Raw genomic sequence first — 130,585 nt, forward strand, 5'->3', positions numbered from 1 at the left:
ATTTTTTATCATAGCTTGATAATGACTAGAGAAGCCTAGTCGAAACGTCGCTCAGTAAAAAGCAGTAATTGTATTCCATAGAATTGTGACCTGTATATTACATGCACAAATAGATAAATATAATTCTTTGCTGTAGATTTCACTTTTACTGAACATCATGGCGTAGTGATACATCATTTTTTGACAGCAATTCAACCATTGCAAAGTCCTTTATATTGACCCAGTGTTTCCATCAAGGTCAATTGAATAACAATAGTTCATTATTAATAAAAAAAAAGTTACTTTTAATAAGAAATGAACTGTTCTTTGAAAATAAAAAAAAGTAGTTCCTTTTCAACTGACCAATCAAATTCATGTATTATGAAATATATCACACAAGCGATATCTACTGCAGAATGTATTATTGGGTGATAACTAACTACATGTTCTGATAAATCCAGAGAAAAGGCACTGGTAATTAAAGAGGACAATCTGTTAATTTGTAACATTTTTTAGTAGTTTATTTATAATAAAGTCAAACAATTATGTAAAGTATTTAATACACTGTTTAACAATTTGTAATAATCATTTATATATTTAAGATGTAACTTGAAATACCATGTATAACATAAACACCTTTCATAAAAAGCAAATACATTAACAAAACATAATTACAGGCACCACTTACAATCACAGAATAAGAAAGAATGAATGAATGAATGGGATTTAACATCCTGCTTTTCTGCTTGAACTGGGCTAATCAACTGTCTAGTGTCGTTCTTCATCCACACCAAGGGTTGCATTGTTCCATCTGAACGATTAGACAGTTCCTTGCCAGACCCTCCCCATCCTGCACCACTGAAAAGGAGAAACCATGCCCGAAAATCCCATGGAACTTTCTCGGCCAACACTTATCGAGAGAGATAGAGAAATGGGGTTAAACGTCCACTCGACACAAACTAGGTCATTTCGGGACTAACATATGGTTTAATTTTATTTCAATAATTTGCTTGCGCGTAGGGGTCTTTAGCAGTGGGAGGAAACTGGAAGACCCGGAGAAAACCCACGAGGTTGGACAGGCGACCCTACTCCTTGTCAGTACAACCGGGAATTCGAAACCACGCCAGTTGACTCAATGACAGGCATTATGATACAGCACGCACATGCTAACCATTCGGCCATCCAACCCCCCTACTGCGATCGAACCTTGGACCTGGATAGCGAGCCAGTGCCTTTCTCAGTGAGCCACAGCAGCTCCCACAAAAGAATATGGATGCACTGCAAACAAGCTCAGATGGAGCAGAAAAGTAGAGCATTAAACGCCATTGCACAAGCATGTATTATGATATTAAAAAAATTGCAGGAAATCTTGATCAAACATGATATGAGATAACAATCTACTATTTACAGCAACTTGTTCACTTTTCAGCTTGACAACAAGAAAATATGGGCTAATAGGCATCAGTGACGCCAGAATACAATCACTTTTATAGTTAACATAATATAACAAACAAATCAACAATTCTAAGGACAATATTTTGACAATGGAAAGTCAATTTTTGGTACAGGTATCTGCATTCATATATACATGATGGCAAGACAATAACAAGAGCATCGCTAACGCTATGAAATATGAAATGGCTGCAATGACTGTAATATGGCAAGGGGCAAAGAAGGCTAGGTGTTGGGTTTGTTTAACCAAATTTACATACTAAATATTAATAAAAATGTGGGTGTGACACCGCCCCAGCGGGTCAGGGCATACACCAAAAATTGGGCTTGGCTCTGCCCCTGGGAGTCAGGACATGCACTAAAATCAATAGTTGCCGTCCTTGGGCTATAAGGAATACATATGCCAAGTTCCAAAATGATCCATCAAGAATTGTGGCCTGTAGACAACACACAGACACACAAAGTAAAAATAGGTGTGGCTCTGCTCCTGGGGGTCGAGATCATCCTTTGGGTATAAGGAATAGGTACGCTAAGTTTCAAAAGGATCTCTAGAGAACTGCGGCCTATAGGCGAAACAGACACACACAAAAATTGGGCTTGGCTCCGTTCCAGAGGGTTAGGCATGCACCAAAAATGATAGAAATAAATGAAATGGGATTTAACATCCTACTGTTCTGCTCCGACTTGGCTAATGAAGATGGCAAAAATAATAGAGGTCATCCTTAGGGTATAAGGAATAAGTTTGAAAAGTTTTCAAGATGATCAATTAAGAATTGTAGTCTGTACGCGACACACAAAAAAAAATGGGCGTGTCTTTGCCCCTGGGGCTTGGGCATGCACAGCAAACAATAGGGATGTTCCTTAGGGTATAAGGAATAAGTATGCAAAGTTTCAAGATGATACGTTAACAAATACAAGAAATGGGTGTGGCTCTGTCCTTGGGGTTCAGGCATACACCAAAAACAATTGGGATCATCCCTAGGGTATAAGGAATAAGTATGTAAAGTTTCAAGATGATCAGTTAAGAATTGCGGCCTATAGGCGACACAATGATACACAGACATTTGACTGGATTATTCAAACATGGTAATAAATCTCTTACTTTAAAGAGACATATATAAAAATGAAATTTTAACTATAAAAATGAAAATAAATAGGATGAGTGTTTTAATCAGAAAACGAAAACTAATTATTTAGGTCATTCATCTATTGACACTAAGATATATATATAAATAGGATCGGTGCTTTAATCAGACGGTGAAAACTAATTATTTAGGTTATTCATCTATTGACACTAATATAAGATATATGATATCATATGTATTCCGTTTATTTTCTTCTAATCAAAAAAAGCTAATTGTTAGAAGTGCTGGTGTATTGTTGAACATTATGCTGTTGCTGGCAGTAGTTATATATTTTACATGGTCTCATCTCTTTGGAATCATGAAAGTAATTGTTGATAAGCTAAATAACCGGCTTGTTGATAGGCTTTGGCAGCTTTGACGATATCTTGAGCTTGGACAATACCTCGTCCTACTATAATAATATCACTACCTCTACGACCTATGACCTCATCTGGTGTTAAATATTGTTGTCCTAAACTATCTCTACCACATTCTAATTTAACACCTGTAAATATAATATTACTTATTATAACACACTATTATTCTGAATATCCTTAAATCAACAGCACATTATTTAGTATGCTCTCATTATTTTTGTAGAAACCTCTTATCAAAAATTGAAATCAAAGAACCCTCACAAAAGCTGAAATAATATTTCAAACAGTGAAATAAATGTGCAAATCATTTTCAAATTTTCAACAAATTAGCATTTTGGAACTTTACTTTAAGGAGATTTTTAAAAGTTTTTTTTATATGCAGCCTGTTAACACCATTCGGTATAAACAAATCTAAAGACTTTATTTATCACGACCTTGCTTTTTTCTTGGAGGTCTAGAGTTTCTCAGGATTTTTCGGTATGTTTTCCTCTTGTAAGCGGTGCAGAACATAGGGTGTGTACAAGGAAAAACATCTAGTCAATTGGAAGGGATTGAAAACTGAGGTTAGCGTATAAATGAACCCTTGGCATTTCAAATTTGATGAAGAGTACACAGAAATGCCATTTCTGAGCAAAATATCCCCCATAGCACACTGTATGCCATAGGCTTGACTTCAATAGTCTGGTTGGTGCAGAAAATGTTAAACCCTATTTCATTTCAGTCATTTCTTCTCAAATAGACAGTACACAAAATATTCATCATAAACAAAGAAAGTTATGTAAACATACCTGGTGTCATATGTACCAATGTAGGATCATCACATAGTTTTTTCTGACTTATAAAACCAATAACAAAATCTCTATTTTCTTCTGCCATTTTAACTGTGGCTACAAAATATATAAATTTCCTATTATAATCAAAATCACATACTACGCATGTGTCTCACAGTGAGGTTACATTTACTCTACTATACACTGGACTAATGGGGCAGAAATCAAATCCATAGCAGAATTATCTCAAATGTGTTTCTAATTAGCATGACCTACTCATTCTAGCCACAGTGGCCCAGTGTGTAGGGTGCTGGCTCGTTTAGTGACTCCTTACTACGATGAAGTGAGATTATACATAATATAGTTATAAATATATTGAAAATTTCAGTCAGATTAGGTATCCTGTACAAATTTATGATTGAGTTTTTGAAGTTTTGACAAAATGTAGCATAGATTGTTTACTATCATAGAAACTGTACTTGACTCTGAAATGGCTGTGGTGTTCTAATCTACTTAAATAATAATTTATATAACATTTGAAGCCAGAAAAAAGACCTTCAATAGGCAGATTTAGCTGTTTAATGGTTGATAGTATCAACGAGTACAAGATTAACATAATATCAACACTTCTACAGTACTAATTTCACATTAAACATTGCTTTTTTTTCCAATTCCAAAGTAAACTGTAAACTAGAAATATGAGCCAGTATATTTTAATTTATTGGATGTTAAAAAAAAAATAATTGAATTTCAAGACTGACCTACAGTATAGTCACCAGTTGCTAGGTTACCTAAAGAACTCATCTCAGCTATTAATAGACATGCTCGGCCTTTTACTAATCCAACCTATAAAAAGAAATTTACTATGAAAAAATTTAGTAATACCAGTGTTATAGTTTGACTTGGTATCTGGACTGACTCGATTCCTTGTGCATGGGACTTGAGTCGAGTGATAAAAATTAAAAATATGGTAACATGTCAAACTTGCTAACACGGAAAACTCTGATACTGGTTTGTAAAAAATAGTCAAAGATGTCACCTATATAGTATATATGAAATGTCCTACTTTTTCGGCATGAACATAGGTATTACAACAAAACAAATATTCAGAGTCTGAGACTATTCTTTCCAAAAATTTGATGCGTGAGGGAGGTTTTAATAAAAAAAATTTTTTATTCTGTCAGAGGATCACTACTAGGCTAAATGACTTCTCATAATCATCACATTTCAAGTTACTACATTTATACAAGCTTACTGATTATTCATTCCACATTTGGACACCAATTTGTGAAAATATCTACTGTAAGAACAAATATCATGGTGCATTTTGATGATTTGAGGTTGCATTTTAGTGGCCATCTTGAATTTCACAAGAAAAAAAAAAGGTGCCAAATGTTTTTTATTGTGTAAATTCTACTGATTCCAAAACAATCATAAAAGTTCATATGAGACTATTAGCATATAACCCATAGGCATTATTCATACAAATTAACTATGTAAAATACTTACTTCTTTTAAACCTTTGACAACACCCTCTCCTGGTACACTGTGAGCATTTATAACATGAGCCCAATCACTTATTCTATATAGCCCACTACTATACTGTAACTTTACAGTATTTCCTATATCAGCAAACTTTCTGTAATCATATCAAATATAAATATACTCAATTAGTTTGTTCTACTTCTACCAAGCCCACCTTCGACTTCTCAACTCCAGACCTCAAACCATTGCTACAGTTGGCTATGGGTAGTGAAGGGTGTTAGGCTGGGCTCATGTTTCAGCCATATTTGGCAGTCTTGACTGATTGCCTGTGAAATTGACAGGCTGGAGAATTTACGTATCAGTCAATTTATAATGCCAAAGAATTTAACTTTAAAACACAATAAGACTTAAAGGGACAATAACACTCTTGCTGGCTTGAAAGCTCCAGAAAATAAATAAACTCTCTATCTAAGTACTAGATGTTTAAGTGTCCTAATGTTTAATTATCCATTACATCTTATTTTACTTGTCCAGAGGGTTCGAAAGTATTTTTAAATCGAAGTTTCATTTGAAAAGGTTTACGTTAGACGTTCCAAACCATTATGTTGAATTTTTCAAAATTTTTAAATAAGGTGTGTTAAGATGAAATTTGTATCATCAATTAATTGAAATATTGTAAAAAAGTACAATTTGTTGACCAGAATAAAGATTGGGACATATTATTCAGTCACAACAAGAGTGGTATTGAGCCTTTAAATTTAAAGTCTTTATGTGTAAAAACACTTAACAAGCGGTTGCCATGCAAGATAGATAAGTCAACATTTTGCAAGAGATGGACAGAGAATAAGCTCAAAAAAAGAAGTAATTTTTCGTACAATCCAAGAAGTTACGGTCTGATAGGCGTGAATATTTACAGGAACCTAGATCTTCGGGATATAAACATATTTTTAGTTTTATCAAAGAATCAGATAAAAATTGTGACCTGTAGAGGGTCCACAACCTTGGTATTACATATTTTTACACCATTTGCGTAAAAGGAGCTGCCATTTTGTAGGGCAGTTTCGATCCGATTTTTACGAAATTCAAACTCAATCATAATCTTTGTGTAATGGTGTTATATTTAAAGATACATTATGGGAGATTAGATAAAGAGCTGGTAGTTCTCATATAATAGTTAAAAAATAGATAATGTAAAGGGAATTTGCTGAAAATTTCAAATTGATCCACCCTGAACCGAGTATTTAGCGATTGAATTTTGGGCCTAGCCTCAATCATCATTACTAAAGTCGGTACGACAAAAAAAATAGTCTTGATTATCCATTTTTTGATTTAATCAAAAGTAGAGTGGCCCAAGGCCTCAAATATTTTTACTATATAAACTGACCTGTTTTAACAGCATGTTGTCACGCGGATCAAAACAGCGTTGATGAGAAAAGTGCTCTCATGGGCTCGCTCGTGCACTGTAGATAGCAAACAATCGCCCAAAATAGACATTCATGCGACAATATTCATTCACTTATTTATCAATGAAGCCATGAAAAAAATTCTTCTTTACTCGTTGGACTTTTAAAAATAAGTAGTTACGAACTAGATTAAAATTTTGGCTAAAACTCAGCGATTTAATTTCTAAGTTTGTTGATTGTAACCAATGAAATATATATTGTAATGGTTCTCAGTTCAGGGTAAACTCATGTAGTTTTGTCCTTTCTCTATCTTTTAAACTCACTCTCGCGGCAACGTAAAGACACTGCAAGACTGTGAAAGTTACTTTTATTTAACAGTAAAACCCAGTTGTTAGTTGCCGCATTAGTGAGTTTAGAAGTTACATTGTTGGTAGATCTAAATACGCAGAAAAAATTTTCCTTAGTCTCGATTAACCAGACGTGTATGATCAAAAGAAACAAGACTCGAATTCTAATCATTTTTAGGGCGCTGCGAATTTGGCTTCCGGTTTTGGGTTAAATTTAATAGGAGGAGGTGGTGCACAAAAGGGCTATGCCATTAATCGTGTTTAGTATGCTTATGCTTTCGCGCGTAAGAAGTGCATTTGCAATTTCTAATATGATGGTTACAACTGATTTTTCTAGAACCGAAATATAACTAAAAAGACGTGCATTGACTGTTTCATAATTATTAAAAACAAGCCAACAGTGAGGCTGATGTCCCCCGCCGAAATAGGAAAATAATTAGAGGACACATATAAATTTATCACAAATTATCTTTTACAAAGTATTGAACAATCAAACAGTATATCTTTACTTATAGTCTAACAATCAAAGTAGGAGAGTTATTGTTTTCCAAAGTCTCGACCAATCAAATTGCGTATCGCTCTGCTTACCCTGAGCAGAAAATGCTCATTATCAAACTTAGTCAAGGTATTACTGTAATGAAACTATACACCAAGTTTCATCAATCTCACTTAATTAGAACTAAAGTTATCGTGTCCCAAAGCATCAACCAATCAAATTGCTTATCTCTGCTTACCCTAAGCGGAAAATGCTCATCTTCGAACTCCATCAAGGCATTGACCTAATCAACACATACACCAAGTTTGAACATTCTAGCTCAATTAGGAAGAGAGTTATCGTGCCCCAAAGTATCAACCAATCAAATTGCTTATCTCTGCTTACCCTAAGCGGAAAATGCTCATCTTCGAACTCCATCAAGGCATTGACCTAATAAACACATACACCAAGTTTGAACATTCTAGCTCAATTAAAAGTTATCGTGTCCCAAAGCATCAACCAATCAAATTGCTTATCTCTGCTTACCCTAAGCGGAAAATGCTCATCTTCGAACTCCATCAAGGCATTGACCTAATCAACACATACACCAAGTTTGAACATTCTAGCCCAATTAGGAAGAGAGTTATCGTGTCCCAAAGCATCAACAAATCAAATTGCTTATCTCTGCTTACCCTAAGCGGAAAATGCTCATCTTCGAACTCCATCAAGGCATTGACCTAATAAACACATACACCAAGTTTGAACATTCTAGCTCAATTAGGAAGAGAGTTATTGTGTCCCAAAAAGTGTGACGGACAGACAGACGGACAGACAGACAGACAGACAGACGGACGAACCCATTTTAATAGTCCCCTGCTTTCTTCGAAAGGCGGGGGACAATATGAAAACCCGACACAATGCATAAATTGTGCGTCTTACTTTCATATCATATTATCATAAAGGATATTTAACATCTACAATATGAGTACAGCAAGCACTCTCTACATACTGCGTTTGTAAACCACGAAATTCCCCCTTATTAGAAAGTTTTAACTATTGCATGTAAACATTAAAAAAAATCAGCCAAAAGGTAACTGATAAAAACTGATAATCTCTTTCTCTCTCTCTCTAACTAAAGGTTGCGCACGCCTGCAAATGTTAAATTCATTCGTTAATTCTACCATCATAAAAAAAACCTAAGAATCCTGACTGCGGAAATTAAGAATTCGTTTTTCAGAGCAAAATCTGAAACTTTGATGTGACCAAGAAACAACTCTTTTTGATGAAAAAATTCTACCGCTGTAACGCCACTTGGGCGGTCAACTTTTCCACATATTAGAAAGGCCCATTCAAATGGTTAAATCACACAAAAATCCAACTTAGCAATGGTTTAAATGTTCATAAATAATGATTTTAACCGTAAGTCCTATCATATTTGTTAAAATAAGCCCCAAATATAGCTTGTTTATTGGATTTTTGTTCTGTGCATGAACCACTCTTATCAGAAGCAGGAGACTGGGTTCTAATCCGGTAAATATCGCAGGCTAGTGATGCCATCGGGAGTTGATTATGGTAATTAATGTCTAATTAATAATTTAGATAACATTTCAGGCCTAAAGAAAGACCTGCAATAGGCAGATTTAGCTCTTGCATAATGTATGTTTAAACAGTTTTTAAAATCGGATAAAAATTGTGACCTCTAGCAGGTAAACAAGCTAAAAACGTGATTTTTCGTACAATCAGGGGCTATAATCCAGGATGTTACGGTCCGATTTTCCTGAAATTCTAACTAAACCAACATTACGATATAACGGTGATATATTCAAACGTTTTTTTTTTAAATTGTATAATAATTGTGACCTCTAGAGTGTCCACAAGCGTAAAACGTGATTTTTTTGTACAATCAGGACGATAATTCATGAAGTGACGGTCCTATACATGCCAATTTTGAAAGGAATTGAGATCTTTGGGAAATACACCTATATTTCAAGTTTCGTTAAAATTGGATAAAAATTGTGACCTGTAGAGTGGCCACAAACAAAATGTGAACGGACAGATGGTCGGACGAACAGACAGACAGGGCAATGATAATATACGTCCACATGAGAGAGAGATGGGGTTTAACGTCCACTCGACACAAACTAGGTCATTTTGGGACTAACATATGGTTCAATTTTATATCAATATTTAGCTTGCGCGTAGGGGTCTTTAGCAGTGGGAGGAAACCGGAGGTCCCGGAGAAAACCCACGAGGTTGGACAGGCGACCCTACTCTTTGTCACGTACAACCAGGGAAGCAAAACCATGCCAGTTGACTCAATAACAGACTGTATGATACAGCGCGCATGTGCTAACCATTTGGCCATCCAACCCCCTGAAGTCCATGTGGACGTATAAAAAAGTTTTGGCATTTAAAGGGGCTATCTGTGTATGTATGAAATGTGATCATATAAAAAACATCAAATTTTATGCATTTCTGTTAAGTTTTGGCATTTAAAGGGACTATACCGATTTGAACAGAGTCTCAAAAGTAAAAGTCTGTGTACGTCATATGCTTTGTAAAAAGATTTATTTGTTAATTGGAGGAAAACAAAATATGTCTAAAATTGACTGGCTGAAAAAATTTTGAAGTGAAAGTTCTTTTGTCGTTCATAATTTTCTGAGAATTTGGTCCACTTGACATGGAATGACCCTAATGCCACTTCTCATCTGAGGAGATAGCAAATGAATTTTGGTTTTACTTTTGAATTCTAACATGATTATAGTGTTCACAGTAGCAGCTTTTGTCTTCATAGCAAATTTCAAGCATTAACCTGTTTCTTGGTAACCTACCTATCTTCAAAAAGAAGAAAATTGTGTTTTTTGGCAATTTCACACAGCTGTGTAACAAATTCTGGATTGTAGTCTTCTATGATATCAATGTGAGTTTTAGCCATACAAATATATGGACCTATTTTCTTTAATACCTGAAAAAATGCATAATACATTCAACAGAGTTACCTTGATAAACCAAAAGCTTAAGCATCTCAACTGACATCACTAATGTTCATTACAAAAATAACATTTTTGTGAACCAGTATTATTTTTAAAGAAATGGTGGGATAATGTCTGCTGAATACAATTATAAAGATAGGTTTCCAGGCAATGAAACATACGTCCACAGCAGCTAAGTCATCCAGATGGTCAACAAGGGTTGTCACATATTTTTTCTTTAGTCAGTAATGAGAACATTTACAATATATGAAATTCTGACTACGAGTAACAACTCATTTAGTAATTATCAGAAATCATTAGAATTTGTTTCAATTGTTTGTCTAGTGACTTTAAACAATTTATATCAACTTTAGCCTCTAGAGTGGCCACAAGTGATCACGGGCCATAGCTCTAGCAGTAATTACTGGAAATCGTTGAAAATGAATAGGATTCTTCGTCTCATGACCTTAAACACCGTGTATAAATTTAATCGGATATTAACTGTAGCTTCTAGAGTTTCTAAAAGATTTTCAAAGAGGTCAAGGGCAATAACTTTGGCAGTAATTATCAGAAATAGTTGAAAATCAATATGATTCTTCGTCTTATGACCTTAAACAATTAAACACTGTGTATAAATTTAAAGTCAATCGGATATTAACTTTGCCCTTTAGAGTGTCCATAACTCTGGCAGTAACTATCAGAAATCGTTGGAAATAAAGAGGCACCTTTGTCTCGTGACCTTAACCACTGTGTATAAATTTAAAGTCAACTGGATATTAACTTTAACCTCTAGAGCGTAAACAAGCAATTGTGGACACAGGATCAACGAACAACGACAACATACAACCACATTTCAATGTGGGCATATCAAAACTCAAAACTAAGTATAAATGATAATAACTTTTAATTACGGTACCTGTAGAACTTCTTTGGTTGTTTTTAAATCAGCTGATACTACGAGGTTTGTTTCTTTCTCATGCATTATTTTAAACAATTCTTTAGTAACTGGATGAGTACATAATTCACTTCTTTCACCATATGTTAACACCTATAATATATGATAACTTAAATTGCTTTAATCTAAGAAGGTAAAGTTTAAATGTAAAAAAATCTATCTTGCAAAACAAATTCACATATCAAATCAACATTTTTATTTTGCACCCAAACCGAAGAAGTCAATGAACAGAAATGACTGTCAGTTCCATGGTTACACAGTATGACCACATTCTACATTCCTAAAGGAGGCGCAACTAACCTCCCAAATTGCGGCAAAACAGTCAGGAAAAATCAGGCCCCCCCACCAAAAAAAAAATAAACAACTAGTGAAAGCAAAAAGATTAACAGTGATGGCAAAATTATTCCCAGTTAAGGGATGAGGCTACCCGAAAAATGCTTTCTGAAATTCTAAAGCTAGTGAATTGAAGATGGCACAAGTAGTTAGGAAATGTAATAAACAAGGGAAAACTAAAATTAAAAAAAAAGAAAAAACAGTTGTTGCCAGGGTAACACATTTTTGGGGAAAAAGTTTGAAAAACGTAGGTACACCATTCATAATTTTTTCCCCAAAAATGTGTTATCCTGGCAACAACTTTTTTTAATGCTAGTTTTCCCTTGTTTATTACATTTCCTAACTACTTGTACTATTTTCAATTCAATAGCTTTAACATTTCAGAATAAACAATTTTGGATAGCCTCCCCCCTTAAGTCAACCAAAAATTCTTAATCAACAACTTTCTTAAATTTTGCACCATTAATTTATTTCAGAATCACAGGAATTAACCTAAAGCTCTTATTTCTCTAAGTTAAACATCAAGTTGGTTCAGATTTAGAAATTGGTTGTCGGTCACACCGAGTGTCTATTCACAATCAAAATAAAGATCACAAACACAAAGAGCATAAAACAATATCCAGTGATTCTTCTCTATATAATCTTGTTGCCCATGCCGTCATTTACATCTACACTTAAAGTCTGTTAGTTTAATTATCAGGGCATGTTCGGTGGTTTTGCAGTAAGATCAGTAAGCCAGCTGAAATGTGATTTGTTGTGTATATCAGATTGATAAAAAGAATCGTACTTGTGTTTTTACCTGTGTAAAATGTAGGGCAAATCAACCCCTTTACTCATCTTAATTAAAGCATCGGTCATTCTGTGGAAGAGGAATGAATGTTCTTCTGAAAGAATTGTAATTATATAAGCAAACTAGAGACCTTTCTTTGGATTTGATCTTTGGTCTAGATCACAGACCATGTACAATGTGGTCATACTGTAAACAGAAAAACAAATCATCTGTTTTGTTTAGCAGTTAGGTAGAAGTTGTATGTTGTCATCATTCTGGGGAGGTGCCCACAGAAAATGTAACAAATGTTTACAATCATCAAAACTTAATCAATCAATCTATCCTACCTTTTTGGGTAGTTGATCAATACTTGATGGAGGTTTAAATCTATTTTCTGTGATGAATGTCTTTACTTTAGAAACCATATCACTGTCAATTTTCCCATGCTTCTCTAGAATCTCTATTACATGTGATAATTTACAAATACTATAAAAAACAAATTAATTCCACTTGAACAAAATGCTTCAAAGAAATGTGTATAATATAATAATGCAGCATCCATTCCATTAACACAAAAATCTATTTCTGTCATGCTTATAGACTTATTATATCACATTGTACATTCATAAATGATCAGCCCAGATGTTATGTTATAATAATTGTATAATCAACTTTTGTTTAAACTGTGTATGCTGTATTTGCTGGATGCAATGATACAATAAAATCTTATCTTATCTTAACATTATGATGTATTCATTAGTGGTTATGATTACTATATACCATAATGTCCTAATTTGTACATAACTGGACGTGTTGTAAATAACATTTGAAACACTATGCAGGTTGTTAGCACATGCTGTGGTGAACTCCTGGTAGAAACAGGAGCTTGAAATAGTGTGACATTGACCATTACATTGATCGACCGGAGGCTCAGCGCGGGGGGGGGGGGGGAGGGTCCATCAAATGGGCACAAAACCAGACACATCTTTTCTAGAGTAAAATTTTGCGTAGAATACGCATAACAGAACCAACACACTTTGAAACCTGTTTCAAAAATACGTAAAAACTGTCAAATCGAAATCTCTCCAATTTATTTTTACAATGATTGTTATACATTTACAAATCTCTATTAACCAGATGCAAAGTATTATCAGATAATTAGTATTTCCATAGGTTAGAATCTAGATATAACTATAACTACACACTAACCTGTGCAATGTAATATTTTCATATTTTAACATATCTTCAGCACCTTGTTCTCTATCCAATAATACTACAGCATCTGTAACTGCTATACCAACACTATTTAATGCCTATAAATTCAATATATATCAGAAAAATAATACATATTTAGAAATTCAAACTCTTAAATTGGTGTGTGTGTGTGTGCGTGTGTGTGTGTGTGTGTGTGTGTGTGGGGGGGGCATCTATTAGAGAAAATGGCTCATATATTTACTTAGCTTCAAGTTAGTATACATACACAATAATATCTATTTTAAGAAAAAAAAAATACTAAAACAAACCAAGAAAAACTTCATAGCCAAATAAGCGGTTGCTATGCAAGATATGCCCACATTTTGCAAGAGATGGACAGAAAACAAGCTAAAACAAGCCAACAGTGAGGCTGATGTCCCCCGCCGAAATCCCCAAATAAATAGATGACACATATTAATTAATGGTACATCTATTTTTTTCAAAAGTATCGAGCAATCAAACTGATTATCAACTATACACTAAGTTTCATCACTCTCTATCAGATAGAATCAAAGTTATCTTGTCCCAAAGCATCGACCAAGAAAATTGCTTATCTCTGCTTAGCTTTAGATCAAAATGTTAATCATTGAACTCAGAAAAGACATTCACCTAATGAACATCTACATCAAGTTTAACCATTCTACCTCAATTAGAAGTTATGTTCCAATGTCTTGACCAATCAAAATGCTTATTGTTCCTTAGCCTAAGCAGACAATTCTCATCATCGAACTTAGTCAAGGTATTGATGTAATGAAACTATACACCAAGTTTCATCACTCTCACTTAATTAGAACTAAAGTTATCGTGTCCCAAAGCATCAACCAATCAAATTGCTTATCTCTACTTACCATAAGCAGAAAATGCTTATCTTCGCACTCTATCAAGGCATTGACCTAATAAACACCTACACCAAGTTTGAACATTTTAGCTCAATTAGAAGGAGAGTTATTGTGTTCCAAAGTCTCAGCCAATCAAATTGCTTATCGCTCTGCTTACCCTGAGCAGAAAATGCTCATTATCGAACTTAGTCAAGGTATTGATGTAATGAAACTATACACCAAGTTTCATCACTCTCACTTAATTAGAACTAAAGTTATCGTGTCCCAAAGCATCAACCAATCAAATTGCTTATCTCTGCTTACCCTAAGCAGAAAATGCTCATCTTCGCACTCCATCAAGGCTTTGACCTAATAAACACCTACACCAAGTTTTAACATTTTAGCTCAATCAGATGGAGAGTTATTGTGTTCCAAAGTCTCGACCAATCAAATTGCTTATCGCTCTGCTTACCCTGAGCAGAAGATGCTCATTATCGAACTTAGTCAAGGTATTGGTGTAATGAAACTATACACCAAGTTTCATCACTCTCACTTAATTAGAACTAAAGTTATCGTGTCCCAAAGCACAAACCAATCAAATTGCTTATCTCTGCTTACCCTAAGCAGAAAATGCTCATCTTCGAACTCCATCAAGGCATGGACCTAATAAACACCTACAGCAAGTTTGAACATTCTAGGTCAATTAGAAGAAGAGTTATTGTGTCCCAAAAAGTGTGACGGACAGACAGACGGACGGACAGACAGACAGACGAACCCATTTTAATAGTCCCCTGCTTTCTTCGAAAGGCGGGGGACAAAAAAAAAAATGCAATTTTTCCAAAAGGAATCTTAATCTCTGGGATATAAACATATATTTTAAGTTTCATCAAACCAGTGGCTGCCAGGCAGATACGCCCACATTTTGCAAGTGATGGATGGAAACAAGCTAAACAAAAAAAAAATTTTTTCGTACAATAAAGGGCCATAATTCAGGAAATTACGATCTGATATGCGCGAATATCGACAGGAACCAAGATCTTTGGGTTATAAAGATATATTTCAAGTTACAATCAGGGGCCATAATCCATGAAGTTATGGTTCGATACAAGCCAATATCGAAAGGAACCAAGATCTTTGGGAGATAAACCTATACTAAGTGTTGTCAAAATTGGATAAGAATTTTGACCTGTAGGGTGTCCGAAAAACAAATTGTTGACGAACAGGGGCGACGACAATATACGTCCACGTGAAAAAGTGGGCGTATAAAAACAGCAAAGTTTTCGCATTTAAGTTTTGTGGAATTAAAAAAAAAAATAAGATGATTTTTTAGGACAAATATACTTGTAACCCAAAATTCGTCAAAAGGTAAGCGATGTGCATCCCATTTAGCTACAGATGATCACCTAAATATTACCTGAACTGTATCAAGTACACTTGACCCACTGGTGCAAACATCTTCTATAATCAAACATCCATCTCCTTCATTAAATATACCTTCAATTAACTTCTTAGTTCCATAACCTTTAGCTTCTTTACGTCTTATTAACATTGGTATATTTTCTTTTACTGATATACACTGTAAGATATATAATCATCCATATTTAACACTTGACATTTGTAGTGTAGCAATCACATCATCTATAAACTAAACTAGTTATATGTTCTACTTGAAATTGCAAATTTCCACAAAAAGTAATGAATATGAATGCAGTAAGATAATTGAAGTCGTCAATGTGTTAAGTGGACCATTACAGCATCCCAAGATAGGACATTTCAGAAAAAAAGCCCTCTTAAAAACAGGTAATGAGGTAAGGCTTTTGTTTATTTACCCCACCTCTGCATTTATAGGATGATAATAATTTTAGTTGGAATGATAATAAAAGTGGTTCTCACTGTAGCCAGTGGTAGTGCAGTATAAGGAACACCACAAATAGTTTTGAATGAGCCTTTTGCTTTCTTTGCAGATTCCCATAAGAAATTTGATACCTCAACCTGCAAAAAAACAGAAATACAATGTCAATTATCCTACTTCAACTTAGCAAATGGAATGGGATTTAATATCTTGTCAGCAAAATTATTAGGACAAACATGATAAATTTTATTTTAATGGTTATGTGTGCAATGTCAGTGGAGTTTCCAGCTACTTAAATACTCCATCTCAAATTTAAACAGTCAAGGATCACTTGAATACCTGTGGCACCCCCAAGAATTAATATACGATCATACAGTTGGTTCAGCCATTCACATGACTCCGGCACAGTAGTTTCAGACGGTTTCAGTCTGTTCAGGGAAGCAGTCCACAGGTCACCTCTCTAATCCACTATTATTTACTCTGGTGCCCCAGTTTCTACATATTTTACGACCAAACAGGTGTTATCTATTAATTGCAGGACAATTAACACAAAAGATATAAAAGTTTTATCCTATTTACATTCAACAGTCGTCTGAACAGTACGTGCAAGGTTGATATATTGTCTGCCCTACTGTACACTATACATGGTACTACATGTTGGTCGTTAAACTTGTTGAGCTTATCAATCTAAAATTAATTCCAGCCAATATTACTATAAAGTATGCAATATGCAAATGAGATTGTTTGCCTTCATGCATGCATGCTGTTAGCCAATAGCTACTGTAAATTTTCCCAGGTTTAGACAGCTCTAACTAATGATAAAATAGTTGTTTGGCACACAGCGCGAAAATTGAGCCATTTTTATAAAATTTCCTATTGATGGAATACGAATAACAGAAACAACATGGCTTGAAAACAAAAGATAGAAATGTTTATGCTAAAGATATGTTGTCAGGCAACGAAACATACACCCACAGCAGCTAAAGCGTCAGAGTGGTCAACAAGGATTGTCACATATTTAATCTTGTGTGGGTAAGGGGGGGCATTTACAATACAATTTCATACAGATCAGATTATAATTTTCATCCTTTGAGGGTTCACAAGGTGCTACAAACTGAAACAAGGGCCATAACTCTGGAAGTAGTAGACAGAAATTGTTGAAATTTCACAGCCATTTTCGTTTTACTAATTTAAATAATGCATACAAATTTCATATAGATCAGATGATGACTTTTGTCATTCAAGGGTTCACAATGTTCTACAAAGTAGAACAAGGGCCATAACTCCAGAAGCAAGTGATGGAAATTGCTGAAAATCAATACACTTCTTCGTTGCACTAATTTAAATAATGCAGATAAATTTCATACAGATCGGATGATAACTGTTGTCCTTAGAGCATTCACAGCGTTTAACATTCACAAAGTAAAACAAGGGCCATAACACAAGACATAATTAACGGAAATTGCTTAGGTTTCTTCGTTTCACTAATTCAAATAATACATCTATGTTTGTAACCACATAGATCGTCTTGGCTCAGCTTTCAGCACTCTGCGAAATTTTAATCCAGTCAGTTAATCTCCATTGTCACAAGCTACAGCATAGTTTATTGTCATTAAAACAACAAAAAAATATCATTTAGATATGATTTGAAACCGGTAAATTGTTACAAATGCTACATACAATTTATAACAAGAGTGACATTTAAGAATACATTTTCTATAATGAGAAAATTACTAAAAACATTGTTTTCCTTTGCATTTACCATGTTAAGATACTCGAAGGATAAGACCAGTCTTCCAGAATTAAAAATAGATACCGAAAATATGTCATACCTAAAAGCTCCAATACTATGTTGTTGTTTTTTTTTTAAATATTATGTTATCAAATAAAAGTGTGATATTATAAACTGAATTGACGTTTGTGTTCAACCTTTCCTTACAACATAACCCCCCTGAGTCTAAAATACCACCTTCCCGAGTCCGAAATGTCACCCACGGTACTTAAGTTCGAAATGTTGAAGTGTAAAGGGATCGAAATGTCATGTAAGGTACTGTAGTCAATATTTACATGTGCTAACTTTTCATTTGCTTTTTAACTCAATATCATTCATTCAAAGTCTGCATTGAAAACACAAATTATTTGGCAATTTAAATCAACATTGATGTTGTGATCTTACCGGGAAAAGATGGGCTTCTGATATCCAATATTTAAGACAAAATAAACATTTTACCACGAATCATGTACCATAACAAGGGACTCGAAAAACGAGACTAAACATATTCCACAAGTCATGGCAAACGGTGATGCCATATTCTTATCTGGAGAGCATGCGCAATAAATACTATCCTTGTAGACTGGAATAACCAGACGCTAGAGATTGCCATTCGATTGAGACTTTTGGCATATTTCACCGAACATAACTGATTTGAAATTAAGAGTAAATACTAAAAACGGAAATGATTGAATGTAAATCAGTTTATATACATCCATATTACATTATTATATGCATTGTGACCCATTTGTGTCAATTTCTAGGTCCCAAATATTAGCGATTTAGCTCCTTTAAATCTAATTAAGTTTTGAGGCTGAGTAGTTTTAACTGTTAATCGTTTAGATCAGAAGTTTAATTTAGTGTTATTGTAAAATTCATTTCCAACAAGATAGCCTGACATCTCATCCCAAAGACAACTCATCCCAAGACAACTCATCCCAATTTAAGACAACTCATCCCAAATTAGAAGACAACTCATCTCAGAGACAACTCATCTCAAGATAAAAGACAACTAATCCCAACTTAAAAAAAGATAGGTTGCCAGGCAACGAAACATACGCCCACAGCAGCTAAATCGCCCGGGCAGTCAACAAGTGTTGTCGCACATTTTTACATTTTTCAGTAATGAAACATTTATAATACACTAAGATCTGACTAAGAGCAACAACTCATGAAGTAATTATCAGAAAACCATTTGAATTTGTTTGGTTTTTATAAAGTTCTGCCCCATGCTAACATTTAGTATACAAAACTTTAATATCATGGATTTAGCTGTTCAAGTCATAAAAATTCATTGAAAATCAATATACTTGTTCATCTCAAGATCTTAAACTCTGTGTATCAATCTGAAGTCAATCAGATGATAACTTTAGCCTCTAGAGCGTCACAAGATTTTTCAAAGTGATCAAGGGCCATAACTTTGGCGGTAATTATCGGAAATCGTTGAAAATCAAAAGGATTCTTCATCTCATGACCTCAAACACTGTATAAATTTAAAGTCAATCGGATATTAACTTCAGCCTTTAGAGCATCCACAAGATTTTTTTAGATGATCAAGGGCCATTACTCTGGCAGTAATTATCGAAAATTGCTGAAAATGAATAGACTTCTTCGTCTCATGACCTTAAACACTGTGTATAAATTTAAAGTCAATCGGATATTAACTTTGGCCTCTAGAGCATCCACAAGATTTTTTGAGGTGATCAAGGGCCATAACTCTGGCAGTAATTATTGGAAATCGTTGAAAATCAATAGGCTTCTTCAATGTGGTCGTATAAAACAGAAACACTCATTGCAAAATAGTTTTGTTTGGTTTAATACATGGATCAAGATATGAAGACCACTCGGACCAAGTTATGAAGATCACAAATAAATATACCACAACAAATATTGTATTTTATTTATCATTTTTTTCTATCCGCACTGATGACGCCAATATCAGTCAGATGGACCTCCTGTTTTAACCTGTTCTTTTATTATGACAAAGGGAGAATATGACCTGCAGTGCCCTCTCTTCTCACGACAGCGATTTTACGGCCAAAAACAGATTTGGTCAAAACGGCCCTACTTTAGTCATAACGGCCAAACAGTTTGGTTATAACGGCCAAAAAATTTGGTCATAACGGCCAAACATTTTTAATTTAATGAAAAACAATATATCTGAGCAAATATTGTTGTTGTTTGTTGTTGTTTCTTAAAGATTTAACGTCCAATACATTAGATATTTATGATATTATGGACAGGTTGATTTAATTAAATTATTTACACTTAATTGGTTGAAAATTGGTAAAAACATACAATACAAATGTCCGTGAAAATCAAAAGTCCCCTTAAAATTGGTTAACACACAAAATAAAAGGTCCTTGTATGTTAAAACGTCAATTTAAAGCACACTTAAAAAATCACTGTCGTGAGAAGAGATATATTAACATTAAATTCAGGAATAACTACACCACCTTGGCTTCACCAGAATATGTATGGTGTGTGAATCAAGTTGAGGTACAACTGTACTAGAGTTTACAGTGGTATATAGTGGGTCACACAAAGGAAAAAATAAATTAATAGATGAAAATGGATATACATATGTCAAGAACTCTTCAACTGAGAGACAGGACAACAAAACAATGTGGTGCTACTATTATACAAACCCAATCTGGTTAAAACACAGATCCTATTTCGTTTCGTTTTTATAGTTCACAATTTTGTTTTACTTGTCTTTACTACACTTGGATCTGAAAGAGTTGTTATTTAACTCGTGTTCTGAATGATGTGAGCTATTAGCCAATGAAACGGTCTGTTACGGCGAGCTTTAGGCATGTTTTTCACGGAACTGTGGGTAATCCACTAGTAACATCAATGCTGATTGGTTAATCAAATGTCTGACGTCATAGGGTCATTAAGTCGGTGTGATATAACCACATATTCATGAATCACGGCCTCACAGGACCCCTCTGCCCGGTGTCGAGGGTAGACCCTCTCCCGAGGTCCGGGAGACCTCTCAGCCTCTACGGGTCTCTCTTGTCCCTCCTTTGTACTTTGCCTGCCTGCTTGTAAACTAGGCTTTTTATATCGGTTAAGGCACGCCATAGTTAATAATACCATTCGTAATCAGAACAATGAAAAGTAATTATTAAGATTCACACATCCTAGCTCAAGACAAAAGGTGTCAATACGTGTTAAGCCTGAATCTTATACCATATAGACACTCCGAGTATACATGTTTGTACAATCCATTAAATCTTACATAATATTATTTCAACAACCTACACCTGATATAGATTAAATCTTACAATTAATCTGTCACTTAATATATGTCTAAAATTGAGTTACAAATAAAATATAAATTAAGAATACAATATTGAAATTTAGATCCCAAATGATATTGTATTACATCGGTCTTTTGACCCCTGACGTGACCTATCGCTATAACTTGTCAGATCTTCATGTAGTGTAGGCCATCGAAAGTTTAAAAAAACGAAACGAAATATAGATCTGTATTTTAATCAGATTGATACAAACCATGTGTCCTTGTCAGTGGAAAAATAGCCCATAACCACCCAAGCCAACCGGCAAATTACATGCTGTAAGTCAAAGGAAAGAGGTGAGTACTAATTAATCAACTGATTGGATAATCCCTAATTAGGTACTTCACACCCTCTGATCTGATTAGGTAATATAAGATAAACATTAACCATTTATATTTATATCAAATAAAGGTAAAAGACATGGCCATTCAGACCAGCCAGGGTAATATTTGAAGAAGTAGCGAATAAAATTTTAGAAGAAGATCAGCCAAATTTACTTATGCCACTCCAATCTGCTCTGATGTTTGAGGGGAAACTTCGCAGGTATTTGATAAAAAATAGAACAGAAAGACAAGATGAAATTTTCAATTCGTGGAACGAGTACAAAGTGTGTCGATGCTGCTAGGGATATGTACCAGAGTTCATGGTCCAGTAGTGTAAAGGAGATATACAATGTGATATCTATATGTAATGGGCTTTTGTTTTAATGTATTAAATTAATGTTTATGTAATGTATGTATTTATATTATCTATAACGCAATATTTTTGTTAATAAATATCATTTCCTATATGTAAAAAATGTTTTGTTTTTTTGGCCGTTTTGACCAAATTGTTTGACCGTTTTGACCAATTTATTTGGCCGTTTCGACTAAATTTTTTGGCTGTTATGACCAAATTTTTGGGCCGTTATGGTTTAGGGTTGTTATGTCTATAGCCCACTTCTTGACCCATGTTTTAAAGTTGGGATGAGTTGTCTTCTAACTGGGGATGAGTTGTCTTCTATTCGGATGAGTTGTCTTGAGATGAGTTGTATTTGGGATGAGTTGTCTGTATACCTCCAACAAGCCGCACTTTCGAATAAGAAAAACAAGTTGGTTAGGGATAAACAAAGTTCTCCATTCATAGCTAACTATAGCATGTGGCCTACAAGATACAGTGAACCGCAGTCATGCAGAGCAAAAAGAGAACGAGGAGTTTCAGTTTGACCTAGTTTACAACTGTGTGGTTACAGATACATAATTTGTATTAAAAACTATACCATAAGTTTTGGATATGAAATCACAACGCGTAAGTCTACATAAACTGGAGCTTCGATTCCACTTTTTAGGGTGTAGTTGCCAAACTTGATACCTTCCACAGCAAACAATTCCAATATCAACTGTTCTAAATCCATGTTGACGTTCATGGGGGCTGACACATTGGAATTAGCGCCCCCTAGAGGCATGTGTCGACACACATGGATACAGACCACAAATTTGTATATATTAAATGAACACCTCGTTGGGGTCTTACTTTTACAGAAGTTTTCTGCAACAACAGAATGAGCAACAAGTAGAAAAGCTTTGCTCCAAAGCTTGTGTGATATTTAGTATGGAAGTTGTAAAATATAAAAATTGGATGTTGTACCATAACCCTATGAAAATTACCAACTGCACATCTGAGCATAACCATCAACTCATGTTTATCTGCATTTCAAAAGATAGTAATTATATTCTAATGATATTCAAAAAAATCAATGATATTAACTAATTAATTAATAGAGATTCCAAATGTTGTTATGAATTCTACATAGACTGTTTCTATTTTCTTAAATCAGTAGTCTCAGGCCTAATAATGTGAAAAGAATCTGCCCCAAAGCCTGAAAATCTGTCTATAATAACATGTCATTTTTGAACGAACATAGGCCTGTTGTATATTTTCAGTTCAATATAGTTTTTGCTCACACAGGTCTTCAGAGCACTAGAAGAATACCCACAAACTTATGTCCAATGTTTGGATTAAACCCATGACTTGCATTGATAACAATGATTTAAAGAGAATGCATTAGAGAGGCATTATTAAAGAGCTAAATCTGCCTATTGCAGGTCTTTATTTAGGCCTTATATGTTATATAAATTATTAATTAGATATTTATTAACATGACAAGACCATAAGCAACTCTCTAGGCCATCAGATGGCTCCGATTTTAAGTAGATTAGAACGGATCGGCCATTTAATGATTTAATTCAAAAAAGGAGAAGCGGGGTTAAGTCTCAAACAACCAGATTGGTGGGTACAAAACAATCAATGCACACATCTTGACTAAACTACAAACATTGATAACTTTGCTCAGAATAAAGTAATTTGAAGGAAATATTCAATATATTCATTTTGCATGATCTATTTTGACCTATTATAGCAAGAAGGCCAGCTCTTTATCTAAATCTTACATTACGTATCTTTAAGACCACATGACAACCCCGCTCCCAATAATTTAGCTTGGCTTGGATTCAGTCAGAAGGCCCATTCATTTGGTTCACGGCAAATACAGATGATGACAGACTAGTTACACAAGTGAGCAGCATACATCTATTAGAGATTCAACAAGACAGGGCCCCCGATTCCTAGAAAATTCTTAATGTAAGAAACTTTATAAAATACCGTCTCTTGAAAATTCGCATGACCATTCTTATGTTAGCATAAGTCAAGAATGATTCAAAGCATATTGTGACTGGTAAACTGAGACTAGGGTGCTCTCTAACTTTGGTATGCGAATTACATCATAAATTGGTCGGTTGCACAGTGTTATAAATAGATCAATGACATTAACTTCCTGGCAAATGGTTGATTTAGATCCAGAAATGAAATGGGGTTTAACGTCCTACTGTTCTGCTCCGAACTGGGCTAATACAGTGTGCTATGAGGGAAATTTTGCCCGGACAGCGGTACTACGGCCTACTCTTATATCGAATTCCAACTGTCAAGGGATCTTTTTTGTGCACGCCAATGTGTACACGGGAGCTTGGTTTTTCGTACCATCCGAACGACTAGACAGCTGTCCTTGTCAGGTCCTCCATCCTGCATCACTGACGAGGGATAACCAAGCCGGAAATTTTGGATGAACTTTCTCGGCAAATGCAGGGATCAAACACCCGACCTCCAGGCTAGCGAGCCAATGTCTTACCCACTTAGCCACCGTAATCCTCCGATTTAGATGCATTTGAGATGTCCCCTATACACATATAAAATGCACCACAAGCTAAAAAAAAACAAAACGCAAGCACATGCAAACAGATGGAAAAATTGTGAGATCGCCTGATCTTAAAGTAGCCCATGTTTGTGTTGTTTACTAATTGGCAAATAAATAAAATGGTTTCAGGGTAGAAGTGAAATTTTCTAACTATAGCATTCTTCTCAAGAATATGTTTCCAAAGGATTTTCTCTGTTTTTCAATTGTCTCTTTGGTATCAAAAGATGTAGGAAATACCTCTACGGTCAGTCACCTTGTTTGAAGAAGAAACTTAAGGTTGGTAAGCAAGCCGTATACCTTGCTTGGGATTTTTGCTTTATAGATTGACAATGTTTAAGAACAAAGTTGTGCTTAAGTATTTTCTTGGAACACATAAGGCCGTGCTTGTGCTTAACCCGAAGTCTACATACAATCTAAGCACAAGAATGTTCTTAAGAATTTTGTGGGAACACAAAATAAGGTAAGTTTACTTAAATGCAAAGTCTACTTAAAATCTAAGCACAAGAACGTGCATCAGAATTTTCTAGGAACCAGGCCCTGTAGTTTGCAAGGGATACCGATGGTGCTAAAATCACGCTCAGAGCAGTTAAAGATACGTTCACATGTACAAACTGGGTGATTTGATGATGTATTTGGACTAATAACATATTCAAACTAATTAATCTATCAAATTTTTTCTTCAAATCCTTCTCAAAACACTGTTTACGCTAGGGAATACCTCTGCTATAAAAAAATCTATTAAACGAGGTCATTTGTGTCCCTTGACTTAGCTGACGAACTACCTAGCAACGGGTGCAAAGAATTCATTGCATACACAAGACAATCGCTATCCATTTATCATAAATATCAAAGACTAATTAAATTCTCGGATTATCCACTGCCCACGTCTTTTTCCATGATTTTTTATCTCAGCAAGTGTTGTACGTCTAACTCTTCATAAAGTTTATCAACATGTATATCAAGCACTCAATCTCCGCGTGCAACCTTTGACGTCACGCGAGCAGACATTCCTAATCGCCGGGCTGCTGATTAGGGAAACCCATACATTTTTGTCCTGTATGTGCTCCATAAGTGTTTTTCAGGTAATCCAGTATTCTTCTAGTAAGATTGGATATTTCGACTTTCCATATATACCAAAATTGCCATACTTTTATTGGAAATAACAACCTGATAAATACTTTTCTGGGAACGTATCTTTAAGTGACCCTCTTATTTAAATTAATAAAACCTCTGATATCTCTTCTTCAAATTTAATGTTCTTGAAATAAGGGATTACTGTTTTACAATATGAAAGTTTTGGTTGAGCAAAAACATTAAACATTTAAAGCATCAACAAATACATAGTTAAAATATTTTATTTACAATCCAATTTCATATTTCCAAAACAGAATTTATATTTTACAATTTGAAATCTTTTCTGATTGTGCAGATTTTTTAAAAAATAAAGATTATACTGAATTGTTTAATATAATTTAGTCCATTTCCATAGAAAATTCTTTGTTCATTTTGTCACAGGTTATCAGAGTAGAATAATATGTTATTGGAAGATAAGGGAACACTAAAAATCAATGTTTATTTTCTTCTAATTTCTGTAACATTTCATCTGCATCTTCACTGGTTTTAACCCGGATTAGCATAGGTGTTGGTGTGTTACTGGTGTCTTTTGGATCTATTGGAGGGTTAGGTATACAAACTATAAATATATTGTTCTTTCCTTGTCGTTTTGTGGGTATAGCAGATGATAACATTATATTGAGTAAGATATTTCCTGAAAACAGAAAGTAATGTTGATTAAATAAATCTAGATCACATCAAAATCTCGTAAAACAAAGCAGAGTATTATTAGAAGGAGAGAAATGGGATTTAACTTGGACATTTTGGGACAATCCCTGTAATTCCTTTTTTTCAAAAACACATGGCTACTTAATTAGCAGTTGGAGAAAACCAGAGCAAAGTAACAAGGTTAGGCAGATAAATTTTTTTTTTGGTCAGTTTAGATTGGAAACTGCAGCATATCTCACCATTATTCCATACACGCCCAGCTTTCTGATAAGATAATAAAGCCTAGGATCACATTTGCCAAGCTAATGTGATCTCTGGCTGACCCTACTTTTGACGACTTTCTTGGTAGTACAGATTTTTTACAGTCTCTATTAACCAGACTGTTTCTTTCAAATGGTTAATTGTATTGTTGAACCAATTTGATACCAGCGGTTGCCAGGCAAGATACGCCCACATTTTGCAAGAGATAGATAGAGAACAAGTTTAGAAACCAGTGGCTGCCAGGCAGGATACCCCCACATTTTGCAACAGATGGATAGAGAACAAGCTAAACAAAAAGCGATTTTCGTACAATCAGGGGCCATAATTCAGGAAGTTACGATCCGATATGCGCAAATATCGAAAGGAACCAAGATCTTTGGCTTTTAAACTTACATTTCAAGTTTCATCAATATTAGAAGAAAATTGTCACCTCTAGAGGGTTCACAACCTTGATATACCATATTTTTACGCTATTTGAGTACGAGGGCCGACCATTTTGTCTGTCAGTTCTAGTCCGAGTTTCACGAAATTCGAACTCAACCATCCTTAGGGGGTAAAGGTGATATATTCAAATGTTATTTTAAATCGGATAATAATTGTGACCTCTAGAGGGACCTCAAGCTAAAAATACGATTTTTCGTACAATCAAGGACTATAATTCAGGACGTTACAGTCTGATATGCCCGAACATTGAAAGGAACCAAGATCTTTGGGTTATAAACATGTATTTCAAGTTTCATTAAAATCGAATAAAGATTGCGAACTCTAGATAACCTTGATATAGCATCATTTTTGCACTAATTGCGTACAAGGGTTGGCCATTTTGTCCGGCAGTTTTGGTCTGATTTTCATGAAATTCAAACTCAACCAACATTACTGTGCAACGGTGATATATTCATTTTCAGTTAACTCTCCTTTTATAATTATGTAATGTCTGAAATATATAGCAGGAGGCAATCAACCTAATAAATAATGCAAATAGGCATTTTATAAGACCAGCTCTTTAGCCGTCTCTCTGTTCTCCATTAAACGGAAGCAGTTGCTCCGGTGATACAGCACTGCACAGGTCCATCCGAGACTTATTTTGTGTCCCGGTCCCTGATGACTATATAATAGGAACATCCGCACAATTTCACTTAAGCCTGATGAGTTCGAACTTTACGAAACTAGTCGCTTTGTGAGAGAAATCTGAGACAGCTACTCACCACTCATAGATTTCTAATGTTAATATGACAGATCATTGATCTGATATGAAAGATAACATGGTTTACTGACAGAAATATTTTTACGCACATTCAGTTTACTAAAGCTTACACTTATTAGCAGGAAAAATATGATGTAAATAAATACCTAAATTTGTATCAGCTCGAACAATAACCTGAGATTTTCCATCATCCAGTTGTTTTATATGTAAATTACCTACACCCCGATCTTTCCAATTACCATCTTTCTGATAAAATAGTTTACATCTAAAAAATAACAAAAAGAAGATAACATTATTTCTACAAAATCTTAACAAATATACATCACATAGTTCATTTAATTTCTAGGAACGGGAAATATGTTTTAATCTTTTCTCAGGTTTGTTTGTTGCCGAACTATTTGAATACCAATTCCTATATTCTGTAAACATGTTGGTTTAATAACCTAATTAGTTATGCCAACCTAGATTGTGTATTCTATTACATGTATATCTATACCTTTTTTGTGAAGAAAATCATTAAATTATATATATATATTTTCAGAGGATATAATTGATCATAGGGGTGCTCAGAATTTGTTAACTTAGCAACAATAGAAAATGTGTTTAGATTAGATGAATGATTTTTTTTTTTTATCAAAGTCATTCAATTCTCAAATACATTTCACTCAATTTGTTGATAGTTCATTTATTGTTGGTGAAATATGTCAACTGGACATAAACCCCCTTTTTATACTTCACATTTTTTATGTTCACATTTTGTCTGTGTATATTGCCCATTGTAACCATGCACAGAATTTTATAATCAAATACTCTTGGAACGCCACCCTTTCTACAATGCTAACTGACCGTATATCTTTAGCACATCAATGCAATTTTTTATTCATTATAATGAATGGAGCAACTCCTATTTCCTTTATTATTACCTTTTTGTGTAAACTGACCCTTCTTCATTTATTTCCTGAGTTTCAACTTTTGGAGGAACATACTCTTCTTCTTCATCTAAAATCATAAAAAAAACAGCGGTTGCAAGGCAAGATACGCCCACATTTTGCAAGAGATGGATACAGAACAAGAAAAACGTGATTTTCCGTACAACCAGGGGCCATAATCCAAGAAGTTATGGTCCAATATGCGGGAATATAGCAAGGAACCAAGATATTTGGGTAATAAACATGCATATCAAGTTTCATCAAAATCAGATAAAAATTGTGACCTCCCGGGTGTCCACAAGCTAAACCATGATTTTTCGTACAAACTGGGGCCATAATCCGTGAAGGTACGATTCGATACATGCCAATATCGAAAGGAATCGAGATCCTTGGGATATAAACCTACATTTCAAGTTTCATCAAAATCAGATAAAAATTGTGACCTGTCTAGTGGCCACAAACAAATTGTGTCCACATGTGGGCATGTAATAAAAATGATGTTAATAAACTTGTTCAACACATATTATTAATATCTACATAGGTGAGATTCTAGCCAGACAGTAATAACAGAACATGAAACAAACGAAGTTTCATGGCTGGAAAAGAAAAGATAGGAATGTTAATGTTAAAGATAGGTTACCAGTCAACGAAACATACGCCCACAGCAACTAAATCGTCCGAGCAGTCAACAAGGGTCGTCGCATATCTAAGCTTTTGTAGGTAATGGGGGACATGTACTAGACAATATCATACAAATCAGATTATACTTTTCGTCCTTTGAGGGTTCACAAGGTCCTACAAACTGAAACAAAGGCCATAACTCTGGAAGTAATATATAAAAGTTGTTGAAATTCGACAGCCTTTTTCATTTTACTAATTTAAATAATGCATATAAATTTCATACAGATTGGATGATGACTTGTCATTTGAGCGTTTACATTGTTCAACAAAGTAAAATAAGGTCTGTAACTCGAAAATAAAATGAAATGAAATGGGGTTTAACATTCTACTGTTCTGCTCCGAACTGGTCTATTGAAGACAGGTATATGCCATACAGTGTGCTATGAGGGAAATTTTGCTCGGACAGTGGCACTACAGCCTACTTTTATATCGAATTTCAACTGTCAGGGATCTTTTAAGTGCACGCCAATGTGTACACCGGACCCGTTTTTCGTCCCATCCGGACGACTAGACAGCTGTCCTTGTCAGACCCTCCGTCCTGCCTCACTTACAAGGGGGAACCACGCAGGGATCGAACACACAACCCCCAGGCAAGCGAGCCAGCGTTTTACCCACTTAGCCACCATGACCCCCTCCGTAACTCGAGAAGTAATTATTGGAAATTTCTGAAAATCAATCGGCTTCTTCGTTTCACTAATTTAAATGATGCATATAAATTTTATACAGATTGGATAATACCTTTCATCATTCGTGGGTTCACAAGGTTCAACAATGTTAAACAACTCGAGAAGTAATTATTGGAAATTGCTGACAAATTCAATATGCTTCTTTATTTCACTAATTTACATAATGTGTATAAATTTCATACAGATGGGAAGATAACTTTTGTCGTTAGAGCGTTCACAGTGTTCTACAAAGTGAAACAATGGCCATAACTCTAAGACATATTTAATAGAAATTGCTCAAATTCCATAGGCTTCTTCGTTTCACTAATTTAAATAATGCATATAAATATACAGATCGGATGGTAACTTGTTGTTAGAGCGTTCACAGGGTTCGACAAAGTGAAACAAGGGCCATTACTCTAGACGTAAATTGCTGAAATTCAATAGGATTCTTCGTTTCACTAATATTGGGGATGTACATAAATATCATACAGATTGGATGATAATTGTTGTCGTTAGAGCGTTCACAAGATGCAATAGATGCAATAAAGTGAAACATGGGCCATATCTCCAGAAGACATTAACGGAAATCATTGAAATTAAATAGGCTTCTTGATCTCACTAATGTAAACAACATATATCAATTTCAAAACAATCCATGTGGAATAAAAAAGTATAGAGATTTTTACCTGTTTTTGCAGTTGTCACAGTTGGGTTTGTGGCTTGCTTTACTGCGAAAGAAAAGCCTGAGCTACCAAAACCCGAGCTTGTTATACTCTTGTCAGTAGAGGTATTAGCAGATGGAAATGTAAAACCACTTATTGATGTTTTAGTAAAACCCCCAAATGTACTATCTGTAATAAATAAATGTATAGTTAAAATCCAAAAATGTGAGTTGGCAATATAAATGAACTTTGATAACCTTGTGTATTTCTCCGCTTTTCAACCTCGCTGACTGATGAATAGCCATTTAGCTGACTGATGAATAGCCATTTACCAGTAAATAGAAAAGGCTTTTGCAAATCATTTACGGTGTGTATCCAAGTTAATATTCATAAGATTGTATGAAGATGAAAATTGTTGATTTATGAGGGCTGGCTGAAAAATTCTAGGCCTATCTGTGAAAGACCTGTATTAAGTCAATAGTTTCCATTTATTTTTCTACATAATAGTCCCCTTTGAGGTGTACCAGTACACACTTTTGCCAACGAAGTTGCAAGGCCTGGATGCTGTTCAGGAAGAACATTTTCTTCTGCCACACCAAAAAAGTCATTCACAGCTGACATGACGTTATCATTACTAGGCTAGTTTCTTTTTTATTTTTGGAAACAGATGGAAATCGGACAGGGTCAAATTGGGTGAGTAAAGTGGATGGCCAATAAGTTTGAAGCCACAATCATGGATCGCTGACATGGCAATCATTAGAGCATTGTCTTGGTGGAACAGGATGCCTTTTGTGAGCCTTCCCCGTCGCTTAGCTTTGATAGCCTTATGCAACTGTCTCCCTAGGTCAGCATAATAAATTCCATTGATAGTCTGGCCTTTTTCAAGATAGTCAATCAGCAGAAATCACTTGGAATCACCTTTCCAGTAGAGCAGAAGGAACTGACTTGGCTTTTTTTTGGGGGGTGTCTGGCGAATCTGGATGCTTCCATTGTTTAGACTAAATTTTGGATTCTGGTTGAAAGTGATGAATCCAGGTCTTATCCATGGTAACAAATCTGGTTAAAAAATTATCAGGATTTGCTTCAAAACGGAGCAGATTGTCACAGGATGTCAGGAATCTAACCGTTTCTGATCCACAGTCAAGAGCTTTGGCACCCATCTTGCAGAAACTTTTGTCATTCCTAACTCACTAGCGATAATGTGCTCAAAGAGATGCCCACAACATTGGCAATATGAAGAGTGGTCAATCGTCGATCAGCATCACCATGTCATGCACCCGGACGTGGTAATGCTTTCTTGAATGGTTGTTGTTGAATGGCCTTCCAGGACAAGGGACATTGTCATGGCTCTCTCTGCCACACTTATATTCCACAGCCCACTTTGTTAAAGTGGAAAAGGATGGAGCATCATTCCATGTCCGCACGTATCTGTATTGGGGTTAGTCCTCTCAGTTGCAGATACTTGATGACTGCTCTATAGCCAGTTTTGTCAATTTCTGCTGATTTCAATGTGTGAGTTCACAAGATGGTCTGGTATGAAGACAATAATAATATTACAGTTGCAGTTCTTATGTCTATGATTCATTCAATGATTGTATATTTAATTTGTTGATGGCAAAAGTTAGTTTTAACCCAATTGATCTATCCTTTTCAGGCTTTGAACTTTTTAGCCAGCTCTTATAACTCAAATACGACAGGATTTTCTTTTATCATGTACTGCACTAAAAGTCAAAACTTAAAAAAACAAGCCAACAGTGAGGCTGATGTCCCCCACCGAAATCCCAAAGTAAATAGATGACACATATTAATTTATCGCACATTTATTTTTTTCAAAAGTATCAAGCAATCAAACTGATTATCAAGTATACACTATGTTTCATCAAGTTATCTTCTCCCAAAGCATCGACCAATGAAATTGCTTAGCTCAGCTTAGCTTTAGCTCAAAATGTTAATCATTGAACTCAGTCAAATGAAAATCTACATCAAGTTTAAGCATTCTACCTTAATTAAAAGCAGAGTTGCTATGTTCCAAAGTCTTGACCAATCAAATTGCTTATCGCTCCTTAGCCTAAGCAGAAAATTCTCATCATCAAACTTAGTCAAAGTAATGATATAATGAATCTATACTTGGAGTTCCGTCACTCTCATTTAATTAAAACCAAAGTTATCTATCATGCCCCAAAGCATCAACCAATCAGACTGCTTATCTCTGCTTACTGTAAGCTGACAATGTTTATCATCGAACTTCATCAAGGCATTCACCTAATGAACGCCTACACCAAGTTCTACCTCAATTAGAAGATGAGTTATTGCATTCCAAAGTATCGACCAATCAAGTGCTTATCACTCTGCTTACCCTGAGCAGAAAAGGCTCACTATTGAACTTAGTTGAGGTATTGATGTGATAAAACTATAGACCACGTGTCCTCACTCTCAACTAGAACTAATGTTATCGTGTCCCAAAGTATCAACCAATCAAATTGCTTATCTCTGCTTACCCTAAGCAGACAATGCTCATCTTCGAATCCCATCAAGCCATTGCTCTAATAAACACCTACACCAAGTTTGAACTTTCTAGCTCAATTAGAAGGTAAGTTATTGTGTTCCAAAGTCTCGGCCAAATCAAATTGCTTATCGCTCTGCTTACCCTGACCAGAAAATGCTAATTATACATTTCATCACTCTCACTTAATTAGAACTAAAGTTATTGTGTCACAAAGCATCCACCAATCAAATTGCTTATCTCTGCTTACCCTAAGCAGAAAATGCTCATCTTCGAACTCCATCAAGGCATTGACCTAATGGAGAGTTATTGTGTCCCAAAAAGTGTGACGGACAGACAGGCGGACAGACAGACAGACCCATTTTCATAGTCCCCTGCTTTCTTCGAAAGGAGGGGAACAAAAAGTTCAAAACCAAATGGGGAAAATGATTATGACACTTTACACACTTCATTTACATACTATCACATGTTTATTCCAAGGACAGATTTAAGTCCATGAATTTGTATCCAGGAATCTGAGTCATTGATGTTAATTCATCATTTATTTTGGACCAAATATTGAACTTTCTGATCATCTGGAATTTTTAAGATGCGATGAATTGAAAATTTGTTAACACTGGGCATCCTCTGTAGATGATATAAACAAGTCAGTGTTTCATCTGATTGCATCAAAACCAGGAGATTATTTTGATTTGTTAAAATGCTAAATAATCAGTCTGAGTGCATTTTAAAGTGGATTAAACCAGCAAAAATCAGATACAGAGTTTTGTCTGTAAAATGAAAATGACGACCAATGGCTTTCAGCAAATTAAATGAAAATCATAAAGATGTAATACCCGTACATGTATGTACATTTTATATTCCAAAATGTGAATTAGAAAATTCCTGGGAATTTCTTAAAAAAAAAACACACACACATAATGGCACATTTATCAAATGGAATCAGAATTCTCATACCTTTTTTAGGAGAGTCTTCTTTTCTAAAACGAGGGTTGATACTAATCTCAGGATCACTGTCATCAGCATCTTTTTCTGTGTCTTTATTTTCTTTGTTATTATTGTTCTTTTGAATTTCTACTAAATGTTTTTGATAGTCATCAAATATAGGAGTTAAAATACAGTACGGATCACGTTCCACATGTTTCTGTAGCCAAGATAACAGGGATCTATTCAAACTTTTTAAAGAACTGTAGTAAGAAGAATCCGCTTTGTTGTTTCCTTTCAAAGGTTTGTTTCCTGTTTTACTGGATTCAACAGAAGTGGTTTGTGTATTAGAAAAAGCTGTAGAACCATACGTAACAGCAGGGATGGCTGTAGTAGTGAACATATTACTGCTCACCGGACTTGACTTTGGTGGGTTTATTTTAGCACCGAAACCACTGAATCCAGAAAATGCTCCACCTGAAGCCTGTTAAAGAGAAATGTTTTTGTCATATTTATTTCCAATAAGCATAATATCAAGTAGAGAGTAACAATTAATGCTGGGTCTTTTGTCAGCCGTGGAAAGTGGGTTGCCACATCCTGCGTATGACCCATGTACTCTTTTCTTACTACATATTTTGGAACGGCTTTTGATTGTCTAGTATTTGTAATTCTCTTCTTTGGCTTCCTTTTCACGTTGTGTATTTTCTTCTTACTATCTCAGTAATTAAGACATTTGTCTACTCACTAGTTAAAACGTTTGTCTTACCAGGAATAACAATGTATTAAAAGCAATAGTAGTCAAAAGGTGTGTTTTTAAATTGCACTTAAAACTTACAATGCTATCAGATAGTTTAATACTGAGAAATGAAATGAAATGGAGATTTATGGCACATCAGCTAAATGGTGTCAAACACATGAGGTAAGGTATTCAACAGAAAAGGAGAAGCGTAGAAAAAAGAGCGTTTACCATAAGATGTGGAAGGATAAAAGATGTAAACAAGTGGTTGAGACCGGAGTGTACAGGATGGAGTATATGTGTGGTTTAACGTTTGAGAGCGAGACATTAAGTAATATATTGAAACAGCACGAGGGACTACGCAATGTATTAAGCTTGAGACCATTAAAAAACTTAAAATACAGGCACTCGCACATGCTTTGCAATGAAATACGTCATGCGGGTCCAAAATTTCAACTAGCATAAATAATATATGCTTGGCACATTGAAATAATGGTATGCCAACATCAAAGGATGACGTCACATCTGTATTTTAAAGGGGACTTAAGGTAATCTGGCGAATTATCTGAATGTAATGTAGAGCAAGTAAGTATTTTGAAAGTGATACAGTGTGATATAGAAAGCCAGTGTAGATCATGTAAAACTGGAGTAATGTGATCAGTAGGTTTAGTTCTGGTAATGATTTGTGCTGCTTTATTCTGAATTTTCTGGAGGAGAGACAACTTATTAGCAGGAAGATTGCATAGAAGGGAATTACAGTAGTCCAAACGAGATGTAACAAGAGTATTCACAAGCATTTTACAGGTTTAATTGTCAATGAAGTTTCTTATAATATCCGGCCAATTTTATACAGCTGAAAATTTGTTGATTTACAGATAAGATGATATATGATTACCCATGTTAAATTTTCTGTCAAAATAAATACCTAAACATTCTTAGCAGGAGACACTTTACAATAAGGCAGGTTAATTGTTCTCATTTTTTTTAAATACAACATTTGGACTAGTCAAGGTATTTAGAACCTGGTATTATATTCACAAGAAACCAGCGGCTAGAAGGCAGGATATGCCCACATTTTGCAAGAGATGGATAGAGAACAAGCTAAAAACAATAAAAGCGATTTTTCGTACAATCAGGGGCCATAATCAAGAAAGTTATGGTCTGAAATGTGCAAATAACGCAAGGGACTGAGATCTTTGGGATATAAAGATATATATTAAGTTTCATCAAAATCGGATAAAAATTGTGACCCCTAGAGGGTCTACAACCTTTGTATTACATACTTTTACACAATTTGCGTACAAAGGGTGGCCATTTTGTCAGGCAGTTGTGTTTTGATTTTCCCGAATTTTAAACAGTTTTTAAAATCAGATAAAAATCAACAAGAAAAGAAGTCTGATAGCACTAAATATTTGCGTACAAGGAGCGGCCATTTTGTCTGTTAGTTTCAATTGGATTTGTATGAAATCCAAACTCAACCTTCATTGAAGTGTAACGGTGATATATTTAAATGTTTTTTTAAAATTGAATCCAAACGTGACTTCTAGAGGGTCCACAAGCTAAAAATGTGATTTTTCGAACAATCAGGGGCCATAATCCAGGAAGTTACAGTCCGATACATGCCAATTTCGAAAGGAATCAAGATCTTTGGGAGATACACCTATATTCCAAGTTTCGTCAAAATCGGAAATGAAATGGGGTTTAACGTTTCGTCAAAATCAGATAAAAATTGAGACTTGAAGAGTGTCCACAAACAAATTGTGAACGGATACACGGACAGGGGCAACGACAATATACGTCCACATGAAAATGTGGGTGTATAAAAAAAGGTCACCATTATAAATACTTTTTGTCGAAAATGGTCGCCTTTTTTTAAAAAAAAAATAAAGAAAATAACTATGAATTTTTTTATTTTTTTTTTTCACATTCATGGGTAAAATTAATCTTATATATAGTATTGTCTCTAGAATAGTCCAAGTTCACATTTCCAATATCAATCCACCTTATTTCACAACTACCAACTTGAAACAAGATGAATCACAATTGCTCAAGTGCTTGACAAAGTTTGACAACCGGAGGACCTGGAGAAAACCTACGAGGTTGGACAGGCTGCAAGCGGGAATCGAAACCACGCCACTTGACTCAATGACAAACCTTATGATGCAATGCACACGCGTTAACCATTCGCTGGCCCCCCCTATCTATACCAGACTCAATACCAACCGTTTCATTAGGATTTCTTCTCTTTGCCTTCTTCATCTGTCGATGTTTCAAGATATCTTTACTGGCCTGGGTAAATATTCCTGCCTTAAATCAATCAATAAAATATATAAATACACTTGTCAGTCATGATCATAAACACAATTTCAAGTTTTTCATAAGCAATTTGAATTCTAGATATAAGCTTAACATGTAAAGACTGACTGTTGTATTTTAAAGCCAGGCTTTATTGTGGTAACAATGTATTTAATAATTCAAAATTTAAACTATAGTCTTATCTATTCTATTCTATTACCTCTTCAGGTTCATCCTCATGATCCCAGTTTCTATCAGTTAATTCACTAGTAGCATTTCTCTTTGCCATTCTTATAAAATGAACCTGCAGTGACCTTCGACTAAATCACAAAAATCCTGTATTCCTACAGAAAAAAAAAATAATATACAAAATTCTCAATCTGGTGACACAGTGTTAGTAAATTATGTATCAGAGTCATTCCATGTCAAATAATGAATTTTCTATGTTTTTGATATTAAGTAAAACCATCGGCTGCCAGGCAGGATACGCCCACATTTTGCAAGAGATGGATAGAGAACAAGCTAAACAAGCCAACAGTGAGGCTGATGTCCCCCGCCGAAATAGGAAAATAATTAGAGGACACATATAAATTTATCACAAATTATCTTTTACAAAGTATTGAACAATCAAACAGTATATCTTTACTTATAGTCTAACAATCAAAGTAGGAGAGTTATTGTTTTCCAAAGTCTCGACCAATCAAATTGCGTATCGCTCTGCTTACCCTGAGCAGAAAATGCTCATTATCAAACTTAGTCAAGGTATTACTGTAATGAAACTATACACCAAGTTTCATCAATCTCACTTAATTAGAACTAAAGTTATCGTGTCCCAAAGCATCAACCAATCAAATTGCTTATCTCTGCTTACCCTAAGCGGAAAATGCTCATCTTCGAACTCCATCAAGGCATTGACCTAATCAACACATACACCAAGTTTGAACATTCTAGCTCAATTAGGAAGAGAGTTATCGTGCCCCAAAGTATCAACCAATCAAATTGCTTATCTCTGCTTACCCTAAGCGCAAAATGCTCATCTTCGAACTCCATCAAGGCATTGACCTAATAAACACATACACCAAGTTTGAACATTCTAGCTCAATTAAAAGTTATCGTGTCCCAAAGCATCAACCAATCAAATTGCTTATCTCTGCTTACCCTAAGCGGAAAATGCTCATCTTCGAACTCCATCAAGGCATTGACCTAATCAACACATACACCAAGTTTGAACATTCTAGCCCAATTAGGAAGAGAGTTATCGTGTCCCAAAGCATCAACCAATCAAATTGCTTATCTCTGCTTACCCTAAGCGGAAAATGCTCATCTTCGAACTCCATCAAGGCATTGACCTAATAAACACATACACCAAGTTTGAACATTCTAGCTCAATTAGGAAGAGAGTTATTGTGTCCCAAAAAGTGTGACGGACAGACAGACGGACAGACAGACGGACAGACAGACGGACGAACCCATTTTAATAGTCCCCTGCTTTCTTCGAAAGGCAGGGGACAAAAACAAACGGGATTTTTTTTACAATCAGGGGCAATAATCCAGAAAGTTATGGTCTTAAATGCGCAAATATCAAAAGGGACTGAGATCTTTGGGATATAAAGATATGTTTTAAGTTTCATGAGAATCAGATAAAAATTGTGACCTGTAGAGGGTCGACAACCTTCGTATTGCATACTTTTACACAATTTGCGTACAAAGAGCGGCCATTTTGTCGGGCAGTTTCATTTCGATTTTCCTGAAATTCGAATTCAACCTTCATTATGGTGGAATGGTGAAATATTTAAACAGTTTTTAAAATCGGAAAAAAAATTGTGACCTCTAGAGAATCCGCAAGCTAAAAATGCGATTTTTCGAACAATCAGGAGCCATAATCCAGGCAGTTACGTTCGTATATACGCGATTATCAAAAGGAACCAAGATCTTAGTGTGTAATGGTAATATATTCACATGTTTTTTTTAAATCAGATAAAAATTGTGACTTCTACAACAAGCTAAAAACATGATTTTTCATACAATCAGGGGCCATAATTCAGGAAGTTACCATCCGATATCCCCGAATATCGAAAGGAACCAAGATCTTTGGGTTATAAACATGCATTTCAAGTTCCATCAAAATCAGATCAAAATTGTGACCTCTAGAGGGTCCACAACTTTGATATATCAGATGTTTACACTAATTGTGTACGAGGGGCGGCCATTTTGTCTGGCAGTTATGGTCCGATTTTCACGAAATTCGAACTCAACCAAAATTACGGTGTAACAGTGATATGTTTGAACGTTTTTTTAATATACTAGTGATATACTAACTAAAACGTTTTTTTAAATCGGATAAAAATTATGACCGCTATAGGGTCCACAAGCTAAAAACACGATTTTTTTGTACTATCAGGGGCCATAATTCAGGAAGTTACGGTCCGATATGCGTGAATATCGAAAGCATCAGAGATCTTTGTGTTATAAACTTACATTTCAAGTTTCATCAAAATCAGAAGAAAATTGTGACCTCTAGAGGGTCCACAACCTTGATATACAATATTTCTACGATATTTGAGAACTAGGGGCGGCCATTTGTCTGTCAGTTTTAGGCCAATTTTCACGAAATATGAGCTCAACCATCATTAGGGTGTAATGGTGATATACTAAAACGTTTTTTTAAATCGGATAAAAATTATGACCTCTATAGGGTCCACAAGCTAAAAACGTGATTTTTCGTACAATCAGGGGCCATAATTCATTCATGAAGTTTCGGTCCGATACATGCCAATATCGAAAGCAACCAAGATCTTTTGGAGATAAACCTATACGTCCACATGAAAATGTGGGCGTATAAAAATTGTGACCTCTATAGGGTCCACAAGCTAAAAACGTGATTTTTCGTTCAATCAGGGGCCATAACCCATGAAGTTTCGGTTCAATACATGCCAATATCTAAAGCAACCGAGATCTTTTGAAGATAAACCTATATTTCAAGTTTTGTCAAAATCGGAAAAGAATTGTAACGTGTAGAGTGCCCACAAACAATTGTAGACGGACGTCCGGACAGGGGCGACGACAATATACGTCCACATGAAAATGTTGGCATATAAAAATTGTGACCTCTATTGGGTCCACAAGCTAAAAACGTGATTTTTCGTACAATTGAGGGCCCTAATCCATGAAGTTACAGTCCAATACATGCCAATATCGAAAGGAAGCGAGATCTTAGGGAGATAAACCTACATTTCAAGTTTTGTTGAAATCAGATAAAAATTGTGACCTCTACAGTGTCTACAAACAAATGTGTGACAGTCGGATAGGGGTGAAAACAATATACGTTCACATGAAAATGTGGGCATATAAAAATAGTAGTTTCAAAACATCGGAAAGGGTACCCCTATTCAAAAAGTCATATCTCAGTCAATATTAATGCTCGAGTCATATAACTTTGCAGTTTTGTATAATGTTGCAAGTATTATAACATATAATTTTTTAACTTTACAACTTTCTGAGAATTTTGTTCACTTGACATGGAATAGCCCACCATGTATAATACATATGTAGATACATATTATTGTCTTGTCAAAAGTGAGAGAATTGAATTTATTACCACAGTAAAAGGCATTATGCAAGAGCTAACTCTGCCTATTAGTCTTGTGTCTGGCTTCAACAGATAATTTTTTCTATAGACATTTATTCACATGACAAGGCCATAATCAACTCTCTAAACCATCGGATGGCTTAGATATTGAGTGGATTAGACAATCCATAATATTACTGCCACTCACGGAAACAAACAATTTGAAGAATGAAAATCAAGACCTCGTTTATTATCGTGGCAATGGTACAAGTACTTGGTAATCTAGAATATTAATTTCTCTTATCCAATAGAAATTTCCTACACGATAAACCTTGGATAAACCGCACAATGAAGAAAACGCCGCTGCAATGAATTTTTTACCACATGTGTACTATTCCATTCAAAATATTTTTTACCAATCTTTATTCAACTAAATTTATGAAAATATTTAATTTCATATCACAATTTATTTATCATTTTTCATACAATTAACTTTTAAAAAATTCTATAATTTGTTCTATTATTATTATTTATAGTCCAATCTAATCCTTTTACACTGTTAATTTCAATAATCTTCTGTTTTTAAAAAATCATTATTTGGACATCGTATAAATTTTTAAATTCGGTGACATCACTACTATTGTGTATATATATATATATATAAAGGCGAAACAGGATTTATTAATTGTATCATTTGAACCAGCGGTTGTATCACCTGAAACGTTATGAAGAATAAACCACTTCTTGTTGCAACTTAAATCTGTTTGTACTACTGTTGAGCGGGGATTTTTATATTTTCATATTCATTTTTTTTTATCTAATATTTTTAAACTATTTTAGGGAGAACAGTCAGCTTTTTCTATATCCTACACAATGCATCTTTAAGATACATGTGGGCCTACTGTGTATAGAACTTCTAGGAATAATATTAATTAATCTATACTAATATTTGTGACTGTCGTTTGTTTGTCTGTCTGTTTGGGGTTGGCGTCTGAAATTTGGGGTATAGGGGTAGCTCGGACCGGGGAGTAACATAGGCCAGGTGGCGTTAGTCTACCACTTCCGGTTTCGGGGGTATGACCCCCAGACTTTTCAGGTTTGGCGGCAACACTAGGTCTGCCCCGAGTCTGAAATTTGGGGTATAGGGGAAGCTCGGACCGGGGAGTAACATAGGTCAGGTGGCGTTAGTTTACCACTTCCGGTTTCGGGGTTATGACCCCCGAGCAAGCCGGGCATTCTGATAGTAAACTATAAAGCCAAAAGACTTTCAGCTACTATATTATTATATTCAGTCCTTCACGTTTAAGGGGAGCTTTCGCTCCTTCTCCTGTCGACGCATGTCGGCTTTCCTTCGAAGGAGTCATTAAAGACTCCTGCAAATTAGCTAAATCACTCTCCTAAATATTAAGATTAATAAACTACTTTCAGTTTTTGTTTACTTTTAAACTGCATATATTCAAGGTATCAGGAGTTTTTTTATGGCTCCCGCACAATTTTATAAACATGAAGGACTGTATATTCCTCTTTATTAAATGTATTTTCATTGTCAAAAGTCACTACACGTATGTTCCTCATGGCCTTAAATCAGGGTTGTAAAAATCCACTAGCCCGCCCCCGGGGCTACCAAAAATAACTTACGGGCTAGTGATCTATTTAGCCGTACTAGTCCTGGGCTAGTGCCCTTTCACTGGTTTGTGAATTAAACTAGTGACGATATAGATAAATAAACTGTAAAACATCCCATATTTATTTTTCCAATTCCAAGGAAAACTCAGTCATAACAACGGACTTTCTACTTTGAGCGGATTGGACATGTTTTGTACCTCTTCTATTCATTCATTCATCACATTTCATTTCTCCATCTTGCACGCTTTGACAGGTCATGTATAAACCATCCGAAATAAGCTTGATTTTAAAAAAAAAGCCTCGCTCATACTTTATAAGATTAGTTTTGACATAAATATTTGAAAGCATACCTTTGTATTTTTAAATACAAAATAATTTTGATTATTTAACATGTCAGGTATTTCCAAAGAATTTACTACATGTGATCACTACACACAGGCTATGCTGAATGGTACCAGTGACCCGTATGTCGTCAACTTTGACCCTATGGGCACACAGCATCAGCTTGAGTGATAATATAAACAATTTTACTATCCTGTCTATTTTAATATTATATCAGCACATCAAACTGATTTGTTTCATTTGGACACTGTTTATAGAGTTACCAGGTTAATAAATACTGTAAAACAATTAATTTCATGTGATATATTACAAATGAAAAGTGCCACCTGAAGTATTTATGTGAAAGAAATCAATGCTGTGGTGGCTACCATTCCTGGGTTTGACGGTCAGATATAATATGAAAACGAATATCGGTTTGTAATTTTTCTAACCGTTTCACCAGTGCAACCAAACCGTGGCCGGTTAACCAAGTAGCGGTATACATCCTTAATTATTTGGCAGACAAGTCTACGATCTATATCAAAAAAGATAGGTAAGGGAACGAAACATATACCCAAATATTGAAGATTAAATCTTGTACCTTGTCCAACTATGGACTAGTTGAAATTAATGCCGGGATTAGTGTCTAACAGTAGACTAGTACTAGCCTTGGGCTAGTGGTAGGGTGGCCCATGTACTCTACAGAAATAAAGTCCACCGCTGATAGTTCGAGACTACCACTGAAGCGTGCACATTCGCCGTAGCGAGACCAACTTTCTGACAGTATGATACTGCACGTGCAATTTTCTACAAATCTATCAACTATTACAGCCGTAAAAAAATTATTGTTGACGATTTTGAATAGCAGTGAAATTAAGCTTCTTGGTTTATTACAGCAGATTTAGAAATTACGTTCGTTTCATTTTTTAAATCGCTTTATCATTAACTGTACCGTTAAGAGCGGCATCTTTTGGTTTAGTACAAATAATATCTCTGAATCACTCGGGTTAGACAGGAACATGATACTAGCAATAGTTTCATTTTACTTTTACAAGGTTCTTAAAACGATTGTTGAGCTACCTAACGTGCTTATTTCTAAATTCAATTTCTTGTTCTAGCTTTCTGTTATGTTTCGTAAAAAAGTAGTCTTGATCATCCCGACCTGTCAATCAGACGTAGAATGGTCGATAGACTGGTTAAGCGAGACTAATTTCAAAACAAGGGCACGTAACCTATCTTTTACTCAAAAGTGTCTGGATGTTATGGACGACACTTGGAACCAGTTTTCAGTCTATTATTTATAGATGATTAATGGTCATAGCTTATTAAGTACAACATGATCGTTTATTTAGTGACTATAATTGTGTGAAACTGATTTGAGGCTTGGCATATATATAAATATTGTGGCGTAATTGTCGAGATATATGGAGATATTTATTTATGGTGGGTCACCCTACTAGTGAATTCAAAATTTTTGTTACGGCCCTGCACTTAAACCCTTCACCATCTTTTGCTCACTTCGCTCTGTGAGTAAGGCACTGGCTAACTAAACCGGTAGGTCTGAGGTTCACTTCTGAGGAAGTTTCTCAGGATTTTTCGATGTGGATTCCCCTGGTCATTGTTGTAGGTCAGAAAACCTGACTAGTACCTACTAGTAGAGGAACAGTAACTAATCATTTGGATGAGACGGAAAACCTTAGTCCTGTGTAAACATTGCCGTGCATGGAAAAAACCCTCGAGTAGAAATAAGAATTGGTTGTAGAAGTGCCACTGATCAGACAAAATTTCTCTCATGTACACTGTATTGATCAAATATCATTGCAAGTTACATGTCATAGTAGAACCCACAAGCCACGGGCACAAATAAACTGGCCGTGGCACTAGGCTAACGCGTAAGGGACCAGTGAAGTCGCGGGGATGGTGGTTTTCGGGTTAAATCATAATGTTAAGTTTGACTTTAACTTCTGTACAGATAATCAAATGTCACACAATTCATTCTACGGTATAATAACGACAAGTTATAGTAACGGTTAAGCATTTGTTTCAGTATTACCGAAAATAAATTCTTTAAGTCATGCACTTATGGGGGCCGCCATTTTCCATAAAATCACTGAATTTGTGTTCATGCGCAAAGGTACTTTAAAATATTCCCAAATTTCGAATGATGGTATTTAAACAAAAATAATTTCTGTGGATCTCACCACTGTCTAGAACTATTGTATGCGTGTATATCTGACCATATTAGTCTAATTATAAATGTCATAGTCCTTTTCGAGATATTTATTTTCTTTTGAACTTTAAATAATTTGTTTTTACATCCGGGCCACTTCCATCGATAGTAGCCGATTTACACATATAAATCGGCGCCTAATTAAAGGTAGTTCTGAAATCCATCACAACAAAGTCTGTTTTACCTATATTTGTGTTTCTCCAAATTTTTTATTTCATTTCGAATACATATATTTCAAAATTCGTAGTTTATTGCAATTTACGTGAGTGTTTATTTGTCCAATGTTGGCGTAAGAAATTATTAAGGTCCTGTTATGTTTTTGTACTTCACAAGCATCGCTTAGCCTACAATATTCTGTGATGATTGGCCTGTGAATGTACCATTAAAAAACATTGGATAGTACACAAGACTGGCTTTTATTTTACCTGACCAATTAAAGATGTCTCAAGTGGACCTCGATGCAATTCAGACCAAACTTAAAGTCGCTATCAAAAACCACCAGGTATTGTGATATTAAACTTTCTCGGCCTATTTTTGTACACCCCAGTAAAATCGATTATCCAGAGAATGCTGCCTACTCGTTTATTGTAACTTTCTAATACAAAGTTCAGAATATTGGAGAATGGTTTATATTCTGTATTATATACGTTCTATCGTGATGTATACTGTGACCGTTCTCTTTTTTAATTGTTGAAACATTTATTAAGCATTTGGATTAAAGGACAACTGTCAGAGTGCCACGAAGGATGCGACAGGTCGCAGATAAAATTGACATGTCATGGATCGGCATGTCGAAATGGGACTTCTTGGTTTTGCTACTAATTCTTTTGATTAAGTGATGACGTGAATACTATATTATAAATCAACTCTTATCCCCACTTTTATTTTGTATGTGTGTTTTTTTTTTCCATTTCAGACTTTGGTAGAGAAACTGAACAGTGATCCCAAGGTATGATAATTGTTTCAGTTTGTGCATCACTCGGGACACGATTCCTTACTGTTGTATTGATTTTTGTTTGCTGAAACTTTTCATGCGGCCATTTTCTCTGTCTAATTCTCAGATTTGTGAGCTATATGTAACAAATTTACTTTTCATTTTACAGAATCAAATGATGAGAAATAAATTAAGAGAACTGCAAATGGAAATAATGAATTTGAGTGAAAGACAAGTGAGTATTGAGTAGCTGTCACACTGAGAATGGAAGTAGCAAAGTTCTCTATGACCTACTATGTTAATGGCACCAGCCTGTTATATTGATTTTTAAGTTTCTAGAGTTGGAGTTCTTGGCATTTGGGAAATACAGCATTTAAATAATGATGTGGATGCTAGGATTTTGCTTTAGGATTTATATTATTTGATTCCTTTTATTTATAATTGAACTCACTGTCATTGCAACTATAATTATAAGTACTGGTAGGCCTACCGTACTATAATTCTATCAAACATTTTATTTTATTATTTACAAGTTAATGTACCATTAGTTATTTTAGTAATTTTTCACATCATTTAGAAATACACTGAACATTGTAAAAAAATATCAAAAAATAAATTCTGGCATTTTTTAAAATTTTATTTAGTTTTTCTTAATGGGGCATTATGATTGATTAATTATGGGAGATTAGATAAAGAGCTGGCAGTTCTCACTATAATAGTTAAAAACTAGATAATGTAAAGGGAATTTGCTGAAAATTTGAACCAAGATATTAGCCTTTGAATTTTAGGCCTAGCCTCGATCATCCATTACTAAAGTCGGTACGATAAAAAAAATAGTCTCAATTATCCATTTTTGGATTTAATCATCAATTAGCGTTGAGCCGCAGATTGGATTCAAATCCAGTAAATATCACAGACTAGCGATGATATCAAGAACTGATTATGGTCTGGATAAGTTAATTAATGTCTAATTAATAATTTAGATAACATTTCAGGCCTAAAGAAAGACCTGCAATAGGCAGATTTAGCTCTTGCATAACGTATGTTTAATAAAAAATTCTGTTTTTTAACATTTATGTTTCATATCTTTTTAGAAACATGTTGTGCAGAATTTGCGGAAAGAAATAGTACAGAAGCAACCACAATCATTTCCTATCACAAAACCAGTACCTGGTACACAACAGTATGTGTCTATAGCACCACAAATTCAAACAGTACCATTAACATCACAGACTCCAACTTTATTAACTACTGGTACTCCTGTTAGTTTTGTTACCATACCAACAGCACATTTACAGGTACGGTAAAACCAGATTGCTTTTTTCCAAGAAAATAAAAATTTGACTAAGAAAAACTGAAATTTCATTTTTAGTCCTGTAATTTTTATGTCCTAATATTTTTCTCAGATTTTTATTATGGCTGTGTTCAAAAACCTATTTATGAAACACAATAGAGAGGTTCCACAATCAGTACGAACTACGAACACAGCTTCGTACTTCGTTTTTGACAGATTTCCGTTTCCACCAAATTCGAAGTCTGAAGTACAATCTTTAGTTCCACATCCACGGTTGTTCACCTGAAACAAGGAATAACACTGTTAGTTTGGTTAAATAAAAAATATCAAATCAAATCAAATTTTATTCCTCAAGAAGCTCATGGCAATGTGTTTTTTTTATTTTTTATCAAATTCGAGATGATTTGATCTTATCGCTAACTGCTGAAAAAAAAGTTTCACAACCCGAAAATTTGCCCCAAATCAGAACAATTGCCGACCACTTTGACGCTGATAAACCTTCTACTGAACCGTGAATGTTCAAGCTTTCTATAAAACCGCAAAAATACGAATTTCATCCACAAATCGGAGAGAAAATCATGATTTCGTACTTCGTTTTTTTAACCACAAACTTTTCCCGATTATTTTGTAGAAAATGGACGAACCGAACACCGTTTATGTCACTGACATCACACGTTGTGATGCTGTCAGCACAAAAACACTTTGTAGTTCATACTGCCTACGGAACCTCACTAATAGTAATGTCGTACTTTGTTTTTTAACCACAAACTTTTCCCGATTCCTTCGTAGAAAATGGACAAACCTCACTAATGTCTGTGATGATTTAAAATTGTCATCCTCTCTTAATACGAACAACACTATGATTTTGAATTTCAGAAATCAACAACTTTAGCTTTGCCTGTATCAGCACCCATGTGTTTGGCGAATGATCTTAAAACTAAATTTCAAGTTGTAGACAATTCTCTTTTACGCCATGTCAGTGCTAATAATAATAATGTGTTGAATGTTCCTGTAAATCGTGGCACATCACCTTTAATCCGTGTTCCACAATATTCTATTAGTACTACAACTAAACCATCGATTTTACAGGTAGGTTTGATATGTCAATTAAAATCTGAAGAACGACCATTGTAAAAATGGCAATTGTTTCAAGTCCTGATTATGATATAAAAATAGAAGATTGTATCAAGCTTTTTAAAAGCTTAGTTAAGTTCAATTTGTTCAACAGTAATAATGTATGTGATTCAAAATCTATAGGTTGATCTTATGTTACTTTTTGGGCAGGGGGGGGGGGGGGGTTCAAACAAACATTGATCATACATTTTGTAAGAGTGTGGAGCATAAAAGAAAGGTTGGGAACCCCTTATATAGACAGGCATGATTTTTTTCCATTTTTTAGCGGATTACCGCTATTACAGTTAAAATTGTTGGGAGGGGGGCTGGGGTAATACATTTTGGCCAAGTCTTGAGAGGGAGCAGGAGAAGAGTCGTAAGTTGATAAAAAACTCAGGCCTTCTCCTCGAACCCGATGTTAAAAGTAAACATAGTTTACATCATTATTAAGTCTCTTGTCCCTTATTGTCCTGTATAATTAAATAATCAGACCTACACGATCCAGACTACAATAATAATTGTCCAATAACAATTGTTGCTTTTTTTCTTTGACATCTCTGGCTTTTGATGTACCACTTAAGTATACTGCTACTCCATTTTTAACCAAAAAGTGCCCCCAGTATGCACCCCGGGCCCCCCTAGTTAAGCCACATGAGTGCGGCGTCCTGCCTTCACACCCCCTCGGCTTGACAATTTTTTTCAATTATTTTTGAGAAAACTCAAAATCATGCTTGTGTATAGACTAATAGTAGTTGTAGTCAAATTATAGCCACAGTCTCAGTAAAGAAATTTATTTTGGATTTTCCTGCATACTTTCCCCTTGTCAGTGGTGCAGGATGGAAGAGTGTGACACTGTTGGGATGGATGAAAAATTAAGTTTACTAAACAGTTGACACATTTCTGAAATGATCTAATTTATTTTGTAGAGTAGAGGAGGTTCATGTCTTAACAGACAAGTCAAAATACAAGATAACAACTCGCAATGTCGACCATCAGACTGTGATATAAAAGATGTAAAGAAAACAGTTGAGAAAAAACATATATCATCTGAGGAGAAGCAGGTTAGATATGACACGCAGAACATGTCTTGTTTTTTTATTATAAGGCTGTGTTGAATTGATTTCTTGTTTCTCCTCGCCCACCGCACTAAGGTCGAGGACACCGAAAATCGTGTGCTTACCTTTTAACACAAAAAAATATTTGAAAAGATTACGTCAATGACATCTAAATAAAATTCTACCAAACGAGTCATTTCTCATTGTTCACTCCTTGTTACGAACTAAAGATGTCGATAATACACATGTAGGGGCCCACATACCCTAGAATAAGTAACACTGTATTTGATTGGCACGTGTAGCGGTCATTTCGGCTAATGGGAGAGTATATTATAAACGGTAAGACAGTTGCTGATATTCAACCGCGAACCTGTATAATCAATTTTTTTATTGACTAAAATTATCACACGTCATTATTATTCATGTATTGTCCAATTATATCTTTGTACTAATTACGCACGCCTTACAAAATGGCTAGCGATGCCAGGACCACTATTATATCCTTGAAGATCAATAAAGTACTTGAATTTATCTATCTAGACTGGACTTTCACGTTGATTAATATTATCGAAACAATCTACAACTCAGCAAGTGAATTTATTCCTGTTTAGTAGCACTAGAGATTTATTACCTGACATAAACAGTCCGACTTGTCACAAAAATTTTGTTGTCAAAACTAACAACAAACTCCAAGCGATTCAAATTTTTTCCATTGTAATACAAGAATGTTGAAAATATCAAAATATGGTTATTTTAAAAAATTAAAGAAGAAGCCATCTGTTACCAAATGTTGGTTGTTATTAAATTTATTCAATTAGATATTATCTTTGTTTTTATTCTGAACAAGAAGTAGATTGTTAAAAAAGGTACACAACCCTCACACTTTATATTTTGAAACCTACTTTGTGTTGTGTTTACCACACTACCACACAGGATTGCTAGAGTGGTGGCAGGTGAAACAAGGAATCAATTCAACACGGTCTAATGTGTAGACATGATTTGAATTGGCAGACGTAATATGATAAATGATGGGAGATCCTAATGTAATTACATTGTCATGTCGACTTTGATATTAAGCATTCTATATAATATATGGTGCTAGTATAGCAACATACTGTATTATTATACTATCAGAAATCCAGCAAAAATTATTGAAGAATTTAGATATTACTTACAAGAAACTACTCTTTGAAAAATGTATGAATTATGAAATCAATGTGATTAAAAGGATGTCTAATGATTTAACGGTGCATTAATGAAAACTGCTGTATAAGGCTTCTCCTCAAAATTTTTTGCTAGGAGGTGAATCAGTCGGATAAATTCACCAACAAAATTTATTTACATCTAATTAATCACCAGCTCATAATTGAATAAAGTAAAGAAAATATTTTTGCTTTTCTTATACAGAAACTTAAGTTTATGGCAGCTTTAGATCTTGTCACACCAGAAACATTAAAAGGTAAGACAAATTTTCAGATTGTTACCAGCTGGCAAGGTTTGAATAACAGCATGCTTTTGAAGTAATTTGGTGTAAGTTAAAAGCATATTCATTAGTTTTAGATTCAAATTAAATATTAATGTATGTATTTATCTGTGTCTGGCATACATTCAGATATTATAAATTAGTCAGGAAAAAGTTATACTGATGAATTTTAAATATAAGTTATTCTTCTTTAGTGGGTAAGGCGCTGGCTCGCTAGCCTGGAGGTCGGGTGTTCGATCCCTGCATTGGCCGAGAAAGTTCATCTCGATTTTCCGGCGTGGTTTCCCCCTTGTCAGTGATGCAGAACGGAGGGCCTGACAAGGACAGCTGCCTAGTCGTTCGGATGAGACGAAAAACCGAGGTCCTGTGTACACATAGGTGTGCACGTAAAAGATCCCTGGGCAGTTGGAATTCGATATAAGAGTAGGCCGTAGTGCCGCTGTCCGGGCAAAATTTCCCTCATAGCACACTGTATGGCGTATGCCCGTCTTCAATTCACCCAGGTTAGGTGCAGAAGCGTAGGACGTTAAACCCCATTTCATTTCATTTCTTTAGTCCATGCAGTTCTCAGTGTAATATTGCACCTTCGTGGTAGATTTCAAGTAATTACAGCTCAAAGCTAATTTCTTTGTTTTACCCTGTGAGATGTATTAAATGGTCTTTAATTCAGAGCACCGGTTTCTTCTCCACGTCATCATTTGACGTCCTTGATGGATTCACCTGTGGTCTAGTGCCTTGTGGATCCCCAATTCCCCATTGTTCCAGAATGAGATGTGATCTGTCCATCTTATATAGAGAATCAGTCTGAGACTGGATGATGAATGAAACTTCCATACTTACAATTATAAGGATGAACCTTATCAAACAATTTTCCCATTTCTGCAGTTATTGCCCCTTCCCTGAATACATTGTAAACCCTGTCAAAGTCACCACATTTCCGCAATTATTTTTTAAGGTAGTAAACCTTGTAGACACTTTAGGGAGAAAAGTGATCAGTGAATGCTTTCAAAACTTGCATAGTTTAAAAACGTGATCATTAGGATAAATCTCATTAATGATTAAATCCTTTATTGCAATAATTTGGTAACAAGTACTTAATTATTATTTTTTTTTTTAATCTAAGAATTACAATCCAAAAGAACAGAACGAAAGAGACGATCCACAGCAAATCCACAATTTAGCTATCATTTTGAACCAGAGGTAAGTGTATATGTAATTAAACAAATTAATTTGATCAATAATAGTAAAGAGTCTTATAATGCGCTAAAATCCACATCACGATATCCCTATTTAGGGAAATGCTCTATCTAAGCGCTGACCACACACCAAGCACACCATAACACAAAACATACGTGATAGTGTCATATTTAAAGATAATGTGTGAAAAGATAGTTCATGAGATTTGATTTAAATGAAGTTAATGTTTCAGCAGACTTTAGTTTTAGGGGCAAGGATTTCCAAAGCGTTGCAAACCTGGCACCAAATGTTTTTAATTTGTATTTGGGTGTCTTAAGCAGACATTGGTCAGCAGAACGCAGAGACCTGACATATGGGTGAATAATACCCTGTAGATAGGGTGGAGCCATTTTTGACACAGTTTGAAATGTTAAATGTGATCCGTTCCTGAATTCTAAGCCAATGTGGAGAGTTTAGAGTTGGAGATTTGTGAGAAGGGGTTTCGTGTTGAGACAAAACAGTATTGGTCCAAGAGCAGACCCTTGAGGCACACCACATGAGTCATTAGGGTTGAGACAGCCTTTTTGATTACAACAGCTTGTGACCCTCCAGACAAATATGTGGAGCACCAATTAAGGGCAACTGAACTGATTCCATAATCACACTCAAGATGATGTAGAAGAAGCTTCCCATGGTCAATCGTGTGAAAGGCACTAACATTGACATGTCACCATTGTCAACAGATCGCTTAGCTGTTTCTAATACATAGTTGAGAGCAGTTTCTGTGCTTTGAGAAACTTGGTGCACAGACTGGAATTTATCCCATAGGTTGCATCGTTCTAGGTAGTTCACAAGTTGCAATCTGACGACCTTTTCAAGGATCTGGGAGAAAAAGGGCAAATTTGAAAATGGTCGGTAGTTTTTTTTAGAACTTCCGTATCAATTGTTGGTTTCTTTACTACAGGAAGAAAAACATCCAATACTTGAAGGTAGAATGGGATCCAAACCACATGACGTAGGTTTAGACTGTCAAATAATATGTTTAAGATCGTGTTCACTGATCGGTTCAAAAAATTCAAAGTTTTCACGCTTGTAAACTGCAAACCAATTATAGCCTTGTTAGTCTCAAAATGACACAGTTTGTGTCGCACTGACGTTAATCCCCATCTCTCTCTCTCTCGCTCTTTCTCTCTCTCTCTTTTTTCTGACTTGTCAAGAAAGTGTGCCTAGTTTTTCAGATAAAACGAAGTAATCCTGTGTAGACATTAGTATGCACAAAAAAGAACTATTGGCAGTTGGAATTCAAAGAGTGCAAATTTATATTTTGTTTTTGCAGAAGAAACACAGACTGGCTGGTTATATGTTAAATAATTTACAACCAGGTGTAAAAAGAGGAAGAGGTAAATATTTAGAATCGGTTTTGAGGTCTTGTTTGCAAAAACTAAAGTGTTTTTAAGAATTCAGCCTTTTTATCAGCTAAAGTTTGAAATCCTCGTACAAATTTTAGCTCTTAGTTTTGTGAATTTACAATTTTTACCTATTTCATATTTGCAGGTCGTCCACCAAAACATGGTCCATCACCAAATAACAGTCGACCTAGCACACCAAATACACCAACAGTACAGAAAGTTTTTAAAAGTGATTATTTACCAGGAGTTATTGAGGTAAATGAATATATCCGGATAAATGTATACATTTCTAATACTACAACTACAAGTTCAAATATTACTCTATTTCAGTATGTATGTTTGAATTTATTCATTAAAGTGTTGACTGATGTTATTTCATTTCTATCTTACATTTAATTTATTGCCAAACACAGGAAATTTCACAAAGAATTTGGAAACTTGGAGTCTTGCTATGTGAAATATGTTTGATATTTTAAACTTGTAAATTTCAATCGTTCTTGATCACCTTAAATGCGTAATATACAAAGGTTATTCTACATCTTGATTCAATGTAACGTCAACTGTTGCTTGAAACATAAAATTGTAAGTTTGTCAAATGTAATGCAGCATTGTTTGTTTAGCTTTTAAAGGTATATTAGTATTACTTCAACAGTTAAATATAAACAGTTCACTTGCAAAATATATTCAAACTACAGAGAAAGATATATTTATGTCTAAAACATATGATATCGAGTGAATAAGGGCTAATGTATGAGTGGTTACTATGTAATGTTCTACTGTAGCACACACTGATATTCAAATAGTGCTTGACTATTTTTATACGCCAACATTTTCATGTGGACGTATATTGTTGTCACCCCTGTCTGTCCGTCCTCAATTGTTTGTGGACACTCTACAGGTCACCATTTTTATCCGATTTCAACGAAACTTGAAATATAGGTTTATCTCCCTAAGATCTTGGTTCCTTTCAATATTGGCATGTATTGAACCGTGACTTCATGGGTTATGGCCCCTGATTGTATGAAAAATCATTCCACCATAATGAAGGTTGAATTCGAATTTCGGGAAAATCGAAATGGAACTACCCGACAAAATGGCCGCTCTTTGTACACAAATTGTGTAAAGGAGGTTGTGGACCCTCTAGAGGTCACAATTTTTATCCGATTCTGATGAAACTTAAAACATATCTTTATATCATAAAGATCTCAGTCCCTTTTGATATTTGCGCATTTCAGACCATAACTTTCTGTATTATTGCCCCTGATTGTACAAAAATCATGTTTGTTTTTAGCGTGTTCTCTATCCATCTCTTTCAAAGTGTGGGCGTATCCTGCCTGGCAGCCGCTGGTTAATAATAAACATTATAAATTTATTGTGCTATTTGTGTCTATAATTTTTTTTTCCTTGTCATTAGAAATGCACTTTCAAATCAGAAAAAGTTTTGTTTGATGTTCTAATTTTATGATCGAAGGAATATTTCTCCAATACCAAGAAGTTTATTGAAATTCGAAGTAATATTAATCTTTATTCTGCTACATATTAGAGTGAAGAAACTGAATATTTATGTGCTGTATGTGGTAGAGATGGTCAAGTTTTATTGTGTAATAGTTGTTATAAAGTCTTCCATATGGCGTGCCTTGATCCTCCATTAACATCTGTACCAACAGGTTACTGGTGCTGTTCACCTTGTCAGGTATTTCATTTACATATTCTTAAACTTTCCAATGGAAAGAGAAAGACAAAGATTAATTCTACTGATGACCATTCCAAAAACATTAATAGGGCGATTTTGCTAATCAATTTCAATTTGTGTGTAATAGTAGCAAATCGTACAAAAACTCACATTAGATTAAACTTGATCATATTGAAATTCAAAAAAAAAAACCCACCAAATCCAGACTTGTGGATTAATTGATTTGAGTGAAATTATTTTTACACTCTTGACTTTAATTCCAAATTTTCTTTTTCTGGGATTTTGAAAAACAATATTAATATTATAAATGTGGTTGTTTCCGAAATTTGGCCTAACCTTTAGTATAATTACTATTTGTTGATTTACACATGTTTTGTATTTTTTTCAGACAAATGGTAATAGTTTAACATGGAATGGTGCCGAATCAATGGCTGTAGTAAACTCTTACATTGCTACAAAAACAGGTTAGATATCTTGAACTATCCAAATATTTTATTTGATTTATCTCAAGAGAAAAAGGCAGTTAACAAATGTAGTTATATCAAAAGAGGGTTACCTATTATACACATGTACAGTTAAATTATTTACTTTTTTGTCCTATCATAGTTCAGGTTTTATGAAAACATAAACATGTTGTTAACGTGAAGATGGAACTGTTGTTTATAGATTTCTAGTCCTCTCTTAGTTCAATTTGGCCCACATTATATTGGCCGGTCCTGATCTTGCATATTTTAGATAATATCTAATTTTTCTGTGCTTAATTCACCCTAAAATGTAGTCAAATCGATTATTTAACATTTAATTAAGAAACCTGAAATATCAACAGTAGATAATCTCCCGGATCCAAAAGAAGTTCTTATCGTCCGCAGAGGATGCTGAATATTGCAAAATTTCAATTCATCATATCTTTATAAATTTGTTTGTGGACACTCTACAGGTCACAATTTTTATCCGATTTTGACGAAACTTGAAATATAGGTCTATCTCCCAAAGATATTGGTTCCATTCAATAATGGCATGTATCAGACCATAACTTCATTTATTATGGCCCCTGATCATACGAAAAATCACATTTTTAGCTTGTGGACACTCTAGAGGTCAAAATATTTTACCCAATTTTGAAGAAATTTGAAATGCATGTTTATAACCCAAAGATCTTGGTTCCTTTCTATATTCGCGCATATTGGATCGTAACTTCCTGGATTATGGTCCCTGATTGTACGCAAAATCGCGTTTTTAGTTTGTAGTCCCTCTAGAGGTCACAATTATTATACGATTTAAAAAATGGTTCGAATATATCACCGTTACACTGTAGTTTTGGTTGAGTTCAGAAATCTTGGTCCCTTTTGATATTTGCGCATTTCAGACCATAACTTTCTGGATTGTGGCCCCTGATTTTCGAAAAATCACTTTTGTTTTTAGCTTGTTCTCTATCCATCTCTTGCAAAATGTGGGCATATCTTGCATGGCAACCACTGGTTAGAGATTAAGCTTTCACAATATTGTAGTTTCGAAGAGATTCAAAATCACCCAAAACATGATCAGAGACTTTAATTTGTTGACTAGATGTTGAACACCCATCAATTCTTTTTATATTCTTTTACTCATAATTTAGTTAAAGAAGATGAGAAAAGAAAATTACAGAAAAAGAGTACTGAGTTAATAAGTGAAAAATCATCTTTAGAAGCTCGCTCCAAAGAATTGACTGAAAATTTGACGGTATGTAAATTAGAGTTTGATATTTCTCTTTATCCCATTTTGTAACAGACATTTTTATACGCCTACATTGAAATGTGGTCTGATATTGTCGTCACCCCCGTCCGTCCGTCTGTCGGTCTGTCGGTCCGGATTGTGGACGCTCTAGAGGCTAAAGTTAATATCCGATTGACTTTAAATTTATACACAGTGTTTAAGGTCATGAGACGAAGAATCCTATTGATTTTCAGCGATTTCTGATAATTACTGCCAGAGTTATGGCCCTTGATCGCTTCAAAAACTCTTGTGGACGCTCTAGAGGTCAGAGTTAATATCCGATTGACTCTAAATTTATACACAGTGTTTAAGGTCATGAGATGAAGAAGCCTATTGATTTTCAGCGATTTCCGATAATTAGTTCCAGAGTTATGGCCCTTGATCACTTCAAAAAATCTTATGAACGCTCTAGAGGTCAAAGTTAATATCCGATTGAGTTTAAATTTATACACAGTGTTTAAGGTCATGAGACGAAGAAGTTTATTCATTTTCAGTGATTTTCAATAATTACTGCCAGAGTTATGGCCCTTGATCACTTCAAAAAATCTTGTAAATGCTCTAGAGGCTAAAGTTAATATCCGATTGACTTTAAATTGATACAGAGTGTTTGAGGTCATGAGACGAAGAATCATATTGATTTACAACGATTTCCGATAATTACTGCCAAAGTTATGGCCCTTGATCACTTTTAAAAACCTTGTGACCCTCTAGAAGCTAAAGTTATCATCCGATTGACTTCAGATTCATACACAGAGTGTAAGGTCTTGAGACAAACAAGTATATTGATTTTCAATGAATTTTTATGACTTGAACAGCTAAATCCATGATGTTAAAAGTTTCCTATACTAAACGTTAGCATGGGGCAAAACTTTATAAAAACCAAACAAATTCTAATGGTTTTCTGATAATTACTTAATGAGTTGTTACTCCTAATCAGATTTTAATGTATTATAAATGTTTCATTACCGAAAAAAGTAAAAATATGTGACGACTCTTGTTGACTGCCCGGACGAGTTAGCTGCTGTGGGCGTATGTTTCGTTGCCTGGCAACCTATCGTTAACATTGAATTTAATTCTTTTTTAGATGACTTTTGTTTGAAGTTTTCAGGAGCATTAGTCCGGTCGCCAAACCTAATATTTCGAGTGAACCTGGAAATTTTATGCAAAGTTTTTTGTATGATTGATTTTCGTAGCCTATGGTGTTCTCTTTCAGAATCTGCCGGGAGAATCTTGGTCACCTTTGACTTTAGATATAGTTTGGTTTGGTGAAGTAATTGGCCCAACTGCCGCTATGGAGTTAAAGGGCCATATTGTCTGGCATTTTGGATTTTAGTATCATCTATGATCTAATCACCCACAACACAATGAAAGATTTCAGTGTATTCCTTGGCCCCAAAAACATACGGTTAGACTACAAAATTATCATCCTAGACAAAATAGGGGATTATTTGAAATGGCGGCCGTCTTGGACGCCATCTTGAAATTCTCAAAATGCTCATGGGTGACCCAGGTTCACCAGGCAGAGTCTGAAAGAGGACACCCTAGGCTACTAAAATCAATCATAAAAAAAACTTTGTATACAATTTCCAGGTTCATCCATAATAGTAATGCCGGACTAGATGATGAGAAGTTATCTTTTATTTATAGTGTTGTCTCCCCTTAGACCACAAAATTGCTTGTATTTAATTTTGATTAATTTAATCCTGATATAAATATAAACTTTTATTGTATATTTATAGGAAAAAATGAAATGCAACAAGGAATTAGCAGAGAGTAATAAACAAACAAAACAAAATGTGGACAATTTGAACAAATTTATCAAGTCTTTTCAAACAGCGTGAAATTTTAATGTGTACTAATATTCATATATAAAGAAGAGAATTGTTTGTTTGAATCTGAATATAGAATTCTACTGGCTGTAAGTGTTATTTTAATTTAAAATGTGGTTGGTTTTTTTTCTAAAGACGTGAAAAAAGTGTGATAAAAAAAATTGTGAATGTGTCCAAGTATGTACGACTAGTGTTCTGTGCTACAGATGAAAAGAACTATGACCTCTTCAACCTCTTCAACTGCCAACAATTCTATAAAAAGGTTTATAATGTGCAAGCTTGTTGTAATTATTTGTATAAAAGATTATAGATATATTTATTATTCCTAGGATTCTTAATATTGTTAATTGCCTTATTATTATTATAACGATATGTTATAAATTGATGGTTATTTGCCCTTGTTCTCTACAAGCTGTGACTCAAAAATAGCAAGTCAAACAAAACCTCTTGGTGTTTAATACCTGTCAAATTATTACAAATACAATTCTCACCATTTTATTAACCTATTTGATTAAATGAAATGAAATCGGGTTTAATGTTCTGCTGCGACTGGGCTAATGAAGACGGGCATATGCTTACAGTGTGCTATGAGGGAAATTTTGTTCATACAGCAGTGCTATGGCCTACTCTTATATTGAATTCCAACTGTCAAGGGATTTTTACGTGCATGCCAATGTGTACACAGGACCTCAGTTTTTTGGCCCCATCCAAACAACTAGACATCTGTCCTTGTCAGGCCCTCCATCCTGCACCACTGACAAGGAGAAACCACGCTGGATATTTGATTAAAATTAGAGCTTTATTGATGTAACAATCAAAATACCATCAATAGCTGCAGCCGAAACTGCGATTTTTATTTTTATACGCCCACATTAAAATGTGTTTGTATATACTATATTGTTGTCACCCCTGTCTGTCTGTACAGTCAATAAGTTATTATCTGATTGAAATAAATCTATACACATATAATACAGCCAATGATTACTTTTAATTATCGATTTATTTTTGAGTTACAAAAGTCAGATGGGAATGCCCGGGCAAAAACCACCTCTCTCAATGATCTTGCAAGCAAATTCCTTATTAATTCTCTATTTTCTTCAAAGTCTAAATTTTAATTAGACAAAATATGCAGTATTAAACTTTTGCAACAGAGAACATGAACAGATGCTCACATTTTTTGTATGTATAATATGTTTTTAGTTGAAATTGAGTCACAGCTTGATAATGAACACTTGAAGGTTGTGACGTGATAATGACTTCAGTAAATTCTAGCTCAATCCATCTTGAACCAAAAACTGAGCTCCCTGTCTAAATATTTGTGTAAAACTTGTGTAACGAGAATGTACTTCTCAAAGTTTATTACTAATACTTATAGTTTATATCATAGTATTCCTAGAATATATTGATCAACTTCTATTATTTCATAAAGTGAACACACATTAACAATACTGCTACATCTTCATCAAACCTAGTAATTATATATGTACACCTAATGTAGATGGGGAATGATATGGATTAAATATTATTCAAGTGAGATTTTAAAAGATTGCTTGTCAGGTTTTGAAAACAAGACATCTTAATTTATTGGGTGAGATAGGGAAGAAAATAAATATATGTAGTGTTTCTTCTGAATTTCCATTTATTTTGAGTTTATGGCCATTGTTGCAAGGTTAAAACATTGCAAATTTCCTCCTTTGTGAAACCATTGCCTGTTTGTTGAAATCTTGCATACATCTCTTGAGTACTGACAGTGTTATAATACTTCAACACTGCTATTCTCTCCCTTCTCAAAAAACTCCAATTACCTCTACAACTAATACATGGGTTGTCAAATGAGAAAATTGTTGTTAGATCTCATTAATACTTTGATAGCTGTATAAAATATTAAGCAAAATGTATATTTAATTTAAATGAAGCAGATATTTTATTGAGTGTGAGATCTCTATCATGTGTGCCTTGCTAAATTATATAAATAAGAATTCAATAAACTGCAAAAGAACACAATCTGAAGTAATATTTGTTATCAGTTCATTATACGAATGTCGCTTACAGCACAATAAATGCAACAGTAGAATTTACTGTTTATTTATTACTGAATGAATAAGATAATGCATTTATTTATTTGCAAGATTTTGACATCTTTTTTAGTGGACTTCACTTTATATTTATTTATTCGTCATTCAGCTTTCAAAATTATATTCATATCATAAAGCATTTTTTCATGAAAATCGAAAGATTATACATCTAGTGATTGCCAAAGAATTGTACATTTGCCTTATTTTATCTCAACGCAGAATCAAATTTTTAGCCTTGTGCGATTGTCTTATATAGTGGGACAACATTTTTTTTTTAGTGGCATTTAGCTATTAGAAACATTACAGAACTAACACAGTTATATAGAACAACAATCACTGGTTTATTATACACAAGCATGACGTTTTGATAAGTATTCTCTTATGGTTATCAAGCACAATGACATCATTTAGTGTGTGAAAAAGCTTTATCTAACATCTATTCCCACTGAAGTGATAATTTACTTATTAATTTAATGTTCACACTTCGTTTTATCCCCCAAGGAGGTTATTTTAGTGTAATTATGCCTTGTTGTCTCTTGTTATTATGGTTTCATATGAACCTAATCCTTTTTAATCATGTGTCTTTCTAAATTCTTAGTTGTTTATACACTTCTTAAATATGTAACTCTTCTAATCATAATGTACTACATATTATAATTAATGGCTTCAGGTTAATCTATATCCTTGTCATATAAGTTCATTGTTGTTAAATATGATTGTTTAATGTATGTACCCCTCTAATCACTTCACACATTAATTAAGTATGGCTTCACACTGTACATTCATATATATCTATATATATATATATACACACCTTCCAGTTTAATAAACAACAAACAACAACTGCCTTGTCTGTTATATCACTTCTGTGGAAGAGGAGGGTTAAATAAAGCTATTTCACACACATACCAAATGTCATTGTGCTTGATAACGATAAGAGAATACTTATCGAAACGTCATGCTTGTGTATAATAAACCTGTGATTGTTGTCCCTTACAACTGTGTTAGTTCTGTAGATATGACATGGTATTATCAAAATGAAACATGGTCTAGTTTAAGCTTAATTTACACAGACAATTTTTTTCTATGACAAACAAAAAGATTCTTTAAAAGAACATGTCTATGTAAATTTAGTTTTATGTATTATGAAACCATTACATCATCATCATCTAAAATGCATGTGTTAATATGATCCTTTTGTGCTTCTTTTTTTATTATGTATATTGTTAATATGTCAATGTTAAGTATGGATATTTTTGTTTGTTTGTTTATTGTTTATCTTAGACCCAATGTAAATGTTTACTGTCAGATATTTGTTGGGACAAATGGTTATAATAATAGGTACAAAAAGTACCTTGATTCAAAGGGAAAAAATATCAGTGATTCTTTGGAAAATCGTCATAAAATATTTGGGCAAAATTTTGCAGCCCTTCATATATTTTTTTTTAAGGTAAAATTGCTCGATATGTTGTATTAAATGTTATTTGAACTGGAATGTTTTACATTCATTCTTTGATGAATTTATCTTTCTATTTTTACCCATTAAAATTCAATAAATTGTTTTATTTACAATTAATGATTTCTTTTAAAACCATGGTCACGATTCAACAAAAGCTATTGAGATATATTTGCAGAAAGACAATTATGATTATAGACAATAATGGAGTAAAAGGCATCTAGGGTATAGATTAAATTTAAAAAGCTGTGTCCCATGCTCATTGGCATTAAAACTGCATTGCATTAATGTTACATTGTACCTTACATTATTCATTGAAAACCATTACTGATTGTATATGCATTGAAAGAAAAGAATTTAACCTTATTACAATGATATATTTAAAGTTAAAAGAGCTAAACTTGTAACTCATCATTTCATGTATCTTTAATATTCGAAATTAAAAACATGAATTGGAATTTAATTTTGGTCCATTTCAATCAATATTGATGTTTTTAACTTGCTGTGAAAATATGGGATCCTTCTATCCAATATTTAAGAAAAATTAACATTTTAAAATCTGTCAAATTGTGTATTCTATGGTTTCTATCACACAAGACAATGCAAAAGACATTAAGAACGGCAGATTTAAAAACGAGAAAATAATTGTTTAAAAACTGCTCTAGAATGGACTGTTCATGAATTTAACCGAACATAACTGATTAGTGATTAAAATATAATTTTAAAAAATTGAATGCAAGTCACTTTATATGGCTCTTATACCCATTTGCATCTATATTAGGGTTCGAGAAATAGAGCACAACGCCCTTTTAATAGGAAGCCAGTGTACTGAGTATATAAGCCTTAAAATGTCTAGACCTCTTTAAATTCAGATAAAAATAAAATTGGCTATTAAATTCAGATTGGCATGTTGAATTACTTTATTACGGTAACATTTTTCCTTTGTTATTGAGAGTTCTTTTGTTATTTTTTTTTGATATATAGAATGTGTCATTGTCATCCAGACTTGAGTCAAAGTGCTTCTATTCATTATCTTTCAGGAATACTGCCATGGACAGTGAAATGATAATTTTTATCTATGATGTATAATATTTATGTGAATTAAATATTACTTTTATAGAAAATAGTATTTTTACTTCATTAATTCCCAACATCTTAAAATATGGTAACAGGTATGGGCATAAAAATTAATACCTGTCTACATTTTCTTTCTACTTTTGTCACGAATCAAACAAGCCAACAGTGAGGCTGATGTCCCCCGCCGAAATAGGAAAATAATTAGAGGACACATATAAATTTATCACAAATTATCTTTTACAAAGTATTGAACAATCAAACAGTTCAACCAATCAAATTGCTTATCTCTGCTTACCCTAAGCGGAAAATGCTCATCTTCGAACTCCATCAAGGCATTGACCTAATCAACACATACACCAAGTTTGAACATTCTAGCTCAATTAGGAAGAGAGTTATCGTGCCCCAAAGTATCAACCAATCAAATTGCTTATCTCTGCTTACCCTAAGCGGAAAATGCTCATCTTCGAACTCCATCAAGGCATTGACCTAATAAACACATACACCAAGTTTGAACATTCTAGCTCAATTAAAAGTTATCGTGTCCCAAAGCATCAACCAATCAAATTGCTTATCTCTGCTTACCCTAAGCGGAAAATGCTCATCTTCGAACTCCATCAAGGCATTGACCTAATCAACACATACACCAAGTTTGAACATTCTAGCCCAATTAGGAAGAGAGTTATCGTATCCCAAAGCATCAACCAATCAAATTGCTTATCTCTGCTTACCCTAAGCGGAAAATGCTCATCTTCGAACTCCATCAAGGCATTGACCTAATAAACACATACACCAAGTTTGAACATTCTAGCTCAATTAGGAAGAGAGTTATTGTGTCCCAAAAAGTGTGACGGACAGACAGACGGACAGACAGACGGACGGACAGACGGACAGACAGACGGACAGACAGACAGACGGACGAACCCATTTTAATAGTCCCCTGCTTTCTTCGAAAGGCGGGGGACAAAAATCACAGCTATGACGAGTTACAGCACATGGATTAATTACCACCTAACTGGAAGGTACAACTACAACTGTTTTATATTTTTCAGCACAAAGGATATATTTCTACAAAACGGGAGAGGGGCGGGGAGGGGAGGTGAATGGTCTCGCATTAGATTGTAATGTTAGTCCCGAAATGGCCTGGTTTGTGTCAAGTGGATGTTAAACCACATCTCTTTCTCTGACAACTGAATGAAGCTCAGAAGCCCCCCTGCTCAGCCACAAAAAAATTATGACAAAAGTGTCACAGTTGTGTTCTTGATCCTTTATCATCAGATGGTGGGGTGGGATGGGATGGGATGGGTATTCAAAGTGCGTGATAATGATAAACATTGTAGACATATGTGATATCACAATTAATGCTTTGCATCAATGAAATTAAATCACAATGTTATCGTACCTAACCCTTACTCTACCCCCCAAAACATACATTGTCCCAGGAATCTGGCAAACCCCCTTCTGCAAAAATTCCTGGATCCGCCCCTGGTTAAATGCCTAATTTCTTTGTTAATTTCCTTCCACTTCCTGCGCACAATCAATCGTTTTGAGTGAAAAAATACCATTCTAGTCCCAACATGATGTGGTAAATGTTGAATGGAGGTGAAATGCCATTTCAGTCTGCTTGCATTGGACAAAACGGAAAATTATTGGTACCTCCAGTGAAATTGGTACCACAATTTTGCAAGGGTCGAAGTGTAATATGACAGTATATGTACTGTGGCAATGTCGATTTGGAGTATGTAATATTTGAAATGACATAAAAGGATCCTAGTAAAACTGGCTCTTACCCGGTGGATATCCTGTTGAAAATGTGACCCTGAATAAATGTCGTTATATACATGTACAGTTATATTGTATAAATCTACGTGGGATGTAATACAGTAAGAGTATTGTGTTCATTAATATCATAAACATTTCATTTGTTCTCTTTCCCACAGAAATATCTATTCAATAATCAAACTCTTGTTGACTGAAGCACTGAAGCCTACCTTACAAAGTATTTTCAATTGTAGATTTGTTAGTGATCAAACACGAAATAACACAAACTTTTTTTTTTGTTAAATAAAATATCTTTAAATATATTTTCTTTATTACCAATATTTACATAAAGAGCACCAAATGATATAAAATTCTTTATATTACAATTTACAGTTATTTACATACAACCCAGATCAATTGAAATACATGAAATACAACATAATTTACTAGGCAATCCATGTAAATAGACTGACTTGGTGTAATATTTCATTTAATATTAAAATACCCTTACATGCCATTTAAAATATTAGTCTACATAAAATATATTCTAATAATACATAAATGTTCTTAAGGCCTATATGTACTGGGTGTCTTGTCTATATATATATTTTGGCAATATGTTTTAATGCTAGCCTAGATGAATTGAAATTATTACATTCTTGAACTCAACAGTAGACTTGATGGGGTGATGGGGGTATGAGAACAGTAAATATTCGTAAATGGGGTTTCATTACAATTAATAAATAAATAACAAAATATCTAACTAAATATTAGGATATGCAAATTCTAAAAACAATAAGCAATAGTAAGTACATGTACTGGTATATGAGTTAATTCAGTCATGTCTCCCCAACAGAAATATTTTGTATCTTTATTATTTTGTTTTTTTGACCTCTGATTATTAAACATTTTATATATGCAAAGTCATGCTTGATTGTTAAATTTTATACCCAAACCACTCTGTGCCCAAACTCTGCCTTTAATGACACAGTGAACTGGAGAGACCGGGAAAAGGGTTCATCCTTATTAATGGTGCTTGTGTTGCAATTCATACCAACTAGCATCAAAAACTCAATAATGAATATGTAGTCGGTAAACCTAAAAGCTCAAAATGTTTCTACAATCTGGAAATTAAATTATCTTTGCATCATCTGCACCATTTATATTTTATAACATATTAAAAGTTGTTACACACACCCAGTATAACCTACATATTATATAGAGAAAACTGAACACAATCTAAATACTATTAATGTATGTTTTAATTAAAGGTGCATTACGTAAGATTTAGATAAAGAGCTGACTGTTCTGGCTATAATAATTTAAAAATAGATAATGAAAAAAGTATATATATAACAAATTTCAGTTAAATTACTCTATTCTGAGCTTAGTTATGAATGTTTTGACAAGAATAGCTGGTCTCGATTGTCATTTCTTCAATAATAAATGTCTTGATTTTCCATTTTAATGTTAACCAATTAAATTAAGAGGATGGTCTTATCCACTTAATATCCAATCGTTTACAGGCTTATCATGTGAATAAAATATCTATATAATAATTCATATACATGTAACATTTAAAGCTAGAAAAAGACCTCAATTGTTAGATTTAGCCCTAACATAATGCATCTTTAACAAATACTGTTTCCATTTGGAATATTTATACTTTTAGGTTGGTTCAAATTTACTGCATTGCTGCTGAGGCAGTCAATAGATACTTCTAACAGACATTTTTTTTTAAAAAAGTAGTCATTTTGAATAGAAACTTAAATAGACTATATTTGGTTTGGGGAGGAAAAATAATAATAAAATGATAAATTAAAACCTTGACTTTCATATGCATTTGATTAGTTATACATACGTATATTAAAAATATAATAAAAGCTCAAAATACCTGTAACAAACTTTTGTTTAAAAAATATCATATTTTTAACATTAAAAAACAAAATACAGAGATAAATCAAAAAATAATATATCTCTGATTTATCATGTATAAAACTACCTGACAGACCATGGCTAACACTTCCAGGTTTCATGGTACCCTTACATGAGCTATATTGGTAAGTAGATTATACTCCAGAAGTATACTTTTAATATTAAAGTGTTCACTATTTTCGTGAGGGAATAAACCTTACTTTAAAAAATCTATTAAAAGAAGTCATGTTTGTGTCACATGACTTAGCTGACGCATTACCTAGCAACGGGTGCAAAGCCAGAGGAGAATTCATTGCATACACAAGACGTTGTTGTCTCTAATTGCTGTCCATTTATCATAAATATTGAAGCCTAATTAAATTCTCGGATTATCCACTGCCCACATCTTTTTCCATGGTTTTTATCTCAGAAAGTGTTGTACGTTTAACCCTTCATCAAGTTTATTAACATATACATCAAGCACTCAATCTTCGTGTGCTACCTTTGACATGGCACAAGCAGTCATTACTAATCATCAGGTTGCCGATTAGGGAAATCCTTACATTTTTGTGCTGTATGCGTTCCATGGGTGTTTTTAAGGGAATCCAGTATTTTTCTAGTAAGATTGGACATTTTTACTTTCCATACATACCAAAATTGCCATACTTTTATTGGAAATAACCACCGGATAAATACTTTTCTGGGAAAGTATCTTTAATAATAACAATATCTAACAAAATATATAAGTTGTTGGTCTGTATTCTAAAAAAAATATTTACATAAACTTTGACCTTATAAAATATCTGTTTTTTTTCAATAATCTTTTATAAGTAATATTGTAAAATAGATTCATGATTCATAATAAAACAATATTAAAATCATTTTATTCATGTATATGATTATTTCAAAAGCTCCATAAAGACGACAATTTTGATTTTTAATGTTAAAGTTTAAAAACTATTTCATCCAAATCAAGTCAAGTATTCTTAATAATAAAGTCTTAAAAGGTTCTTTTTGACAGTAACTTATGTAATAATTCATTTAAGAATAGTTTAAGTAAGGTGGTTAACAATATATCAATATTAAGAACATAACTAATGCCAATGTTAGAGATACTATAAGTTCAAGAATAAGCACTCCCTGTGTGTATCAAATTTTGCTGAAATCCACCATATAATTAAAAGTAAAACATTTTGCTCCTTTCATATTACCCTACCAACAACTTTCCATTTAATTTGAAGATATCTAAATAAGTGCCAATTAGGCAAAATATCTACCCAATTTGGTTCAAATCCATCAAGCAGTTTATGAGAAAGCCCAAAAATGTAAAACAGTTAAAGGACATCCAGAAAGTGATGGTCTGAAATGCGCAAATATCTAAAGGGACTAAGATATGTTTTTAGTTTCATCAAAATCAGATAAAAATTGTGACCTCATGTGGGTCCCTAACCTTTGTATTACATACTTATACACAATTTGCGTACAAAGAGCAGCCATTTTGTCGGGCAGTTTCAATTCGAGTTTCCCAAAATCCGAATTCCACCTTCATTATGATGGAATGGTGATATATATTAACGATTTTTAAAATTGGAAAAAAAATTGTGACCAATCAGGGGCCATAATCCAGGAAGTTACGTTCGGATATGTGTGATTATCAAAAGGAACCAAGATCTTTACGATAAAAACAAATATTTAAAGTTTCATCCAATTCGGATAAAAACTGTGGCCTCTAGAGGGTCCACAACCTTGATGTACCATATTTTTACACTATTATGACCGTCAGTTTTAGTCCGATTTTCACAAAATTCGAACTCAACCATCATTAGTGTATAACTGTGATATATTCACACATTTCTTTTTAAATCGGATAAAAATTGTGACCTCTATAGGGACCACAAGCTCAAAATGTGATATTTTGTACAATCAAGAGCCATAACTCAGGAAGTTACGAATCGATATGTGTGAATATTGAAAGGAACCAAGATCTTTGGGTTATAAACATGCATTTCAAGTTTCATCAAAATCAGATCAAAATCTTGAGCTCTAGGAGGTCCACAACCCCTTGATATAGCATCATTTTTGCACTATTTGCATACAAGGGGCGACCATTTTGTCCGACAATTTTGGTTCGATTTTCACAAAATTTGACCTCAACCAACAATATGGTGTAATGGTGATATATTCGAACGTTTTTTTTTAAATCAGATAATAATTGTGACCTCTAGAAGGACAAGCTAAAAACACGATTTTTCTTACAATAAGGGGCCATAATTCAGGAAGTTACGATCCAATATGCACGAATATAATGGGTTATAAACATGCATTTCAAGTTTCATCAAAATCAGGTGAAAATTGTGACCTCTATTAGGGTACGAGGGGCGTCCATTTTGTCCTGCAGTTTTGGTCCAATTTTCACGAAATTCTAACTTAACCATCATTAGGGTGAAACAGTATATATTCAAACATTTTTTGAAATTGGATAAAAATTGACCTCTATTAGGGTAGGAGGGGCCTCCATTTTGTCCTGCAGTTTTGGTCCAATTTTCACGAAATTCTAACTCAACTATCATTAGGGTGAAACAGTATATATTCAAACGTTTTTTGAAATTGGATAAAAATTGTTACCTCTAGAGGGATCACAAATATGAATATTTATGTTGACTTCAGGTCACATTAATGTTATGAGGCAGAAGACTCTGTTTTGTTACATGTTCAATGGATAACAAAAATATGTCTAACAAAAATAGGCACAAAGATATTCACCAAGTTAAATAAAAGGAAACTTCCTTAGATGGAAGCTAAACAACATAACTATATTTGACCTACCAGGTCATTTATCATAAAAACATTTGTTAAAATAACATGTTTTTAATAGTTTACTAGAATTGAGAAAAAAATCATTACACGTTTTGACATAATTGGTATTTTCCTGTATCAGCTGGATATCGTACAACTATTATTTTCTCATTATGGCTCCATTTTTGGAAAACCACTGATTGTCCCATTTTTTTCACAAATGATGGTTCACCTACATGTATGAAATGACATGAGATCGTGTTAGGATTTTTTTTCTTTGGTGTAAATTTACAGAAATCAGAATTTGTAAATATACATCTCGTCAAATAAAACAAATACTACTGTGCTTAATAGTTGGAATTCCTACTTCTTTTCACTAATACTGTTTCCGTAGAAATGAGAGAGAGAGAGAGAAATGGGGTTTAACGTCCACTTGACACAAACTAGGTCATTTCGGGACTAACATATGGTTTAATTTTATTCACATAATTCGCTTGCGCGTAGGGGTCTTTAGCAGTGGGAGGAAACCGGAGGACCCAGAGAAAACCCACGAGGTTGGACAGGTGACCCTACTCATTGCCACGTACAACCTGGGATTCGAAACCACGCCAGTCGACTCAATGACAGACTGTATGATACAGCGCGCGCACGCTAACCATTCAGCTATCCAACCCCCCTTCCGTAGAAATGATCTTGTTTGAAAACACAATGATCCTAGAAATCAGGTGCGTAAAAAATTGTTTACTGAATGGAATTGATATCTGAGAATATGTAAGAGGAAGTGGGATGGTACGTTTCTTATCTTTCAGTATTTATTACTCATAAGTGATTTCAGACAAACTATTTGTATCTGAATCTGATTATTTTTACTATATATGACTATGAACATAATAAGACTTTAGGAACAATAAAAAGCCTCTGCCTAATGTTATTTTTGAATGGAGAATTTACATTTTACAAGTGTCTGTGTCCACAGTGCAATAACAAATTAACAGTGCAGGACATGACAATGTCTACAAAAACATGCGGTCAAAATATTTCGATATATAAATTTTTGAATTTGGTCCTCAAAACAATTCTTAACAAAATTATTTAGAACTTAAGTGAAACAAACAAAATCATTAAACAGTTTATTTTGCCTCCTGCATTTGTGGTATTGATATGGTCCCATAATCTATAACAAAAACAAACAGTAACTAAGGCCAATGAACACTATCAAAAAACATAATAAATTTATTTTATAACCACATGCAGTAAAATCAACCATTAGCTGTAAAAATGTGAACGAAACTAGACCTCTGTGATAGGATATGTCAAATTAACAATCTCAGTTAAAAATATTTTCAGTGTCACAAGAATGTAAAGATAGGTTGCCAGGCAACAAAACAACGCCTAAAAACAGCTATGTCGTCCTGGCAGTCAACAAGGATTGTCGCATATATTTTCTTTTGTCAGTAAGGAGATTGTTTACAACACATGAAAATCTTATTACGAGTAATAACCCATTAAGTAATTATCAGAAAATATTAGAATTTGTTTCGATTGTTTGTCTCATGGCCATGAACAATTTATATTAACTTTAGTCTCTAGAGCATGCACAGAATATTTCAAAGTGACCAAGGGCCATAACTCTGGCAGTAATTATCGGAAATTGCTGAAAATCAATAGGCTTCTTTATCTCATAACCTTAAACAGTTTGTATAAATTTAATGTCAATGGGATAATAACTTTAGCCTCTAGAGCGTCCACAAGATTTTTCAAAGTGATCAAGGGCCATAACTCTGGCAGTAATTATCAGAAATCACTAAAAAAACAATAGACTTCTTCGTCTCATGACCTGTAGAGCGCCCACAAGCAATTGTAAAACTTCCAATCAGTAGAAACAGGAAACACAAACCAAATACAGACATTTGATGGGATCAATTTTGACTAAGTCAAAATGATGCATTTGATATTCAGATAAGTTGATATAAAATAATTAATAGAATAATTATTTTACACAAGCAATTGTGGACGCAGGAACGCCGAACAGATGGACAGACCGAGGGATGGGGGTTACAACAATATACGACCACATTTCAATGTGGGCATATAAAAAGGTGAATTGTAATAAAAAAAAAACCGGTCAATTCAGATAGTTTTCTTCCCTATGATCCAATCAAAAGAAATTGAGGAAAGATGAAGGACAATGGTAATTTAAAGAATTTATATGATTCTGTCTGGTAATAATCTAGCTGCTCATAGAAATTCTTTTTTGTTCATGAGTTATTATAGATATACTATTCAAAAAAAGGAGGGGATATTTGATTTTAGGGGCATAATACTAAAATATGCAAATGACTACGAAAAAAGTCACTATAGAACCTAACAGAAGAAATATTTCCAGTTACATGTGACGCCCAAACGCACCAATAGCTACCGCATGGAATGCAGGTGATGCTTGGGATCATCATGGGGGTCCAACCCAAGATTTGCACGACTCTGACTTTGAATGTTACAGTCATTGTGGCATTGAATTCCAGGGTGGAAACATCAGTTTAATTGTTTTAGTGACCAGAAAACAAATTTTGATATGCGTCGGCTTACCGAAAATGAAAGGTTACGTGCCCTTGGCATGCTACAGATCGACACAACACAGGCGGTTGTGGCGCGGACGATGAATGTTTCTCAGTCTGTCATAAGCAGGCTATGGTCCAGATACCGTGATACACAATCTGTACAGGACAGACCACGCTCAGGTCGACCAAGGGCGACAACTCAAGCCCAGGAACGATTTATCCGTACCTTGGCCTTGAGAAATCGTGTCATCACAGCAAATCAGATCAGCGCTCGTCTTCAAACAGACACTGGTGTGAGAGTGAGTGGCCAGACAATTCGGAATCGACTGCATATGGGTCACTTTCGCGCCCGACGTCCTCGCGTGATCCCTTGTTTGAGAGATCATCACATTCAGGCAAGACGTCGTTGGTGTAGGGATCGTCAACACTGGGATAATCGACGCTGAAGCAATGTGATGTTTTCAGATGAGTCAAGGTTCACTGTTGATTTTTTGGACAGATGTAGGAGGGTGTGGCGTCGTCGAAACGAGCGCTTCCAAGACGTTAACGTCATCAGACATGATCGATTTGGAGGTGGTTCTGTTATGGTGTGGGGAGGCATCACTGTTGCTGGAAGAACGGCTTTACATGTTGTTGCAGGGCGTGTTACAGGCCAGTACTACCGGGACAACATCTTGGCAGTCCATGTTGTGCCGTTCGCACGACGTCATGGCCGCCGTTTCATCTTCCAGGATGACAACGCAAGATGTCACAGGGCCAGGATCGTTACAGGTTACCTCCAACAACAGAACATCACCACATTACCTTGGCCAGCACTGAGTCCTGACCTCTCCCCCATCGAGCATGTCTGGGACATGCTTGGACAGAGGAAACGTCAACGTCAACAACGTCCTGCCAATGTCCAAGAACTTGCTGCTGCGTTGCAACAGGAATGGGACAATCTGGACCAAAATGACCTTAGACGTCTCATTAGGAGTATGCCACGTCGGATCAATGCTTGTTTGGCAAACAGAGGAGGATTTACCCGTTACTGACTTGGTTGTGATGCTGTGGTAACTTTGCTGTTTGACCCCGGGTATCATTTTACCCTTATAATGGTCAGTCTGTGCCTTACTTAGTCTAACGATCATTTGGAATAAATCGATGAATGTGAACTTCATTTCATTTTGTCATTTGTTTCTTCGTCAGTTTTATTAGGTGACTTTAATAACACTTAAAAATCAAATATCCCCTACTTTTTTTGAATAGTATAAAAAAAATCGCTTAACAAAAACAAAATCATCTACATGTACATGTATTTAAATCAATTATGGAAAAATTCAATATAAGCTGGCTAACATGTATGACAATTTATATTTTGTACTCAAGAGATACATGTAGCAACAAACAACCATGTGATCATACAACCTTATCCATTAAAAAATGAAATAAAAATAATAAAAACTGTCATAAAATAATGGCACATACAATACTTTAACCAATATAGAAATTATAATAAAACACTATTCAAATATATAATCTAACAATAAGAAAATAAAACAGATATTCTAATTACAACCATATATATATATATATGTTAGTTAGATTCCCACAAAACTTTATGAACAATAACACAACAATGAAGATAAAATATACATTGTCCATGTATCTATGTTAATGTTTTGATCAAGAAAGGTTTTGATTTATAATGAATATAAATTTAGACCAGCGGTTGCCAGGCTAGATACGCCCACAAGCTAAAAAAAAAAAATAATCAGGGGGTCCACAACCTTGATATACCATATATTTACATTATTTGCGTACAATGTCCGGCAGTTTTAGTTCCGATTTTCACGAAATTCGAACTCAACCATTATTAGGGTGTAACGGTGATAAATTCAAACATTTTTTTAAATCGGATACAAATTGTGACCTCTAAAGGGACCACAAGCTAAAAATGTGATTTTTCGTACAATCAAGGGCCATAATTCAGGAAGTTACGATCTGATATGTGTGAATATCGAAAGGAACCAAGATCTTTGGATTATAAACATGAATTTCAAGTTCTATTAAAATCGGAGGGGCTGCCATTTTGTCTGGCAGTTTTGGTCCAATTATCAAAAAATTCGAACTCAACATTTATTAGGGTGTAACAGTGATATATTCAAACGTTTTTTTTAAATTGGTACGATTTTCACAAAATTTGAACTCAACCAACAATACGGTGTAATGGTGATATATTCGAACGTTTTTTTAAATCAGATAATAATTGTTACCTCTAGAGGGACCACAAGCTAAAAATGTGATTTTTGGTACAATCAAGGGCCATAATTCAGGAAGTTACAATCCGATAAGGAACCAAGATCTTTGGGTTATAAACATGTATTTGAAGTTTCATCAAAATTGGATCAAAATTGTGACCTCTAGAGGGTTCACAACCTTGATATAACATAATTTTACATTATTTGCATACAAGGGGCGGCCATTTGGTCCGGCAGTTTTGGTCCGATTGTCATTAAATACGAACTTAATTGACATTACTGTGTAACGGTGATATATTGGAACGTTTTTTTAAATCAGATAATTATGACCTAAAGGCACCACAGGCTAAAAACACGATCAGGGTACATAATTCAGGAAGTTACGATCCTATATGCGCAAATATCGAAAGGGACCAAGATTTTTGGATTTAAAACATGCATATCAAGTTTCAAAAAAATCAGATCAAAATTGTGAGCTCTAGGGTGTCCACAAGCTAAAAACGTGATTTTTCGTACAATCAGGGGTTATAATCTTATAATCCATGATTTTTTTTAGATAATCCTATATTTCAAGTTTCGTCAAAATCAGATAAGAATTGTGATCTGTAGAGTGTCCACAAACAAATTGTGGACGGACAGGGGTACGACAATATACGTCCACATGAAAATGGGGGCGTATAAAAAGCAAAATATGAAACTGAATGTGTAAATAAAGATGTAGATTGCAGTTTGAAACATGTACATCAATGACAAATACAGGTACATTTATGTTACTGATTAGTGATTACCTAGTCTTAAGTTAAAGGGGCATTATGGGAGATTAGATAAAGAGCTGAGAGTTCTCACTATAACAGATAAAAAAATAGATACCGCAAAAAGAATATGCTGAAAATTTCAGTCAAATTGCTCCACTCTGAACCGAGATATTAGCTATTAAATTTTAGGCCCGATCATGATCATCATTACTGAATTCGGTCCTGATTATCCATTTTGACGTTAAATCATCCATCACAAAATGTATTCAAATCCAGTAAATATTGCAGGCTAGCGATGGCATCAAGATTTGATTATGGTCTGGATAAGTTAATTAATGTCTAATTAATAAATTAGATAACATTTCAGGCCTGTAGGCAGATTTAACTCATGTTTAATATTCTGACTCTTTCCCCAGTCTCTGCATGTTAATACAGTATTGATGTCGGCCTACCGGGCCTAGGCTAGAGTAAGAAAATCCTTACCACTGTTTTCTGGGATTTCCGATTTTATCAGGGATTTTATGTCCATTCCATATCTCCAAAACAATAGATTAGCACAATTTTATTTCCACTTCACACCGTCCAATCCATATCCTAATTCAAATTTGGAAAGCGGAATCCATGTATATCATTTATGAATAAACCAACAATTTTTTTTTATTGTTTTTTTTGGCATGACAAGATTTTCCTGGACGCGATTTGACTGAAAAAAGATTTAGCTTTCTGAATACTATTGCAATATAGATTTAGGAGGATGCAAGGCATCCAATCTCTCCCAAAGTTTTGAAGGATGGACGTCTCTCAAAAGAGTGCCTAGATTTCTGACTCTAACCCAGTTTGACATCGGTCAACGTATAGTTATTAGAAGTTGTGAATAGAGTGAGATGTTTCAGACAAGTAACTAACATGCATAAAAAAATCTATTTGACCATACAAACTTTTGAAAAAATCACTTTTCAGCAAATTTCAAGGTTTAAATGCATATCCAAGAACTGATTACATATAGGATTATAAATACCTGTTAATGGATAAAGTTTAAGTTTGTACAAAAATTGTTTTTTAATATTATCCTTTGTTTTCTGATAAATAAATAATTTATGAACCTATAGCCAAATGTAAATAAATGCTTTAAGTAATGTGCAACCGACTGACTAAAAAACAAGGGAAGAAAGGTGTTCACATCAATCGTTGCTGTAATATTAAAAGATTATGTATACAGAATGTTTACATAATACTTTGTATGGCCAAGTTTTGTTGTTATTTAGTGAACAATGGCAGTGCATAAATATAACAGTTAAACTTATTATTAAAAAGTAAATGCTTGAATTTAAAGTATATTTTAAAAGAGCTGAACCTCCTTGACTTAAAATGTTGAATTGGATTATTTGATGTCCAATTTCAATTACTGATCGAACAAACACTACATACATACATAAACTTTTATTTGGAAAGATTATGTGACTCAATCTGACAGTCTGTGGGCCTAAAAGTTTAAATGTAGACAAAACTAAACAAATCTACACATCGATCTAATTAAATCAACATTTTATTTCATCAAAAATCATAACTTGTTCCTTGGTCACCAAAACTTTAAGCTAATCTTCCAAGAAACTGATGATCCTAAATACATTTATTCAAAGTACTGGAAAAAAACCCACAATATTTACCCAATACCTTGATTTAAAGATACGTTGTGTGACACTTATTTTGATAATTTCAAGCTGATATTGTACATGTACTACACTTGAATGATGATGAATGTAAGTACAAGGGTGTAACCTAGTTAGGCGTAATTAATGTTAGTAAGCAAAACCAGGCTTTGATTATCTCGTTCTTTTTCGACTTTTTTTTTTCTGTTTCAGTCTTTAGCTTATGAATATACATCTACATGTTTAAACCACTTCAGAAAAGTGTTGATCATAAAATGACCCAATTGGTATTGTTAGATAACCTTGAATAAACTATAATTTGTGCATATCCATATCAGTATTTAAAACATTGAAAGTAAAGACTAAAATTGTAGATTTTTGTTTAAGTAAAACTGAGGTAGTCCATTAATAAAATCAAGTTAATCTACAGTTTACTTTCTAAAAATATCAAGCATGCCATTCTATAACGATCAGAATTTTCTTACAAGTGGTTTAAAGATATATGTTTTAGTGGCTCCCTAAGTTGATGAGTATGAAGGAGCTTCTTCCCTTTTTATTCTAAAGCTCTCATAAATGTACATATCTAAAGCTAAATTTACATAGATTTTTAAATTTATGGTATAAATTTAAAAAACTTTAATCTGTTGAATATACAAGTAGTTTCTTTTTAAATCAATTCTTTAAATCTATTTTATTGTCATTACATAAGATTACTAATTCTTGTTTAGTTACCACAATTTTATTAATAAATATAACAGAAAACAATCCCATACAACCTGCTGACACCATGTAAGCTGTTACCGTTCCTGTTATATGTACGATATAGCCAACACAAGCTGTTAGGATCACTTGAGATAGAAAATAGGCACTATCTAATGTAGCAATATAAGTTCCTATACCATGATTTGATGAAGATGTTGTAGTGATCACATCAAAAAAATATAACTGAAAAGACAAACAAATAATATAATATTAGTTATATAACATTAATAAAATCACTGCAGTTACAAATCATGTACATGTATATTGTACAGTTCACTATGTTCAGTCTTATGCACATACATGTACATTTTGCAAGAGATGGATAGAGAACAAGCTATAAAAAAAATAAAAAGCGATTTTTCATACAATCAGGGGCCATAATCCAAGAATTTATGGTGTGAAATGCACGAATATCAAAATGGACTGAGTTATTTGGGATATAAAGAATAAAAGATATATTTTAAGTTTCATCAACAAGTTCACATCCTTGGTATTACATACTCTTATACTATTTGCTACAAGGAGCGGCCATTTTGTCAGGCAGTTTCGGTCCAATTTTTTAACTCAACCGTCAATAGGGTGTAACGGTCATATATTTAAACGTCTTTTAAAATTGAATACAAATTGTGATTTCTAGCGGGTCCACAAGCTAACAATGCAATTTTTCTAACAATCAGGGGTCATAATCCGGGAAAATACGTTCGGATATGCACGATTATCAAAAGGAACCAAGATCTTTGTGATATAATCATAAATTTAAACTTTCATCAAAATCGGATCAAAATTGTGACCTCTAGAGGGTCCACAACCTTGATATACCATATATTTACACTATTTGCATACGAGTGGCGGCCATTTTGTCCGGCAGTTTTGGTTCGATTTCACGAAATTCGAACTCAATCTTCATTAAGGAGTAACGTTATATATATTCAAACAGTTTTTTAAATCGGATAAAAATTGTTACCTTTAGAGGAACCACAAGCTAAAAACATGATTTTTTTGTACAATCAGTGGCAATAATTCAGGAAGTTACAATTTGATATGCGCAAATATCGAAAGGAACCAAGATCTTTGGATTATAAACATGCATTTCAAGTTTCATCAAAATCAGATGAAAATTGTCACCACTTAGTGTGTCCACAAGCTAAAAATGTGATTTTTCGTACAATCAGGGGCCATAATCCATGAAGTTTCGATCCGGTATGCCAATATCAAAAGGAACCAAGTTTCGTCAAAATTGGATAAGAATTGTGACCTGTAAGTGTCCACAAACAAATTCCAGATGGACTGGGGCGACAACAATATACGTCCCCACGAAAAAATGGGGGCGTATAAAAATTACAATTTGCTAATTGGTGCAGAAAATGAAAAAGAGTTTAACAACCTACTTTTCTGCACCAACTGGGCTATTGAAGATGACCAATTTGCCCAAGGGGAAGTTTTATTTCTAAAGGTGACAGAGGACTTTGAAATTGCTTTCTAAGTCACACATACTATTTACCGGTATTCTATGATGTTTACCATATTAATATGAAAGGGTCAATACTAAATCTTTGTGCACATTCTTCAATATGTTGATATAAATTAAATGGAAACAAATTAGAACCGGTACATGTATTTGTGTTTTGAAGACTACATGTACAATCATTATATGTAAACTAAGCTTTTGACTAAGACTAATAAGAGTATTAGATTAGTTTAACTTTTTAATAAATAGTTCGTAAGAAAATTATGAATTAATATTACCTCTTTTTCTTCATGATATCTTGATACAAGTATAAATGGTATCGTTGTCAATGTGGCGAAGGCAAAACCTGTCATGGCTGCCATCAGATTTACAATGTAAACATTTGGTACTAGTACCATTCCTGTCATTGCAAAACAGAACGATGTCATTCCCATCATGTAAGTCATTTTACTTCCATATTTATCTACCAATCTTTCAATGAAGAAAGAATAAACAGCGGAAGTGATACAGTGAAGTAACAGACCCCAGCTACCCATCCGAACACCTTCATCATATAAATTACCAGCTTCTGAATCCTCAGGAGCATTCGGATTACCACGATAAACTATCTGACCCACAAAATCCGTAAAATAAAGATTGAAGCCCATCACAGCTGTCCAGCTACAAAAATTGGCCAGAGCCAAGTGTCGCAACACCACAGGTACATTTAAGAACTGTTGCACATTTGTAGGCAATAAATTATAAACAGATGAACCTAAAGTTTGTATTAAAGCACATATATGAGACAGAATTTTACTTTTAGATGTCACTACTGTTAAACAATTCCGGATACTATGTGGTAGAATTGATCGCACACTTTTTGAATATGATACCGAATAGTTGGTTTCCTTGGTAACAAGTATATTATGCAGATTTTCTTCTGATACAGATCTTGAACTGCTGCTAGATTCATAACCAGATTCTAAAGCGATTGCATTCTGGGAACTTTTAACCAGTTCATCATAGTGACCGTCCTGTTCATTGGAAGTACTAGTTTTTGGGTACCGTAATAGAGGTTTTTCAGCTGCTACGATTAAAGTTGCTGACAACATTAGCGTAAACATAATAATTAATATGGAGAATACTGATGCCTCCTCTCCACCAAAATATTGTCCGACGCTATTTGATCTCCAGTTGATCGCAGATAAAAGATAACCAATAATTCCTCCAGAACTCACCATCAATGAATATATTGAAAAAACCCTTTCCTGTTGACCAGTATTTTTACATGCATCATTTAGTAAAGCTTCACAAGGTGTGAGACATGTCTGACTAGTAAAATCCAACATGACAGACCCAATCGTCATCAGAAGTATACCCAAGCGCTTACTGAGATCACTTTTACCTATAAACATAGATATAAAACTTTCGCCAAACGGTATAAGATAGAGGGAGAATATAAGCACTATTGATATGGCTAAAATAAACGGACGTCGTCTTCCATATGGACAATGACATTTGTCACTCGCACGGCCTATAACAGGAGTACAGAACAAAGCCAACAGAGGACCAAAACCTAAAATCAAACTCATATTTTCTTCAGAAAAGCCATTTTTCAGGAGTAACGGTGGAATATAGGTAAAACCAGCACATGCACAAATTTCTATTCCACACACCACACTATTCAAGAGGAATATCTGTAAAAGAGTTAGCTGTTTAGTTCTCTCGTTATCAATACTACCTACTACTGACAGCTTCTCATTTACTATTATTGATTCCATCTTAAAATTCTGTATTCTGAACGTTTTGCTCAATTATTTCGGCCTTTTCAGGCTATAATATTAAAGCGTCATTATTAATGTTAGAACATTAAAACTAAACCCAGATATATTCTTGGCCATTCCAAAGAAAATAACCCTGTTAGCCATATTCCTATCTTCAATACATGCATATATGACACTGAAGAACACCAGACAGGAAATTTGAAGCAATCATCAATCTGTAAAAAAAAAAGAGACAAATTATAAATACACTTATAATGATTAACTTGCATAAATTTGAATACCCTGACCTACCATAATTTATTAAACTGACATTTTTTCTTAACCTAAACCAAATCAGATTTTCTTGTAATTTAAACAGTATTTATTAACATATAAATTACACACAATGTATAATACATACATGTAAGCAATATAAGGCTTATATTAGTAACCCTGTCTATTTGCTCGTGAATTGGGCATCCTTCTACATTTAGAATTTTAGTCCACTAATGTTGAGATTAATAGATTTTGTGTTCCACTGTCGACAGTTTAAGCCAGAAATGAAAATAAAATTAGTAAACAACAACATAAAAAATCTAATTGTAGTGATGTAGATAACTAATCAAAATAACACCAGATCAACACAATTCAATACTTTACAAATCAGTTTATCAAATTATCTGAAAATGATAAATCCACATGATGTCCTACATGTATATAGATCTCTTTTACTATTTCTATACCCATCCATTCAAATTATGTTTTAAGATCACGAAATATACTAGTAGTTACTAATGTCACCTCATATACTTTAAACACAAATTGTATAGATTCACATCTGTGGAGAACTTAACTAATAATACACTAAACACAAAATATATGTCATATCACACTATTTGATCCACAGGTACTGGTACACGTACATGGGTGTATTATAACAGTCAATGAACCATGATATATTCATAGCTTAACTACTTTTATAGCAGTCTAGGGGTTGGACATTAAAATCTAAAATAAACAGCAGATTTTCAACTATTTAAGTATATAAAACAAGCAGAGACAGTAACTGATGTTGAGTACATTGCTCAAAAAGTGCCCTTAGGTCATAGGTACATATATAATGATATTATTATTCTAAAAATATTCAGAGTAGAATTTTAACACTAAATCATATTGGGCCAGACACTTTAATGTCATGACATTTATATACTTTAAAACTTACATTATACTAGGTTGATATACATCCTATCACCAATGTTCTTTTACAGTTTTTTATATCAATTCATGACTTTCAGCTCATTTCTTAATGAAATGAATACAAAGCAGACATGTCTGTTTATGCATTACTTACATACATCTAACTGTTAAATTAAACTGAACTATATAATATATACATTACGAAGCATTTATCACACTTCTAATAAATATATGACATGTTATGGTAGACAGGTTTGTCAGGCCTGGCAGACTGGTTTTGAAACAGCCAGTCAATAACAGAAATCAGATATTTTTAAAGTAAGTGACTACATAAAATTTTGCAGTATCAGCAGACATGAGCAGGATAACTGCACAACAAAACAAAGACAGCACAAATGCTACAGCAGAAACAGATTTCTTTCCCGTGTACAAACTGGGTGATTTGATGATATATTTGGACTAAAACCATATTCAAACTATGTAATTAATCTATCAAAATTTTACTTCAAATCCTTTGCAAAACATTGAATTTGTGAGGGAATACCTCTGCTATAAAAATTTGATTAAAAGAGAAACTTTGACGTCACTCGAGCAGACATTCCTAATCGTCTGGTTGCCGATTAGGGAAACCCTTACATTTTTGTCCTGTATGAGCTCCATGGGTGTTGTTCAGGGAAGCCAGTATTTTTCTAGTAAGACTTAATGTTTCTACTTTCCATATATACCAAAATTGCCATACTTTTATTGGAAATAACCACCTGATAAATACTTTTCTGGGAAAGCAACTTTAAACAGTAAAACTGTAAAAAAAAATAAGTGTGGTTTAAAGGTCTGGAGCAATACATTATATAACATATTAGTACTGCAAGAGCGCATCAGTCTGAGTGTTATATCAATATATAACACAATGTCTTGCTCAAGATTTTTAAACAACTTGAAATACAAATGTACTGTCCTGTAGGTGAATTTGTATTCTACTATCTAAAATAAAAGTAATTTTTCCAGTCAGAGTAGGTGGTTACAAAAACTGTTGCAACTGTACGACTTTTAAAAAAGAAGTAAAAAAAAATAGTTCTTTCCAAGTAATTTAATCAAATCCCTAATCATTCCAAATAATTTGTCTGTCAACATTGTATAACTTGAAAAATATTCAGCATGACTGTAAGCTTAAATGTAACAAGTTTTTTGGATTTTAAATTTAAATAACCATAAGATAATGGGATACTTGAAATCTGAAAGCCATTAGAATTTAATTATTTGGTTTTACACCTGTCATCTCAAGATTACTATTTAGTCAATTAAAATTGAATTGCTACATTGAGTGTTACCTAATACTAATCAGTAAGAAACACTGTGTTTTAGCTTACATCCCACTTCTACTCGTTGCCACTGGCAACCTTTGATAAAACTGTCCTGTTTAATTGCAATACATGCTTAAAAGTATCCGTGTATCAGAAATGTACAGAAAGGGTACTGATCATTTCTGATACACGGATACTTTTATACCGTTTTAGATATCTATCAAGCAATAAGGAGGGGACGTTTAGTCCGACCCAGATCACAATTGATAACAAGGCTCTAACCAATGTACATGAAATCATAGTAACAAAACAAAATGGGGGGAACTACATGGCAGTTCAAAAACATATACAATGACATTAAATTAACATAACAACATATTACAAAAATCAATTATTATACATACCAATTGGCATCTATTTCATAATTTGGTTTGATTTATATTAATATGCAAAATATATAAATTAGAATATTGAATAATTATTTTAATTAATTGTGATGATAGAAGGCGTAGTTCTCATGCTGGACACTTCACAGGCATTGAAAATAAGCAGGATGAAAAAAAAAAACGCCTAGAAAGTCATAAACTTTATTACAAATAAATTTCAACGGAAGAACCATCCGCCGATGCATACTTTCACCAGGAATGACCCACGTTTCGCATTTCCTTTACACTACATTTAATAATATCGCAGTCCTCTACGCCATAGACAAGTTGTTTTGACGATGTGGTCTAAACAAACACGTGATTGTTTTACGCTCAGAGTATCATAGCAAGATGCACGTGTAAATACTACTCAGGTCGTCTCTCCACTGCGAAATCATTCTGCCATGAAATGTAACGTGAGGCTCAGAAAGGGATAAATAATGAAAGAACAGAAAGTATTTGTCACTTTTCGGTTGAAACGACTCGATAATAAATACTATTTTTCACATTTTGCTTCACAATACTCGATAGAAATGTGATGTAAGTAATTTATTAGCACCTTTCCTCGGTGTATCGGTGAATATCAGGACAGTTTTGGTCGGGAGCCGCCTCGGCTGGGCCCCTCGACCAAAACTGTCCTGATATTCACCGATACACCTCGGAAAGTGTGCTAATAACTACTACTTACATGCCACAAAAAAAAGAGTAAATTATAAATATCTAATGTATTGTATTTGTAAAAGCCAGAATTTGACAATGTCTGAAACACAGGTGACTTATTTCCAGGCTTGATTACTAATTTTACAAATACAATTTAATACATTAGACATTTCTAATTTACTGTTTTTTTTGTTTTAATCTTCTAACTTATTATCTAAAGAACTCAAAAATCTAGTATATTTGTTGACATGGTAAAAAACTGATCACAATACTCACTGAAAACTAACTGAATATTTTTTGCTACAATTTACATTCAACTATAAGTTGCATGTATTATCCTCAAATAAATTACCAGGTTAAAGCAATGAAATGAAATGGGGTTTAACGTCCTACTATTCTGCTCCAAACTGGGCCAATGAAGACGGGCATATGCCATACAGTGTGCTATGAGATAATTTTTTCCCCCGGTAGATGGTAGTTTGTTCAGGAACGGTATGTAAATCAATACAAAAAATGATTATATTGTGTTTAATTGAACGGTTAAACATCGATGTACATGTAGAACTAGAAGCTGTGTAAATGTACAAGTAGGACAACAGCTGTTAAACACATGTTAGCTGGGAAATTTAGTGTTTATAATAATCCTTATTCAAAATTTACAGCTTTGGTGTGATTCTTCACATATCATCTATTAAGTATCAAATTTTATATGTATATGATGCCAATATTACAAAATTTCACAATCAATACACATACTACTTACTACTAGCAAAACATACAAAAATTGTGCATTTTTATTACAAAATTGTGCTCTTTTAGAATTTTATTGCAAAATTGTGCTCTTTTACACAATTGTCAGATATGTAGTTTTACATACATTATTCAAAATTTACAGCTTTGGTGTGATTCTTCACATATCATCTATTAAGTATCAAATTTTATATGTATATGATGCCAATATTACAAAATTTCACAATCAATACACATACTACTTACTACTAGCAAAACATACAAAAATTGTGCATTTTTATTACAAAATTGTGCTCTTTTAGAATTTTATTGCAAAATTGTGCTCTTTTACACAATTGTCAGATATGTAGTTTTACATACATATGTAAGTACTGTATGGTATTTCACATTTTCATGTACCGGAATATGTATGGTTACATGTATTTATGTCCTGTATAGTCCGTTACAGTTATTTGGTCAGTTAGCCAGATATATCAATTGGTAGTTGGTTGTAATTTATAAAAACCCAAAATCATCTTCGGTTGGAAATACATGCTATATTTATACTAATAGTTATGACTGTCATTTGTTTGACTATTTATTCAAGAGAGTTGTTGGCTACACTAGGGCTGTCCCGAGGCTGAAATCTGGTGTATAGGGATAGCTCGGACTGGGGAGTAAAACATAGGCCTGGTAGAGATGGCCTACCACTTGCAGTTTCGGAGTAACGGGCACAACCTTTGCAGCGCCGGGTCAACCACTAGTATATAACAAAAATAAACACTATCAGCATTGCAACCTTCTAAGTTCGACTTCGAATTTCATCTTGTTCAATGTTTTTGACTTTTAAAAAGAAACCTATAACAATGTTGAATATGATTCAAGTCAGTTAGAGAATAGGATATTCTCAATCCACAGAATGGCCATGTACTCTTGTAGATTATATGACTTTTTCAATTTTTAGTCAACTACCAAATAAAAAGATTTTCAAAATATTTAGGTTTGTAAAGTCTTATCAATTCTGTCAGTACTCAGTAATCATAAATTTGACACAAGTTTGATTAATATATCAATGTATCGGAATGCATCTCCATGCCACGACTGATGACAAACATTTACTGTCATATGAGATAAATTGCATCTCCATGCAACAACTGATGACAGACATGTACTGTCATATGAGAGAAATTGAAGTGTTTTATATGCGATCAAACTCAAAGGTGCCGAGTATTATTATCCAAAACCAGCGGCTGCCAGGCAGGATACGCCCACATTTTCGAGAGATGGATAGAGAACAAGCTAACTGAGATCTTTGTGTTATAAACTTACATTTCAAGTTTCAACAAAATCGGATAAAAATTGTGACCTATATAGGTTCCACAACCTTGATATACCATATTTTTACGCTATTTGAGAACGAACGGTGTTATGGTGTAACGGTGATATAATAGTACGTTTTTTTAAATCGGATAAAAATTATGACCTCTATAGGGTCCACAAGCTAAAAACACGATTTTTCGTACAATCAGGGGCCATAATTCAGGAAGTTACGGTCCGATATGCGTGAATATCGAAAGGAACTGAGATCTTTGGGTTATAAAACTTACATTTCAAGATTCAACAAAATCGGATAAAAATTGTGACCTCTATAGGGTCCACAAGCCATAAACGTGATTTTTCGTACAAATAGGGGCCATAATCCATGAAGTTTCGATCTGATACATGCCAATATCGAAAGCAGCCGAGATCTTTTGGAGATAAACCTATATTTCAAGTTTCGTTAAAATCGGTTAAGAATTGTGACCTGTAGAGTGTCCACAAACAAATTGTGGACGGACGTCCGGACAGGGGCGACGGCATAATACGTCCACATGAAAATGTGGGCGTATAAAAATCAATGAGAATAAATTTTTCTGTCCAAAATCTATATAAAATATGTCCAATAAAACAATCAACCCCATTTTTCATTCCGATCTATATCAAATCAGATATTATAAATTATATAATTAATATGCATAAAGAAACTTTGAATGTTCGGACTTGGATTTATAAATTTTAAAATAGTTTTAAAATGGAGAAAACCAAATGCAGAGCCATGATAAAGTATCTTGATTAGCAAATTCTCAATGACACAAACATTACTTGACAATAGCCCTTCTCATAGTAGAAACAACAAGGGGCAGGATCAGCACTGAAGACGAATCATGGTCTGGCTGCCCTTGTGAAGTGGCCATCAAAGACATAGTTGACTCTGTTCTCAACACAATAATGCAGGACAGGCAAGTACATGTAACTGTTTAGACACTTAGCTACTGCACATGAAATTTGCAAAACATCAGTGGAATGGATAATCCATGAACATTTGTATATCAATATAAAGTGTCTGCCCACTGGGTACCCAGAATATTGACAACAGAACCAAAACATTAGAGATTCATGGTTAGCCAACAGTTAATGCTGTACAGGACTTTGGCTTCAAGATCCCCCCGCACCCAGTCTGTTCTCCAGATCGATTGCATGACATTTTGGTGACAAATTCGGTCCCGCAACATTTAAAACTGACAACCTTTCGGAATCAAAAGGTTCTGCTACCACGAGATCTAACTCCCTCTTAGCTAAAAACATTGAGATATATTCAGGTGCTTGTTTTTAGCTACGATTGGGTGCCTTTAGTTTCACCTGGCAAACTTAATTTTGTTATTAATGCATGTAACATCTTAAAGATAAGTAAATTTTATACTATTAAGACTTATTACACACACACAGGCCAATCTAGTGAAACAACTTTCATTTATCTGCAAATATTGTCAATAAAGTGAATCAGGCAGTTTTTTATCAAACTGATACAGACATTCATGACATTCATGACATTCATGACGTAAAGATGCCAAATTTAAAATGCCGGGTAAAGCCAGCTATTATAACTTAAATTTAAAAGAGGTGGTTTGTACCTGTGTCGGGTAGGATTATATGATTAGTTAGAAGTTGTGGAAATGTTATAAATAACAAATAATCAATCATTGTTTTGAAGAAAATATTGTTAGGTTTGCTTATAGAAAGCCCGATCTGATCTGCATTGGGTTTGCCAGATGAATTTATATAGTACATGTACCTTCTCTTTTCTTGAAACACAGAGGGTTGAGAGATGAGTTTTCTTATCTAGCTCCCTCAAGACTTTTTCCTCTTCCCACAACTAAAATCTGGCCTTAGGGGCCACAGAATTCAGACATGTGGAGGAGTTTTTAGGTTTTTCTGACAGGTAAAATAAGCAGGTGAAACGGTAGATAACAAACCTTAATCTCTCAACCCTCTGTGTTTCGAGATAAGACATGAGGCCATTACCTATAACGTTGCACCTGCGGGAGCGATTCACACCCGGCATTTTTAAACAAAATTGACAATAGTTTTAATCAAAACAACGATTGATTATTGTTATTTATAATATTTCTACAACACCCAACTACAATTAAGCATATAATCCTACCTGAAACGGGTACAAATCGTTGCTTTTAAAATCGAGGCGTTAAGCCGTTACTAAGACCGCCATCTTTTTAAACGATATGCTGTCATCATGAAGGCGGGGCTAAATATAAGGCTTTTATAACAGCCAATCAAAAGGACAATCGAAAGCACAGTAACTATGAATGGATTTCGATGGCGGTGAAATGTCAGACAAAAACAACGCTTCATTAATTTAAACGCGAATATTTGGAGATAGGCGACAGTTGTGTCACTACATTGGCCTCTGTAAGTTTAAATAATCACAATATCATAAACTTAACTATTTTAAAGATGTTACATGCATTAATAAAGAAATTGAGTTTGCCACTTGGAACTAAAGGCATCCAATCGTAGCTAAAAACAAACACATCAGTATATCTCAACGTTTTTAGCTACGTTCTCGTAGCGAGTGCACTGATGTCAAAGAGAGGGGGAGGGCTGTATATTTCATTTAAAGCTTATTGATAGCATATTAGGCATACTTAGGGAGGAAAGAAACATTTGGTAATCCCTTCTCAAAACTTGAAACATTCATAACTTTGAATACATTATGAGTAATTTGACTGAAATTTTCATATAAGCTTATTCAAATAACAAAGACTATTTGTAAATTATATTGTTCTAGGATGTTCTAGATGTCCACTCTGATTTACAATTGAGAATTTCTTTGATTGTAGGTACATTTTATTATGAAATCGATTTAAAGCAACCAGATAAAACACCAAGTCGTCCAGGTTGAGTGGTCAAGTTAGAAATGTTTATTTGACTTGATTAAGATAAGGATAATAAACTGATTCAAAAGGTAGTCAAGTTAATTCTTGAAATATACATGTATATTATAATTACAACAACAGAAAGAGTCCTCGCCCCCCCCCTCCACAAATCCAATTTAATTATCAAAGTCTATTCAGTCAAAAATAAAGAAGTCAATTATATGATCATTGTGTCACTGGCAATAGGCCTAGAACTAGTAGAACCATGGACCTTATAATACAAGGTCCATGGTAGAACTTATATTAGAAGAACTGTTTACCGTTTTCTTGACACACCACGTACATGGACTAAGACTAGTAATTATTTCCCCTTATTTCATGATGGACGAATGTAGTGCGAGTTATAAATAGACAATTTTTCTTTAATTTTTTTCTCCCCTCTTCCTGCATTTTTGGGTTGACTTTTTGGTCTAGAATTGGAGAAAAGGGATCAAATTTGCAATTTCATAGCAGTTTTGGGTAATACTGATGATATTACAGCGGAGGGATAGGGGGTGTAAAGTGTCTTTCTGCAGAGCAATCATTGTGTCGGAAGTGAGATTTTCACCCCTGTCAACTTCAAATCCGTGTAGCAAAAAATCTAAATGGTCAACCCCCTACAAAATTATGATGAGGAGATTGCCAAATGTTGTCCCCATTGTGCCTATAAAGATTGGAACCAACGGAATGTTGAGCAAAAAGCTACAGCCTGTGATGTTACAGTCATTTAACATTGAAGTCAATGGGCAAATAATTGCTAGTCTGAGTCCTGATGATATAAAGAAGCGTGGCCGACTCGGGATGTTGATATTTTTTCAACGGCTTATTTCCTGAAGTTTTGAATGGAAAGTGTCAGAAATGGTAAGAATACTGCTTTTTTATTGCCCAGCAGTAAGTTTTTTGACTATTTGGTATCAAAATAGCCATGATTGGGGGTATCAGTTGGTTGAGTGTGAATTTTGGGTTGTAAATGTGTAACATTTTGTTCACAATGATATCAAAACATGGTTAGGTCTAAATATTAAGGCCAACTCAACTGCAGATTTGGTCTAAAGTCACTAGATGTAAACAAGACTGACCCTAACCCTAACCCAAGACCCAGTCCTTACCCTAACCCTAACCCACAATCTTGTCAAAAAACATGTACCCTAGGCCTAAGCCAAGACCTAGTCCTGACCCTAGCCCAAACCCACAATTGTGTCAAAAAATCATGTGCCCTAACCCTATTTACATGTTGCGACCTTGAACCAAGTCTGCAGTTGGCCTTAACATTTAGACCTAACATGTTTTTAACATCATACAATGAAATGTTAACATGTACACTCCAAAATTCACACCTGTGTGACTTTTGACCAAACATGCAGTTGGCCTTAATATTTAGACCGAACCTCAAAACATGGCATCTACCTTTGAGATTGGCTTAGACTTATGTGACACTCAAGGTTTACTTTTTTACTGCCTGTTAACTGGTTTCTTTTTGGAGGGCCAGTGACCGGCTGTTCGCTAGAAATAAAGAGGTTTATTTCTATTTCCAGTTGAAACCATATTTTTTTCTTAATTTCTCACTGTTTTTTTATTGCATATTTATCCCCAGCCTCCTATCATTTCAGGTGCCAGGGTAATGTTTCATAGAGTGGAATGATTGACCTCAACACAAGTATTAAAAAAAAAGAAGCAAAACAGGTGAGATAAATGTGCATTTCATACACTTTAAGAAGTACATCCAACCTGATCCCCACTTCTGCTCACTAATAGTAATGGGCTGGAAATTTGGTACTGCACAGGCCTGTCTTCTCCCCTTGACATTTAACTGAATGACAGAATTCCACATTTTGACCATTTTCTGGATGTCAATGACCGTTTCCCTGGATAGTATTCGCCCCAGAATTCTCATTCTCATCCAAATTTAACATTTCAGGTCTACATTTCAAAACCTGATGTCTTCCTGGACTGGCTTTAGGAGAACGATGATGCATATCAATTTCATCCCTGATCATTATGACACCTGTGGTGGAAGTGGAGGGCAAATCGTAATCAGTTTGGGTTCCAGCCCCGAGGACCTCTGTAAACTTTGCTTTTTGGTGATGACTTAATTTCCGAGCTTGAAAAGGACGCCCGTGTGTTTATCATGGCCTCTCATATTGGAAGATAACATTAATGGCTTGTGTGTTGATCGACGGTTGTGCATATCTCTTGGTCAGGAAAGTTGTAGGCACCATCGCCATTGTAAATCATTTGACAGGCCCGAGTGAACAGGGCAACCTATGATTGGTCAGCAATGTATCGGATTCCATAATGGGGGGTGGGGACGAAAAAACTGTTGTAGTGTTACATAATCAGATTATTTCAACTTACTTATCCTGTGGAAATACAGCTATATAGGAGATATTTTGAAATTCATAGGCACTGCATGTTTCGACATTTTAGATTTGACCACAATTTGGTACTTGAAACTATGTTAACAGAGAAAAACTGTGTGGTTTTCGATGAAAGTGTTAAAAGTCTAATATTGCATCATGATTACTGTTCTAAAGTATTTTCGTGTTTGATTTATATTGAATTCATCTCATCTTTTTGAAGAATGCATTTATGTTCAAAAATAAAAATGTTCTGTGGAATTCAAAATTCATGTGCTTTTAAATTATCAGATTCCAAACTGGGGGGTGGGGATGAAAAAGCTGTTGTAGTGTTACATAATCAGATTATTTCAACTTACTTATCCTATGGAAATACAGCTATATACTTATAGGAGATATTTTAAAATTGATAGGCACTGCATGTTTCAACATTTTAGATTTGACCACAATTTGGCACTTGAAACTACGTTAACAGAGAAAAACTGTGTGGTTTTCGATGAAAGTGTTAAAAAGTCTAATATTGCATCATGATTACTGTTTTAAAGTATTTTCGTGTTTGATTTATATTGAATTTATCTCATCTTTTTACAGAATGCATTTATGTTCAAAAATAAAAATGTTCTGTTTAATTCAAAATTCTTGTGCTTTTAAATTTGTCTGAAATTCCACAGTTTTCTGATGTATTATAGTGTTTGCAGAATGCCGCACAGCTCATCTGAAAATGCATAGATTTTCATATTCTTTGGCCAGGGAATTGCATATATGTTTGTTTATTAGATAACAACAGATTTGTTTAAACTGCAGAAACATGTGAGGTATATAGGACTAAGACTAGTAATTATTTCCCCTTATTTCATGATGGACGAATGTAGTGCGAGTTATAAATAGACAATTTTTCCCTTAATTTTTTTCTCCCCTCTTCCTGCATTTTTGGGTTGACTTTTTGGTCTAGAATTGGAGAAAAGGGATCAAATTTGCAATTTCATAGCAGTTTTGGGTAATACTGATGACATTACAGCGGAGGGATAGGGGGTGTAAAGTGTCTTTCTGCAGAGCAATCACTGTGTCGGAAGTGAGATTTTCACCCCTGTCAACTTCAAATCCGTGTAGCAAAAAATCTAAATGGTCAACCCCCTACAAAATTATGATGAGGAGATTGCCAAATGTTGTCCCCATAAAGATTGGAACCAACGGAATGTTGAGCAAAAAGCTACAGCCTGTGATGTTACAGTCATTTAACATTGAAGTCAATGGGCAAATAATTGCTAGTCTGAGTCCTGATATGTATAGCCTACTACATAACAGTGTGAGTGTCAGGAAAATGTCACTGTCAGTCAGTGATCAGATCCCTGATCAGAGCGTATTTTATCTCTAAGTCGTATTTTACTTACACAATATCTACAATTCTTCTAAATGTACGGTGCCGTAGCCATTTAACCATCCGTGTATTCAACAACTAAACTGTTATACTTTTACGGTAACAGTTCGAGATGCTGACCACACCAATTCTTCTTGCTGGCTCCATTTATAACTGTTTCGTAGAAAATTGTGAAAGTGTAGATGATAAAATCAAACTCCATGAAGAAACCCCTCGAAGATTAAATATTTTTCAAAAAAGCGGACTCATGTTCAATTTGATTGAGGACTTTTAAAGTAATTCATAAAACCAAAAAGTACGGAACTTACTCAAATTTGACTAGCTCTACTTCTAAAAGAAAATGGAGGGAAAATCAAAACAAAAATGAAACACAAAATGTGAAAATCTGTGATCGGGAACTATAAGCAACGTGAACATTTCAATACATCTAACAACCGCACAGACAAGTTTTTTGAGTAGTTTTATATGGTTGGTTAATGATGTCAGAGAGGCGATCAAATAGGTAGGACTACTAACCAAGTTCTAAGCTCGGAAACTTCGAAACGCCGACGTCGTTAAATGACTATGATGAGTGAATGACAAAAAGTGGACAGTGGCCAATGCATTGCCAATGAGTGTAGTACTAGTAGGACATGAGTTATTTATTATGAACCTGCACGTTTTGGTCCCTTGCCCCTGGTTGCGGGTCAGTTCATCCCACGACCGTTTCCGCCCAGGGCTGTTGTTAGTGTTTCATCCCAACCTATTTTTTATACACCCACATTATTTGCATTATATATGCATTATTTGAATTAGTGAAACGGAAAAGCCTATTGAATTTCATCATCGGTTACCCAGTGTAATCATTCCGTTCTACTCCACTATACCCTGGGTTAATCCATAGGGTTTCCACGATTTCAAATTATCTGCCCTGGCCTAGAATGTAGCTACAGTCTACGAACCAATCAGAAAACAGTTTACAAACCAATCGTTTCGCCTTCGTTTTTATAAGGGTAGATAACCATATTCATGTCCATTTACTGAATGATTTTAAATGTAAATAATGTATATATTTATAGTTTATTTATATTTAATTGTATTTTCAAAATCTGTAGTATGTGTTGTTGATTTCAAATAAGTATAACATCTATATGTTTGACTTTTGTTATTATTATTACTATTCGTTCTTTGTCTGAAATATGTCATTCTGTTATGTTTATTATTACTGAACTTATACTTGGCAATTTGATTCACTATAACTTGTCTACGATTTCATGTGGACATAAAATTCCGGGAACGAACGAAGGAACGAGTCTAAATAAAACTAATGACCCTAAATTATTATATGAACGTCTGGTCTTCATTAACATAATATATAATTGGTTTTTAATTATTACGCATTTAGAATAGGCCAACTCCTAACATTGTCCGATGAGAGTTACTTCCCTTTGCCAACTTCCTTTTCGATTTAACAATTTATGGGATTGGTCGATAAAAATAGCACACTTATCAAGGGCGGTTAACTTGAAAACGTGTCTCCCCCATAGATTAACCCAGGGTATAGTGGAGTAGAACGGAATGAGTACACTGGGTAACCGAGGATGATTGAATTTCAGCAATCTCCCTTAATTACTTCAAGAGTTATGGCCCTTGTTTCACTTTGTTTCACCTTGTGAATCCTCTAACATCTAAAGTTATCTGCCGATCTGTATTAAATTTATAGGTGTCATTTAAATTAGTAAAAAAGAAGAATCCTATTGAATTTCAGCAATTTCCATTTATTATTTCTAGAGTTACAGCCCTTGTTTCACTTTGTTGCACCTTGTCAACGCTCTAACAATACATCAAAAGTTATCAGCCGATCTGTATGAAATTTATATGCGTCATTTAAATTAGTAAAAAGAAGAATCCTATTAAATTTTATTATGTTTAGAGTTGTGGCCCTTGTTTCACTTTGTTGAACCTTGTGAACGCTAACAATGCCAAAAGTTATCATCTGATCTGTATGAAATTTATATGCATCATTTAGATTAGTGAAACCACAAAGCCTATTGAATTTCAGCAATTTACAATAATTACTTCTAGAGTTATGGCCCTTGTTTGACATTGTTCAACCTTGTTAATGCTCGATTGATGAAAGTTATCATCCGATATGTATGAAATTTATATGCATCATTTAAATTTGTGAAACGGAGGTCTATTGAATTTCAGCAATTTCTGTCAATTATTTCTAGAGTTATAGGCCTTGTTTTTACTTTGTGAACCTTCATTGATTGGCATTTAGTAACTGAACATATTAACACAAGGTACAATTTTATGGATACACAATTACTGAGTTTAATACTAAGCGACGTTTCGACGAGGATACTCTCGTCTTTATCAAGTAAATGATACAGGTATGTTGTTGTTGTTGTTTATTACAGATTTAATGTCCAATACAATAAATATAATATTATTGACAGGTTGATTTAATTAAATTATTTACACTTGAAAATTGTTAAAAACATAGGTATGTGAATAGTAGGCAAATACATGTATATACAGAATATGCAACAAAAATAACAATCAAATACAATTAAAACTTAACACATTTGATTAAGGGGGCCATTAACAACTAAACCCACACAAAGGAAAATCTTACAGGGATTAAAAGGAGGGCAATCCTATTATGTAACAATCAATGTATTAACACTATTAATGGGAAATCAATTAACCTGAGCTATAGATCAACAATAATTTAAAGAGAAGTGTGTGTTTATGGGAGTATGAGTGAACCAGAGTGATCGCTGAAGCAAGGGTAAAGATAAAATAATAAAAATAATAATAAATAAAAAATATATTAATTCATTAAACAGAAAATCATGAAAGGTAAAATCTATTATTAGACTCTAAAACTGGACGAGGGAAACCATAAATAAATTAATTCAATAAACTGAAAATCAAAGAATGTGAAATATATTGCCAGACTGTAAAACTAGATAAGTACTGAAAACCAAGGTATGTAAAATGTATAATTAGACTGTGAAAAAACTGGATAAGCACTGAAAAAGAACCCAAGTATGGGAATCAATGTATAAGTTCGTCATAAGCTCCTGAACAAGAGTGATTGCTGACGCAAAGAGAAAGCATAAATGTATTAATTCAATAAGCTGAAAATCATGAAAGATAAAACCTATTATTAGAGTATAAATTTAAAGTCAATAAATGTGAAATATATTATCAGACTGTAAAACTGGATAAGTACTCAAAATCAAGATATATAAAATATATAACTAGATTGTGAACCTGGATAAGCACTGAAAATGTATTAATTCCGTAAGCTGAAAATCGTGAGAGATGAAACTCGTTATTAGATTATAAACCTGGACGAGGGAAACCGTAAATATATTTATTCAATTAACTGAAAGTCAATAAATGTGAAGTATATTTTCCGATGATTTACAAGTCACTATCTGCTTCCACCAATCCCTCGACCGTAGCAGAGCATATTATTAACAACGGACAACACACAATCCTGTGGGACCAAACAAGAACCCTTGCAATAAATCATCACGAGAAGAAAACAGAAAACGTCTTGAGGCCATCAATATAAACCGCAAGTTAAACTGTGATGTGGGACTCTTTATACCAAGGGCTTATGACCAACTTATACATTGATTCTAATACTTTAGTTCTATTTCAGTGCTTATCCAGTTTTCACCGTCTAATTATACATTTTACATAATACATTTTCAGTACTTATCCAATTTTACAGTCGGAAAATATACTTCACATTTATTGTCTTGTAAATGCCCCTAATTACCTACAAAAGAATAAATATGTGTCAACCCTGTCGATCGCTTGGACGATTTAGCTGTGTATGTTTCGTTGCCTGGCAACCTATTTTTTATTGGGCTGTTTCATCTCCCTTGTTATTGTAATATTTAGCAGTTAAAGGAGCTAATATTTGGGACCTAGAAATTGACACAAATAGGTCGCAACGCATACAATAATGTAATATGAATGTATATAAATTGATTTACATTCAATCGTTTCTGTTTTTACTGTAATTTCTAAGCAGTTAGGTTCGGCGAAATACGCCAGTATTCTCAATCGAATTTCAATCTCTAGCGTCTGGTTTTTCCATTCTACGCTGATAGTATTTATTGGGCATGCTCTCCAGATAAGAATATTGCGTCACCGTTTGACATGACTTGTGGAATATGCCTAGCCTTGTTTTTTCGAGTTCCTTATTACAAATAGCTCTGAAACGCATTATGGTACACGATTCGTGTACCAATGGTAAAATGTTTATTTTGTCTTAAATATTGGATATCAGAAGGTTATCTTTTCCCGGTAAGATCACAACATCAATGTTGATTTAAAGCGACAAATAAATCGACCCACGGATGGCTCGGCTACAGCTCGGATTTAAATAGGATTTCACTAATTGATTAAATCAGATAAGGGGTAACCTGATGAAAATACGTCAGTTAGATCGAGGCTAAATGATAGAGTGTACTTAGCGAGGCCGCTGTAAAGCGTTTCCGTATGCCATTGATAACTTTACTTGATAATCGAGATATGTAGGTGGAGTTAACGCCTGTCAATCAAACGTTCGTCGATGATGAAGACACATTTCGCTACCATTTCTAGGCAAATATTACAACGATGATAACTATGTTCAGAATAAAGTAATTTGACTGAATTTTTCAATATATTCTTCTTTCATCATCTACTTTTGAACTGTTATAGCAAGAATGACCAACTCTCTATAAATATCTCCCATAATATCTTTAATTATTTATTGTTAAATGAACACATAATTGATTAATAATAAAAACATGTAAATATTTGGGGTTAGAGTTGGGTTGAGGAAGCCAGATAAAGTAACAAATAGCGTTGGTCAGAATGAATGTCCATCCTAGAGTTTTTATCTAAAAAATGTTGATATCTTTTTTGTACGTGACGTAGTCATGGCAACAGCCAGGGGTGACAGTTTTTTTTAGCTGCCAAAAAGAGAGAGGGGGGAGAGAGTGTCTGGGGAATCGAAGGATATAGTTGATTGTTATTTCGCGCTTATAGTTACAGTAGAATGTATAGATAGAAAAATAATAGCTGTGTACTCTTATGATGTTTATCGAAAAATAAATAGATCATCTAATAACTTTTGTGTTCAGTATTCGGAACATGTTTTGGTAGCAGAGCGTGGTTTCGATCCACGGACCTCTGGGTTATGGGCCCAGCACGCTAAACATCCCCCTCCTTGATGTGACCCAGCATCAATAAAAAAAACTAAAACGTAAAATAATGAATGAATGGACAAAATGAAGATAATTAATAATATAAACTATAAACTATTAAAATACTATTACTGTCTACTTATTGAATACAAAGTTCCAAACACTGATTAACAATGGTTGCCATGCAACTTAATATCAAATCTAAAGTTCGACTATCAAAATGTTCAAATACTCAATGACTGGAAATTTAGTTTCTATTACACACGATACGTAACACATCTATAGTCAGATATCTAAAGGGCACAAACGATTAATAAAACGCTTATAGATCTTTTCTCCAACTTTAACTTCCACAACTCGTGTGTGGTTATCACTTCCCGGGAAGGTGCGAACAGTACGACCAAGCGGCCATTTACCACGTGGAGTCTGTGGATCGATTACAATCACTAAATCACCAACTATGAAATCCCGATGAACTATATTCCACTTTCTTCTGGCATTCAATGTGGGCAGGATTTCCTTCAATGGCTTTTAAGGCATCTCCCTCTAAATGTTGGCGTAGCTGTAGCATTTTGTATGATTTCGAACACGAAGATTTGTCTATACATTCTGTGAAAGCGTCTTTAAAAAGTTGGTTATCTAGCTTTGAACCACTAAATTTGGGGATCGAAACTTTATTAAGTTGTTGAAATATGTCTCTATCAACTTGACGAATAAGGTCTTCCTTATTATTATTATTATTCGTCGAAGAACTATTTTCAAGCGATGGTTGAACCGATGTATTTATATGATCTGCTGGATGCGACGATGCTTGTTCTTGTTGCGGTGACGATGGCCGTTGATCTGATGATGGCATGTCATTATTAATTTCGAGCTCTGTCGCAGCCTCCCTTGACTGTGTGTTAGTCGATCGTGGATTGGCTAAGAACTGGGTGGCCTGTGTAACTAATTCACTAATTTGTTTATGGTCTTCTACGTGTTCCAATTCTGATTCGAAACTATCACTATCTATACTAGTAAGTTCTGTTAACACACAAATTGCCTCCTCTTGACTAGCCATTAAAAATCGCAATGCAGATCTTATGTCGTCTTCGTTTATGTCATACACATTGCATGCTAAAGCCAAAGTTAAATTTATTCGCGCCTTTGCCAGCTGGCTGTTGGCCATTCGTCTCTTTTTCAAAAGCGCTGTTAATATTTCGTTTTCGTTGGGATTATTTGTATTCTTCGAATCTGCCATTTCTGAATTTGATTGTTTACACTAATTAAGTTCAAATAAGCACATATAATAATAGAGTCTATAACCACGCACGAAATGAAAATAGTGTACTTACAGTTCTAATAAGTCCTATATAAAACCACGCTCTGCTACCAAAACATTGAATTTTCTTCAAATTCTTCCGTTCGACCATTCTCTTGAAGTGCGATTATACTTAGTTCTAATTTCTCAACAAAATTTTCAAAGTTCTTCAAATCATTAAAATTAACCGTACGCATTTGACGAATTGTGTCCAAATGTATCAATACTGAGCGACGTTGACCTCCAAATTTGTCATCTAAACGTTTGACGGCTGCATCAAGCGTTATTCCAGCTCTGCACATGGTTAATAATAGAATAGTCTCATGTACAAGTGAGACGTCGTGTTTGATAGTCAATTTTAATATAAGGATATATTAGAATCTGAATTCTACACGTCAGAGTCATTGGCCATATATTAAATTTAAAGCATGATTTCAGATGTAGGTTTTACTTGGCGGTGAATTAATCTATCAATTCAGATAATGGAATTGTACAAATGTGCGAGTCACAGACTTTAAGCTATTCGTCGATTCGCGCAATTTTTTAGACCTGTCGATGTCGAAGAAATGAAACGGTTTTATATTACGATATTCAAATGGATGAAAATAAGGACCAAAACAATTTAATCATGTTTTTGTACCTACATGGATAATGTACATGTATGATGTGGAAAATTATAAATGATGGGTAGGTTAGTTACTAAGGTGACTATTCGAAGCCTGATTAAACGCTATATTCATTTATTTATTTATTTGATGTAAATATTTAAAAAAACCGCACACATTTCTTGTACTAATTGTAAATTTGGGATGAAACAGCCCAGGGTGAAACGGTTGTGGGATGAAAAGACCTGCTCCCTTGCCCCCTATCTATTAAATGGCTTGGTTTTTTTCAGATGACATTTTTACCTGACAATTTTTACTTTTCAAATATCTTAAAGATATTTTATAACTGGCTAATAGTTTGACTTTGATATCAGCATGCAATAGATGATCATCGAAATGAAACTAATACAATAAAATTTACATGTCAAAAATCAAAAAAAATTGGCTCAAGGTTCAACTCATATTACTTCAAATGAAATAACATAATTGAAGAGTCTGAAGTACTTAATTAGGGATTAATCTTATTAAATTACAGATCTATATTTCATTTCATTTTTTTTATACGCCCACATTGAAATGTGGTTGTATATTAACGAAGAAGCCTATTGATTTTCAACTATTTCTGCCAGAGTTATGGCCTTGACCTCTTTGAAAATTTTTGTAGAAGCTCCAGAATTTAAAGTTAATATCTGATTTACTTTAAATGTATACACATTGTTTACTTTAAGGTCATAAGACGAAGAATCTGAATGATTTTCAACGATTTCCGATAATTACTGCCAGAGTTATGGCCCTTGATCACTTTGAAATATCTTGTGGATTTTTTAGATGCTAAAGGTATCAGTTGACTTAAAATTTATGCACAGTGTTTAAGGTTATGAGATGAAGAAGCCTGTCAAATTTCAACCATTTCCAATGGTTATGGAAATTGATATTAAATATTTTGTATGCTAAATGTTAGAATAGAGCAGAACTAGAAGCCAAATGAATTGTTAGTCGTAATCAGATTTTACTTTAGTGTGTTGTAAATGTTTTCATTTCTGATGAAAGAAAAATATATGCGACAACCCTTGTTGATCCCCCTAGGCGACTTAGCTGCTGTGGGCGTATGTTTTGTTGCCTGGCAACCTATCTTTATACTTTCTATGGCCTCTACATGTAGATTTGACCGGTTGTTGTGGAAGGTTGCGTCAGGGGTATTATGAGCGGCTTTTGACCCTATGACATCAGGATTGACCAATCAGCAATGATGTTTCTAGTAGGTTACCCACAGTTCCATGCACGACCTCAAGCCCGCCGTAACAGATCGTTTCATTGGCTAATCCCTCACATCATCCAGAATGCGGGTTATATAACAACTCTTCCAGATCCTAGTGTAGTAAAGACAAGTAAAACGAAATTTTGAATTAGAAAAAAACAAAATGAAATAGACCTGTTCTCGAAACAGGTTTGATAGTTTTTATACGACCCAGTCATACACTTATACATTAACTTAACATTTAGTAGCATGTTTTTGTTGTCCTGGGTTTTGTTTGTTTTTTTCAAGAATATTAAAGAGAAAAAGGATTATTAAAATCTGTCAGACAGTCCCAAAACAAATATGATTACAGACTGGTTGGAAAACTTTCGGAATAAGCACCAAATGGCTTAGTTAATCGTTTACCATCAACATTTTACCCGATTACAAAGTTTGACATTTTTTTTAAACAAGCGGTTGCCATGCAAGATACGCCCACATTTTTCAAGAGATGGACAGAGAACAAGCTCAAGCAAAGAAACGATTTTTTGTACAATCAGGGGGAATAATCCAGGAAGTTATGGTCCGATATGCGTGAATCTACAGGAATTTAGATCTTCGGGATGTAAATATATTTTAAGTTTCATCAAAATCAGATAAAAATTGTGACCTCTGGGGGGTCCACAACCTTGGTATTACATACTTTTACACTATTTGCGTACAAGGAGCTAGTGGCCATTCTGTCGGGCAGTTTCGATTCAATTTTTACGAAATTCAAACTCAACCATCATTATGCATTATGGTGTAATGGTGGTATATTTAAACGTTTTTTAAAATCGGGTAAAAATTGATGGTCTACTCGTATTTCGAATTTAAACTGCCAAGGGTTCCTTTTGCTGCAGGGCAATGTGTACACGGGACCACAATTTTTGTCCCATCTGAAAGGCTGAACATTGTACCTTTCCAGGTCCTCCAATCTGCACCAGGGACATGAGGAAACCACAAGGAACTGTCTCGAGCAATACCTATAGCGAACCTTCTTTTTAGCGAGCCCACACCTTACTCACTGAACCACCATGGCTCTTTTGAAAAAATAAAAATAAAAAGACTCAATTGTTGTTAACACCTGCAAATCTTCTTTAATGGTATTCTAGAAGACATCATGTAGACAAAAGACCTGTTATATAAATTCAATGGCAAACAATTACATACTCAAATGACTTATTTTCACTGTTTCACCTTTGTTTATAAACTAATTTTGATAAAACTTTCAGAATATGCCCCAAATAACTCAATTTATCGTTTGACAGTGACATTTTACTTGATTTCAAAGTCTTATACTTTTATGAAAAAACTTCAATTTTATGATGTCACTTTAAAAAAATCGATGTCAATTATAAAATTTCCACTGCGACAATCGATTGCGAATAGTGAATGCTTTCCCAAAATATCAATCTATTGACATTCGGATGTGCGCGCTGCATCCTAAGGTCTGTCATTGAGTTAACTGGTGTTGTAACGATTCCGCGGTTGTATGTGAAAAGGAATAGGGTCGCCTGTCAAACCTCAAGGGTTTTTGCCAGGTTCTCAGTTTTCCTCCCGCTACTAAAGACCCCTATGCGCAAGCGAATTATTGAAATAAAATCGAAACATTTGTTAGTCCCAAAATGACCTAGTTTGTGTCGAGTGGACGTTAAACCCCATTTCTCTCTCTCTCTCTGAATTTGAATTGTATTTTTAATGGGCTTGTCCGCCCTCCGTCATTCTTTCCCGGTTGAAACATGGCGGCCGGTCTCCAGTGACGCCCCATAACGTTAACATTACGTCAGTGGGGGTCACGTGACCACAATACACTCTAGAGTTAGATAGTCAATATAATAATAATAACAATGCTTTATTATACAATGTATTTTAACTTTATTAGATTACTCTTAAAAGTTGATAGACAACTCGTATTGACAAATATTTTTAAATAAGGCAAAATTAAAGAAGTTGAAAATCTGACTTCATCTTCAAAGGGGAGATAATCAGAAAATTTTTGTTGACATTTTTTGCTTAATCCACCCATATGAAAGTTTCAAGTCGAAATCTTCAAAAATAAAAAAGTTGCGCTCAGAATTTTCACTCTGTTCACTTTTTATCTTAAAATTGGGCCATGTCCATGAATAAAATTTGAGAAATACAAACAGCTACAAATTGGTGAAAACCGCATTCAAATTGGTGAAAACCTCATTCAAATTGGTTGAAAAACAAAAAAGTTTCCATCAATGTCTAATATTGGTCTATTTTGGTCGATGACGTCATTTCTTGTTAACATCTTAAAGTTTTAATTCTTCATTCACCTTTTGAACTAAATATTTTTCGTATAGTATAGAGTAATATAAAAACTAAATAGGATCTGTGTTTTAATCAGTTGTACTCATGAATCAATCAAATGATTAGAAATTCACTATAGTATCATTGTAAAAAAGGATACAGTATTTATCACTCCAATTACACCATATCTTTAAAATTGAAAACACTCAAGTGCGTATATGATTTATTGGTAAGGCGAAAATACAGAAGAGTTCAACATGATCAAAGATATTTCACATTTTGTGGTTTTATGATTTGTTTTTAACTTTGTTTTTTTGTTTTTTGTCTTTTATGTAGATTATGGTAAATGTAGTAAACATTAATTTTTTTGTTGAGTTTCACTTTTGTTGTAAACCACATTTCTGTAAAGCGGACTTGAGTTTTAATCCTTGATTGTTATGACCACATCCTCCCTATATAACATTTTATTTAAGTCATTCATAAATTTTAAGGCATATTTATAATGTTGATTAAAGATATGTAATTTTTTTAGATCTAAAAGTGTGGTCAGTTATTCAAATATAGGTGATGATGATGATGATGGTGAGTTACATGTATATATCCTATTTAATTTTTGTCCCCCGCCTTTCAAAGAAAGCAGGGGACTATTAAAATGACTTTGTCCGTCTGTCCATCACACTTTTTGGGACACAATAACTCTCCTTCTAATTAAGCTAGAATGTTCAAACTGCAATTTGATTGGTTGATGCTTTGGGACACGATAACTTTTGTTCTACATGTAATTAAGTGATGAGAGTGATGAAACTTTGTGTATAGTTTCATTATATCAATACCTTGACTGAGTTTGATATTGAGCATTTTCTGCTTAGGGTAAGCAGAGCGATAAGCAATTTGATTGGTCAAGAATTTGGAACACAATAACTCTACTTTCTAGTTGAGCTAAAATGTTCACACTTGGTGTAGGTGTTTATTAGGTGAATGCCTTGATGGAGTTTGAAGATGAGAATTTTCTGCTTAGAGTAAGCAGAGATAAGCAATTTGATTCTATCTGATAGAGAGTGATGAAACTTAGTGTATAGTTGATAATCAGTTTGATTGCTCGATACTTTTGAAAAAAATAAATGTGTGATTAATTAATGTGTCATCTATTTATTTTGGGATTTCAACGGGGGACATCAGCCTCAATGTTGTCTTGTTTTAGTTAGAAACATTGCATCATTGGCAGTATACTCAGTATAGGTCAATAGATATTAATTAGTGGACAATCATAATTCAGACTTTATTAAATTTGAAAACAGAAGGAATATTCTGAAAGAAATGTATTTTATCACATAAAATGTGCTGTATATTGCAATCACAGTCTTCCAACCAGAATTTGAAAGAGATTCATCAATTATTTGCAGAAAATATGTCAAAAATTGCTAGTGAATTCAATGGAGTCTATATTTTTATACACTCACATTGAAATGTGATCGAATATTGTCGACGCACCCGTCCGGCCAGCGGTCCAGCGTCCACAATTGCTTGTGGACGCTCTAGAGGCTAAAGTTAATATCCGATTGACTTTAAATTTATACACAGTGTTCAAGGTCATGAGACGAAGCCTTTTGCTTTTCAGTGATTTCCGATTAAATTACTACCAGATTTATGGCCCTTGATCACTTCAAAAAATCTTGTAGACGATCTATAGACAAAAGTTAATATCCGATTTACTTCAAATTTATACACAGTGTTTAAGGTCATGAGACGAACTTAAGAAACCTATTGATTTTCAACGATTTCCGATAATTACTGCCAGAGTTATGGCCCTTGATTACTTCTAGAAATCTTGTGGACGCTCTAGAGGCCAAAGTTAATATTCGATTGACTTTAAATTTATACACAGTGTTTGAGGTCATGAGACGAAGAAGCCTGTTGCTTTTCAGCGATTTCTGATAATTACTGCTAAAGTTATGGCCCTTGATCACTTTGTGACACTCTAAAAGCTAAAGTTATGATCCGATTGACTTCAGATTGATACACAGAGTTTAAGATCTTGAGACTTGAAAAGCTAAATCCATGATATTAAAAGTTTTGTATACAAAACGTTAACATGGGGCAGAACTTTATAAAAACCAAACAAATTCTAATGGTTTTCTGATAATTACTTCATGAGTTGTTGCTCTTAATCAGATTTTAGTGTATTATAAATGTTTCATTACCGAAAAAAGTAAAAATATGCGACAACTCTTGTTAACTGCCCGGACAATTTAGCTGCTGTGGGCGCATGTTTCGTTGCCTGGCAACCTATCTTTGTTATTTTTGTATGTCCATGTTCATAAAGTGGACATATATTGCTGTCACCCTTGTCTCTGTGTGTTTGTCTCCTACAGGCCACAATTCTTAAGTGATCGTCTTGAAACTTTACTTACTTATTCCCTATACCCTAAGGATGATCCCTATTGTTTTTGGTGCATGCCCGACCCCCAGGGGCAGAGTCGTCTACAGACCACATTTCTTAACGTATCATTTTGAAACTATGCATACTTATTCTTTATATCCTAAGGAACACCCCTATTGTTTGAGGGGCATGCCTAATGCTCAGGGGCAGAGCCATACCCATTTTCGCCTACAGGCAACAATTCTTAATGGATCGTCTTGAAAACCTTTCATACTTATTCCTTATGCCTAAGGATGACCTCTCTTATATTTAGTGCATGCCCAACCCCCTGAGACAGAGCCATGCCCTATCTTCGTGCATGTATGTACGTCGGCTATAAGCTGCAATTCTTAACATATCCTTTTGAAACTTTGCATACCTATTCCTTATACCCTAAGGATGATCTCTATTGTATTTGGTGAATGTCGACCCCCATGGGCTGAGCCACATCCACTTTTCTTTGTGTGTCTGTCTGTGTGCTGCCTACAGGCAACAATTCTTAATGGATCGTCTTGGAACTTGGTATATCTATTCCTTATAGCCTAAAGATGCCAGGAGCAGAGCCACGCCCACTTTTTTTTTTATTTTTTTTTTTTTTATGGTCTACAGGCTTAAATATATACTAAATAGATCATTTTGGAATTTGTTCCTTATACTGTAAGGATAGCAACTATTTTAGTGAATGTCAAGACCCCCAGGAGTGTGGTACCACACCCACCTTTTTGTTAATTTTTTTGTCTGTAAATACTCGACAGGTTGCAATTATTAACAGATTTTGTTCAAATTCAATCATTTCAATAACAGGGTGGTACCTATTTACATTGTTCATATCCACCCCCCAGGGACAGCCACGTCTAATTTTTGTGTTTATTGTCTACAGGCTGCAATTTGGAATGAATCATCTTGGAATTTTGCATATTTATTCCTTATACTGTGAAGACATCAACTTTTTATTTTGGTGCATGCCCTGACCAAATGGGGTGGTGTCACACCCACTTTTTTTGTTAATATTTACTCTGTATATTTGGCAAAACAAACCCAACACCTAGCTTTGCAGCCATATCATATTTCATTCTCTTCATTTTAAAAAAGTAGCAAAGCAGGAATGTGGACGTATATTGCAGCGTTATCGATGCTCTTGCAAATTTAAATCTTTAAATGGTCAAACTGTTCTAATCTAAACTTAAAATCGTAGCCATCTAATGTCATCAAAAATTGATTATGGTCTTGTCATGTGAATTAATGTCTAATTAATAATTTATATAACATTTTAGGCCTAAAGAAAGACCTGCAATTTAGCTCTTGCATAATGTCTGTTTAAATGCTGTTATTTGCGATACCTTTAAAAGAGGGTACATGTATACCTGTTGTGTTGGCAATGTGTCATATCAAATGTTGTGAAATTACTTTCTTACAGATGACTTTACTGATCCGACGCCACCTCCAAGTAGAAAACTTAACAATGGAAAAGAAAACAAACTACAAATGAAAGAGAAGATAAAAAAACCTGCAGCTAATTCTAATGACAAAAAGAAAGCTAATAGGTAGGTTATTATATAAATGGCACTAAAACAAATTGTAAAAAGGATGCATTAAATGCAAATGTCCACTAGATGCGATTACTGCAGTGCCAACTGCACAGATAACACCATAATTCCCAAGGAAAATATGTTCATTATTGGCAAATTCGATCCTCAATTTTATATCATATGGATTTATGATGCCATAATATAACTGGGGGTAAAAGGGATTATCTGATAACATGACTGGCAACTGAGTAAGAGTATTCTAATTTCAACAGTATTTATTTTTTTATATTAGTCTAAATGTGCATGATCATTGCTGTACCACACACCATGAAATTTTGTCATTCATAGACTGTTTTTGATTGGTCGAAATTCTAACCTCATGACCGGCATATGGATTTTAACACTGAACATTGTTAACGCTCAATTAATATTCAAAATGTATTACGCTTACAGAAAAGAAAAGAATTCGATTTTAATATAATAATTTTTATTTATTGTGAAAAAAAGATCAATGTTGAAACAAATTTTATTTATTTTAAAATGAAGCAACATTTATAGTTTTAGACTCTATAATTACCTGGCCACAACTTGCCACAAGAGGGGTACAACTAAATGACATTTAAATCCATCTCAGTACATGGCCTATTCTACTAAATGGAACTGATATGAACTTAGGCATTAAACTTTCACAATATTGCAGTTTGCAATTGATTCAGAATGCTTTTAAATGACAATCAGTGACTTTAATTGAAAGTGACATTTGGGAAAATATAGAAAATAATTAATATCATAATCAGTGGCGGCGCCAGCCGTTGGTGATTGGAGGGGCAAAGCTGGGGCAAAGTCCAAGGTTAAGGGGGCAAAGGCACGAACTTTAACTAGGGGTAGGGGGCTTCCTCCAGAAAATTTTGAAAAACAGGTTGCCGGAAATACAGCCTGGCAGTATTTTAGACACTGATCAATGAGGTAAAGTGTCAAACGAACGGACTTGCGAATCACGACGAAGCCCACTCACGAGCGTCAAAGTAGGGAGTCCTCCCCCAGAAAATTTTGAAAAATGACTGCCGGAAATGCTGTCTTACAGTATTCTGTCAGGCACCGATCGTCGAGATAAATAGATCTTCCCAAATACCGTTCGTCGCCTGATCACTAGTTTATCCGACTAGAGAACAAAATGACAAACGAACGGACTTGCGAACCTCAATGAATTCCCCTTGTGAGCGCCAAAGTAGCGAGTCCATTGGGGACCTTGCCAAGAAAATTTTGAAATGTCGGAAATGCTCTACAACATGCAAGTTTATGACTGAGTGGGGATGTGGGATTTATTCACCGTAGAAGGTATTGATTACCGAAACGTATCGCAAATACTTTTTTTTATTTTCTAAAATTATTGAAGGGGGCAAACAGAGGGCAGACCAGATTAATGGGGCCGCCACTGATCATAATGCTAAAGTAATATCATTTATGTATTTAACATGCTCAAACAGCAGAATACAGACATTATTTGCTTGCAGGATACACACTTGGAACAAAAATTAGAAATATATATAGCAGCGGATTGGGGAAATACTGATATTGAAATCTGTGGTAATTCCTCTAAACAGAGAGGAGTGGCTATCTGTTCGGGAATAAATTAGAACATAAAAAACGTAAGGTTAAAAAAGACTGGACCAATAGCAACTACATATTTGTAGAGAGATAAATGACATAAAATTTATACTTGGCAATATTTATGGGCCTAACTCGGATAGTCCTGGCTTTTAGCAAAAACCTTATATGAATCTAAAACAGTTTGACAATGATAGATACTTCCTCTGTGGGGATTGGAATTTAACCTTGAATCAATTTTTCGATACATATAACTATAAACATGTAAATAATCCGAGGGCAAAAATGGAGCTGACAGATATGTGTCAGAAATACAAATTAATTGATGTCTGGTGTTTGTTTCACAAAAACGAAAACAAATTTACATGGAATAGATGTAATTCAATTAAAAGAGCGCCCCTAGACTTTTTCTTGACATCGGAAAATCTCCTAACACATATTACGAAGGCTAATATCCAACATGTGTATAGAACTGACTATTCTGCCATCTCCATTGCCCTGATTATTATTAGTAACATGAAAGAGCGAAAGGTTACTGGAAATTCAACAATTTCTTACTGTATGACGAGCTGTTTGTTACAATGATGATCAAAGAAAATATCAACTTTATCAAAGAGTTTTATGCAGCTTCACCATACAGTCTTGAATTTGTTGAAGCTTCCACAATTAATTACCTTGAATATACGATTGATGACCAATTGCTCTTTGAAATGTTGCTTTTACATTTAAGAGGGAAAATCATATCATTTGTTTCATATAGGAAAGGGAAGAATTCTGAGATTGAACAAAAAATTATATCAGAAATGCAAGAAATTGAAAACAAAACCAACATATATATCCCAACAACATCAAACTTTATGATGTGAACAATTGCAAAATTTGAATTCAAAATTAGAAGAACATAGGAAAAAGAAAATTGAAGGAATCATTGTTAGATCTAGAGCAAAATGGACAGAGGAAGGGGAGAGAAATACTTCATATTTTCTCAGTCTAGAAAAAAGAAATTATACAAACAAAAATATCCAAGAAATTGATACTGAACTATCGGGCAAAGTTTCGGACCAGACCGAAATATTGAAACAAGTTAAATTCTTCTATGAACAACTATACAAAAGCAATCAAGATGTTGATTAAGAAAACAGTAACATAAATTTGTAAATTGTTCTAGAAAAAAAAATATCAACAGAAATTAGTAAATCACTTGAAGGTCCAATTTCTATAAGCGAATTATCTACTATCGTGAAAAATCAGAAACAAAACAAAAGTCCAGGCATAGATGGCTACACCTCAGAATTTTTTCAGTTCTTTTGGTGTGATTTATCTAAGATTATCCTGAGATCTATTAACTGCACACTAGATACAGGGGAATTATCACTGACTCAAAAACAAGGTGTGATCACATGTATTCCAAAACCAGGGGAAAATCGAACACTTTTTAAAAAACTGGAGGCCCATAACGCTATTGAATTCTTGCTACAAAGCCATATCAGACTGCATTGCCAATCGTGTTAAATCCGTTCTACCCAAATCGTTCAGGTCGTCCTAGAGCCACTACACAAGCCCAGGATCGATGCATTCGTACACAGGTCCTGCGAAATCGAGGACAAACGGCCAATCAGCTTTCTGTAAACTTGTACCAAGTTACAGGAATTCGAATTACACCCCAAACGATAAGAAATCGGCTACATGCAGCCAATTTGCATGCGCTACAAACGCATGTTGTGCCTCCATTAACTCACCAGCACATGGCAAACAGGCGTCAATGGTGTAGGCAGCGTAGAAATTGCTGTAATCGTTGATGGGCGTGTGTAATGTTCTCAGATGAGTCCAGATTTACTCTGAGTTTCACCGCTAGGGGTCCTCGCGTTTAGGAACGTGTAAATGAGCGTCATGCTAGCTAACGTTAACGTCAGACAGATTTGGGCGTGGTCTGTTATGGTGTCGGGAGGAATCACCATGACTGGCAGAATGGACTGGTGTGTACTACCGTTACCACATCCTGGCACCGATAGTTCTGCCCTTTGCTCAACGTGCAGGTTGATGTTTTCATCTTTCAAAATGATAATGCCCGTGCCCACCGTGCTCGTGTTGTGAATGACTACCTCTAGCGTCACCATATTGTCCATATGCCTTGGCCAGCCATGAGTCCTGACCTTTCCCCTATAGAGCATGTCTGGGACATGATCAGTAAACGACAACACTGCAAGAACTGGCCGTGGCACTGCATGAGGAGTGGGTCAGATTGCCCCAAATCGTGATTGAATGGTTGATTAGGAGCATGCCACGATGAATTGCTGAATGTCTGCGAATTGGTGGAGCAATTACTCATTTTCACTTTTGACAGTGTATCTCTTTGCGAGTGAAATGGGGACGTCAGATAAGCCGCCCATATGAACTGTTTATGTTCATGTGTAGGCAATTGGCCTGTTATTAACATACACTGATTACCTCTAATAAAAATAGCAGTGCATTTCCGCAGTTTTTTTTATTGTTTCTGAATATCCCCTACTTTTTTTGAAGAGTATATGTTATAAATTGATTTGTAGTAGAATATGAATCCAAATTCAAATTGCTATAGACAGATTTAATGTAACAGTCAACAGAATGTTTACATAAATTATAATACAGTAATATTTAGACAAACTGTACAAATAGGTATCCTACATAATGTCATAATATTAGGATTACAATATTACAGTTAACAAACATTTTTATCCATTATAATTAACTACACCTCCTGTACTTAACAGAAATTCTTACCGATAACATCTCTATTTGGCTATGTTTAAAGTACAAATGAATAATTCTGTTTGTTGTTCAGAAAATTGTATCTACAAATCTTCATCTGATGGGGTGATGGCTTTTAAATTTTCTTACACAATTTAATCAAAGGTCTGACATGATACTACAGACTGGAACCAGTAGCACTCACTAGCAGTAACTATTTAAGCCGGTGGATTTTGTATAACAATGTGGTGTTTTCTCGATGTAACAATAAAATCTAGCCTTAAAGACCACATAAGATGATAAAACTAGATTTTATGTACTTATAGCCAGTGGTTACTATATACACATTACGGCTGGTGACGTCACAGGGACTACCATTATTTAATCAGGGGATTATAGAATCAGTCAGGCGTTAATGAATATACACACTGGCTGTATATAGATAACTTATGAATAAACATTCATAATATCCATTTGGTCACTGTGACGTCACTGGCTTCTGGGCTGGCGGGATTAAGAGTGTTTTCGATAGTTGGCAAAGTCTTTTTTATGGGAGGTCTATATTTGCGAGTAAAGATAGCTGAATTAATTTTAATCAGATTGATGTCAACTTGCCGTACAGTGCAGATAGTGACCACTGGCTATAAGCACATGCCATGTAGGTTTTTCATCTTTTGTGCTCTTTAAAAGATCAAATCACTGCAGTATTGATACTATTATTGATAATTTTGATGTGACTATAATAAATAGCTGGTTGAACTCATTTGACTCTGGATTTGAAATAGTAAACAGTACACAAAAATGTTTTTCTTCTTTTATAAAAAAAAAAAAATAATCCTGGATTACTGCAATAGCAAAAAAAAGTGTATTGTGGCGATTTGATGATGTCGTGGACAACATGATGTCTAACTTGCAACATGGTTTATACTGTATTTTATCCAAATTATAGAGGCAAAATCTGGTTACTTCTTTAAGTAAGATTGGTTTTCCATTAGTAGTATTAGACCACAAAACTTAGCCTGGTTTAAAAGAAGTGGCTCTATTTCATTTTTTAATCCAAGCTTCTAGAGGGTGTAAAGAAAAGCAGCAAAGTGAATTTAAATTTGAACTGGTCTATTTTGGACAAGCGTTTTACTACATTTGAATAGATAAACAGGCTTTAGATCAATTCAGATAGTGTAAATCAGAAGTTATGTGGTATTCAGCTGTCATTTGTTTTTTTTACTAATATTATATCAATAGATTAATTCACAAAATGTTGTATTGTTTTTATTTCAGGAAATCTCTTGACGATAGACTATTAGATGTACAACTTAAAGAAGCATTAGCTGCCTCATTGCTGGATTGTTCTAATAATAATAATAATAATAATAGTAGCAGTCAAGAAACAAGAGATATTCATTCTGTAACAGATAAAGTTGAAAAGCAACCTGATACAAAAACTAGTAAGCTGACTTCTTTTGTTAACACTCTTGCAATTGACATGTTGGTGGTTCAGCCACATACAAAAACACCCTTACAGTATAATTCTCCTGTATAGCTTTGTTTACATTTTTATACACCCACATTCAAATCTATCATTTGAAGAAATAAGCATGTGTTATGATACTCTTTGTGTATATTCACCATTATCATAATGTGCTGTTCTGTTTAGTAATTTGTAAACTGTGCATGAAACAGTTTACACTTTGAAGGATGCAATTGTGCATTGTTGAAAGTTGAAACTATTCAATTTAAAACTTGATAATGAATAAAAATAAAATATTTTTAAAAAGTGCTACATCCATAATGTGTCTTTGGATTTAACATTGATCAAATGCAAACAAAGTTTTTGTGATTAATAAAAATCTTCTTTTCTCAGATTTAAATAACATTTTTATACGTCCACATAGAAATGTGGACGTATATTGCTGTCAGTCCGTTGTCCGACATCCAGAATTGCTTACTATCCAATTGACTTAATTTATACACAGTATTTAAGGTCATGAGACAAAGCAGCTTATTGATTTTCAACGATTTAATATCGGATTGACTTTAGATTTATACATATTGTCTAAGGTCATGTCGGATAATTACTGCCAGAGTTTTGGCCCTTGATCACTTTGAAAAATCTTGTGGACGCTAGTCGAGGCTAAAGTTACGTGTAATATCCGATTGACTTTAAATTGATACACAATGTTTAAGGTCTTGAGAAGAAGAGGCCTATTGATTTTCAACGATTTCCGATCATTACTGCCAGAGTTATGGCCCTTGATATTAAATGTTTTGTATACTAAACGTTAGTATAGGGCAGAACTAGAAGCCAAATGGGTTGTTACTCGTAATCAGCTTTTTAGTGTGTTGTAAATGTTTTCATTTCTGACAAAAGAAAAAAATATGCAACAACCCTTGTTGACTGCCCGGACGACTTAGCTGCTGTTGGCGTATGTTTCATTACATGGCAACCCATCTTTTACTAAATTACTGGGCAGACATTTTTGTGACATAGCATAATATACCAAGAAAGGATTAGTTTAAAGGAAATCGTCCATCTATTTCTACAGTCTAACAAGAGATAATCAACTTTTTAAAAAAATCTAGATGTTTCTGCTAAGCACTGCCTTTTAATAGTTCATGAACAAATGTGTTAGTGATGTCATCAATACTACTCCCAGATCGCTCAATATTGTGTTCCCAAGCTGAATTTACTGTTAGTCATATTTCAAATTTGCAATGGCTATAGTATATATCTATATATATGTCTGCTAGTGACGTGACACCAAAACACAATCTTTTTAAACGGAAGTATCTAGAAAGTTTTAAAATTTGATTCTAGTAGTAACCACAGAGACTCAGTGAGTATGGTAAAACTTCGCTAATAGTACACACAACATGTAACTTAATCTCAATTTGACTTTTGATTCTTGTAGCTGTTATTATTATTGATCTGTTTTTAAAATAATGAAATAGTAATAAATATATCTTGATTCTAGATTTAAACAAATCTACGGAGGATGATATTGAAATTATATCCACTGAACTTGTTGAGGATTCACCTCCTAGAAAACGTCAGAAATTACAATATTCCAGTGATGATGATGATAAAGGTATTTATAATTGGTACAGAATAGTACAAATCTTAGATACATGTATATACCAAAAACAGTTTTAATTTAGACAGATTCAGGAATAGATCCTCAGTTTACTTTGGATTGGTTCAGGAATAGTCCTTCATTTACTTTCCCCATAATGATTACAGATAGTACATTTGCTGTTGAAATTGGAAGCAGTGATGATGATGAGGATGATGATGATGATTTTGATGATGATGACAGTGAAGATGATAGTGATTATGTGGAAAAGCCCAACAAGAAAAAAAATGTCAATAAAATGTTTAGTGCAAAAAAGTCCACTGCTAAAGGTAATAAATGATACAAAATTTAGACTTGTATTGGATGGTGTATTTTGAAATTGTTGTTAGCAAGTTTTTCACATAAGTAAATAAAAGTAACAAGCACCATTAGAGAATGATTTTACTTTTGAAAAAGGTGTAAAATAAGATGGACATCTAATTTGATCATCAAATTCTCTAATGCCTATATTAAGAAACAAATGTCTTTTCTTTTTGACTTCAGATAAAACTTCATCCAAAATAAACTCAAAGGCTGGTTCAAATACTACAAAAACTGTCAGAATTACTCCAATATTAAACTCTAAACCTAAATCCAGTCCTGCAAGGGTCAAAACTGCTGGAATATTAAACACTAAACCAACATCTAAATCTGCAACTCCAAAAATAAATTCTAAATCTGTCATTAACTCACCATCACTTAAATTAAATACACCTAAAAGTAGTTGTGTATCTACTGTAGTATCACGAACACCTATATTTTCTATTAGTAGAAAAATACCAGCATGGACACCACCAGGTAATGTATTAAATATCATAATATTTGTAGGCATTTCCAATTTTGAAACTAGGGCTCTCATACCAAAATTTTAAAATTCAGTCAGGTTTTGCATATTCTGTGTATGACAAATGGGCTTAAAGTCTCACTGTGTCATGTTAGCACAATAGGAATCCCTTGCAAACTACAGTATTGGGAAAGAGTATTGCTTGCTATGTAATTGGGGGGTTGGATGGCCGAATGGTTAGCATGTGCACTCTGCATCATAAGGTCTGTCATTAAGTTAACTGGTGTGGTTTCGATTCCCCGGTTGTAGGAGTAGGGTCGCCTGTCTACCCTCGTTGGTTTTCTCCGGGTCTTCTGGTTTCCTACCACTGCTAAAGACCTCTGCACAAGCCAATTATTGAAATGACCTAGTTTGTGTCAAGTGGACATTCAACCCCATCTCTCTCTCTCTCTCTTTTTTGCTGTGTAATAAGCCCTAAAGTCATTTTGATATGGGCAAAAAGAATTGATAGGTCTATTTTATATCCAATTGAATCAGGGTTTTTTATTTATTTTGTTCTCTTAATTAAAGGTTAAATAATCAATTAGTGTGGATTAAGCTGTAAGATTGGATATTTCAGCCAAAAATGCTAATGAAGCATAGTTACTTTAAAATTCTCTTTTAAAAATAAGTTAACAGTTTTTCAATTCACGAACCAATTTGTAAGTGGCTGCTTTAACTACTGACAAAAAAATAGAGTAAAAAAATAAATATTTTAAACTTTAACCTGCAGGTCCATCTAGTCGAGGTAACAGTGACATGAATTGTAGCTTGAAATCACCAACTGGAGGGATGCGACTTGGTTTGTCCAGAAACCAACGAGTTAAACCATTACATCCCTCTGTTCAACATTGAAATCCTTTTTTATGTTTTAACCAACACTGAGGTACTTCATTCCTATTAAAGTTCAGCTGAGGAAAGTTAATTTAGAAAAGAGAACCTGTTAGTGCGTTAGAGTATGCCAACCTGAGTTTAAAAAGGAATTGTACCTGATATTTAAAAAGATTACTTACTATGTAGTGAGTTGTGTATACATAAAAACATGTATTTATTGTTTAACTCTTAACTTGTACTTAAATAAAAACCTCAACTCAAATATAGATAGAAAGATGTTTTCTGTATGTATACATTTTACAAAATACCACATTCTAGCTAGGACTGTACATGTTGAAGTGAATATAATCACTTTTATGGTTTAAAAATGAAATGTGACTGTGGTTAAATTGGTCGCAAGAAGCGGTTGAATCCCCCATGCTTTTATGTACATAAAAATGTGAGATTTTATTAGAATGAGAACTTGTTTGTTATTGTCTTTGTAATTGTTGACTCCCTTTATGATTAAAAAAATGTGTTTTGTTTTTATATATTTTCATCATGTATAAGAGACAATGGATATTGGTACCACAGTTTAAATGTGAACAAATAACACAAAACAAGATGGCATACTGCTGGTGGAGTGCTTGAAATTTTAAGTGACTAAACTAATAGTTTTATACTGAGCGTTGTTTACAAAAATAAAACGGAAATATTTTTAGTTATAGAATCTGGAGGAATTTAATTCAGGGCTTTATTTTTGAAGAGGAAAATATCTTTGATCTATAATCCACATAGCTATATACATCTATGGATATTTTATATTTGGAAAAGAAGGTATTTTATCGGCAAAGATCTTCAGAGATATTCTGTTAAGCGGAGGAACAATGGGGGTTGCACTTAAGAGAGTCGGACCAAAAAAAACACCGACTTTTCGGTGGACTCCCATAGGACCGTAAAGTGTCGAATTATTAGTCCACCTATAATTAATAATGTTATAATTAACCCAAACCCCAACAATTTATTTCTTGGAGCAAACACCGATACGGAAATAGCAGCCATACTATTTAAAACTAGCAATAACGCCCTATCTATTCCTGTATGGATGTGTATATATACAGTAGTTACCTTAATAAGATTTAAATCGACGTACCTGTAGAGAACACCCGCACTTTTATCACGTCAGGTTATTCATTAAACTACATAATTTTTTTCTGATAGTAATAGCCGGCTATAAAAGTTTTATCACATACTTGAAAAATTAAAGATGTCCCATCATTGCAGTGTCCTAGCTTACATGTCGTCGGAAAATGTCCATGTTTATTTGAATCCGTTCCTATGGAAGGATCTGTTTGATTGTAGAATCGTCGAATAAAATATTTAAAGCAAGTGGATATCTTTGATTTTGCACAAAATAAGTATTGCATTGGGTTGATTTGGTCTGTTATAATAGCCTACAATTAAATGTTTTGTTTCCAAAGTTTAAGAGGAAATAGGGTTGTTTTTTGTTGGGTTTTTTTACAAATTTTAGTTTACATTTATATCTTAAAAGGCTCGTGTATTAGTACTGTAGCCTATACAGTGCGAAGTTCCTATTGTTCTGTCCGTTAAACGGCTGAAGTGCTCATGTTGGACATGTACTGTAGATGAGGCAAAAAGTATAACTTCACGATCGGGGAAGTAGCCTACCGAACGGACCATTTGAAAAGATGAAGCCAACTTTTTATACTCCCAAATTGAAATGTGGTCGTATATTGGCCGTCCTCGTTTGATTGTGAACGCTCACTACAGGCTAAAGTTGTCAGCCGAGTGACTTGAACTTAGGGCCTAGGGGCCTGGTGATGGTCGTCTAGGGTTGAATAGGCCTACAATCGAGACATTGTGGTGCAAAAATACACATCGATTCCGGCGCAAAAACCACCCTTACCTTGGACTTGCATTTGATATGCACGCCGCCTTTGGGATCAAATAATTGAAATTGGAAAGTTGAATTGAAAACGAAAGATCTGGAAAATGAGAAGGATTGTTACAATTAAAAAAACATACAGTGGCAGCGGCGCATATAAGTATTTTGCTACGCACGTAACCATTTTCACCAGGCCCATTTTAGGCCTACAGCCGAAATTTCTAGCTTGCTACACAATTCCGCTACATGGTCCTCCCTAACAAACAAACTATACATTTTTGGAAAGCTTATAACACCAGCAACACTAAGCCAGAGAGTTCCAAGCAAAAAGTTTGCACTAACCGATTTAGGGCCACATAAAAATTGTGATAATGTTCAAGTAAATGCTAATATGCTATATTTATAGATCTACTAACAATTGTGAAGTTGAGATAAATTAAATATTGGTGAAAATACCCAATGCCTTCATCCTCGGCAAATAATATGCTATTGGCTAAATATTGATTTAAACCAAAATGCAGAAAACATAATGGACAAGGGAACATACAGAATGTTGGAAATCCATCAACGGTAATAGAGAGTTATCTCCCTTTCTATCAAATGTCTGCAATTGATAACACTATTTGGTCCGATTATTCCGATAGATAATGTAAATCCGTCGTCTTTTCGGGTAGAAATCGTGGAATAAGCTTTTTTTTTTTGAAGGTTTTGATATTTAATGACAAAAAAACAATGTTGACATTTTTTCAGAGTAGTGCTTCGTAGTAGGCCTATGCGAGGCCATTATTTGAGGGTAGCCATTTTGCGATAATATTCCAACTTATTTTTTTTTATTTTCACCTTATTTATAATGTTATCGACATACCAACTGTGATTTGGTACTGTATTAGTATTGACAAGGGTCATGACTATATTTCAGATTTTTTTTCCATCACGTCATGTAGATATTTCCAAGATGGCGGCCATTTTTGGTGGGAAAATGGGACGATGTGAAGATTTAGAATTTGGTGTCAATAGTAGTGCTTCGTAGTATGCGAGGCCATTATTTGAGGGTAGCCATTTTGCGATAATATTCCAACTTATTTTTTTATTTTCACCTTATTTATAATGTTATCGACATACCAACTGTGATTTGGTACTGTATTAGTATTGACAAGGGTCATGACTATATTTCAGATTTTTTTCCATCACGTCATGTAGATATTTCCAAGATGGCGGCCATTTTTGGTGGGACGATGTGAAGATTTATAGAATTTGGTGTCAATATATACGATTTCGGGGTCGCAGATTAAGTATAGTCGTCTCTGGTGTCAGTATATGTTTTCGGTGGCGCAGATTCGATTTCTACTATATACAACTGCTTAAAATGATCGTATGTTCACCAATTTAGCATATTTTCAAGACGGCGGAACGTTTTCTAAACACATTACTTGTCCAATTCTGCTACGTAGGCTATTAGCATGTAGCCGTAGAGTTATTATAGCTCTATGCTTGTAGCACATTCCTGAAAGCCGGTTTGGTATATTATCCAACGATGAAAATTACTGATCCGAGATGACATTGAGCTGATATCGATTTTCTTGGGAAAGACAATCTTATTCATTCGGTCTCCTGGCATGATCATGATGGTAAAGAGAGCGTCGCGGCAGTGTAGGGCTTGCGCCAATAAGCGTGGCAAGAAATTGAAACGCGCCTATCATGCGCCTGTCTCAGCAACACCAATCGCCTACTCCCAGCGCGCTAAGCTCATTGCTACGCGCACTGTGTCCCCGCCATGCTCTCGCGGTTAGCAGTTAGAAGGCCGAATTCTCGGGTTGAAGATCCGGTCACCTTCGCTCCCGCTAAACCGGTCTATAAAAGGGTCATGACTATATTTCAGATTTTTTTTCCATCACGTCATGTAGATATTTCCAAGATGGCGGCCATTTTTGGTGGGAAAATGGGACGATGTGAAGATTTAGAATTTGGTGTCAATAGTAGTGCTTCGTAGTATGCGAGGCCATTATTTGAGGGTAGCCATTTTGCGATAATATTCCAACTTATTTTTTTTATTTTCACCTTATTTATAATGTTATCGACATACCAACTGTGATTTGGTACTGTATTAGTATTGACAAGGGTCATGACTATATTTCAGATTTTTTTCCATCACGTCATGTAGATATTTCCAAGATGGCGGCCATTTTTGGTGGGAAAATGGGACGATGTGAAGATTTAGAATTTGGTGTCAATATATACGATTTCGGGGTCGCAGATTAAGTATAGTCGTCTCTGGTGTCAGTATATGTTTTCGGTGGCGCAGATTCGATTTCTACTATATATATACAACTGCTTAAAATGATCGTATGTTCACCAATTTAGCATATTTTCAAGACGGCGGAACGTTTTCTAAACACATTACTTGTCCAATTCTGCTACGTAGGCTATTAGCATGTAGCCGTAGAGTTATTATAGCTCTATGCTTGTAGCACATTCCTGAAAGCCGGTTTGGTATATTATCCAACGATGAAAATTACTGATCCGAGATGACATTGAGCTGATATCGATTTTCTTGGGAAAGGCAATCTTATTCATTCGGTCTCCTGGCATGATCATGATGGTAAAGAGAGCGTCGCGGCAGTGTAGGGCTTGCGCCAATAAGCGTGGCAAGAAATTGAAACGCGCCTATCATGCGCCTGTCTCAGCAACACCAATCGCCTACTCCCAGCGCGCTAAGCTCATTGCTACGCGCACTGTGTCCCCACCATGCTCTCGCGGTTAGCAGTTAGAAGGCCGAATTCTCGGGTTGAAGATCCGGTCACCTTCGCTCCCGCTAAACCGGTCTATAAAATCGGACAATCAATAATCGTACAATCAATATGTCAACAAAGTTCTCCCCCCAAAAATGTAAATTTAATAGTTTAAAGGAGCTAAATCGCTAATATTTAGGACCTACAAATTGACACAAATGGGTCGCTACGTATAATAATGTAATATGAATGTAAATAAACTGATTTACATTCAATCTTTCCAGTTTTTACTCTAATTTCAAAGCAGTTATGTTCGACGAAATACCCAGAAGTCTCAATCCAATGGCAATCTCTAGTGTCTGGTTATTCTAGTCTACACCGATAGTATTTATTGCGCATGTTCTCCAGATACGAATATGGGGGTCACCGTTTGACATGACTTGTGGAACATGTTTAACCTCGTTCTTCGAGTCGCTTGCTACAAATTGCGCTGAAACGCATTATGGTACACGATTCGTGTACCTATCGTAAAATGTTTATTTTGTCTTAAATATTAGATATCAGAAGCCCATCTTTTTCCGGTAAGATCACAACACCAATGTTGATTAAAATTGACAAATAATTCGTGTTTTCATTGTCGAAGGGTTTGATATTGAGTTAGAGACTTAGCTACTTTAAGCTCGAAATCGGCCAGAAATCACTGATTTATTTCTTTATATAGTGCGGAGCCATATTTGCGTAGGTGCGAGTTGGATCCTGCGCAGCTATTTAAAATTTGGCCAATCAGCGGTCGTGCTTGCGGGGTTACGGTCAAAAATTCTGGGGTCAAGTGCCAGGTTATAGCATTTGTAAACGCACGTAACTAACGTACGAAAATTTATTGGTGGCTAGCTTTTTTTTCGCACGTAGGCCTATACAGTGAATGGCCATTTTGCTCAGTAATCCCAGCCAGAATTTGGCTATTTTCTAAATTTGCGTTAAAGTTTAAAATATTTGTTTTAGAACTGAAATAAATTAATTATTAGTCAATCCCAACGCCAAAAACATCAACAGAATTGAATGTGTATATCTGAAATAGACACGACCAACGCACAAAATAGTGCCAAGATGACAGCCTCTAACTAAGAACAATCATTCGCATGCAGACGCTGTCATTGAAGACGACGTCAATTCTATGGGTTGTAGATGTTATTTTGTGAAAAATCATTGGAAGAAGAGAGAACATGTTGGGACTGGACGAATTCTATAGTCTTTATGGGTGCAAAGTAAACAATGCTGAAGATAAACCTATTGTTTACAATGTAACGTGTTGTTGACCTCATGACCCATTGACGTCAATGTCATGACCTGTGATGTGTAGATCACGTGATATGGATATCGATCATGGCTATTGACTGTGTCTGAGATACTTCTCCGCAGGTAGCGTGTCTCAGATGTTTGTTCAGAATGCATTTGTAAACAATTGCGTGCACGATTTACCTTGCAAATTATGGTCGCGGTCGGGACGAACATGTCAGAGATCCAATGAACCAAATAAACATTCCATCCGTGTAGAGAAGTGGCGTAAGAGAGCCACAAAAGATATTTTGATCACACTGACACAAAATGTGGCTGTCAGTCAGGTTTTTTCGACACTGACTACTATAAGCATATAGGACCAGTCGATATCACTGGGAAAATGCCTTCATATCAAGGGAGATTACAAGGAATACAACAAGGCCACTGTTTCTATAGGTGTAATTCTAATAAAATCATTCATTTTACATAACAACATACTTAAAACATGTCTGGCCTGCTGTCTTAATAATAATCATGGATAATGTATGTATTCTCACTATAATAGTTAAAACCTAGATAATGTAAAGGCAATTTGGTGAAAATTTCATTCAAATTGATCCACTATGAACCGAGAACTAAGCGACTGAAATTCCCATAAGCCTCGGTCATCATTACAAAGTCAGTACGATAAACAGCATAGTCTCGATTATCCATTTAATCGTTTAATCGAGAAGGAAAGTTATGCAGTAAATCGGCTTGCAATCCACTAAAGATCGCAGGCTAGCGCTGCCATCTAGAGTTGATTATAGCCTGGATAGGTTAATTAATGTCTAATTAATAATTTAGATAACATTTCAGGCCTAAAGAAAGATCTGAAATAGGCAGATTTAGCTCTTGCATAATGTAGCCTATGTTTAATATTTGGGACCTAGAAATTGACACAAATGGGTCGCAACGCATATAATAATGTAATATGAATGTATGATTTACATTCAATTGTTTCTGTTTTTATTGTAATTTCTAATCAGTTATGTTCGGCGAAATTATACGCCAGAAGTCTCAATTGAATGGTAATATTTAGCGTCTGGTTATTCCAGTCTACACCGATGGTATTTATTGCGCATGCTCTCCATATAAGAATTTGTGTAAATTTTGTGTGGTGCATGCAGTCCCCCTGCACTTACTATTTGAGTCCCTTGTTCTAAATGGCGCTGAAATGATACACGATTCGTGTACCAATGGTATAATGTTTATTCATTAATCATTGTGTCTTGTAAGATCACAAGACCGCTATTAATTTGAAATGACAAATAATTCGTGTTTTCAATGTCGAAGATTTTTGATGATATTGAGTTAGAGACTTAAGCTACTAATTTTACTTTATAATTTCCCTCATCGCACACTGTATATTGGTATTTATTGGTATGGCGTAGGACACGTTTTCATTGGCCCAGTTCGGAGTAGGACTTTAAACCTCATTTCATTTCATTTATTTCCTAATTAACACTATAACAGGAGCCTGGAAAACCGGTCCCATCTGCAAAAATTCTTGGATCCGCCGCGTGACTTCCCCGCACGAGCTGACATTATTTACGGCGAGAGGAAAGGGTCAAGATGCACAATCCCGAACATTCTAGCGTTGTCTGTGTACGTAACGGTATATTTACAATGCGTATTAACCATAGTAACTCAGTGAATGCGGGCTTTCCAAATCTTGACAATCTAGACTTTAAAACAGAAATTCTGATTGGTTGGAGGTCTCGATCAATAACAATTATGAAAGTAGAAAAGTCGTGTCGCTCCTAGAATAATCGAGATTTCATGTAGGTTTATATATAAAAGTGCACGTCAAATCCAGAACTTCAATGTACATCGTAATTGCCTGAAACCAGATATAAACACAGCGAACAACGGTAACATCGTAATTGTCTGAAACCAGATATAAACACAGCGAACAACGGTAATATTAGGTGAGTATTACAACATTTTGAATGCACGTTGTTTGTTTTCTGATTTAAATTAAAAATGAAATGGGGATTAACGTTCTACTGTTCTGCTCCGACTGGGAAAAATAAAGCCAGGCAGAAGACAGTTTTTGCCCGGACAGCGGCACTACAACACACTCTCCAATATTGAATTCCAACTGCAAGGGGTTCTTTTACATGCACGCCAACGTGTACCGGTATCCTATTATAGTATTATACTATAGCAGAGGCTTGAGCTCTCTTCGAGTCACTTACTAAGTCGATGGTTAAACCGCTCTTGTTGTATGCCAGAATTTCTGAAATAGACAATAAATAAAAACTGTTGAAATATCTATTTTTAGAAAATACAGGATTGATTTTGTTGTATTTCTATTCAATTTCTGTCAAGAGTTGAACATTGCTTTTGATCTGTTTGAAAAATCTTGTGGATGTTCTAGAAGTTACCATTCAATTGACTTAAAGATTTGTATGTTCATGACATGAAGAAACTGTTAACTTTGAAGTAATTGCTCTTTATCACTTAAGTGTTATGGAACCTCTAAAAGTCAACCAATTAATTTGAAATTTATCCTATACACAAGTTTACAGTCAGGAAATAAAGAATCTTATTGATTTGCAACTACTTTCATTCTTCTATTTCCTAGAGTTTTATGTCCACTGTCACCATGGGTGATATCATAATCCTTTAGTAGCGTTTAGTGATAGGGGACATAACAGAACTAACACGGAAATATGGGAAAACAATAGTTTACTACATGTATAGTATTGCTTGAAAACGATATACTTATCGAACGTCGTGCTAGTGTATAATAAACCAGTGATTGTTTTCCCATATAACCATGTTAGTTCTGTTATGGGTGATGTCGTAGACAAAACTACTTTCAATAACAGTAAGGCAGTAAAACTAAGACCTGCAAGACCCAAAACCCTTGTGGAATCTCAAGAGGACAAAGTTATGATTGGAGTTATTGTCCTTGAAAACTTTTTTTTAAATATTAGTACCTGCTAACGACCTGAAGTTATTCTATGGTTGATTTGAATTTATAGACTGTTTTCATTGATTTCTTTTTTTTCCAGCTCCACCTATGTTGGCATTGGTTTGAAAAAAATACGACAAAGTGGAATGTTTTTACATCGTTTATAACAAAAAGTTTTTATTTTCTTTCAGCAAGCCATAAACATGTCTTTACGAGCTTTAGTTCCCCTCTTGCAAAATGACCTTTATTTCGATAGAATGTTCGACGACATAACTAGACATGCGATGAGAGAGCAGCACGATATGAGGAATGCCATGATGAGATTGGCACCACGTGATCCCATTTCTGCTGGTGGCAACAATCTGTTTAAGCAGTTGGCAGATTTAAGAGACCCCATCATTACTAAATCAGATGGTACCCAGGCTCTGGACCTCAGACTGGATGTCAGCAATTACAAACCTGAGGAAATTTCCATTTCAACTAAAGGGCAGGAACTTAGTATTGATGCTAAACACGAGGAAAAGAACGAGAATTCGTCAGTCTACCAAGAATTTCATAGGAAATTCACATTACCCGAAAATGTCGATATCGATGGGTTGTCTTCAAACTTGACCAAAGATGGGATTTTGACCATCACTGGGCCAGTTAACCCTGCACTGAATGATGCCCCTAAGAAAATACCAATTGATAAAAAATAAATAGCAGGGTGTTTCAGTAATTTTATTACTATTATACATTACTACTAAATATAGTTTTTAAGAAATGTTTTTATTGTAAATCATTAATGCCAGCTTTTCATTTACAATTATATTGTTTACTTTATATGAGCTATTTGTTATGGTATCAATCTAATTTACTGAAATTAGGCTTAGAATTAACAGTAGCAGTGGAACAGCTTGGAACAGTACCTCTTGGGCAACTGATATCACATTGGATTAGAGCATCGTAATACGACAAGGCAATCTTGCATAACCACGGACAGTTGAAAGACCTGGTGTGTGCATAATAGAAGAGCAGTGTCAGCTTTGTGGAATCATTAAGTCGCTATGTTTATTGATTAAAGATGCATTATGTAAGATTTAGATGAAGAGCTGACAATTCTTGCTATTCTCGTTCAAAAATAGACAACGAAAATGTAATACTTTAATAAATCAGTCAAATTACTTCATTTTCAAAGGAGTTGAAGAACGGTGTAGTCTCAATTGTCATTGCTACCGTTGTTACGATAATATACAGTCTTGATTCTTGATTATCCTTTTTTCTAATTTAAATTATTAACTTGCAATTATTTTTCAATCTGTTGAAAACCTAAACCATCCGGTTCTCTAGAGAGTTGATTATTGGCTTGGCATTTGAATAAATGTTAATTAAGGATTTATATAGCATTTGAGGCCAAATGATAGATCTGCATCAGGAAGATTTAGCTCTTACATTATGCATCTTTAAAGGAGCTCATTAACAAGATTTAAACTTTCTTGATTATAATGCACAATAAAATAAATATAATAAAAAAAATGTTTGCTCAACTATTTTTTTTTTTGCACATACAGGTAATTGCAAATCTGTTACCGACATAGAGAAGTGGTAATAGTTTTCATGGGGGTCCCTGAGTATGTGGGGGAATAATGGGTAAAATCCTTTACAGGATTGAGGAGTTGGATGGCTGAATGGTTATCGCGTGTGCGTTTATCATAAGGTCTGCACTGTCATTTGAGTCAGCTGGCATGGTTTCGATTCCACGATTGTACGTGACCAGGAATATGGTCGCCTCTAATCTCCTGGGTTTTCTCCAGTTCCTCCCACTGCTAAAGATCCCAACACACATGCGAAATAAAAGTGAAAATGTTAATCCCGAAATGACCTTGTTTGTTTCAAGTGGACCCTATTTATTTTTCTCTCTGTGTCTCTCTCTAAATGTTAATTACCCTAAATGGTTAAAGCATGTGCATTGCATCATAAGGTCTGTCATTGAGTCAAGCAGCATTGTTTTTGATTCCCCGCTTGTACATGACAAGGACTAGGTCACCCGTCCAACCTTGTCGGTTTTCTCTGGGTCCTCAGGTTTCCTCCCACTTCTAAAGATCCATACATGCATGCGAAATAAAAATGAAACATGTTAGTCCTGAAATGAACTTGTTTGTTTCAAGTGGCCCCCATTTCTCTCTCTCTCTCAAGGATTGACTTGATGAAAGCGAGCAATTATTTGTTCTTATTACGCAACAATGCCAAAAACAATTATTACACTGTCAGCAACATCCACACAGTTGGCCTCACAAAGCAATTATATTTGCTATATTGTTTATATTGTCGCTCAAAATTAATATTTAAGCAGATGTAAATGAAAAGATACAACCTGGCTGTGTGGAACTCTTAATTGTGTATGAGCATATTTAACATGGATTTCCTTGCTCTGGAACACCTTGCCTTTTATACACTGGGGGGGGGGGGCGGTTAGATGTCTGAATAGTTAGTGTGTGCGCACTGTATCATAAGGGCTGTCATTCAGTTAATTGGCGTAGTTTCGATTCAATGGTTGTACGTGGCAAGGGATAGGGTCGCCTGTCCAACCTCACAGGTTTTCTCTGGGTCCTCCAGTTTCCTCCAACCGCTAAAGACCCCTATACGCCATCTAATTATTGAAATAAAATTGAACCATGTGTCTAGTGGACGTTAAACCGCATTGAATTCCAACTGCCAAGGGATCTTTTATGTGCAGCCAATGTGTACATGGGACCTCAGTTTTCCGTCCCATCCGAAAGTCTAAACAGCTGCACCACTGAAACCATGCCGGAAAATCCTGGTGAACTTTGTCGGCCAACACCGGGAACGAATCTGTGACCTCCAGGCTAGCGAGCCAGCGTCTTACACACTTAGCCATCTTGTATCTTTCTACATATATGTTGAAAGATGTGTTAAAAACAATACCACCTGTTGATATAGTATGATGGCCAAAATTTAGTAATTTCCTTGCAAAGTCTATTTTGATGTACCTTTTGTGGAAAGATAAGTTGCTGAAAAAACTGACAAAAAGAAGGTTATACCTTTTGATTCTCCTCTGGTGTCAACCTCAAATAGTTAAGAGTTGAGCAGTTTGATAAAGGGTCAGTTTTTAAAACTGATATGTATAATATCATCTTACTACCCCACCCCCGCAATATTTTCTTGAAAATGCAAGCCACTACAGTTCTTGAATACAGTTTTGGTGAAAGGATTTCGGTTGCAATTAGATTTTACTTTATATAGAGTTTTGAGTGCACTTGAGGACCTCAAATTGAGGTCACAAAGAACTCTAATAAAGTTTTGTGTGCTGAACTTGGGCTGGGTCCCTATTGTTTTGTACTTTTCAATACAAAGTTGGGGAATAACCATGTGAGTTTTCTGTGGCCCCCCTGGTTATTCCCCCTCACCACCTACCCCTCACCATTTACTAACTAAAGGGCAATGTAATTTATGCCTTATATGGTTTAGGAGGGGTGGATCACCGAATGGTTTGCACACGCGCACTGTATCATAAGGTCTGTCATTGAGTCAACTGGCGTGGTTTTGAATCCTAGGTTGTATGTGACAAGGAGTAGGGTCGCCTGTCCAACTTCGTAGGTTTTCTCCGGGTCTTCCTGTTTCTTTTTCTTCCCGCTGCTAAAGACCCCTACACACAAACAAATTATTGAAATAAAATTGAACCATGTGTTGGACCCGAAATGACCTAGTGGATGTTAAACCCCATTTCTCTCTCTCTCTCTCTCTCTCTCTCTCTTGCATGGTTAATGAAATATTCTGTCATGGTGACTGAGTAGTTATAGTGCTCGCTTGTGTTGGCTGAGAAAGTTTCTCAGGATTTTTCAGCGTAGTTAACTAGTCTCCTGTTTTTAGTCGTGCAGGAAGGAACCATGTCTAGTCATTTGATTGGACAAAGAAATAGGTCCTGTGTGTGCACAATAAAAAAAAAAAACCCTTGACGGTTGGAATTTGAAAAGAAGAGTTGGCCCTAGACCTTTTGCCCAAGCCAAATTTCTCTAATAGCACATTTTATGGCATATTAGGATATTAAACCCCATTTCATTTTTGATGATGAAAGTGTTTAGATTAAGGGGCAATAACTCCAAGCAGACTATCATTTGATCACCATAAATGTTGATGCCAGTAATTTCATGTTTGTCTTCATAAGCCTGGATGGAATAAAACATTAAACTTCATCAGCCCAGATGGAGAAGAGAAGTAGGATATTAAACCCCATTTCATTTTTGATGATGAAAGTGTTTAGATTAAGGGGCAATAACTCCAAGCAGACTATCATTTGATCACCATAAATGTTGATGCCAGTAATTTCATGATGTTTGTCTTCATTAGCCTGGATGGAATAAAACATTAAACTTCATTTCTGATGAAATATATTTTCTCTCTTATGAGGTTTCGGTGTACGGGGCAATAACTCCAAGCAGAGTATCATTTCATCCAAAAAGATATTCATCACGTGAATGAATTTCTAAACCCTTAATATGCAAAGTGGTCCTGTGTTTTGGAAGATTAACCATGTACATGTAGTTTTTGACTCTTATAAACATTGAATTCAATTGCCTCTTAACTTGAATTTGAAGAATTTCAGCATCAATATATTGTTTGTAGTATTTCTATTTGCTGTGTGGGGGGGGGGGGGCGAATGGTTAACGCGTGCAC

The 130,585-nt window shown here is 34.6% G+C and overlaps 5 protein-coding genes and 1 long non-coding RNA gene across 11 annotated transcripts; 3 read left to right on the forward strand and 3 right to left on the reverse strand.

Annotated features, from left to right (window-relative positions):
• Positions 1-478: 478 nt before the first annotated feature.
• Positions 479-22,870, reverse strand: LOC126823706 (uridine 5'-monophosphate synthase). 3 transcript variants are annotated; one of them, XM_050552661.1, is made up of 11 exons: positions 22,700-22,870; positions 16,407-16,505; positions 15,928-16,089; positions 13,651-13,754; positions 12,789-12,927; positions 11,301-11,432; positions 10,244-10,377; positions 5,212-5,341; positions 4,464-4,548; positions 3,721-3,819; positions 479-3,060 (listed from the first exon to the last, which is right to left on the reverse strand). In XM_050552661.1, exons 1-11 carry the CDS (start codon positions 22,844-22,846, stop codon positions 2,873-2,875), a joined length of 1,419 nt encoding a protein of 472 aa, XP_050408618.1. In that variant the 5' UTR covers positions 22,847-22,870; the 3' UTR covers positions 479-2,872. The 3 variants fall into 3 exon arrangements, with proteins under 3 accessions (XP_050408618.1, XP_050408620.1, XP_050408621.1); XM_050552663.2 differs by lacking the exons at positions 479-3,060; positions 3,721-3,819; positions 4,464-4,548; ... (1 more) ...; positions 10,244-10,377; positions 11,301-11,432 and adding an exon at positions 12,471-12,556; XM_050552664.1 differs by lacking the exons at positions 479-3,060; positions 3,721-3,819; positions 4,464-4,548; ... (1 more) ...; positions 10,244-10,377; positions 11,301-11,432 and adding an exon at positions 12,525-12,648.
• Positions 22,871-26,009: 3,139 nt separating this feature from the next.
• On the reverse strand, positions 26,010-45,037 carry LOC126823710 (nuclear pore complex protein Nup50). Of its 2 annotated transcripts, none has more exons than XM_050552669.2 (8): positions 44,884-45,037; positions 37,536-37,659; positions 37,244-37,327; positions 34,318-34,768; positions 30,882-31,046; positions 28,841-28,916; positions 28,064-28,182; positions 26,010-26,438 (listed from the first exon to the last, which is right to left on the reverse strand). In XM_050552669.2, exons 2-8 carry the CDS (start codon positions 37,602-37,604, stop codon positions 26,236-26,238), a joined length of 1,167 nt encoding a protein of 388 aa, XP_050408626.1. In that variant the 5' UTR covers positions 37,605-37,659; positions 44,884-45,037; the 3' UTR covers positions 26,010-26,235. The 2 variants fall into 2 exon arrangements, with proteins under 2 accessions (XP_050408626.1, XP_050408628.1); XM_050552671.2 differs by lacking the exon at positions 44,884-45,037 and adding an exon at positions 40,914-41,046.
• Positions 45,038-45,211: 174 nt separating this feature from the next.
• LOC126823705 (PHD finger protein 21A) lies at positions 45,212-63,447 on the forward strand. Its single transcript, XM_050552660.2, has 14 exons — positions 45,212-45,562; positions 45,977-46,009; positions 46,164-46,229; positions 47,089-47,292; positions 48,165-48,377; positions 49,328-49,462; positions 50,864-50,915; positions 52,063-52,139; positions 53,452-53,515; positions 53,670-53,779; positions 55,068-55,217; positions 55,606-55,681; positions 56,833-56,936; positions 58,709-63,447. The coding sequence occupies exons 1-14, from the start codon at positions 45,500-45,502 to the stop codon at positions 58,808-58,810; spliced, it is 1,449 nt and encodes a 482-aa protein (XP_050408617.1). The 5' UTR covers positions 45,212-45,499; the 3' UTR covers positions 58,811-63,447.
• A 9,431-nt stretch (positions 63,448-72,878) lies between these two features.
• On the reverse strand, positions 72,879-117,035 carry LOC126823704 (solute carrier family 45 member 3). Of its 3 annotated transcripts, none has more exons than XM_056101599.1 (3): positions 116,951-117,035; positions 79,585-81,284; positions 72,879-78,021 (listed from the first exon to the last, which is right to left on the reverse strand). In XM_056101599.1, exons 2-3 carry the CDS (start codon positions 81,064-81,066, stop codon positions 77,749-77,751), a joined length of 1,755 nt encoding a protein of 584 aa, XP_055957574.1. In that variant the 5' UTR covers positions 81,067-81,284; positions 116,951-117,035; the 3' UTR covers positions 72,879-77,748. The 3 variants fall into 3 exon arrangements, with proteins under 3 accessions (XP_055957574.1, XP_050408615.1, XP_050408616.1); XM_050552658.2 differs by lacking the exon at positions 116,951-117,035 and adding an exon at positions 93,362-93,598; XM_050552659.2 differs by lacking the exon at positions 116,951-117,035 and adding an exon at positions 81,470-81,504.
• LOC126823719 (RAD51-associated protein 1-like) lies at positions 82,476-117,583 on the forward strand. The gene is made up of 8 exons (XM_056101746.1): positions 82,476-82,563; positions 104,540-104,589; positions 107,844-107,970; positions 113,569-113,735; positions 115,263-115,376; positions 115,529-115,690; positions 115,905-116,198; positions 116,957-117,583. The coding sequence occupies exons 1-8, from the start codon at positions 82,487-82,489 to the stop codon at positions 117,076-117,078; spliced, it is 1,113 nt and encodes a 370-aa protein (XP_055957721.1). The 5' UTR covers positions 82,476-82,486; the 3' UTR covers positions 117,079-117,583.
• A 6,648-nt stretch (positions 117,584-124,231) lies between these two features.
• LOC126823717 (uncharacterized) lies at positions 124,232-126,187 on the forward strand. Its single transcript, XR_007681271.2, has 2 exons — positions 124,232-124,919; positions 126,103-126,187. It is a non-coding gene; the product is annotated as an uncharacterized LOC126823717 (long non-coding RNA).
• The last annotated feature ends 4,398 nt before the right edge of the window (positions 126,188-130,585 follow it).

This window comes from Patella vulgata, chromosome 6, assembly GCF_932274485.2.
Source record: "Patella vulgata chromosome 6, xgPatVulg1.2, whole genome shotgun sequence".
NCBI classification, from domain to species: domain Eukaryota; kingdom Metazoa; phylum Mollusca; class Gastropoda; family Patellidae; genus Patella; species Patella vulgata.

Coding starts and splice junctions, on each gene's coding strand:
- LOC126823704 (XM_056101599.1), bottom strand. CDS start 81,066: ATGGAATCAATAATAGTAAATGAGAAGCTGTCAGTAGTAGGTAGTATT. Junction 78,022..79,584: donor GATATCATGAAGAAAAAGAG/GTAATATTAATT, acceptor TTGTCTTTTCAG/TTATATTTTTTTGATGTGAT.
- LOC126823710 (XM_050552669.2), bottom strand. CDS start 37,604: ATGGCAAAGAGAAATGCTACTAGTGAATTAACTGATAGAAACTGGGAT. Junction 34,769..37,243: donor GAAGAAATCCTAATGAAACG/GTTGGTATTGAG, acceptor TCTCTTTAACAG/GCTTCAGGTGGAGCATTTTC. Junction 26,439..28,063: donor TCGAGCTGATACAAATTTAG/GTATTTATTTAC, acceptor TTCTGTTTTCAG/GAAATATCTTACTCAATATA.
- LOC126823719 (XM_056101746.1), top strand. CDS start 82,487: ATGGTAGACAGGTTTGTCAGGCCTGGCAGACTGGTTTTGAAACAGCCA. Junction 104,590..107,843: donor AGGTGATGATGATGATGATG/GTGAGTTACATG, acceptor ACTTTCTTACAG/ATGACTTTACTGATCCGACG. Junction 107,971..113,568: donor GACAAAAAGAAAGCTAATAG/GTAGGTTATTAT, acceptor TTTTTATTTCAG/GAAATCTCTTGACGATAGAC.
- LOC126823705 (XM_050552660.2), top strand. CDS start 45,500: ATGTCTCAAGTGGACCTCGATGCAATTCAGACCAAACTTAAAGTCGCT. Junction 47,293..48,164: donor TACCAACAGCACATTTACAG/GTACGGTAAAAC, acceptor TTTGAATTTCAG/AAATCAACAACTTTAGCTTT. Junction 50,916..52,062: donor CACACCAGAAACATTAAAAG/GTAAGACAAATT, acceptor TTTTAATCTAAG/AATTACAATCCAAAAGAACA.
- LOC126823706 (XM_050552661.1), bottom strand. CDS start 22,846: ATGAACGTCAACATGGATTTAGAACAGTTGATATTGGAATTGTTTGCT. Junction 10,378..11,300: donor CAACCAAAGAAGTTCTACAG/GTACCGTAATTA, acceptor GCATTTTTTCAG/GTATTAAAGAAAATAGGTCC. Junction 3,061..3,720: donor ATTGGTACATATGACACCAG/GTATGTTTACAT, acceptor TTATATTTACAG/GTGTTAAATTAGAATGTGGT.